Source organism: Schistocerca cancellata, chromosome 8 (assembly GCF_023864275.1).
Source record: "Schistocerca cancellata isolate TAMUIC-IGC-003103 chromosome 8, iqSchCanc2.1, whole genome shotgun sequence".
NCBI classification, from domain to species: domain Eukaryota; kingdom Metazoa; phylum Arthropoda; class Insecta; order Orthoptera; family Acrididae; genus Schistocerca; species Schistocerca cancellata.
In genome coordinates, this window is record NC_064633.1 from 331,503,842 (window position 1) to 331,606,410 (window position 102,569).

Sequence of the window (102,569 nt, forward strand, 5' to 3'; positions counted from 1 at the left end):
GTACAATATGACGTCCGATACACCTGACCTGTTACAGTTCCTCTGTCAAAGACATGCGGGGGTGTATGTGCACCAATCATAATCCCACCCCACACCATCAAACCACGACCTCCATAAGGGTCCCTTTCAAGGACATTAAGGGGTTGGTATTTGGTTCCTGGTTCATGCCAGATGAAAACCTGGTGAGAATCACTGTTCACCTGGACTCGTTCGTGAACATAACCAGGGATCACTGTTCCAATGACTATGTACTGTGTTCTTGACACCAGGCTTTACGAGCTCTCCTGTGACCAGGGGTCAGTGGAATGCAACTTGCAGGTCTCCTGGCGAATAAACCATGTCTGTTCAGTCATCTGTAGACTGTGTGTCTGGAGAAAACTGTTCCAGTGGCTGCGGTAAGGTCCCGAGCAAGGCTATCTGCAGTACTCCATAGCCATCTGCGGGCACTGATGGTGGGATATCGGTCTTCTTGTGGTGTTGTACACTGTGGAGGTCCCGTACTGTAGTGCCTGGAAATGTTCCCTGTCTGCTGGAATTGTTGCCATAATCTTGATATCACAATGTGCGGCACACGGAGGGCCCGTGCTACGACCTGTTGTGTTTGACCAGCCTCCAGTCGCCCTAGTATTCTACCCCTCATAACGTCATCAATATGTGTTCTTTGAACCATTTTCAACACATAGTCACCATTAACACGTCTGAGAATGTTTGCACACTTACTGACTGCACCGTACTCTGACATGCACCAACACACCTCTGCATATGTGGGCTGCTGCCAGCGCCACCGAGCAATGACCGCAGGTCAAATGCACCGCATGCTCATACCCTGAGGTGATAACTGCCCACCAGAGCATTGTTGCACCATGTATCAGCATTATCCTTTATTTATGAGCATGAGTGTAGATACCTCAAACAAGAAACTGTGCCCAGTAATTGAAAGACGGTACAGGTAACACCCGTCTACAAGAAGGGTCTAGAAGTGATTCACAAAACAGCCACCCAATATCTTTGACATCAACCTGTTGTGGCATCTTAGAACATACTCTGAGCTCAAACATAATGAAGCATCTTGAAAACAATGATCTCCTCCATGCCAACCAGCACAGATTCCAAAAACATCAGTCACATGAAACGCAACTTGCACTTTACTCACAAAACATATTGACAGTTTTGGATCATGGCTGTCAGGTTGATGCAGTATTTTTTGATTTCTGAAAACATTTGACTCTCTACCATGCTCACACTTATGGTCAAAAGTTCGATCATATGGGTTATCAAGTGAAATTTGTGACTGGATTTTGAACTTTTTGATAGAGAGGATGCAGCATGTTGCCTTAGATGTAGAGTCATTGTCATGTAGAAGTAACTTTGGGTGTGTCCTAGGCAACTTTGGGTGTGTCCAACAGAAGTGTGATGGGACCCTTTCTGTTCATGTTGTACATTAATGACCTTACAGACAATATTAACAGTAAACTCAATCTTCTTGATTCATTTACCTATGATGAAGTACTGTCTCAAAGGAGCTGCATAAACATTCAGTTGGATCTTGATAAGATTTCAAAGCGGTGCTAATATTGTCAACTTGCTTTAAATGCTCAGAAATGTAAAATTATGCATTTCATAAAATGAAAAAAAAAGTAGTGTCCTATGACTATAATATCAACAATTCACAGTTGAAAATGATCAACTCTTACAAACACCTGGTTGTAATATTTCGTAAGGTTGAAATGGAATGATCACAGAGGCTCAGTTGTGAGTACAGCAGTTGGTAGACTCCAGTTTATTGGCAGAATACTGTGGAAATGCGATCAGTCTACAAAGGAGATTCCTTACAAATCACCCATGCGACCCAGTTTAGAATACAGCTCAAGTGTTTGGGACCCATATCATATAAGAGTAACAGAGGATATTAAACATGTACAGAGAAGGGCAGCACGGATGGTCACAGGTTCGTTTGACCTGTGCGAGACTGTTGCAGTGATGAAGAAGAAACTGACCTAGTAGACTCTTAGAAGAAAGTTGTAAACTATCCCAAGAAAGTCTACTAACAAAGCTTCAATAACTAGCTTTAAATGATGACTCTAGGAATATACAACAACTCCCTCCATATCACATAGGAATAGTTAGGACAACTTTTAAAATAATTGCTGCATGCATAGAAGCATTCAAACAATCATTCTTCCCGTGCTCCATATATGAATGGAGTGGGAAGAAACCCTAACTGGTACAATAGGACATACTGCCATGCACTTATAATGCGGTGGTTTGCGGAATATAGATGTAGATGAACTGCCACTGTTCAGGAAGGAACTGTAGACACTTTGCCATAAATTCCAGTGTTGTTACCAGTGACAGACATTAAGGATAAGAAGGGAAGAGAAAAAATAAAGAGTTGATGAGCAGTATGTATGAGGGTGCCTTATGCACTCGGATCACATCAACAGATTTCAGTGGGCTGAGCAACATGAAGCAGCTTTATGAGTAAAATATATGATGATTTTGATAAGGGGTGACATGGCCACTTTGAAGACAACAGTGTTCCACAGTTTGACAATATGTAAAAACCACAACAGTCTATAATCACAAGTATTTGTTTTATTCAATGACCAGTTTCAGTTCAATAGTCGTCTTCAGACTGATCTGTATTCTTGATGTAAAAAAAAAGGGGACAGATAAAATATACAGCCATGATTGGCATAGTCACAGGGTACAAAAACATGATAAAATTATGGTAAACACTCATGGTCTGTAAAGTAGGGCCATCGTTAGCACACTCGTGACAATGCCTGTCATGGCTATATATTTTATTTGCCTCCTTCATTAACGTCAAAAGTGCAGATTAATCTGAAGATGATCATTAGCATTAAAACAGGTCACTGAATACAACAAATAGTTATGATCATAGACTGTTGTGGTTTTTACATATGATGATTTTATTACTATCTCATTGTGGTGGCATTATGTTGCAATATGAGAAGTTGTGTGGTTGTATTGCAATCTAGTAAGTCTTGTGTGGTAGGTGTTCAGTTTATACATGATAGAGAGTGAGCTATTATGATACAATGCTATTGTACTAATGAGTCATGTACACCCAGGTTTTTGAGAGGGTGTTGAGTATGAAGCAAATTCCTTTTCCCAGTTGGTGTTACCACTGGTGACCTCCAAAGGGTAATCGTGTATGGATATCTTCACATAAGCTATACTAGCGCCAGAGAGAGAGGACCACGATACATCCAAGTAGGATGGTTCAGACCAACACACAAGCCTGTGGAATACAGTTATTAGTAGGTAACAGAAAACAGCAGGATGTCAGGAGAAGTACTGACATCACATCCATACGTTCAGAGCATGGTCATACATTGGGTTTAGATAGTGACAGTGCAGTGCTACAAACAGGGAAGTGCCAAAGGAGTGATGGGGTTAGGATTATGAGACAGTGGAATGGTACAACCTATGATATAGTGGGTATGATTTTGGTCTCCCAGCTATCATCACTGTAATGACTATTATAAATCCGACACAATCTTCATTTTACTGGCCAGAGAAGCTGCTGGATGTGTTGCCAACCCAGAATCTTTTTGTATGACATCCTCCTCCATTCACTGGATGAGCTTATAGCCTCCCAAAGTATTGCTGCAGAATGGATGTTCCAGCATGTATGGCAATACCATGATAAATAGTGCCACACCATTGTGGCCATAAGTATTTCAGTTTCTAGTACTGCAGGGAGTGGCAGAGGTGAGGAGAGAGATGGACTCCAGGGAGAAGTTCTGGGACGGACTTAAGGATTTCAGGAAAGACTAGAGATCCTGCTGGATTCCTGGAGTGGGTTCACTGTGGCAGGGTTTGTTGGTGGATAAATCTGACAGCTGGCACAGTCCTTCTTCTAGGTTATGGCTCTGCAGACTGCAGTGAGCCATCAGCCATTCCACAACATTCCAAAGATGATACAACAGACATGCAGAGACATAATACTAATGGTTACCTATGCAAAATCATCCACATTTATCTAACTGATGCCAAATTTAAAAAGGATCCAAAAAAACCATTCTCGCCATTTTATGTAACTAAATTATCACACTTACCCTGGTGGACTGCTATTTCAAGTTCCTTAAGGATGTCAAATTTCTTTCCTTTCTTATCTACAAGTATCATATCTAAGTCCTTTTCTATGCCTTTCAGGGGATGACCAGACTCATCCATATGTTTGGCAACACTGATCTGCCATAGTTGCCCAGGTTAAAAGTGTCCTACCTGTTTACACTTGTGTGCAAACGTTTATGCAAGATTAACTTAAAACAGCCTGACGATGGAAGCTTGACTCTCAATATGCATTTCTGAGGATTATGTTCCTAATACAATTGCTTGTATGCTAAAATATTTACAATGACCAATCATTATGTAACAATGTTTTATTACTTTCAACTGGAAAACTGGCATAGCAGTTAGATATTATTTATAGAGCATGAGGTTATCATTTCAAATCCCTGTGCTTATATTTTTCACATGTATAATTAAAAGTATTTAATAAAACAAAGTTAACCTGACTTTATGCAATAATTTCAGAATAATGAATGTAAGAATATATATATTATGTATTTATAGGTAACAATAACACATATTACAATTCCTTAATATCATTCATGCAGTCTCTTATGTTATCTGATTGCACAGAGATGAGTTTTTAGAAACAGAATCCTAGTTTCTTTTCCGATGACTAATAGGCAAAAGAAATGTTCAAACACCAAAGGATCTTTTACTCGATATATGTGGCATAAAAGAGTTCAAGTTCTTCAAGCACCTCGAATTCCTTTCCTTTCTTACGTACGGGTATCACATCTATTCCTAAAAGTGTCCTACCCATATGAACTGTTTTCCAGACAAAAGGTATGAAAAATGCTGAGTAGTTGCTTCCAGTTATTTCTGTTTTCAGCACCTATTTTTTTTGCACGAAAGACATTAGGAGATGGTATCCATCAAGTCTAACAACATTTGAAAGTATGGGCTTTCAATATCAAGTTGCTAGGGTACATCCGACCTTTAAATACAATGGCTGACCAAATGCTACTATACAAGTTTGCTGACAAAATTCTCGAATCTTTCCAGTGCCTGCAACAAAACTGTGAAGCCGATGTCATAGTAATTATGAGGAGCATTTATGACTTACTGGCAACTTACAAAAATTATTTTGTAAAGGCTATCATGGGCAACTTCCTTCAAAGATCTGTTCCACCCCACAGGTCATTGATCTCCCTATGAAGCCACAAGACATCCAACATGAAGAGAATATGTGCTTTTAAATATTTATAAACATCATGCAGATATTTCATCATAATTGCAGTTAAACCTACATCATTATTTCATTCAAAAGTTTTTAGCTGAACAGTCCTGTTAAGTTCCAACAAATTGTGTTGGTTGTTAAGTCTTTTATTTGAATGTTTTGATCTTAAACAATTACAGTTTTTGAGATAATATAGAATGCCTCCCATCATGTAGAAAAACGATGTGCCCATCAAGTAACTGAACGTCAAGTCTGCATCGCCATTAAAAAAAAAAAAAAAAAAAAAAACCAGAGAAATGTTGCCCACAAAGTTTCAAACATAGGTTCAAGGTGGATGATATCCAAATGTAATGCTGAACCATAAGCGTACAAAACCACAAAATGAATTTAAATTCTGGGAACCCTGTTCTTCGTAAACATTTGATGATGAGCCTTCCTGCAATGGCGAAAGAAATGAATTTTGCCTCAAATCTCTCCTAATGCTGCGTGCAATAGCGGTTGGCTTTTTCTTTCATTTTCTAATGTTCAACAATATTACCGAAAGCATGGACTCAGGAATTAGTTCCCTGTGTCCTTTCGGAAGACAGTCTGATGTGGGTACTGTGCACTAGTATAAACCTGGAACCATATGTCTTCAATAATTATGATAGCAGTCATCAGAACAATACGAAGATGTTCCTTTTAAAGTTTTCTGTTGGTATCAAGAATATGATATGATTCTATAGCCTGCTCTTTTGAAGCCTAAAACTATGATTTATATGGGTTTATGGTTATTAGTGTGTCATGTCCGAACATTCTAAGCAGTTTGGCTTCTTCCACAGTTTTTATGTCCTAGCAAAAGTCGCCTTCAATTTCGTCCATCTGATCATCCTGAGAAAGTGACAATTCTCAAGAAAAGAAAAAATTATCTTCAGTGATGGTTGAGAGTTTTATTCCTGAAAGGACCAGCCCTTCTCTCTCTCTCTCTCTCTCTCTCTCTCCACTCTGTACTTGAGAATAAATCATTCTTTGTGTAAAACTATAATACTGCCCATTTGCTGCTAAATCTGAAATTGTTTGAACACATTATGTCTTGTATAAATGTATTACAGTTTCTTAGGTTCAGTAAGTTCCTCACTTCTAAACACAGTACACAAATTGGATGTAGCCTCGGGAAGTCACCTTTGACATTCAGGATCTGCAGGGTTTTTATCAAACCATAAAAAACACAATTATTTTTGACTGCAAAGGAAGACGCTAATGACTGTAAATTGGGGCTGACCTTGCTGGATGCTCTTTACATGTGCAGCAATGAAAGTTTTATTTATGATTGTTTCAGACATTTTTCATGAATTGTTATTGACATTTCTCATTTGAGATGGTTGCCTTTCTCATCCATTCTTTTCAAACCTATTTTACAAAATGTTTCTAGGCCTCTTTGTTTCACTTTTGTTGCTGAAATTCCACTCTGCAATATCACATTCCAATATATTTTTACAAATGTAACTCTTCCAACTCATTTTTGAAACCATCTTTAATAACAACCAATGCAGAGAATAAGAGCAATTAATGAAGTCTAATGAAAACAAGCTAATGTCAGTAGGACTTGATGGTGAGGGGACAGTAAAGGTATCAAACAAAAGAGCCCCACCAGCAGATCTACTAAGCAGCTTGAAACCCACAGGCTCAGACAGAAATAAAGTGAGATTGTGAATGTTAGCCAAGGGAGTGAAAATACAGAAAAGAAATGCACACATGGTAGACAGGAATCAGTCCTGGGAATTAGTGCTGAATGATGATAATCAAAAAATTCATCTCTTCAAGTTATGTAATTAAAAAAGAACAAAAATTAAAAATATGTAATACACAGAAGAAAACAAGGTTTCTGCATTTTAAGGAATAGTTTAAAACTGTAATCAACTTGTCGAAACACATTGTGGAGCACATTTTCAGAACCACTCCAAATCTTACCACCAGGAGCTCTTTTGTTCTCCATATGGCAAGATGGTTCAACTTACATGTCAGCTATATAATGAGGTGTTGTCAACAAAAGACTCCCTGGGGAGGGACAGGAGGTGTATTATATTTCCACTCATCCATCCTGAAATGCTGTTGCCAATTATAATTTGCAACACCTCGGCTGGTATTAGCTATGACAAGGCCAAAGGAAAGTTCCCATGTGTTAGTCAGATCTGCTGTATTGATCCATTTAATTGTCTGCAATATCGCTTTCCAATCTCTTATATTGTGCAGTTTTAGAAGCTTTAGCTTAGATATGGCTCCATGATTAATCTCATGTAAACACAGTGAAGAAGGTTATTACATTGGTGAGAACAAACAAGAAATTTCCCCTGCCTGGTAATGAGAATAAGTGAGAGGAAAAAATAACTGCAAGTTGTCCATAATCTCGTTCTTCGCTCTTATGTTGACATGCACGGTGCCCCAGCACAGATAAAAGTGAAACAATCAAATTAAATTCTCCACACCACAGAAGAGAGTACATTAAGGCAACTAAGATAGGAATAAACTGACACTGTTTGAACTCTTGTTCTTATAAAATTTATTTAAGTTACAAAAGTAGTACTGTACAATTGTGTAAAACTCACTCTCTCTCACTCTCACTCTCTCTCTCTCTCTCTCTCTCTCTCTCTCTCTCTCTGAGTGACTGGAAAACTCAGAAGCACAAAAGAATTACAAGAAATGATAGATATGTAAACAGTTTAAAAAAGTTTTGGGATCAATGAGTATTTGTAACCATATGATAAAGAAAATACTCAGATTCTAACGCATCTTACTTTAACATCCAATGAATGAGACAATAACAAAACAGAATGAGGGTTTGTATACAGTAATTTGTGGTAGTTTAAGTGGCTAGTCTATTCTCTACAATAAAACTTATAGAGTGATGTCACACATGAATTACTCTTAGTATGAATGTGGAAAATTATATAAAAATAATCTGAGTTTCCTCTTTCCCTACATATTTACAAAATATTACAAATTCACCAGAATTACAGTGCGTCAACAAGTTTAATAAATATTATTTAAAAACTCTGCAACATTTTTTTTCTTTGTTTGTAATCCGCAACATTTTCTATTTTGATGAGATTTTAAATGAAATAAAGACAAACTGTAAAGCGATTTAAAAGTTCTAAAAATAATAATATAACCACGACAGGAAAAGCTGAGCATTTCTTATCGGGTGGTCAAAGCTCTTCATCTGTTTCCATATGGATTAGATCCAATGTGCTAATAGAAATGGTTTTACTTATAAAGCTATTGTAACAGTAAAATGAAACAGACATTTACTTATCAAACTCACACACTAACAATGTTAGTATAATAAATTGATTTCTTTCTGCTGCACTGGGTATTGAATCATTTACTGATTTGGAAGGAGTGAGGTATCTCCATCGGCTTAACGACAAACTTGAACATTTCTGTGACAGATATTCTGACTTGTGAATACTGATAGTGAGCAATACATCTTTAAGACTGATTGTTGAATGCTATGTTAAATTTATGGTACATGGCATATTATCATCACAAGTGTCTGCCATTTATTGTTTGCAAGTTCTTCTCTTAACTACAATCAAACAATTCTGATTTACTGTACCAATTTAGTATAACAGAGCTGTTACATTAATAAAGTCATGTGGTTCCTATAATGAATATCTTTGTGCGAGTTAAAAAACCACTACAATTAATGCTGCATGATAAGTTCACAAAAACCATTTGGGTATTAAATCCTATCAAATATATGATACGCTGATACTACTCCTATCTGTACTTATGTGTAAGTGGACTAACAAAAATTAACTCCTTCGTACTTGCATAATTGTTGAAAATATTTTTTGCATTTAACTGTAAATCTAGTTCTTTCAATAACTATGATCTCACATTAAAGACAGATGAAATGATCACATGATTAAGAAAATAACCTTACTTTTTAACAACAGCTGATGATATTCTATTAAAGGAATTATCCAGGCCAAGGAAAAATAAGCTTTTTAATAAATTCATTTTAACTACCATTTTTTTGAAATTAATATTTTTTTAATGCAGTTTTACCATAAATATATCTTATGTTTTCGGATAGAAGTGGAAGGAATCAATAGTGGGTCAGAATAAACTGCCCCGCAAGGAAATATTTCAATACTAATCAACACAACAATTCAATTAAAGTAACTCTCTTAAAAACTTAATCCAATTCCTATATGTACACCGAATGTTTCTTCAAGTAAACTATAACACTTTTGTTTTCAAATAGAGGATTTTGTCACACTTTACGTACTCCATTTCAGGCCCACGAATACTATTCCACAGGTTGTTGAGCACTGTCATCTGCAAAACAAATTCTACAGAACTTCCATCCCCCAGGCCCAGACACAACATTCTCAATAAAGTTGGCCATTGGGTTTGAGAAGAATCTAGAAACTGCTGTTGGTCCAAAGTGGCACTTGCATTCGATAACACTGCTCCAAAATCTGCAGTACACAGAACTGAGACTGAATCAGTATGCGAGTGTTTGTGCAAGTGCTACCATAGATCAAGAACACTGATATCAGCTTCAAGGTGATCTTCACGACCATGCCAGAGCCAAGGCCAGCTGCCAATACTCCTGACTCTCTTTAGATCTGACAGCTGTCAATGTTGCAGAATGGGGGCAGTCCCACAGACCTGCTGAGCCAGAGGACTTGGTATACCTGTTGTTAGGCAGAGAAGGAAAAGAAACTACTGAATCTGTACAAAATATGTTGCACTCTTTAATAAACTGCAGCATTTTAGGTGTGACCTTTACAAAAGGACATTAACTGTGGATGCTTAGTCTTAATGCCAACCTTTTGGCCCCAGAGTTTGAATATTTGCATGTAAGATTCATCTTTCATGAATAGTTTGTCCTAAGATGGAGAACTTTTCAAGAATTTCAGCGAGCAAATTCCCCATTTATCAGGGGCAAAATTAAAAGCAGTTGGGTTGTTTGGATCTAATATTTGAAAAATGATGTTTCATTCCATCTTCAAATCATAAATGACTGTGAGTAAGAGGGAGGGAGGAGGTGTTTGTTACCAAGTTCGCAGGTAATAAAAAAGACCCACATCACATTTCTGTTGTAATTGATATGCTGAAAAAGTCCATGAAGTTAGGCTGTTTAATGGGGCTCAATTTTCATTTTTGAGCACATGCCACAATTTTCTCCCTGCAAATTTGTGTATGTCGGAGAGGAACAAGGTGAGCACTTTCATCAAATCATTAAAGTGATGACAAAAGGTATCACAATTGCTGGAACATCCATACAATAAGAGAGACTATGCATCACTTTGAGACGTACAAAAGGCAATTCGCCACAGTGAAAGCAATGGTAGATGCTTTAAGGAGGATAGAGAAAATTAATGTAAGTCAATGGCGTATACAGAAAACTTACGTTAAGTCAGTGGACACGTAAGTGCTATGCAATAACGACTTTTTTTCACGCATGTCCTTAGTATAAAACCTTCACTCATGCTGGAAAATTAAATTACTTTTCATTACAATTACAAATGTTTTGCTAATTTTCTAGTTTATAAAGAAGTCATGTTGTGGTAAAACTTATGTGATGGGAAAAAAACTGAAGTCAGATTTGAATTCAGTATACAAAAATCCTTGAGATTAAGCCATTACGTAGCAAAAATTAGCTAAAGACATTTTTCATTGGCCTGGGTTATCTTTGGATTTTCAATGCAAACAAATTAATCATACTGCAGGAAGAGATTGATGGAGTTTACTCAGTTTAAGAAACAAAAGACAGAAATGTCAATTGCAATTGTTTCAATGGTTGTTCAGACTTGGAGAGAAACTAAAAATATTTGGAATGTCAATTGTCTCTCATAAAATACTAAGATCACTTAATTTGTGACAGAACTGCTACCAAGAGATTTCATAAGATTGTAGCATTCCCCAAGCCTCTTTCGGTCACCAATTCTCTCTAGAGTCTTCGCTGCTTCTGCAAGCATGCCAGCACGCTCGCCTGGTGATGAGAGAAGCTGTGCTGGCAGGTGGCGGCAAGCCAGATATAAGGCCATTGCATGCTCTCGCTCTCCACTAACTTCTTGTTGGCTTTTATCTACAAAACCAAAGAATGAGTGAAGTCAATCACAACTGTATATCTGCACAAAGAAGAAAAATATATTTAAAATACTTAACATCACAGCAATCTTAGTAATACAATACACATTCATTACTAAAAAAAATCTGTATTTTTTTAATGGAATTTTCTCACTACTTCAAATCTGTTCCATTATTGTGTTTTTAAGAATAATCCAGATGTTTCCCAAGAGGCACAAAAAATTTAAGAATAATGCATTTTATTACTCTTCAAAGATTTCACTGCGAGATTTACAGCTCTTGTGAATTATTAACTTCATTTATGAATTTATAGGCTGTTATTTTCTTACCACAAAATGCAGTCTCTAAACTGAAACAAAATTCCTTATTCAAGAATTTCTCATTACCGTCGCCATGTGTAAAATAGTGTACAAGGGTCAAGTGAAGAGGTCTTGGCCAGGCATAAAGAAGGTATTCAAATCAACAAAACACTGCATTTTGTTCCAATTTTGGTACACACTAGGCAATAATATCAAGTCAAGTGTCAACTTGCCTGACAGAATAGCTTTTTCATTTGAAAAAATAGTTGCATGTTTCTGTTTAAATTCGTAAAATGAGGTAGTGGTGGTGTAAAATTCCTTGTTTTCGATGTCTTTTCACCAATGGAAAGATTCATAAGGAATTTGATCCTTCATTTTCAATGGTTTAGAAATGGGCAGCTGAATTCAACACCCTCCCACCTTCTCTCTCTCTCTCTCTCTCTCTCTCTCTTCCATTATACTTTAATATCCCATCAGCTACGTAAGACATGGTTTTGTGTAGGTGGTTATTGTACAGATAGGAGAAGAAAACAACAGTTGTGGCCTTACTGAAAGGATAATATTGGTCGAAGTAATATATGGACAGAGGGGATGGGGTGGGTGGGAGGCTAAATCAAGAGGGCTAATCATAATTAAACTGGCTTCTCTCCTCTTGCCAGAGATGTGCCTTTTGATAAAAATCTACCAACGAATTGTACAAACCTTCAGTTTCATATCTTGAAGTTAGCAAAAGGAATACAAAGACAGAAAAGTTCTTCAAGTACAGTTTCTCTGTTATTTCACACTCAACACATTCCAATGGCATACAAAGTGAAAAAAAAAAAAAGACTTGTGGAAAAAATACCTAAGCAAAAATTATTATCCAAGAGAGTACAACAAATTTCTCTCATTTTCTACTGGAATAACGCCAAGGAATGACTAAAATCCTGTCAAAATGAGTTGGTCATAATTATCTACCATCTACTTCAGTACCATTCATTCATAGATCAGTCCACGAGCTGACTCAAGCAAATGTCAAAAAGGTACTGGGGGTGGGAACTCTTAACGAACAGGACTTGAAATGAAGGGGAGATGGAGAAGCATGTGTTATTTTTGTGGACATGAAAGACAGCTGTCAACAATTCTAATTGTACAAGCATCTGATGATAATATTAATGAGATTTAAAATAACTAAAATCTTCTTGATTTAAAGTTCTACAGACATCTATGTGCATCTTGTGACCATTGCCTTCTAATATGAAACAAGAAAATACTAATTGTTAACGAACATTTATTACTTTGCCTTTTACATCTTACTGGGCACTACTGTATTAAGCAAAGAGAGCCAATTAATTTTCACCTATTTCCTAATATAGGAATATTCATATCTGGAGGCTTGTGAAGTTGTGGAAAATTAAAGTTTATCAGCATAGTTGAAAAATCAGCCAACCAGTTGCAAATAAAGGTTTATAAGTCCTTGACCTAGGTTTCAATATTTGTAAAAATATCTTCTTCAGAAGCAGTGGGCCAGGCCTTATTACATGACATGATGGTACATTAGATTAGATGAAGCAGAGTGGCTCTTGTCATATTCAACGTTGACAAAACTAGAATTACCACAAGCCATGGCTTTAGATAGCAGCCAGAGTACGTGCATGGTACTTTAAAATGAATGCTCTTGTCAACACAAAATTGTAATAGGCGACACAGGATAAAATATTTGCGTAAGTTGTGTGTACATCCTGCCAGAGACTAAGTTCCTGGCATGATGTACATGTAACTTATCCAAATAAGTCTCTGGCATGATGTACACATAACTTATGCAAATATTTTATCCTATGATGCCTATTACAATTTTATGTTGACAAGAGCCTCTACCTGTGGGCATTTACTAGTGAGCATTCATTCTGCGGTACGATATGTGTAATCTGGCTGCTATCTAAAGCCATTGCTTGTGATAATTCTTGTTTTGTCAATTTTGTATATGACAAGAACTGCTCAGCTTCATCAATCTAATGTACCATCATGTGATATAACAAGGCCCACTATTTCTCAAGAAGAAATTTTTACAAATATCGAAACCCAGATCAAGGAGGAACAAAACTTTATTTCCAACTGGTTGGCTGGTTTCTCAACCTCCTCAGTTAGAGATATATATGAGACTGATTTTGTACAAAATTCTTCACGAAATTATGTTTAACACTTTAGATCTATTAGCTCTATGATTCAATTAATATACAGCCCATATCAACAGAAAAGGAGACTGACAACAGATTAAATGTTTCCTCTAATTCCCAGAGGTCTTTGAGATGTGTGTCAAGTGTGTGGATAATAACTTTACTATATTTAGGTACCTTTCAAAAAATTTTGCTCTACTTGAAGTGTACTACAAAAACGTAGTACAGCTAACAATTTCCATCTCTCTTATAAGAGTGCCCAGCAACCAACGTTCTAATCAATTAAAAAAACAGTATTTTACGCCATACATAAAAGCAAGTCTTTAATTACAAACTCAACACAATATCAACACAAATATAAGAATACTTAGCTTTTTGTTTGCTCTTCACTTGAATACATACAGTAATTTTTTGTGGGTCGATAAAACTTAAAATTTCCTTTAGTAGGATTTCGTATTTCTCATCTCCACAACAATGCAAGTTAGTTTCTTGTTGGTTGGTATCCTTGATATCACAACAATCGGTTTACTTTCAGAGGAAGTGTTTGTTAATATCAGTCAGCTGTTATTTATCTTGTAAACTTGCAGTGAGTTAGTGCAGTTCCCTACTGTTCACATCCAGACTTAGAAATGACTAAAACAATACGTGACTCGTCTTTAGAAAGAGTTCTGAATGAAATTTTAGATGAAGATTCTGACTCGGGGAGTGAAAGTGAATATGAGGATGGTGTTATGGAATACGATTCAGATCAGGAAAGTGATGTGGATTTTAGAGAAGATGAAGATAGCGCAGCTTCAGGCAGTGACCATCAGGATGTTATTGTGGCCAAGTATGGAAGAAGGCATGTAACCACACAGCCTAGAATTCCTCGGAGGTCTGTTGCTAATACGAGGTGCATTCAAGTTCTAAGGCCTCCGATTTTTTTTCTAATTAACCACTCACCTGAAATCGATGAAACTGGCGTTACTTCTCGACGTAATCGCCCTGCAGACGTACACATTTTTCACAAAGCTGACACCATGATTCCATGGCAGCGGCGAAGGCTTCTTTAAGAGTCTGTTTTGACCACTGGAAAATCGCTGAGGCAATAGCAGCACGGCTGGTGAATGTGCGCCCACGGAGAGTGTCTTTCATTGTTGGAAAAAGCCAAAAGTCACTAGGAGCCAGGTCAGGTGAGTAGGGAGCATGAGGAATCACTTCAAAGTTGTTATCACGAAGAAACAGTTGCGTAACATTAGCTCGATGTGCGGGTGCATTGTCTTGGTGAAACAGCACACGCGCAGCCCTTCCCGGACGTTTTTGTTGCAGTGCAGGAAGGAATTTGTTCTTCAATACATTTTCGTAGGATGCACCTGTTACCGTAGTGCCCTTTGGAACGCAATGGGTAAGGATTACGCCCTCACTGTCCCAGAACATGGACACCATCATTTTTTCAGCACTGGCGGTTATCCGAAATTTTTTTGGTGGCGGTGAATCTGTATGCTTCCATTGAGCTGACTGGCGCTTTGTTTCTGGATTGGAAAAATGGCATCCACGTCTCATCCACTGTCACAAGTGACAAAAAGAAAGTCCCATTCATGCTGTCGTTGCGCGTCAACATTGCTTGGCAACATGCCACACGGGCAGCCATGTGGTAGTCCACCTGGATGACACTTTTCGCATTTTCAGGTCGTCATGCAGGATTGTGTGCACAGAACCCACAGAAATGCCAACTCTGGAGGCGATCTGTTCAACAGTCATTCGGCGATCCCCCAAAACATTTCTCTCCACTTTCTCGATCATGTTGTCAGACCGGCTTGTGCGAGCCCAAGGTTGTTTCGGTTTGTTGTCACACGATGTTCTGCCTTCATTAAGCTGTCGCAGCCACGAACGCACTTTCAACACATCCATAACTCCATCACCACATGTCTCCTTCAACTGTCAATGAATTTCAATTGGTTTCACACCATGCAAATTCAGAAAACGAATGATTACACGCTGTTCAAGTAAGGAAAATGTTTCCATTTTAAGTATTTAAAACAGTTCTCATTCTCGCCGCTGGCAGTAAAATTCCATCTGCCGTACGGTGCTGCCATCTCTGGGACGTATTGACAATGAATGCGGCCTCATTTTAAAACAATGTGCATGTTTCTATCTCTTTCCGGCCTGGAGAAAAAAAATCGGAGGCCTTAGAACTTGAATGCACCTCGTATAGTAAGAGAGCCGGCAGGAGTAACTCCAGCTGGTGTTTGCCATTCACCTGGAGAAGCCTTGTAGTTACTTCTTACGCCTGACATCATGGATGTTATAGTAAAACATTCAAATGAAGAGGCAGTTAGGCGAAATGTTACTTTGACTAATGAGAAAGAATTGTATGCCTTTATAGGAATCCTGATACTTATGGGGGCAAATAAGGACAATTCTGTCAGGGTACACGATCTTTGGTCAGACCTAATGGGTCGGCCAGTTTACAAGGGTATTATAGGAAGAGAATGTTTTAAGGAACTTATTGCAATTATAAGGTTTGATGATAAAAGTACCCGCTAACTAAGAAGGGAAGCAGACAAGTTCACAGCAATCTGTGATGTTTTCAACAAAGTGAATGATAGGTTTCCACTACTGTATAAACCAGGGGTCCACCTCACCACTGATGAGATGCTTGGCTTGTTTAGAGAGCGCTGCCCCTTCAAAGTATTTATGAAGGATAAACAGGGCAAGTATGGCATCCTTATACGCATGATGTCCAAAGCAGTTGACAGATACCTCTTGAATACGGAACCCTATGCAGGTAATGTTCAGAATTAGTCGAAAGAAGAACGGGGTTCAGCAGCTGTCGTCAAACGTCTGGTAGCACCTGTGAAAAATACTGGTCGAAATATTACTACAGACTGATACTACACATCGGTGGATTTGGCGGAAGGGTTATACCAAGAATATAAAGTTACTACAGTAGGAACTCTCCAGTCAAACAGGAAGCATATTCCAGACATAATGAAGAACACATCAAATCGAGAGCTATATTCATCAATGTTCTTGTTCACAGACCCATCAACAGGTAGGCCTCCAGTAACTTTGGTGTCCTACATAGCAAAAACAAAACCAAATAAAAACTTACTGATGCTGTCAACAATGCACCAAGGTAAAGGCGCTGTTGGAGGAGAGAAGAATAAAACTGAGATAAATGCATATTATAATTCCACTAAAGGTGGAATTGATACCATTGATCAAATGGCGCGTATGTACACCTGCAAGAGGGGAACAAAGAGATGGCCTCTATCTGTATTTTACTCTCTCATCGACATTTGTGCTATCAGTGCAACCACCATATTCCTCCAGCAACATCCAAGATGGAATGAAAAGAAACACAACAAATGGAAACTTTATCTTCTGCAAGCTGGGATGGAACTAGTGAAATTGCTGGTAGAAGAAAGAAGTGCCAATGCAAGAGGGTTATCGAAGCAAATTGTTCAATCAATGGAGACTATTCTACAAAAGAAAATCAAAGAAGTGAAAACAGAAGCATGTCAGCCTCCTGCGGGGAAAGGTTGGTGCCATATTTGTATAAGAAAAGCTAAAACAAAGAAGCAGAAGTACAACAATCTAAGTAAACCAAAGCAGTATTGTGGACAGTGTCCTAAACATGCATGTAACATACATTCAGAAAAAACTGTGAAGTGTGTCTCTTGCCTTGAAGTTGAGGATTCAGAGTAGTCTAATGTATATGAACACATCTGTATTTTGTATTGTAATATGTCAATTTTTTATTCACCCAATCCAATATTTGTAACAAACCGATGCCTTAGTTAAAATACATAAACCACTTTCAAAGTTGTAATTTTTCGTCAGTAAACTTATTTAATACCTGTGGGCTTGTCGAACACCCCCTCTCCCCCCCTTAGGCATCCAAGTTAGGAAAAAGGGCTTGGGCGTCCTAGGGTTAAAGCCTGTGCAATAAAAATGATTTGCTGTGCTACTTTTATGAACATTTCATAAATATTACACTGTGCGATAAATGGAAGAGACCAATTGTTAAAAGTTCTTCACTTTCTCAAGACATATCCATTTACCTGCATATAATGAACTTGTTTTTACATCATCTCCTTCTCTGGAAGAATGTCGTGTTGACCAAATTGATAATAAGATGTTAACTAGTTGATAACGGACATCCTGTGCATTTCAAAATCATTTACTTGCCAGACCAGTATTCAGGCGTATAGCCCGTCATCAGTGGCATATAATCCATTATGCACATCTGCATCAAACAACACGTCATGTAGAAATCTCTCTGTCTGTTAGAATGCTGTGGATCTCTGTGATACATGGATCATCATTTGTACATGCTAAAACTATGAAACATGATGCACACATACACAGCATACACTATTTATCACAATATACCACGAAGATAAGTTGAATACTGGTGGTGGAGGCATGTTTATAGCTGGAGGGGGAAAAAAAGGATAATGTCTAGTGAGATTAGTACAGATACTGAATGTGAAATAATTTGGATGAAGACAAGTTTTAGAGATGAATCGAACATGGTCATCAGATGCTTTTATAGACCCCTTGCCTCAGCATCAGTAGTAGCGGAACACTTGAGGAGAAACTTTGAGAATATTTCGTGTCAATTCCTTGGTTATGTTACAGTTTTAGGTGGAGATTTTAACTTGCCAGATAGCAGGCACAAAGAATCATGTGAACTTGTTCTATGTGCTTTACCTAAAAATTACCTTGAGCAGTTAATAAGAGAACTGACTCTTGAATATAACATTAGATCTGCTAGTCACAAAAGACACAAACTTTTCGACTCAGTGTAGAACAGGGAGTGATAATGCAGTTATGGTGAACCGTTATTCTTGTTATGGGTTGATTTCAAGTGCTCAATATATTGTGAGATGCCTTGTCTTTATTCGTTTCCTGTAACAACAGTTACCTTCTTTTCCTAATTTCCCAGTCACTGTCTTGTTTTCTCTTAATGTTGTGGTCCTGCTACGCAGTGCCGCGTATTTGACTGGTGACTTCTTTTCTAAATGCAGAGGGAGAGTGCTATAAGAGAGCTTCTGCATTTAAACAACTCACAACAAAATCACAAAAAACTGTTTCCATAGTTCTTCTATATTCAAAACTCAAAGTTTTTATTTCTTCTCCATGAATTTTAATACCTACTCCGAATTTTTCTTTTGTTTCCTTTACTGCTTGCTCAATATACAGATTGAATAACATCGGGGAGAGGCTAAAACCCTGTCTCACTCCCTTCCCAACCACTGCTTCCCTTTCATGCCCCTCGACTCTTACAACTGCCATCTGGTTTCTGTACAAATTGTAAATAGCCTTTCGCTCCCTGTATTTTACCCCTGCCACCTTCAGAATTTGAAATAGAGTATTCCAGTTAACATTGTCAAAAGCTTTCTCTAAGTCTACAAATGCTAGAAACGTAGGTTTGCCTTTTCTTAATCTTTCTTCCAAGATAAGTCGTAAGGTTAGTATTACCTCACGTGTTCCAACATTTCTACGGAATCCAAACTGATCTTCCCCGAGGTCCGCTTCTACCAGTTTTTCCATTCGTCTGTAAAGAATTCGCGTTAGTATTTTGCAGTTGTGACTTATTAAACTGATAGTTCGGTAATTTTCACATCTGTCAACACCTGCTTTCTTTGGGATTGGAATTATTATATTCTTCTTGAAGTCTGAGGGTGGGAGACAGGCAGGCACAGTATTTCTTGATTTCCAAAAAGCATTTGACACAGTACCACATCTACACTGATCGTCAAAAGTTTGATCATATGGGGTATCAAGTGAAATTTGTGACTGGATTGAGGACTTTTTGGTACGGAGAACACAGCATGTTATCTTGGTTGGGGAATTGTCGTCGTCAGATGTAGAAGTAACTTTGGGTGTGCCTCAGGAAGTGTGTCAAGACCCTTGCTGTTCATGTTGTATATTAATGACCTTACAGACAATATTAGTACTAACCTCAGACTTTTTGCAGATGATGCAGTATGTTGTATCTAAATGACCCTGCAGATAATATTAATAGTACCCTCAGACGTTCTGCATTTCTGCAGTTATCTATAATGAAGAACTGTGTAAGAAACTGAGTAAATATTTAGTCAGATCTTGTTAAGATTTCAAAGTGGTAAAAATAGGCAACTTGCTTTAAATGTTCAGAAATGTAAAGCTGTGCACTTAACAAAATGAAAAAATACATAGTATCCTGTGACTATAATATCAATAAGTCACATTTGGAATTGGCCAAGTGTTACAAATATCTGGATACAACACTTTGTGGGGATACGAAATGGAATGTGCCTCTGTGATCATAAGTTCAATTCTGGATAAAGCAGGTGGCAGACTTCAATTTATTGGTAGAAAACTGGGAAGTGCAATCAGTCTAAAAAGGAGACTGTTTACAAATCACCTGTACGACCCATTCTAGAATATTTCTCAAGCGTGTCAAACCCATACCAAACAGGAATAACATGGGATATCGAACATACACATATAAGGACATCATGAATAGTCACAGGTTTGTTTAACCCGGGGAATAGTTTTGCACAGATGCTGAAGAAACTGAACTGGCAGAGTCTTGAAGATAGATGTAAACTATCATGAGAAAGTTTAATACCAAATTTTCAAGAATTGGCTTTAAATGTTGACTCTATGAATATACTACAATCCCTTGCGTATCGCTCTCACAGAGACTGTGAGGATAAGATTAGAATAGTTACAGCACACACAGAGGCATTCATTCAATCAATCATTCTTCTTGTTCACCAAAAGTGAATGGAATGTGCCCTCTGCCATGTAGTTCAGAGTGGTTTGCAGGGGGTAGATGTAGATGATTATTGGAAAAAAGCACAGGCCATTCCCATTTGCGAGAAGCAATGCTGAACAGACAAGCAAAACTATAGGCTTATATCTCTGACATTGGTCAGTTTTGGAACACGTTTTATGCTCGCATTTTATGACATTCCTGGAGGCTGAAAAACTCCTCTGTAGGACTCAAGATGGGTTCCGAAAATAATGGACATGTGAAGTCCAGAAAGCAGTAAATGCTCGGCACCCAGGTAGATACAATGTTCCTTTACTTCAGGAAGCCATTTGATACAGTTACAAACTGCTGCCTAATGAATAAAATGCGAGTGTACATAGCAACAGACCAACTGTGTGAATGGACTGAAGAGTTTCTTGCAAAGAGAACACAACATTTCATCCTGAATGGAGAGAAGTCCTCAGAAGTAAAAGTAACTTCAGAAGTGCCTCAGTCAGGTTTACAGGAACGTTACTTTTGACAATATATATAAATGAGGTTTGCCGATGACATTGTAATTCTGTCAGAGACAGCAAAGGACTTGGAAGAGCAGCTGAACGGAATGGACAGTGTCTTGAAAGGAGGGTAGAAGATGAACATCAACAAAAGCACAACGAGGATAATGGAATGTAGTCAAATTAAATCAGGTGATGCTGAGGGAATTAGATTAGGAAATGAGACACTTACAAGTAGTAAAGGAGTTTTGCTATTTGGGGAGCAAAATAACTGATGATGGTCAAAGTAGACAGGATATAAAATGTAGACTGGCAATGGCAAGGAAAGTGTTTCTGAAGAAGAGAAATTTGTTAACATTGAGTATAGATTTAAGTGTCAGCAAGTCGTTTCTGAACGTATTTGTATGGAGTGTAGCCATGTATGGAAGTGAAACATGGACGATAAATAGTTCGGACAAGAAGAGAATAGAAGCTTTCGAAATGTGGTGCTACAGAAGAATGCTGAAGATTAGATGGGTAGATCACGTAACTAATGAGGAGGTATTGAATAGAATTGGGGAGAAGAGAAGTTTGTGGCACAACTTGACTAGAAGAAGGGATCATTTGGTAGGACATGTTCTGAGGCATCAAGGGATCACCTATTTGGTACTGGAGGGCAGCGTGGAGAGTAAAAATCGTAGAGGGAGACCAAGAGATGAATACGCTAAGCAGATTCAGAAAGATGTAGGCTGCAGTAGGTACTGGGAGAAGATGAAGCTTGCACAGGATAGAGTAGTATGGAGAGCTGTATCAAACCAGTCTCAGGACTGTAGACAACAACAACATATAAATGATCCAGTAAATAACTTTGGGAGTTCCATGAGGCGTTTTGCGGATGATGATGATGATATATACGGAGGAGTTGCAATGCTAGGAAACTGTAGCGAAATGCAGGAAGACCTGCAGAGGATTGACACTTGGTTCAAGGAATGGCAAAAGACTCTCAATGTAAATGAATGTAATGTACTGCAAATAAATAGGGAGACCATTTATTACATGATTACACAGTTGCAGAACAATCACAGTAAGCAGTTACTCCCATAAAATATCTAAGAGTATGTGTACAGAGAGATCCGGTGTGGAACGACCACACAAAATTAATCAAGAGTAAGGCAGATGCCAGACAGATTCACTGGAATAATCCTCACGAAATGTAGTCCATCAATAAAGGAAGTAGCACACATAATGCTCATTCAACCAATACTTGAATACTGCTCGTCAGTACTGCTTGTGTCTGTGTATGTGCGGATGGATATGTGTGTGAGTGTATACCTGTCCCTTTTTCCCCCTAAGGTAAGTCTATCCGCTCCCAGGATTGGAATGATTCCTTACCCTCTCCCTTAAAACCCACATCCTTTCGTCTTTCCCTCTCCTTCCCTCTTTCCAGATGAAGCAACCATGGGTTGCGAAAACTTGAAATTTGTGTGTGTGTTTGTTTGTTTTTTTATTGTGTCTATCTACCAGCACTTTCTCATTTGGTAAGTCACAGCATCTTTGTTTTTTAAATATAAATTTAAATTTTTTTCATAGTCTTAAATCTTCGAAAGTTCTTCAGCAATTGCTTTGAAATTTTGGCATAATGCTGCACACGAATATGTATGTGTTTTTATATACATAATTTTTGTATGTATAGTATATAAATAAATATGTAATATGCAGGATGGTCAGAAGCAGCTTGAAAAGCTTGCAAGATTGCTGCAGGTAAGTTGTTCTGATAAATAATTGTTAAGAAAAAAATTCGATAAATTATGCTATTTCCAAGTTAATTTACATGAAGTTAGCCAATCAGGCCATTGAGCAAGAAAATTCACACAGGCTGCCAGATACAATTGGTATCATTGTTCTCATAGCGTAGATGATAGCACATGAGACTGCTCAGCCATTGTTTTGAGTTCTATCCTTACTACCATTCCACGTCCATTTTTTGTATTGCTCTCTCATTCAGTTTTATGAAACCAATTGGGGGACATGTTTGGTAACAACGTCCCTAGTGGGTCGCTTGACTCTGCACATGCAAAGGTCTGATTCATTAACTTCAATGCTTACTAACTCTGAAGCGGCACAACATACTGAAATTTTTCCTTAACCATTATTTCTCAGCAGGACCTATCCTGTAACAACCTTAAAAGTTTTTCAGACTGTTTCTGACCACTATGTATAAAGGGGAAATGTTGTTACCAAAAATCTCTAAAAGTTCTTGATCAATTTCTACATCTAAATATAGATATGCATGGATACTCTGCAAATCACACTTAAGTGCCTGGCAGTGCGTTCATCACACCACCTTCACAATAACACTCTATTATTCCACTCTCAAACAGCATACGAAAAAAAGACTCCTATTTCTATCCGTGCGAGCTCTGGTTTTCCTTATTTCATTGTGATGATCATTTTTCCTTATGAAGATTGGGGTCAACAAAATATTTGAAAGCTTCTTTGTCTCTATGTAACTACTGTAGCCAACATCCATTCTGTTGTCAGATCTTGGTCTCCCTCTCTAATTTTTACCACCTTCATAAAAGTCATGATCAAGCCTAAACTAAAATTTTAGTGCTTAAATAGTGTTACTAATTTCGTGAGAAGATCCCGCCGCAATGAGAAACACCTTTGTTTAATTATGTCCACCCGAAATACTGTATCATGTCCATGACACACTCTCCCCTATTTCTCAACAATACAAAATATCCTGCTCTGCTTTGAACTTGCTCAATGTACTAAATCCTATCTGATAAGAATCCCACACTGCACAGCAGTACTCCAAAACAGGATGAACAATCGGAGTGTAGGCAGTCCCTCTAATAGATCTGTTGCATCTTCTAGGTGTTTCCATTATTTAGGGTCAATTGCCAATTTTCGCACCATACAGATATCTTATCTACATCCATTTGCAATTTGTTTTGATCTTCTCATGACTTTCCTAGATGATAAATGACAGCATCGTCTGCAAGCAACCTAAGATTGCTGCTCAGATTATCTCCTAAATCATTTATACAGATAACAAACAGCAGAGGGCCTTGGGGAATGCCAGAAATCACTTCTGTTTTACTCGATTACTTTCTGTCTGTTACTACAAACTATGACAGCAAATCACAAATCCAGTAGCATAACTGTGATGATACTTCCATAATCACGCAACATGATTACAAGCTGCTTGTGAGGTACAGCATCAAAAGCCTTCTGGAGATCTAGAAATGTGGAATCAATTTGAAATCCCTTGCCAATTGCACTCAACAATTCGCATGAGTAAACAGCTAGTTATGTTTCATAAGAACAAAGTTTTCTAAATCTGTGTTGACTGTGTGTCAATAGACAATTCTCTTCGAGGTAATTCATAATGTTCAAACACAATACGTGTTAAAAAATCTTGCTCCATGTTGACATTAATAATATAGGCCCGTAATTTAGTGGATTACTCCTGTTGCCTTTATTTAATATTGGTGTGACCTGTGCAACTGTTAAGTCTTTGAGTACAGATCTTTTATCGAGTGAGCGATTGTATTTAATTGTTAAGTATGGAGCTACTGCATTAACGTACTCTGAAAGGAACCTAATTGGTATACAGTTTGGCTGTAAGACTTGCTTTTATTAAGTGATTTAAGTTGCTTCACTACTCTGGGCATATCTACTCACATTGTCAGCATTCGAATTCTGGAATATCTACTTGATCTTCATCAGTGAAAGAATTTCAGAAGGCTGTGATTAGTAACCTGTTTCAGCAGCAATGTAACTGATATTATCTCCATTCCTATCACGCAGAGAAGGCACTGATTATGTCTTGCTGCTAGCATATTTTATACATATTACCAGAATCTCTTTGGCGTTTCTGCCAGGTTTTGAGAAAGTTTTGTCGTGGAAACTATTACAAGTATCTCACATTTAAGTCTGCAATAAATTTCGAGCTTCTGTAAAAGATAGTCAGTCTTGGGGATTTTGCATTAATTTAAATTTGGCATGTTTTTTCATTGTTTTTGCAGCACTGTTCTGCATATCAAGGGGGATCAGCTACATTTTTCGTCAATTTATAAGGTATAAAGCTCTGAATAGTTATAAATACTATTTCTTTGAATTCAGGCCACATTAGGTCTACACTTACATTGTTAATCTGGAAGGAATGGAGATTGTCTCTCAGGAAGGTATCAAGCAAATTTTTATCTGCTTTTTTGAACATGTATATTTTTCTTTTATTTTTGAAGGATTTGGAGTTACGGTAATCAGTCTCGCAATAACAGCCGTGTGTTCACTAATCCCTGTTCCATTTCCTTGCTTGTTATTAGTTCAGGATTATGCTGAGAGATCCAGTGTGAGTTCACAACCATTTACTATTTAATTGGGCTCATGAACTAACTGCTCGAAATAATTTTCAGAGAATGCATTTAGGCACTTCTAACAGCAACAAATACACCACCACCAACTGTTTTTAGCCTATCCTTTCTGAACACCATTAGGTCCTTTGCTAAAATTTCTAGTGAACTTATCTCCAGCTTTTGCCAGCTTTCAGTGCCTATAACGATTTGAGAATCAGTTCTTTCTATTAGCACTTGGAGCTTTGGTACTTTCCCAACACAGCTATGGAAATTTATAACTGTTATACTGGTGATTCCTTGATCTAAGTTCTTCCTGTGTTGGCCTGCACCCTTTCAGACTGGAGTCCTTTTTGTGTTTCCCGAGACCCTCTAACCTAAAAATCTGCCCATGTCCATGCCACACAGCCCCTGCTACCCACGTAGCCACCTCCTGCGTATAATGAACTACTGACCTATTTAGCAAAATCCAAAAATCCACCACCCTATGACGTAAGCTGAGGAATCTACAGACTATATGGTTGTAGAGCCGTCTCAGCCACTGATTCATAACATCCACTCGGTTCTGTACCACAGGTCCGCAATTGGTTCTGTCAACTATGCTGAAAATAGTGAGTCCTGCTTTCGTCTTGCAAGCAAGATTGGCAGCCTTTACCACTTCTGATAACCACTAGAAACCAGAGAGATTCTCTTCTGATACAAAGTGACACAAGTCACTGGGCCACCTGCAATTCCTGAATTATCAATGTTAGCTGATGACACCAGCATCCACATCATGCTCCCAAACTCAATGGTGCCCACAGAGAGATGTGGTACAGTGGTTATAATATTGCACTTACATTTATTCATTATGGGGTTCAAATTCCGACTACGTTTTCATGAATTAGATTTTGCATAGTGTCTGTAAATATATTAAGACAAGTGCTAGAATACTTCCTTTGAAAAACTCCCTTTTCTTGTTTATTTCAAGACTGAGCATCACTAATTACTGTGTCATCAATGAGATACTAAACTGTGATCTTCCTCATCCTTAAACTGTAACAAATGACCACAGATAACAATGTTTGCTGTAAATTGTCAACTGGTGTTTAAAATAATCGCATTCAGTATGTACACTTCTGGACATACCATGGTATTATGTTTCTATGGAGAAGATACAATGGAACCTCACTTAACGAGCACCTCCCATAACATGCAATTCACATAATGAGCAAAACAAATTGTAAAGAAAGTCTTGCTTAACGAGCAATGTTTCACATAATGAGTAATGACGATTTAGTGTGACATCACCAGCTGTTCGCATGTGGCAGGGGAAACATTCAACAATATGAACACCTTCCATTGTCGGCAGTGGCATATGAACAATGTCTTTAGTATGTACTGCAGTCTGGGTTTAGCATTCTTTCACTGCCCTCTTAGTGCAGCTTGGGATCAAACTTTTTCTAAACTTGTTTTCACACATTGTTTTTTGTGGGCAAATTTTAATGGCCTTCGTAGAAATGTCACTGAAGATAAAGCCGCTGGACGATGACCAAAAGAGAAAGAAAGTAACCTTAGAAATGAAACGTAAAATCACTGAAAAACACAAAAGTAGTGTAAGCATTGTTGATTTATCAGACACATACAATTGGTCTACATCAACTATTTGCACTATCTTCAAGAAAAAGGACAAGTTTCAGGAGATAGATACTTCAAAGGGAGGGACAGAGTATCTAAACAACAGTTTCGTATTTTGGACAATGTTGAAATGTTGCTCCTTATATGGATAAATGAAAATCAATTCCAAGGAGGAGGAGGAGGAGGAGATTAGTGTTTAACGTCCATTCGACAACAAGGTCATTGGAGACGGAGCACAAGCTCGCATTAGCTTTGGCCGGAGTGTGTTGCTGAATGTGACTCTGAGGCACTTGAGTCAGTACCTGTGAAGGCTATAGTCAACAAGATTGTGTCTTTGGCCAAGAGTATGGCACTACAAGTGAATAACAATGATATTGATGAGCTCGTGAAAGACCACAGCCCAAGAAATGACAACCTAAGAGCTTATTGAGTTGCAACGTATTTCACAGCAGGAAGTTGTGAGAGTTCTTCAGAAGAAGAAGAGGAGGAGGAGGAGGAGGAGGAGGGCATAACAGCAAAGCAGCAATCTTCGGTGTAATACGAGAAATGCTGAAAGCATGGAAATTGGTTGCATCATACACTGAAAATCATCATCCCAATAAAGCAGTGGTTATGTGCGCTGCAAAATTATTTGATGATAATGCTGCATCGCATTTTCGGCAAGGGTTGAAGCGTCTGCAGAAACAAATGACTACAGATAGCTTTTTAGTAAAAAAGAATTAGTTATATATCATGAATAATAAAGTACATAACATTGCATGTAAAGTTTTCTTTGAATAAATGGCATGAAAAAGATAAAATGCATTTTACATTAATTTATATGGAATAAATTGTTTCGTTTAACGAGTGTTTCGCACTAAGAGTAAGATTCCGGAACGAAATATGCTTACTATGCGTTGTACTGACATCTGTAAAACCAATACTGAGCTTCTCAAGATGACAAATTCATTTGTCAAAGCATAATAAAATCTATTTGCAACTGATGACCGACTTTTATCCTGAAAAAATAATACTACAGTTACTGATAATTACAGGTATGGCTAAAATTGTATCTTCCTTTGCATTATGAAAAAGTAACACTATTTAAACACTAAAATTTTAGTTTAGGCTTGATCATGACTTTTATGAAGGTGGTAAAAATTGGAGAGGGAGACCAAGATCTGACAACAGAATGAAGGTTCAAATGGATGTAGGCTACAGTAGTTACATAGAGACAAAGAAGCTTTCAAAGTTACAATACAAGACGAAAACTGTGTGTACAACAAAACATACACTCAAAAACTTACCTTTTCCACAGATAATTGATCCACGACTATGTCGCTGTCGAAGACTTCTGTCCAGAAGTTGTTGTGTGCGTCCTGGTGCAGCACCAGCCATCATTCGTGCTGTCGCTTCATACAGGAAAACTCGTGCCAATGCAGACTAAAAGAAATCATACCATAAAACAATGCAATATTCACTGTGAAATATGTTAACAACACACCAACTCAAGTAATACAAAATACATAGTAATTTGTGCTTGGTCTAACGATAAATGAAGATAAAACCAAATACATGGCCTGTGGAAAAGCATATCAGCCCAACATGCCATCAATTTTCAGTGTGAATGGACACACATTTGAAAGAGTTGATAGCTTCAAGCATCTTGGTTCCACAGTCACTTGCTTTAATGACACCTCAACTGAAATTAAGATTAGACTGATATCAGCAAATAAGGTATATTTCTCCTTGAGTAATTTATTCCAGTCAAGACTCCTCAGCCGCCCAACAAAATTCACTATTTATAAAACACTTGTTGGACCAGCTCTCACTTATGCTTCGGAAATGTGGCCCTTGATGGAAACCGATGCAAGGCTGCTCGACGGATTTGAGAGGCAAGTTTTGAGGAGAATAATTGGCCCTGTGCATATGAGAGAACAATGGAGGAAAAGGTACAACGCAGAATTTTACACTATACACACTGATGCTCCTGTAACAAAAATCATACGATCAGGAAGGATAAGAAGGGCAGGTCATGTGGCAAGAATGGAGGAGTCTGAGGTGATAAAGAATATTCTCTTTGGTAATCCAGGGGGACAAAGAGGCCAAGGTTGACCTCGAGTAAGATGGATGGATGGAGTGGAAGAAGACCTACGGAAGCTTGGATGCAGAAACTGGAGGAGGGTAGCACGTGACCGTGATGGATGGCGGAAACTCATTGGGAAGGCCAAGGTTCATCCTGGGCTGTAGCGCCACAGAAGAAGTAATTTGTGCTTGTGAAACAATTTAAATACCTTTAATTAGTTGCAAACTTGATGTCATCCCAAATGTACATTTTAATAGGCACATGGAATACACATCACAACTGCATTTTCTCACAACATATAATGTGACAAAACATGCCTTAAATATCGTACCTACTGAGAACTAGCAACTCCTGTTACTTGCAGTCTTTAGTACAAAACTGATTCACACAAATCTGAATAAAAAAATCATCAAAGGCCGTGATACACCTTGCTGTGAACCTTTGTGAGTCAACATTTCCTTTTCAAATCAATTTCTCACACTCTATTCCTATCTGAATAATAATATCAGAAAATGCCAAACATAAATTATTCAAACAAAGTCTGTAACTAGACACTACAAACAATGGGAGAACAGGAGCATTTCTGCAGTGACAAGCGTTTTGAAACTTCCGTTTTCTCCACTACCATATACCTATTACCAAACACTGTTTGCTTTATCAAGTTTCATCCTAAATTGACATTTTTAAGGCTACAGGGATACTGCAAAAGCACTGGTAGTTTATACGGTATATACATTAGTAGCCAGACTAACTGATAGGCCGTATAAGCTAATGATGGTGTAAAATGTGTGTATAGTTGTCATGCTCTGCTGGCTACTTCTGAATAACTTTATGTATGTGTATTGGGAGGGAAACAGCTATTTTGGGGAAAAAAAAGTGCCAGCCCTGTACCATTCAGCTTTTGTTTTTATCTAATACTTCAAACAAAGAATTTACGTAACTTTACCCATACAACTATCACCTGTCTGCATATTGACAGTTATTAAAGTTATGCAAAATTTATATTGCTGAGTCAAAATAGGCAAACAAATTGTAGAAAGAGTTGCTAATGAGGTTTTCTTCTACTTTGCTTTTGAGTATTTGGGAATTTCAATTCCCTGCCAGATGGCTACTGTCACCATGTTATAGACTTTAGCATCAGAATATAAAACTCTATTATAAACCCTACAGAGGACTGCATAGTGTATATAAATTAGTACTGCAGTTGTGAATTGAACAGTTTGTACTAAATTCATTCTTGTTGTTAACCACAAATGCTATTATGGGGGATAAGTATTGGCACATAACAAAAGACTCAATTGGTCCCAGAAGAGGCTTCAGCAAGATGTTCTGTTATCAACTTCACACAACATGCTTATAGCATGCTTCTGCAAAATAAGACACTTTTTTCACCTCAGCTGTATTGCTCTAGTTAGATTATACCACATGATGGTATGTAAAGCTTACTAACAATCCTGGCTGCAGGTCAGCACAATGACAAGACCGTTCTGTGAGCAAAGCAAGAAGACCTGTGCTTTTTGGTGAAACTGACCCGAGTTTCTTTTCCCTCTGGATGCCCAGAACTTCACACAGTGCCTCTCCTGTGTATGCCCACTGATCTCTACTTAAGTCACTTTGATTTGTTTGGAATTACAGAATGTTAAGTTTTCACAAGCTAATATATCAACAAAATTACTTAATTTTCGAAAACCTAATGTAGTTGTGTAGATAAAAAACCCATTCTCCAAGTGGTGGCAGGAAAACACATGTAGAAAGGTATGCAAGTTTTTGGAGCCAGTGGCTCCTCCTCATGGCAGAAGAGTTGAAGGGTAAGAAAGATGGGCGAAGGAACAGGGCTGGTGAGATGCAGTTCAGAAAATTCACCCACAACCCCAGATCAGCGGAGACGTACCAGACAGATTGAGAAGGAAAGACCCATCATTGGGAACTGCATCAAGCTAGGTTTGAAAATTTGAGGGCTTAAGAGTGGATGAAAGGGTAATATGGAAGACAGACATTACTGCTACAGCATCATGCACGAGTTAATAAGAGCAAAAAGTTAAGTGGATTGTATGTGATAGAGACTGGAGGGGGACGGCGAAAAATAGACAGGTCAGAAAATGAAAAATGTAGAAAATTAAAATGGAGTGAAGAAAAGAAAAGTTACAGTGAAGAAATTATGGCCATGTGGGTGGCAAGAACCAAGGGCATGTTGTAGCACCAGTCCCCAACTGCGGAGTTCTGAGAAATTGGTGTCTGGGGGAAGAATGCAGATTGCATGTGATGTGGAACAGGCACCAAGGCCACGACTGTCGTGTGGTAGTGCATCCTCTGCAACAGGATACTGGGTATTGCCAGTATACACCCTAAACACATTCATCCGAACTGATAAATTGGTGATAATCATGTCGATGTAAAAGGCTGAACAGTGTCAGGATGTATACATGGACAAGGGAAAAAAAAATCCTGGGTTTTTCCCGGTTGAAAATACACTTTTTCCGTGTCAAGTGACAGTATACTTTTTCTCGGCACTGTAAAACGTATAAATCCTTTGAACATTTATGGTTTTATACACCGACTTAGAATTTCCCGGCACTTTAGAAAACGAAACTCAGGAGGGGGGCGGGGAGACATGTTTTGGAAAGATCTCTGATGTGCAGCAACATGTACGCTGCATATATTCGAGTTACGAAGGTATAAATTCAAATTCCACCAAACACCGCATGTTACTTTCCGAAGCATAGAAATCGAGATTGCGATGCACTTTTCTAAGCCAGTCATAGCTCGTATCAAGTGATCTTGCCAGCTGATGACAGCATATAGGACACGTGATGTAGTCAGCCAATAGCAAGATCACTCTTTAAGTAGTGCAAACACACAAATAAGAAAAGTTAATGGTTTAAATTAATATACACAGTGTTGCTACAAGAAAAAAAAGCTTTCACATATAACATTGGTCTCTAAGATTAATAAGCTGCAAGAGAAGCTACGCTTCCACATATAATGTTGATCTATTTGTGCTTGTTACACTTTAAGATACTTCACACATATGTGCCAGTAAAATTGTTAATAACGACGTAAATTTCTGATCTTTTGGGCTCGAAATTCGTCCAGATGGTTGTCCTCAAAGAGGTGATCTTTAAATGAGAGTAAAACGCTCTGTGATTTAAGAAATTCATTGTACATTCTCGCACATAATTCATCTTGGATAAAAGGAAATTTACTTTGAAAGTAACGCTTTTCAAACCACCATTTGCAATATTTTCCTGTGACCTGTTAGAAATTGGTTCATTTCAGCAGTTGCCAGAGAGTGCCAGATAACAGGCGTCACTGCACTTGCGCAGCTACGATGACACAGGAAGCCCACTAGTTAACATTGGGAAATTAAACACTTAGTTTCAAATAAATAGACTGCCTCAGTGCAAAAGGTTAATAAAAGCCAAATCTCTTTAGCAAACCGACAAAAATAACTTCATTGTTCTGCGAGGTGATTAATGCTTGACTGTCAGAAAGGTGGAAATAAAACCTGAAACTAGTAACATATTTTAGCCTTCCATGACTATGTGAACTTATTTTAATTAATTTGACATCTCCCGGCCACAGAAATCCATTTTGTTTTTATTTAATGCGAGAGCAATAAATGAAAATCACTAAATGTTAACACAGGTCACGTGGAGACTAACCACCTCTCCACTACACCTCAGACTACTCTGTGGATCAGTCCCGGATCTCCAATTTTTCCAAACCAGGGCAATATTAGATAGTGGCGCCCAGCCACACATCTGTAGCCAAAAGCGGGAGAAGGTACTACTCATACACGACTCAACTGCGTATGCACAAGAGCCCGCCCGCAACTGCTCAAACGAATCTAATGTAAACAGCTGTCACGTCACGCTCATGGGAGGCAATTTGTTGTTAGGAAGCACTGCATAGTCTTCCTAAAGCATTTGACACACTTTGCTGTTGGCAGACGCTTGTATGAGCACTTTGTTTTGTTGCTGTATATGGTGTATTTCCTTTGCAACTTAAGTTTTATTTTCGTTTTTTTTTTTTTTTTTTTTTTTCTTTCGTTCATGTTTTGTTGCTGCATTATTATTCTGCAGAAGCAGGATACAGTTATATACTTTGTTAGAGTATTGGTTCTTACCAGTCAAAATCACAAAAATTTAACTGATAACTAAAACAATGAAAAATTCCCAGAATTCTAAAAAATTCCTGAGTTTTTCCAGGATCTCCCAGGTCGTATACACCCTGAGTGTTTACGCAACAACTGGTATATGACATGTAGTTTCAACTTTTCCAAACTCTACCCCTTTTCCTAAACCTAACCAATCCTTTTTCTTCACCAGTCTTCCTTCCCCTCCAACTCTTCTGCCAGGAGCAGGAGCCACTGGCTCCAAAGGCTTGTGTAAGTAATACCTTTTATATGCGTGTTTTCCTGCCATCGCTTGGTGAGTAGATTTTTTTATCTATCCAATTACATTAGAATATGAGCTTTCATAAAATTATGTATTAAGCTTTTGGCTGTAAGCCTGCTGTAAACCTGTTCTACTGTTACCTTGACTGTGTTTGGGCCCCTTTATCAATAAGCAAACACAGTTTTTGAAAAGCCCTCCAATGTCCCAGGTAAATCATTTATGTAGAACAAGAATGGGAGTGGGCCACTTACCAAACCTTGAGGCAAAACATTTTTAATATTTTCCCAATCTGAACTTAATATTTATTCTTTTCATTTCACTTGCTAAGGTGACATTTGAGGAGAAGTTTGGAGAAGGCCGAGTGTAAATTTCCTTGTCATATTACAATATTAGGGGTAGTTTTCACCTAATCAGCTACAAACTGGGAGACTAAAGTGATTAGGATGATATTAGTGGGAGCGAATCATGTCACATTGTTCCAGACATTGTATGCAAAAATTACCTTGAGTAGTATCTTAGTTCTGGTAACCAAGAGGCTCAAACGTTTTGATTCAGTTACCATAGAATAGTTAATCAGTGATCTAAGGCCATTACAGCATTACTGTAAAAGGCTGTAAATAGGAATGTAAAGAAAGATATTTCTGCTCAACAGGTATGACAAGAAACAAATTTCAGATAACCTGAGCAGTCAACATGAAACATTCATCTCCGGGGCTGAAAATGTTGAACACAAAAGTGTCTGAAAATGTTGAACACAAATAGACTCAATTCAAGAACAATATGCCTTACACAGGTACGTGTTGAGAAAAGACGCAAAGAATAGCAGATATCTAGTGTGGTCTGATAGTTGTGTTAGAAAGCTGCTCTGAAGACAGAGTGAGCATCACTGCAGATTTAAATGTAGGAAAAAGACACAAAGACAAACAAATAAAAGCAAAAATTATTGTAAGGTGTGCCACATGTGAGAGACTTTCAATGACTTCAAAAGTAAAATTCTATCTACCAATCTGATAGAAAATCCTAAGAAGTTTTTGGTCTTATGCTGAATCAGTCAGACACACTGACCATACTTACATCAAAACAGAAGCGAGGTGTAATACTGCATCATCTTACTGACAAACGATACTCACAACAAAAGTAATTTCTATAGTAACAAAATCACAACATAAAATGTCAAATATAAATATTCAGATATTGCGTGTTGATTTGATTTTAGTTTGCATGTGGAGAGCTGAATTGAGGGATGATGTCTGTCTTTAGCACAGGACAGGACAGCAATCACAGCGCCTCAGTGAGAGGAAATACTTGCTGGGACACAGCAATAAGCATTTCATGGATCATCACTCTGACCTGGAGGTGTGCAGACACACCGAAAAATTATATAACAACAATACTGAGAAGTTGTAAAGGAAGTTAGAGAAACTTTTGTGATGAAGAATAATCATGAGTGATACTTTATTAGTTTGTCAATGCACACTAAGCGGCACAAAATACACAACACTTGAGTTTTTTTTAAAATTTTTTTTAAATTAATCACTTATATGACACTAACTTAATACTTAATGATAAAATATTATGTATGGCTTCATCTAGGTATTTAACAATGGATAAAAAAAGAGCTAATAATAGAAGATAATTACAAACAAACTAAGCAAGAGACAGAAAGAACACAAATGGATTCACACTTCAAGCAAATTTTGGGAAAGTTCATGAAGGTAATGTATGTCCATTTTGGTTTTCAACACTTCACTCTTCACTTGACAATCCTCTCTTCATATCTTTAGAGGTGTGTAATACCTCCTCTTGCACTATCAAGGGATTCAACCTATCAGATATGCTCCCGATTAATGCTGCAACGTCCTCTTGAGGGATCATCTCCCATTTTTTCAGGAGAACCTCCCACAGGCCATCTTAGATCTCTGGAAGGAGCTGATAGACCTTCTCTCCAGTTAGTCCCATAAATGTTGAATAGGATTCAAATTAGGGCTTTGAGCATGCCAAGCCATAGCCGAGTCTCCGCTTCATCCAGTAACTCTTGCGCAATTCTCAGAACATGTAGGCATGCAGTGTGATGCATTGGTCTAAAGCCATCACCAATAAATGAAGCAAAAGGCAAAAAACATGATCCACAATAATTTCCTGCACATATCAATGCGCTGTACGACTCCTATGGTCCACGGAGACCAAATTCGTCTTTGCAGTCAGGATGATTCCTGTCCACATCCAAAAACCACCATGAAAAGGTGTCCTGAATGAGAATATGCATGGGGAATATTTTTCCAAAGCTCTCCAGAGCCTCTCTCTACCATTAGGGGATTGCAGGCCAAATCAAGACTCATCAATGAACAACATATGCTCCCATTTTTGTACTTTCCAGCCACTATATTCCCCAGCGAGACACAGATGAGCTGTGTAATGCTCTCTTTCTGGGGCTGTAGCAGGTCTTCTCGATTGAAGATTGGTAACACTGACCCCTCAAACTTGGTGGAGTCAATTTTGTGCTTCAGCAGCTGTAGTGTGACAATTGTGAAGACTTTGAATTGATAGAAGTGGTTGTCTCTTGCTGATACTGATCTTATTGAGACTGATCTCAGCTTCCATGTGTTGTTGCCAGTTTCCCCTCTACCTTCTCACGATTCTGGAAATCGTGAAAGTTTTCGTTCTCACTACTTCGGCAACATAACGCATTTTGTGACCACCTCCAGGGCTTAACAGCATGTTTATTCTTGAAAGCTGATTACGATAATCACAGAAAAACTCTACAAACACATCTGGTGGCCAGAGATCAACGCAAGGAAGAGCTAGAAGAGTGAGAAACATTATTTCCTCACATCCGGAGATGTGTCTTTCAGGTTGCACAGCTACACTCCAATTTTATACATCCAGAGCAATGCCAATACAATGCACTGTCAAAAGTTATCACATAGACTGCTACACTTTGATTAAACAGATAATTAATCATCATTTATTGTGTAGTACATTTTTTGGTCAGTGTATTTGAAGGACATGGAAATATTTGAACTTTTAACTTACAGTGTGACAGTTATTGAACACTACGAAAAAAACATTAAATTACATACAAAATATGGTCTGCACACACTTTTTTCAACATTTAAATGTCACTACAGATATGTGTGCTATCATTGGCGATGATGTGTTGCAGATGAATAGCGAAATTCTGAATGACCTGCTGAGTGTCAGAACATTGATGCTGCCGAAGACCTGTATGACTGTTTTCGACTATGGTTTTAGGGTTATTGCTATACATGTTATCTTTAATATAGCCTCACAGAAAGCAGCTGCATGAGTTCAGATTTGGAGAATATGGCAGCCAGTCGAGGCCCATGCCAGTGGCCTCTGTGTACCCCAGAGCCAGAATGCGATCCCCAAAGTGCTCCTTCAGGACATCAAACACTCTCCTGCTTCAATGGGGTCGAGCTCCATCTTGCATAAACCACATTTGGTCAAAATCAGGGTCACTTTGGATAATGGCAATGTTATCATCTTCCAAAACCATCACATACTATTTGGTATTCGCTGTGCCAAAACAAGGAACACCACAATGATTATTCCATGACTGAACACTGCACACCACACAGTCACCCGCTGAGGGTGAAGAGACTTCTTGATCACGAAATGCTGATTCTCAGTCCTCCAAATGTGCCAATTTTGCTTGTTGACGAACCCATCCAAATAAAAATGGCTCACAAAAACAACGCGTGTACGCATGCACACAGTAATTCCCATCAGGCCCCACAGCCAACCATGCAGATTAAACATCCTAATGCAAACCATTTAGAAATGACGACAATTTTATTTCATGTAGTTCAATCATTGTCGCCCTGAACAACTGGCATGGGAAGTTTTTCCTGGTTAGTGGTGTAGAAGATTAACATTGTTTGAATTTACTGTAGTAATTACACCTTTGGTCTTTGTGTCTAGAAGATAAGTATGGGAAGTACACGGTCAAACTACAGCTATACATATCTAACAGCCAGCCATGTTAAAACCAGACACTCATTTAAAATGTACTGTACAATATTCTTGAACTTTGTCAATTTATGCTCAAAACTTCATACTACAGAAATGTAATAATAAAACATGTTTCAAAAATTGTATAAAATACAAAAGGTGCAGGCTATTTCTGTTTTCTAGGAGGGTCATACTTTTTAAAATTGTCCTAAAAATGTCCAAATGACAGATACTGAAATAAGTGAACACTTCACAGAGGAAAAACCACTGGATCTGATGGGGCACGCTTGTGATTCTACACAGAGTATGCACAAGAACTTGCTCCTCCTCCACCAGCAGTGTACTGTAGGTTTGATGCAAGAACAAAGTATTGCTAGTGACTGGACAAATGGGGCAGGTTATTTCCATTTTCAAGAAGGAGCATTGGACAGATGCACTAAACTTTAGGCCCGTATCACTGATATCAGCATTTTATACAATTTTTGGAACATGTTTTATTATTACATTTCTGTAGGATCAAAATCTCATGAAAGGAATCAGCACGGATTTAGCAAATAACGGTTATGTGATACCAAGTCAACTTGTTTGTGGACGAGTTGCAGAAGGCAGCAGATACTGGAAGCCAGGTTGATGCTGTGTTTCTTTACTTCCAAAAGGCTAATGTTAAAGTTCTGTACTGTCACCTATGAGGGCACTGCGTATCGGACCAGTTGTGTGATTGGATTTAAAAGCTCCTAGCTAACAGATCAGAACAAAACAGAGCAGCCACTAGTAAGGACTAGAAAATTTAACATCATTTTTGGCAGAATTCCCATCTACTTTTGGCAAAGTTTACACCTACTTTTTGCAAACTTCATGTCTATTTTTGTTGAAGTTCATGTCCACTTTTTAAACGTTTTTTCTAAATGTTTAGCTACACAAATTTAAAAGGTTGTCACACTATGAGTGAAGAACAACAAAGCCTAGTTCTCGGGAATTAACCATAAAAAAAGAAGGAAAAAAAGGAGGAGATGACTATTTAAACTTTCAAAAACGGTTGTTCTATTGAAAAGCAGCAACATTTTCTCACTGGTAAACTGAAAGTGTCTACAATTTAAGGTGTTTATAGACATTATTTGTCTTTTACTGCCCAATTTGATGATTACAAAATCTGCAGGCTAGTAATTTTGACCTTTCACAGACATTCATAGCCGTGTGACCCCTGCTTGACAATACGCCAGATAGAACTAACAAGGTAACTATCGGAGATGTAGAACCGAACATACAGTAACTCTGTTTTAATGTTAGGAGCAGAATTTCGACACAGTCAAAAAACATTACAGATTTTGTTTTCCAGTCGCTGTAGCACAGTGTGTGGGCACTATAGGCTATATTGGCAGATGGCTACGTGTGTACGCAAGCTAGTAGTTTGACTTCCAGAGGGATGAGGAGCAGTATGGGGAAACAAGACCTGCCCTTCTTTCATAGGACAGTAGCCTACAGCAGAACTGACACATTGTCATAGGTATTGCCAATATCTTCTGGTGTTGAAAGGGTTGTAATCAAAATCCTTGATGGACCAAGATTAGTTGCTTCAATTATTTCAAAATAAGAAATTAAAATGATGAGAAACACACAACACAAAGAATGTGGGGATGGCTACCATGCAGCTACTTGTTGAGGTTAGCAGAATGTTGTTAACATAGTTCAGGCCCAACCTCTAGCGGTATTTGACGCAACCACAGTTCAAAACATCTGCCACCTAATTAGCCATGTTAAAGTGTTCACATTATACCATCTTCTGAGCTTTAGTTAACAAACAAACATACACATTTCTCTGTTAGAAAATGCTGGGTCCCACAGCTGAACACTACATTGCATTATGCAGAATGCATCTTTAAATAGACCATTCAATCACCTGCAATTGGCATGGCAAAACAGAATGCATTGATATGTCATTGCATTTGTACACTTTTTATTTTGTGAACAGTTTCTTACACACAATCTTTCCAGATTTGGCTTTGCTAGATGATGTACAGTAACAGTAACTCAAAAGGGTTACATTTTTGATATTTATGAGCAGAAAATAACAGTTATTTCAAACTATCTCTGATAAAATAGTTCATCTGGACACAATTCGTTAAAAAATAGCATCTATTAAGTAATTTCGCGTTTTGCATTTTGAGGCACATTTAGTAACTATTTTGCATTTATCGTAAAATGCAAATTTTTCCAGTCACCGACTGTCAAGAACACTTTCTTAATAGGAAGAAGTCTTCAGACATAAAAGTATCTTCCGGGAAACTGCCAAAGGACCATCACCATTCACAATACCCACTGAAGCGACAAACGTCAGGGGTAGTGATATGCATATATACAAATTGCAGTAGTATCACATATACAAGGTATAAAATGGTAGTGCATTGGCTAAGCTGTCATTTGTACTCATGTGATGCAAGTAAAAAGGTTTCTGATGTTTGAACACGGAATAGTAATTGGAGCTAGACACATGGGACATTACGTTTTGGAAATGGTTACAGAATTCAATATTCAAAGATCCAAAGTGTCAATAATGTGCCGAGAATACCAAATTTCACGCAATACCTCTTACCACGGACAACACAGTGACCAACAACCTTCAGTCAACGACAGAGCATTAGTGCCTGCACAGAGCTGTCAGTGCTAACAGACAAGCACACTGTGTGAAAGAACAACAGAAATCAATGTGGAACATACGACGAACTTATAGATTAGGACAGCGTGGAAAAATATGGCATAAACGGGCTATGGCAGTTGACAACTGATGTGAGTGCCTTTGCCAACAACTTGATATTGTCTGGAGCGCCTCTCTTGGGCTTCTGATCACATCAGTTGGACTCTAATAAACGACTGGAAAACTGGGGATTTTCCCATACAACCATTTCATGAGTGTACAGTGAATATCGGAAATCTAGTAAAACATCAAATCTACTATGTTGCTGCAGCCGGAAAAAGATACAGCAAGAATGGGGCCAACAACGACTGAAGAGAATCATTCAACGACACAGAATTGCAACCCTTTTTCATATTGCTGCTGATTTCAATGCTGGGCCATCAATAAGTGTCAGCGTGAAAACCATTCAACGAAACATCATCGATACGGGCTTTCAGAGCCGACGACCCACTTGGGTACCCTTGATGACTGCATGACACAAAGCTTTACGCTTCACCTGGGCCTGCCAACACTGACATTGGACTGTTGATGACTGGAAACATGTTGCATGGTCGGACGAGTCTCATTTCAAATTGGATCGAGTGGATGGAACTGGACGGGTATAGAGACAACCTCATGAATCCATGGATCCTGCATGTCAGCAGAGGACTGTTCAAGTTGGTCGAGGCTCTGTAATGGTGTGAGGTGAGTGCAGTTGGGAGTGATATGGGACCCCTGATATATCTAGATACAACTTTGACAGGTGACACGTACGTCAGCATCCTGTCTGATCACCTGCATCCATTCATGTCCAATGCGCATTCTGTCGACTTGACAATTTCAGCAGGACAATGCGATATGCCACATGCCCAGAATTGTTACAGAGTGGCTTCGGGAACAATCTTCTGGGTTTAAACACTTCCGCTGGCAACCAAACTCCACAAACATAAACATTATTAAGCATACCTGGGATGTCTTGCTTGCAACATGCTGTTCAGAAGAGATCTCTACCCCCTCATACTCTTACAGATTTATGGACAGTCCTGCAGGCTTCATGGTATCAATTCCCTCTAGTAATACTTCAAACATTAATTGTGTCCATGCCATGTCATGTTGCAGCACTTCTGTGTGCTCGTGGAGGCCCTTCACGATATTAGGCAGTTGTACCAGTTTCTTTGGCTCTTCAGTGTACAAACGTAATGTATTGTGTATCAATAGGCAGAAAGATGCAGCATTGTGCATCATGAAGTGATTTACTGTTAAAATTCAACGAGCAGAAGTGTCAACCAATACATTGCTTTCTCCTAAGTATTTCTCGCAAATCGATCATGAACATAAAATCATAGAGATTCAAGCTCACACACTGGATTACCAACAATCATTCTTCCCAAACACCATTCATGCCTGGAACAGGAAAGGAGGGCAGTGACAGTGGTGCACAAAATACCCTCCTCTACACACCATCAAGTGGCTTGCAAAATACAGATGTAGATGTGATATTCTGTTGTAAGTTATCTTCTTAATTATGTCTGAGGAAACATGAAAGACTGAGAAGGGTACATAATTACGATGGATTTTTTTCATAACAGATGCTCTTGACACCGTGACTTCTTCTGACCTCAAATCAGTTGCTTATTCTATTTCATAAACTGAACTGAATACTTCAGTACTGTCCATTATAGTTATGATTTATGTACTATTAGGAAGATACATAGTCATTAATTAAAAAGGATAAAGTTTCAAATCTGCTTTCATATATCTACCTTAGGTGGTATTCCTTCAGTTTCTAAAAATTGAAACTCTTAAAATATTTAGCTGTTTAAATCAAATGATGGAAGCTCCAGGTAGGAATATCAACTATAGGAAAAGAGAGTGTTACTTACCAAAAGAAGACACATTAAGTTGTAGACAGGCATAAAGCTTTTGGCTGCAACCCTCATTAGCAAGAGAGAAACCCGCATCATTCATACACACAAGCAAGCACACCTCATGCACACACGACTGCCAACTTCAGTATTCTGCCCCGAGATGCTGGAGTTGGCAGTCATGTGCGCATGAGGTGCACGTGCTTGTGTGTACGAATAGTGTGTGTTTCTCTCTTGTTGATGAAGGCTGTGACCAAAAGCCTGATGTAAGTGTCTCTTAACTGTGCATGACTGCCACTTAAGGTGTGTTCCTTACAATAAGTAGCAATCTGTCTTTTCCTACATTATTTAGCTGTTTAGATTTTTTCTTTAGTTCATTTGTTCATATACTGTATTTCCAGAAACTGTACAAAACTGAATTTAGTTATGCTAACTGAAAGGTAAAATGAAAATAAGACACAGAGAATGAAAAGACCAATCACTGGAAAATAACAAATCAGAAAATGTAAATATTAAATAACTGTAGTAAAGAAGTTACTTTCTTACAGGTACAAGTTGAGCAAGACGTCTCAAAGATGACAGATCCCTCTGAAATCCTGTAAGAACTGCATTGGAGACTGGAACTGTGATGTTTGTTGAGTTCACATCCACATCGCCCATTTCATCTTCCCACAAAGATGTTCTCGTCTCAAGAAGACAGTCACATATGAGTAACTGAGCAAGCTGGAGAGGGAAGTAAGATTAAGGTTTAATATACAAGCTGATGAGTACACACAGATATTTACAGGCAATAACAGCAAATATTTTAACATTTTCCAAGCACAATACTCATCTGACATGGGTACCATACCTACTTGTCATCACTAATTCCGTCCAAATTTATGGTACATACAGGGCTTACCCAGAAATGAAAGTGACAAGTGGGAGCTACAGATGCCATGGCATTTAGAAAAAATAGCACTTTTAGTGCCAGCCGGACAGGTATGTGCCATTTATGTTAGTGCTATTTCCAGGCAGCAGTTGGCACAGCAGAAAGAGTACTAAATGGTAATCTGAGGGTTGTGGGATCAGTTCTCTACTATGAAACTTTTTTATTCTCAATTTTTACATTACTTACACTGAAAATAAACCAAAATTATGCTTAATATATTGTATTTATTACTATTTTCAAAAAAGGCATGAAAAGGAAATGCAAAGGAAAATTTGAGATTTGAAATAAATTTCAAGGAACTACTGTACTTACAGCTTCCATGAGGACTCTGCAAACAACTTTCCAGGAAGGGATTGTAATTGATGCACATTGTATTTCATTAATTTCAGTTTGACCTTCAAGCAGCCTCAGGAGCTGCACTGAATAATTGGTTCCCACAATGGATAAAATCGGCCCACTGGCCACTGGGCAAACCACTAGCTATGGCTACAGAGCTCATTCAGTTGCTAGCTCTTGACTGAGCAACATGGATTTTTTTAGATTATTATCAGAACACAGCGAGAATATTGTTTTTATATACAAACTTTAAAACAACCATGCCATTGTAAAAAATGCGGTGTTTATAAACGTGTTCAAGAAGCTGAGAAAATTACTACTTCCCGTTCTTTCGATTAAAATGCCCCAGCACATGTAAATCACAACCTGTAAAATAATAAAAGTATCTAATTTTATGTATGAAGTAGTCCTGTACGCATTACACTCCCTCCCTGGAAGTTTCTTGCAATCCCAAATTTTCCTTTGCCTCTCCTTTTCATGGCTTTTACGAAAATATTAATAATTACAATATACTGTATGTTATTTCTATTTATTAGCAGTGTAATTAACAACAACAACAAAAATTCCATTAGGGACTCGGTCCCCATGACTGCTGGATTGCCATTCTATGCTTCTTCCATTGCGCCCCGCCCACTGGTGCCTGAAAATTACGCTGACATAAATGGCTTGTGCCTGAACTGACCCAAGCCTGAAATGCTATTTTTTCCTAACCAATTGGCCATCTGGAGCTCCCGTTTCTCTTACTTCCATTTTTGGCCAAGTCTTGCGTACACCATAAATGGGAATGAAATTGGTGAAGATGAGTAGGTGCGGTCTCCCCTTTTGGGATTAATAAATACCCTTTTTTTCTTTTCTCAACTACTAATGTATGGCATATGGTGTTGAATTTGTTATCGGAAAATACAATTTAAATGCAATGAAAGAGAGATAAAAACAGTTTTGTTGGCAGATCTAACATGATAAAATTTCACAGTATAATCCTATTACTGTACTTTGCTGATGCTTCTGAACACTGGGGTTGCATTGTAGAAGTACTGCATCTTTTATATGTCACATGCAATGCAACTACAATGCACACCAGGGATCATGAATCAAACGAAACAACCTGCTGACAACTAAATTCATAACACATCATAAAAACACACACAAATAAAGCAAGTATCAATTGCAGACACAGCTTCAACTTTGAGATTTTTTTTTTGTTCCATCAAGTAACTGAAAATAAACATTAAAATTTTTAACTGCCAGGAGAGAAATGAAAATGATCATAATATAGCAAAGACAGCACAACAAAGCTTAAAACCACGCAATTTCTTCAAAGCCAGTTCTCTTAGACAGCCAGTCAAACTGAAACAAAATGTTAAGACAATGGAAATTCTAGCGCAGAAGTAACAAACAAGAAATGAGAAAAGTCAACCGCTCACCTGAAAATGAATTATGTCTGGCGCATTCATGTGAACCCCCCCTCCCGGTGAATGTGTGTGTGTGTGTGTGTGTGTGTGTGTGTGTGTGTGTGTGTGTGTGGAGAATCTGATACATAAACTCAAACTATACAAAATGATTGCACAAATCTAAAGCACCTAGTGAGTGGACTAACGACACAGTAGGTAGTGAGCATTTAATGGAATCGGAAACACAATCATTTTACTCACATTTGAATCCATGTGATCTCAGTGTGCAGCAATTGTTGAATATAAACAATGGAAAAAAGAACAGCAATTGATCGAAATGTTTTATTAATGCAGATCTAGATTTAAACTATTACATAGACATCTTCAGTGCATATAACAACAGGTAACATTAGCCCTGAGTGTCACTCAGTAAACGAGAATAGTGGTGTAGAGTTTACCGGAGTCTAAGATCAACTCCTGTAAGAGCTACACCACCAATATTGTTTATGACGTGACACTCTGGGACTAATGTAACCTGTTGTTATATGCAACGAAGATGACTATGTAATAGTTGAAATCTAGATCTGCTGTTATTAAATAACAGATTTCACAATCAGTTGCTGTTCTTTTCTCCATTGACAAAATTATTTGTCAATGTTTGATAATGGACATATGTACAGGACATAGAGGCTGATTGGAATATAAGTGTTGATGAGAAGCTTTGCAAAGGCAATGGCATTTTTGATAATAGGCATACATGCAGGATCTAGAGGTTCTTTGGAATATAAGTGTTGATGGTAAGCTTGCAAAGGCAATGGCACTTTTGCATCAAATACTGGAAACCACTCATTTATGTGGTAGGTTTGAGGCTCTGATGTAGCCTTAGCAGTAGCTGTTAGTTTCATTTTCTTGTAGGCCACGAAAAAAAGGGAGGTTGGAGCATAGTGTCTTTCCAACATGAGCAAAGTGTCTTTCCAATATTAATATCTTTCAAGATAATTTTATCTCAGAGAAGGGTGGAGGAAGGAAACAGTTGCCTTGGGTAATTTAGGAAACATTGGAAAGCCTTAAATCAGGATGAGTATCTTATCCACTACACTACTTTGCTTGACTTCCTTGTGTTGATTTTTGCATGCATCATAATGACGATGGAGAAAACATGGCATTAGAATGCATGTAAATCACTAAATAAACTGAGAGACATTTTGTCGAGCAATCTTATTACTGAAACACTAGAAGCATTTCCTAAAGAGATGCAGTTTTCTGAAGATGAGCTTTAAAATACAAATCGTTATCTTTAACAACTGCTTTTATACAACACTACCCACAATAATTCAGCATGATATTGTGCAAGATAAAAGATCATAGTTTTACTACCATTACAACTACACACCAGAACTGTGTTGTCAGATGGTCTGCAGCTTGCATAAGTCAAACTCTCATCAAGAAGACTGCCTGCAGTGTTGCACAGGGCCAATGCATGTTGGGCTGAAGAGCGTGCCCGTCTTCCCGGACTCCTGCTACTGCAGTGTACTAATGCAGCACGTCGAGCACGGAAAGCGGCTAACATAGCTCGTGGCAAAGGGTCAGCTAGGCTTTCCAGTATCTCGGGCATTGCCTCAACGCGGGCGTAGAGCCTTTCTGCCTGAGTTTCCTCACCCAACATCCAATAAGCAACTACACCAATAACACCTGACCACCAGTGCGCAACTTCATCTTCACTACCTGCAAACATAAACAAAAAAAAAACTGCTACATTTATCATACACAATATAGAACAAATAACCTGAACTCAGCTGTAAGAGAAACAGAGACATTTAATCCCATGCTAGTATTATACAGCTACTGTGGGATACGTACTCCAAGTATACCAGAGCACACAGAGAGCTTACAAGGCAGGCATCTCTGGAGCTGGCCCTAGCTTGGAACTCCCAAATTAAATAAATTTGTATCCAGATAGGCATAGCTTAACTTCTTGAAGTGGTCATAATTTAACATTTCATAGGAAGCATGTGTAACTTATGGAATGTCCTAGATGTCACGAACCAGGGACAAAGGTGGTGTGTGTGTGTGTGTGTGTGTGTGTGTGTGTGTGTGTGTGTGTGACTCTTTTGTGCCTAAACAAATCAGGTAAGACAAGCCATAGGTGCAAACATATTAGAGATGCATCTGTGAGGTCAGACTAACATATGGCTTCTTAAAAGGGTCAGCAACACTTTCAGTTGTTACAGAGGTGGAAGTTTTTATGACCGACTGATATTGCCTTGTAACAGTAGAGCGCTAGTAAAGATTACTGAAAAGGCTACAACCAAGCATAACACACGTCAGGTGAAATACAAGGAAGATTGGTAGGATAATGAATGTCCAGCAGCAATTTCAGAAAGCAGAGAAGTACTAAGAGCATATAAAAATGCAGCATGAAGCAAAATTTCATTCAGCTTAAGGATGCCCAGCACAAATGAAAATAAAGCTTAAATAAAAGAGGCAAGGGGCTGGATAGCATAACAACTTAAATCAGCACACCCCAGTTGTGAAATTATGGCAACAAATTTGAAGATATTGCAGTCCTCAACACTGCCAAACCATTTAGTTATGAAGTATACCATCTAGGTTAACCTCGCAAACAGCAGAGAAGGTGACTGAAACCAACCAAGTCAAAGATTATCATCACAAAACTGCACAATTTTTTACAGTAACTCAAGATACATCTACTACCAACAATTAATTTCTAGTCCTCAAGAGGCAAACACAGGCTGTTAAAGATCTTAAACAACATGTGGAAGGATAAAATTAAGAATCTGGAACTGAAACCAAAACCCATATCCCAATTTTAAAGAAAAAAGAAAGAAGCAACATGGAAATATTCCTACATACAAATATCACTGTCATATTGCGTGCATAAAATTCTGGAATGCATGTTTAAAAGGTATCTTGAGCAGCACGTCGCAGATTTAAAAAGAAATTTTTGGAGAAAAGTGAACATGCTGGATGAATATCATCATGAGCTCTGAGGGCAGGCAAGTATTAAGTAAAGAAGAGAAGACTAGAATGTAGAAGGAACACAGAGAAGGGCTATACGAGGGAAAGAAACTAGATGACAATACAAGGGAAATACAAGTGGATGAATGTGAGATGGTGGATGCGATACAGCAAAAAGAATTTGCCAAAGCACTAAAAGATCTAGGGCATAACAAGGCACCTAGGGTAAATGACATTTCTTCCTAATTATGAATACCCTTCGGAGAATAATCCACATGTTAAAAATGTTCCACTTTATATGCAAGCTATAAATGGGTAAAATACTCCCAGACCACAAGAGGAATGTAATAAATCCTGTTCCCAAGAACGCAGGTACTGACAACTGTATGACTGAACCATCAGTTCACTGTTGCAAATACCAACACAAATTATCTGCTGAAGAAGAAACTGATTGGTAGAAGAACACTTAATGTTCCCAAATCTTCAAGCTAAAATTGTTTTTAATGAAAATATTACATATTACATTCAAATATTTACTGCAGTCTAAAATTCAAAAGATAATTGATTCTTGTCACTACATTTGCAACACAGTACGTATAAATCATATTTTTTTAGGAACTGAAAATCACAGAATAGATTTATTACTTACTTGTGACATGAAATGCAGATGCATGCTGATGCTTGGAAGCGGTAGCAGCAACAGCATTTTCCATAAGTAGCTGGACGTAAGTGAGAACGTCTGCTGTCTGGGTACGGCGATATGGTTCTGAAATCTCTGACATCTGAGATGTAGTTCCAATTAATGGAGTGTTTCCTGTACCTGGTGCAGCCAAAGTTTGTAATGCACACAGAAGAAGGTGATCACGGTAAGCACGTGCCACACATGCTACTGGATCAGCACGCGAGCCCAGTTGGCTAAAAGGTGATGGTGCTGCAGCAGCGGGTCCATAGATCCATCGACCAGATACAACAAAGCGATGTCCATATGATGTAAACAACCACTGAAGTCTTGCAGGAACTTGGCTACGGCATACATTACGTGCCAAACCAAGATAATACCTATATGGAAGACCAGATGTGCCTATTAGCTAGTTAAATATAGAAACTTATGCTTCAAAAAATTAGACTGTCACACATGAGATTCACTAATTTTTTGTTTTAAATGTCTTAACAATGCTGACTTACAATATCATTGTTTCCACGTATAACAAAAGCAAGTACACAAAAACATGTAATGAATGAAATCATTAGTAACAGAGAACTTGCACGAGTTAAAAATGGAAAATGGGTAGGAGGAGAAGATAACAGGGGTTTAAGTGTCTATCGACAATGACATCACTGGGACAGAGTACAATGTCCAATAGGCAAGGAATGGGAAGAAAATATGTTGTGTAATTTTCCAAGGATCCATCTGGGCATTTGCTTTAATCAACTTACAGAAAACGTAAAAACCTAAATTAAGATGGCAATACGGAAGTTTAAACTATGCTCCTTTCAAATGAGACCCCAGTATGCTTACCACCAGACCACCTTGCTTAGTGACTAACAGTAGAAAAATAGGGTTGAGGATAGGTCATGCTTTTGTTGGAGGAACCATACTGTCAAACATTCTCCATGTCATTTAAGGAAATGACAGAAAACTTAAAAACAGGGCTGACAAATCAAAATATGAACATGGCGAAATACAAATCTAGTGTCTTACATTAAACTACCAAAATAGAAGATCCAAGAGAGGATCTTTATATGCTTTAAATATTTGAAAATGCACACACTTCACTTGTGATATATACCACGCCACCTTCTCCTTACTCTGTTACAGTCATCAACAATAACCAAGAATTTTTTTGTAACTTTTAACCACTAACAAGGATGTATCTCACCTGTTCAGTATCTGCATGAAAGAGGGACATGACTCTTTTATACGAAGTGCAGCTGCAACATATACATCTGCCATTTGCTCCACAGTTAACAGATGGGCAGCTGCTTCAGACATATTGACAGCACTCAGTGCCAACATAATGCCTGTCCAATGACCATCTGCAGATCCTCCCACAAGATGTAACTGGTTCAGTCGATGATACACTTGTGACAGGTCACGAGCTGAATTAATGGCCTCCCGTCGTGTTGAGCTAGTATAAAAAATGAAAATGTCAACATAACAAATATATCATGCAAGTAAAATGTACATGCAGTTCCACAATAAATATTAAATAAAGAAAAGAAGTTTCATAACTTCATAACAGAGGGGTAGTTCCGAATATAAACTATCAGAAGCATCTCAAGTGCAAATCATTTGAAACTTGGCTACTAACTTAACATACAGTATCAGATCACAGTAATCTGATTTAATTTTTGTAAATCACTTGTCCCACAATTGCAATTCTTATAAAATTGAATTACATATGAAATCAAACAAATATCTTCTTCTGCAGATGGAGAATACATTTTGCAATGGAAATAAAATACTATATGGTGACAGACTTCTACTGTTGTTTGGTCATGTTATCATTAACAGTGATTGGGAATCAGGGTTGCCACAAGTATCCCCAAGTGAAATTTCCTGATATTTCCTGATTTCCAGACAAGTTTTAGCATTTTTCCCAGGCAAGTTTTGAGATCTCAAGGGTAAGTACAGACGTAAGATGAGAATCCATCTTTGCAGCTATGGTACAAAAAAACAATAGTGCCAAACGAGAAAAATATCTAAATAAAACTTGCAAGCGGACAGCATTTCCTAATGTGACCAACAATCTTTAGTACTAACAGCAACATCTTTTGTAATGAACTGTTTTTAGATGGAGAAAGCAAGCCAAATGGTATATATGTTTCATTAATACCACTGATAATATTTTATTTCAATAAAATGAAACAAATTTGTTGGCCAAAATACGCATTTGTTTGGAGTCACAAGACAGATTTAAAATATGTTACTGATTTCAGAAAAAACATCAGAAAAAAAGGCCTTCTGAAAGAAGTGTATAAGCCAGTGAAGAGTTGTGTAAATCAACAATATAGGTGACCACCAATAAAATGTTAGTTGTTGTATGTTCATTATTGTCAGTTATCACCCAATGTGCAACATCTATTACTTTACAGATATTATCTGATTTTTCTTTCAGAAATATTTTAGCTTACAAACTGCCAGCGACTGCCACAATTTTCTCCTTCCTATCATCCATATTTTGTAATATATAAACTACTTATAAAGTGCCAAAATGTAGATAAAACATCTATATAACGTCACACCTTACAACATACTTGCGGTGAGACAGTTGCAATTTCTGAAATCCATCGCCCATGGTCTCTGACCTGCTGAGGAGCACTGCAGTCCTAGGTCCATGGTGCATTATGCCACACAAAAACAGTGCCAGCCTGCAGCCAGGTCGGTGAGATTAGATCTGATGGGCAGGATCTGCACGTTAGTGGGAAACGATGGGCTTCAGATCAGCAGGCCCAATACATTAGAGATAGATGCAGAAATGGCCTGCGGTTTTGGCCTGTTATGGAAATCCACTAGCATGGCCAGCAATTCAAGAGTCACAGATAGCATGTTGATGAAATGGGACCACAGTGATCAATCCACGCAACAGATAACTTGTGTAAGTACTGTGAGAATAAATAATAACGAGGATATGTAGCAACTCACCATAAAGATGATTGCTAAGCTGCATTTTTTTTTTTTTTGTTTTTTTTTTTTTTTTTTTTTTTTTTTTTTTTTTTTTTTTTTTTTTTTTTTTTTTTGCAGGCAAGCAGGAAAGACAATCGCACTCTCACAACTAAATTTTTGGCCATAGCCTTTGTCAGAAAATGAGCGCACGCACACACACTTTGACGCAATCACTTATGACTCATGGACACGTGAATGCTGTCTCCGGCCACTGTGTCTACAGTCTCTGAGAATCAGATCCAAACAAACCAGTCCTCATGCCTCACTGCCTGTCATTGGCAGCTGTTAGGCTAGCGGCGACAAGTGGTGGCAGCACTGACTGCAAGTTGAGGTGAGTGGTAGGAAGGGGAGAAGCAGTAGCAATGAGGGAGTACGGAAGCGGCACATGTGCTCAGCTGCACCCAACCAGTGATAATGCATGACATCTCAGTAAACAAACCATTTCATCTACTGAGTGCTTTCCAGTTGTCACAACTACCGACAGCGTTGGGAGAACCAGTCATGACAATTCCACCTGGTGTGCAAGACTTATGACACATGTGAAATACCCTCAGATTTCAGGAGGAAAGTTATAATTCCAATTTAGTGTTAACTGTTTATTATGTTGGCAAAATAATGATTTGACATTATCAGCACATATCATATAAAATAATATGCTTAAATACAATCTGAGTATATATTGTTGGACATGGGTTGTACTGATCATCAATGCTACAAGTCCTGAGCAATCTTAACTGGCCCTGATAGGGATGCAGACTTCTTGGTGGTGGACAAATGATGGTAGTGGTAGTACAGTTATTCACATGTACCATAACAGATACTGGATGCACAACTGCGCCAACAAGGGATACCACAACTGTAGATACTGAGATCATTCTTCCTGCAAGGTACAGAGTTCCATAAGTGGATGGGACTGCCCATTATCATGAGCTCCTGTGTTAGGAGAGTGACGGAATCAGCCAGTGAATTTACAGCTGTGTCGACAAGGAAGTCCATGTAGAGAAGTATGGTTCCTGGCAGGCATGTCCAGGATGTGTAGGTGGCACTGCCGGCAGATCAATGGTGTTAATTGTGTGGGCATAGGGGCCACCTTTCATCGGCTGGTTTGAGCGATATTCACTGCAGTTGTCATATACAGATGAATTAAAATAAAGTCTTGGTTTTGCATAATGTATTGTTTTGCACAGAACATGATCAACTTGCTGTAGCTTTCCAAGTGGATAATCTTTTCTACAGTCTCATTTCATAGCATTATGGCAACTCTTCTTCAGCCTCCTCTCCTCCAGATGTTATTTACCCTTATCCTGTCCAATGCAGTTACTCAAATCATGTAAATGACACGTCCACTTCACTTCCAAGTTCTCTAACTTCCTCACTTCCTATAATGTTCCCACACTCCAAATCTCCAAATTAACATGGACATCATCTTTTTTTTTTCCTTTCTGGTGATACACTCTGGAGTAGTTACCATTTGCAGACAGGAATACGGAACTATTTTACCTAATCTAGGACTCTTCCTCCTTACTTTTGTTTCTCATTAGAAAACAATAAGGGGTTAAAATTTATCCTCGTTGTTTAGGACCACCAAACACTGTGGGTAATTTTCACAGTCCCAATATTTAAACATTCTAATTTACACAAAGAATCCTGTGAATAATACCGTGGCTATGTAGCAATATAAATGACATTGACAGAAAGACAGCAATATTACCCACGGAGTCAATTTTTTTATGTTCCTGGGCCAGGTAAATATCTTTAGTGCCCATCATTTCTCAAGACGCAAGATGAAAACTCCAATTTGATGTTACATTAAATTGCAGAGACATATTAACCTTGTAATGAAATCTGATCTGATGACTATGTTATGAGAAATGAAAATCTGCACCCTGCTTATCAACAGTGGCTGTCTACATACAGCAAACCCAATTATTACATTTTTCAGTAGACTGACCCAAGAAGTGTAAAATACAAGAAAGCATATGAAATGCAACAAGCAAAAATGAATAAATTATTCTAACTTATTTTCTTTATATTGTTCAAAATATAAAATAAAAACAATTTAAATTTTGTCAGAGAGAGAGAGAGAGACAGAGAGAGAGAGAGAGAGAGAGAGAGAGAGAGAGAGGAGGAGGAGGAGGAGGAGGAGGAGAAGAAGAAGAGGAGGAGGAGGAGGAGGAGGAGGAGGAGGAGGAGGGGGAAGGCAAAAAAAAACGACGACAATTATTTTTGTTTCTTTCTAACTGCAATTAGCTCTCCAAAACAAACAAAGCACCAATCACAAAAGCAGCAGCCATTTGATGACACACACAAATTCGCACACTCATTTCCCCTCTTCATTCTGATCATATCTAATAGTGTACACAAAACACAGAAGCAAAAGTCTTTCGTGAACCCACATTAAAGAGACTTGTTACTGATAATCATTATAAAATTATGGTACATGAACCTGTAACACAATGTTGGTTAATACACTAAAGTTGGTGGTCTTCGTAAACAGAGAACAATAGGCACAAAATCTACAACTGTTTGGTAAAAAGATCACTCTGTTCTGGGACATCCTGGGTGAGACAGAGGTCAGAAATTGTTGTCATGTTATAGAGCATCCTGAAGAGGAGTGTTTATGTCTGACCATCGTAAGACTGTGCATCTAGTACTGATTAGCATATTTCATGCAGGAGTAACAACAATTCTTGAAAGCCCATTATAGAGACAGCCTTCTTGAAAAGCAGTGTTTATTCATACATGTGAAATTAAACTGAAACAGCTGGAAGATATAAGGGGAAGTTCCCGGCTATATATATCCATAGTACCTGATTTGTTTACTGTGGTCCTTGTGTAATAGATAATTATCTGGGCAATCTGATGGACGGCTGGGGAGGGAAGATGACAAGTGACTAATAATATAACTTGATTTTGAGAAATGAAGAAACCACAGAACATTTGCTTAATCCACAATCCTACTGTGTACATGACTGATTTTGGAACAAGAATTCCATCATTTGGGTAAAAATATAAAATCAGTGTCAAAAGGGCAAAGGGACAAAAAACCTTTGGTTCCATGACAACACCCTGGGGTGAGGATGACCTCAGATGATTAAGTGATTTTATTTTTTAATACCAGATGATTGAACATTGGTATTCTGAAACCAGTCCTGTGCATGAGAAAAGATTGTGGATTAACCAATTGTTCTGCGGTTTCTTCATTTTTCAAAATGGACTTTTACAGTTGCAGCTGCCCCATAAGGACAGTTTGTAATATCACTTGAAAAACACTAAAAATTACAGACAATGGAACTCCCCTGTAATGTTTATATTGGGATGGAGGTGCATCAGAGAGACATAACTGATGACAAAACCAATTAATCACAGTTTCTGTAATGAACAAATATGGCACAGTGAAGGTAACAACCAAGGTTCTGAGAGGGTATTTCATTCAGAAGTGAAAAATATAAATGCAGAGAGAGAAGAAATGTCTTTAATGTGTAAGAAGGAAATATTACTATCAATGTTAAAATTGAGTTTACTGTTACATGGATTATGTCTATCAGCCTTTGAGCAGAAAGGGTTGACCTGTGTTCATAGCTTTACCATACTTTTGGAACACATTTTGAGTCACAATATCTCTCTAATTTCTGGATTAATGGTCTTACCTATCAGCAAAAAAGCCACCAGCATGTTTTGCTAACCAGCGGCCAACCCAGAGTCGGTGCAGCAGTTGTCTTAAAATCTGCCATGCTGTTGATGACAATAACTCGAGCTTTGAGGCAGGAAGTGGCTGACCAAATGCAACAAGGCAACGGCGAAGTTCCTGTGTAGCTGCAGGTAACTCACCCTAGAAAATTGATGGCATTACCACAAAACATAAATAGCTAAGATCACAGGTATGTAATGTATTACATGTATCTTAACACACTTCAAATATAATTTGCAATAATTATTAAAAAAAACTATTTTCATAATAAAGTAATAGAAAGGGGGGAAATCTTTTCAAATTTCTTAGTTAGTTATAATTTACATGTTATAACAAGTTATCCCGTGTGGAGTTTGCTGGTCTCCCATTGGGCGCCTCCCCAGGTGGCGGATAGGGGAATGCTCACCAGATATGGTGGGTACCGAGGAAATAAAATACCCGGGGTGGACCAAAACTAGCAACTGCTGCCTTGTAGTATGATATTGGCTTATCAAAGGCTAAAGGAAGAAAACCTTGAGTAAAAATTACCTGGTCCTCCGGGTTGGGGGTTGTGCAGTGGGCCAGCTCCTCACTCACATAAAAACATAAAAATGCTAAAAAACCTAATAATATGCCTCGGAAAAATTGGAACTTTGGATGACGAACTGGCAATGAGAAATGGAAAATTATGTTTGGATGCTGGAATGTGCAAGGTATTTTGACTAAAATAAATTTACTCCCTGCAGAACTTGAAATGTTCAACATGGATGTTGTCGTACTCTCTGAAACAAAGAAGAAAAGCCAAGGAGAAGAAGAACTGGATAATTATGTACATATCTGGAGTGGGGTATCAAAAGCAGTAAGAGCCAAAGCAGGAGTCTCCATTATGATAAAGAAATCATGGAAAGAAAGAATCACAAATTGGACATTCATCAATCAACGTATTATAACTGTTGATATGACATTATTTGCTAGGGAAGTTGTGATTATTGGCGTATATGCACCCACGAACGACACAAAAGATAAGGAGAAAGATACATTTTGGGACACCCTCAGGGAGACTATTGAAAAAATCCCAAGAAGAAAGGAACTGATTATCATGGGAGATCTGAATGGAAGGGTAGGAATTAGAGAATCTTGTAGAATAGTAGGAAAACATGGAGAGGACGAATATAATGACAATGGGGAACGATTGATTGCAATTTGTGAACAATTTGATCTAAAAATTACCAACACATTTTTCAAATGTAAGGACATTCATAAATATACTTGGCAACAGAACACCAAAGAACTTCGTTCTATAATAGATTATATTATCATTAGGCAAACAAGTAGTTTCAAGGCAGTAGACGTCAGATCTTATAGAGGAGCCCAGTGTGGATCAGACCACTATCTTGTTAAAATGAAGTCTTCTGGCCATGGAAGAATGTAAGGAGTGATACAAGTAACATAAATAAAACGAACCAGACTGAGAAAGATGAAAATTTACCTTTTAATATTGACAGCCTACAAGACGAAAGTATCAGAACACTCTTTGCGGCCAGGATGGAAAGGAAACTGGTTGAATCATTTGAAGGAAGTACAGAGGAAATATATGACTATATAAAAGCTAATGTGAAAATCATAGCAACAGAGGTGTTGGGTAAAAAAGATAGCAACCACAACCGTGCAGCAGAGTGGTGGTCAGAGGAAATAGAGGTCCTCGTTAGAGAAAAACGAAATGCGTTCCTTCAGTGGTTGAATGATAAATCAGAAGAAACAAGGTCAATATACAAGGAGAAGAATGAAGTGATGAAAAAAATAAGAATGGCAAAAAATGAAGCATGGGAAAGAACATGTGCCAAGGTGAATAGCAAATTAGGATTTGGGAGAGCAAAAGAAGCATGATCAGTATTGGAAGGGCTTCGACAGGATACAAAAAGCAAAACTAATCTCCAACTGATAACACAAAAGGAATGGGAAGAGTATTTCCAAAAATTATTAAATGAGGACAGAGAAGAATATCTAGAAGAACGAACAGGGGAAGATAAAGGACATGAAGATTGATGAGATCCATATTTTAGAAAGTGAAGTACTTCAGGCGTTGAGAACAGGAAAGAATGGTAAATCACCGGGACCAGGCAATATCAATCTGGAGTGTCTGAAATATGGTAGTGACAAAATTGTGGAACTGATAACACAGCTCTTCGACAAAATGATACATGGAGATTCAATACCCAACGAGATAAAGCTAGGTTACATTAATACAATATTTAAGAAAGGGGATAGCAAAATTTGTTCAAACTATCGAGAAATTTGTGTTACAAACACATTAATGAGAATTTTTGCGAAAGTAATTAAAAACAAACTGGAAAAAAAATTTTAGAACCCAAGAAGAACAATGTGGATTCACGGCTGGGAGATCATGTGTAGACCATATTTTCACATTACGACAGATTTTGGAGAAACATAGGGAAAAATCAAAAAATATAGGATTAATTTTCATAGATCTAGAAAAAGCGTATGATACTGTTCCAAGAAAATTACTTTAGAGAGCACTACTTATGGCAAACATAAACCCTTCCTTGATTAAAATAATACAACAGATGTATAAAGATAGCATTTGCCAAGTGAAAGTTGGCAATAAACTGTCACAGAAATTTAGAACAAGCAAAGGCCTTTTACAGGGCTGTCCCATGCCACCATCATTATTTAAAATCTATATAGATATTAGCCTTAGAACATGGTCTTGTAAATGTAATAGTATGGAATTAGAAATAAGAGGTGGAGTTTACCTACATCATTTATTATTTGCTGATGATCAAGTAGTCATAGCACAAGATGGGGAGGATGCTAACTATATGTGCAATCAACTAGCAGTAGCATACAAAACTTGGGGTTTGAAGATTAATTACCAAAAAACAGAATACTTGACTAATGATTTAGATGAGCTATACATTGAAGGAAAGAAAATCAAAAAGATAAACACTTTCTGTTATTTGGGATCCATTTTAGAAATAGAGGGAAAATCAGAGTCAGAAATCAATAAAAGAATTAGTAGCGGACGGAGGGTCATTGGGATGCTTAACTCAGTCTCATAGAGGAGGAATGTAATGAGCAGAACTAAAAAATTAATATACAAATCCATATTAGAGAGTGTGGTTCTGTATGGAAAGGAGACCTGGACAATTAACATGAAGCACATTAAAAAATTACAAGCTCTAGAGATGGACTTTTGGAGAAGATCGGCAAGAATCTCCAGGAAAGAAAAGATAAGGAACATCGAAGTAATAAGGAGAATGGAAATAAAAGAAAGAATATATGACGTAATGGATAGGAAGAAATTACAGTGGTACGGGCATGTACGACGAATGGAGGAAGCCAGAATACCAAAATTGATACTGGAGTGGGAACCGGAGGGGAGAAGAAGAAGAGGACGACCTGTGACCACCTGGCTCCAAAATGTACAGCACACAATGAGGAGAATGGGCGCAGAGGAAGAGGACACGCAAGATCGAAACACCTGGAGAAATATTTTGAGAGTATAGTTTAAGAATGTTTATTGTTTGTATTGTAATTTCCAAGTAAATTATCATGTTGGAGATAAGCCTCTGTAATGAGGAAAAGCTCAAAATAATAATAATAATAATAATAATAATAATAATAATAATAAGTTATAATTTACCTATTCTGAGGCATCAAGGGATCACCAATTTAGTACTGGAGAGCAGCGTGGAGGATAAAAATCGTAGAGGGAGACAAAGAGATGAATACACTAAGCAGTAGGTACTGGGAGATGAAGAAGCTTGCACAAGATAGAGTAGTACAGAGAGATGCACCAAACCAGTCTCTGCTCTGAAGACAACAACAACAACAACAACAACAACAATTTACATTACTGAAGAGAAAAATGAACAACATATTATTTACACAGACGATAAATTCTGTTACATGAGTAAAACGAAAAAGAACAGACACGGCATTCAACATCAAGGTACACAACATAATGAGACAGGCAGCAGGAAACGCCTAAAACAATCAAAAGAATTACAATCTGGCAGATGAATCTTTGGTAATGACAGCTCAGTACCATTCCTTTGCTGCCTAATGATAGCAGCAAGCCAAGCAACGATGAATAACTCGTCAGCAGGTAGAATGATCCACATTGCTCCTATGTAAAACAAATGCCGACAGCTGTGAAGCACAGCAGTGAGTTTCTTACAATGGACAATTATTGGTGTTTCACTTTGTTTAACTTGAAAATTAGATTGTTGTTTACTTCATTTTTGGTGTTTATTCACTTTTATTTCATTTCAAAGCACATTCAGTCCAACAAACATTGTACGCCCAACATGTGAAATGAAATGGAAGAAGAAAATCAATCTGTACAGCCAGGCCACTGAATTAATGTGCTAAGTGAGGAAGTAATTTGAGAAAGCAAAGAAAAAAGTTCAGAATTTATTACCTGTTGCTTGGGGTTTAAAGAGATCAGAAACAGCTTTAAATATAAACAAAAACACTTCAGTAACATTAGGGTGCAAAAGATACAATATGGGTTGTGATGAGAGTGTTACAACAAAGTTACATAAAAAAGCAATCTAGGAAGAGGCAAGTGACAGCTTTGGACAATTTTCAGACAGACACCATGCATTGTCATCTATGACTACTATAAGGAAAGAGTTATCAAACACGATTGAAACTGCTCCTGTAGCTGCAGAAAGACATCCTTTATAAAGGCAGCAAATTTTCATTGTATACAGTGCTGAGACACACACAAACTTTAACTACTTAGTTACTAATGGACACAAAACATTAATGGAAGTGACAAATGCTGTTGCATGGTGATGCAGATTTCTGCAGAGAATTATGGGTGTGCCATCTGATAATAATATCCGTGTACATGAAACTTGGGCAACACCAGTCACTTAAACAGAGGTTGGAGTGATAGAACACCCAAAAGGACAATAGCAATGCCTGTTGGACAACGAGAGCAATACACAGAACAGTTTTGTGTCAAACTGCCTTTCATTCAGAAAAGACACTTGATTAATGCGAAGGGATGAATAAAAAGGTAGGTGATTAAAATGATAGGATGAATAGTGTAGTCTCTCTCAAATGGTTCCAAACAACACTATGAAAAATATCATATAGGCAACAGTCACTATCATGGATAATGCCCCAGAGAAGATTTGAAGAAATCTGAATTGCTCAAGATTGTGGCACGAAATAAACGACAATTTCCACAGTATATCATCAATGAAACTGCTGAAAGACGTGCATGAAATATTTCAGATACCTACATATCATTATCTTTTCAATGTTATTGAAGATATGTGGGTATAAATAAAAAATAACAATGAAAAGTTCACCCTCTCTGAAGTTGAGATTCTCTCCTTGTGAAAGCTGTGAGTCAAGCAATAAATGAGACCTGGAAGAAAACAGTGAACAGCATTGTTAAGTGTAACCAAACGGGCAGCAAAAAACAGTGGCGTCACTGAAAATTAATTTTCTTTGTTTGTTAATGATTAGATGCACAAATGTAAAAGGTTTTCATGATGTCTCAGAGAAGACAAACCAATTATTAGTTATCGGAAACTGGCTGTTAAAAAAGTGCTGATGGCGAACTTTTTGACTGGAATGTTTGCTTTTGCAAAAACTTCCAACACATTTTTCTTCCAAAATGGTCTTTGTTTTCTTCGTTTGGCTGCATTCAAGCTTTCAAAAAGGACTGTTCTGAGGAAAGCAGCAGCATTTTCTCACGAGTTAAGTGAATGTGTCTCTGATATAAGGTGTTTCTGAAAATTATTTGTCTTTTCCTGCTGAATTTGAAGATCAAAGAATCTGCACACTCTAATTTCAACATTTTGTGGACATTCGTAGCCCTATGATCCATACTTGACAATGCTACAGATAGAACTGACAAGACACTTAGCATGGAAGTAGAACCAAACGTACAGCAACTCGATTTTAATGTTAAGGGAAGAATTTCATCGCCATAAGAAAACATTACAGATTTTGTTTCCCAATTGCTATAGTGCAGAGGGCAGGCACTATAGGCTATAGTCACAGATGGCTGCGAGTGTAAAAAGACTAGAATTTTGACCGCCGGAGGCAGAGGAGCAGTGCAGGGAAACAAACCGTGCCTCCATTTCACTGGGCAGCAGTCTACAGCAGAAATGACACACTGTCACAGGGATCGCAATCTCTTCTGATGTTGTAAAGGTCGTAATCGAAATCCACGATGGACCAGGATTAATCGCTACATTTATTTATTTAAAGTAAAACAACAACAACACACACCGAGCAACGCAAAACACAAAGCATTCGGGGACGGCTACCATGCGACTGCATGTTGAAGTTAGCAGAGTATCGTTAAGGATGTAGTTCAGGCCCGACCTCTAGCGATATTCAATGCAACTACAGTTCAAAACATCCATCAACAAATTTGCCACATCAGAACTGTCCACATTATACTATATTTTGAGGTTTAGCAAACGAACAAACAAACAAACAAACATATATGTTTCTTTCTTATAAAATGCTAGGTTCCATTGCTGAGTACTACATTGCATTAAGCGGTGTGTATCTTAAACAGACCATTCAACTGTCCACATTGGCATGACACCGGATCATTGAGCGCATTGATACATCACTGTGTTCGTACACTACATTTTCTAAGTAGGTTCTTGTGCACATTATCTTTCCAAATTGGGCTTTGCCAAATGGTGTACAATGCCAGTAAATGCTTACATTTTCAGTATTGTGTATACAGAAAATAAAGCTGTTTCAAACTATATCTGATACATGGCTATCTGGATTCCATTCACTATGAAACAGACTATTAAGTGATTCGCGGTTTCACATTTTGAGGCAGAATTCACATCTACTTAGGATTTACCACAAAATGTGAATTATTCCGGTTCTTAAGCAGATGGCATCATTGGCTGGGAGAGCTTATCTGGGGGTTGTTTGGCCATCAGGTACAAATCTTTCTATTTTACATGGCTTCGGTGACTTGTACAACAATGAGGATGAGATGAAATGAGGACAACACACATGCCCAGTCCCTGAGCGAAGAAAATTTCCGACCCAGCTGGGAATCAAACCTGGTTCCCTTCTATCTAGAAGCAGTGACGCTAATCACTAGACCACAAATTGCAGACATACAACTGGAGGGAGCAGTAACAGCTCACGCAGTGCGGAAGGAAATAATTCTGAATCAGATTCTGTGAGCAACATTACTAGTGCCATAACCAGCAGACAGTCAGGAGTTTAAAAGGAAAGCAAGCCATTAGTCAATCATCACAACACATTATAACTGTCAGTATACTGATAAGATTGTTCTGGAATAACATTATGGAAGGAAGGAAGACAAGAGGAAGAGAGATACTCTAGGATGAATATCACAGACCACTGAAAGACATTACACTGAAGGAAGATTACATTCACTCAGAATTATTGAGATTTTTAGGTGACAAAGTTATTCCATCTGGTACACAAAGTACACAAGATAGCTGACATATCCTCAGACTTCAAGAAGAATGTAATAATTACACTTCCAGAGAAGGCAGATGGCGACAGCAATGGATATTACTGAACCATCAGTTTAATAGGTGGTTGTTGTTGTCTTCAGTCCTGAGACTGATTTGATGCAGCTCTCCATGCTGCTCTATCCTGTGCAAGCTTCTTCATCTCCCAGTACTTACTGCAACCTACATCCTTCTGAAACTGCTTAGTGTATTCGTCTCTTGGTCTCCCTCTACGATTTTTACCCTCCACGCTTCCCTCCAATGCTAAATTTGTGATCCCCTGATACCTCAGAACATGTCCTACCAACCGGTCCCTTCTTCTTGTCAAGTTGTGCCACAAACTCCTCTTCTCCCCAATTCTATTCACTACCTCCTCATTAGTTACGTGATCTACCCATCTAATCTTCAGCATTCTTCTGTAGCACCACATTTCGAAAGCTTCTATTCTCTTCTTGTCTAAGTTATGTCCATGTTTCACTTCCATACATGGCTGAATTAAAGAAACACTCCATACAAATACTTTCAGAAACGACTTCCTGACACTTAAATCTATACTCAATGTAAACAAATTTCTCTTCTTCAGAAACGCGTTCCTTACCATTGCCAGTCTACATTTTATATCCTCTCTACTTCGACCATCATCAGTTATTTGCTCCCTAAATAGCAAAACTCCTTTACTACTTGTAAGTGTCTCATTTCCTAATCTAATTCCCTCAGCATCACAGCAGGTTACAGTTTTTTTAAAAATTGACACGAGTTATTTACTGAAGGGAGTGAGACAGGGTTGCAGTCTATTCTCAATGTTTTCAATACATACAATGAGTGACCATCAAAGAAAACAAGGGAAAATTTGAAAGGAAATTGAAGTTCAGGGTGAAGAAAATTGAGCTTTGATGTTTGCCAGTGATACTGCAATTCTGGCATAGATGGCAAAGAACTTGAAAGATCAGCTGATCAGTGGATAGTGTCCACAAAAGAGGTTGCAAGATGAAAATCAACAAAAGTAAATGAAGGGTTATGCATTGTATTCAAATTAAATCAAGTGATGCTGAAGGAATTAGACTAGAAAACATAACACTAAAAGAAGTATATCAGTTTTGCTATTTGGGGAGTGACAACAGATGTGACAAAGTAGAGACAATGTAAAATGAAGACTGGCAATACGAAGAAATGAGTTTCTGAAAGATAGAACTCTGTTTAAGCGTAAAGAATTCTTCTGAAGGTGTATGTATAGAGTGTAGCCTTGTATGGAATTGAAATGTAAATAATTCAGACAAGAAGCCAATACAAGGCTTTGAAATGAGGTGCTACAGAAGAATGCTAGAGGTTCTGGGTCAACTGCATAACAAATGAAGAGTTACTGAATAGAAGTGAAGAGATTATAAGTTTATGGAATAACTTGATTAAGGGAAGGGATAAGTTCTCACGACACATCCTGGGGCATCATGGAATTGGGTAATGTGATAATGGAGGGAACACAAGGAGGTAAAGATATTCAAAAACATTCTAATTACAAGTACAACTAAACTGAGAGTGTGCTATTCCCTTGTGCAAACTGTCATCACATATGGATCAGAAACATGGACAATGACAGAAGCAGACAGTAACAGCCTAAGGGTATTTGAAAGGAAAAGCTTACAAAAAATCTATAGGCCTGAGAGAGAGGCAGAAGGTTGGAGAGTGAGATACAACCATGAAATACAAGAACTTTTACAAAGGAACGATATAGTGAAGAATACGTTGGTTCGGACATACAGAGAGGATGATGGAAGACAGGATGCCCAAACGAATAATGAATGCCAAACTGTATTCCACTAGAAGGAAGGGCAGACTAAGAGCTAGATGGATGGACAATGTGCTGGCTGACCTTGCCAAGATGGGGATCTGTGGATGGAACAAAAAAGCTGAGAACAGAGAGATATGGAGGAAGTTTACTGAAGAGGCCAAGGCCCACCAAGGGTCTAACTAACTGGGAGTCCGCATGAGATTTTGACTCTGGCTTTTATGCCCTGAAATGTTACACCTTTGTACACAATGTGACCCACAAGTAAGTAAACACTGTCTGACTGTAATGACTAAAGTTTCAGACTGGTAATAACTTCTGCAAAGCACACACAAAGAAAAGTATGTTTAACCAAAGTTAATCAAGAGAAAACTGAAATTAGAATCCGCACTGTAGACCTCATACATCCACTGACTGTGTATGTAAATAAATTGTACCTTATAGTTACACATTGTGCCATGCAAATTTTTTGCCTTCTGTGCCCTACGTTACCCAACACTTGAAAAACCGTGAACTTGTCTGGTAGCAGAAATTATTTAAATGTCTCTGTCAACCCCAGTACATGTATCTAAATTCCACACCGATATGTATAGCTAAAATTGTTACATAATATAATTGTGATCACTGCTCAAGTTAGGCTACTTCATCCCAGCTTTAAATATAATTAAAAATGGATGGGGTAAGTTTTGAGAAATTAGTTCTTCAGTGGACACATGTACAGGTATGGAACACAAGGAAAGATTCATTAAAAAAAAAAAAAAAAAAAAAAAAAAAAAAAAAAAAAAAAAAAAAAATCCAGGAGAAGGATAATAAATTCGTAAGACCCCTAGTGTAATTAAATAAAATATAATTAACAATGTTCATGCACAGCATAAATTACTTCATGCTTAAATACATGTCTTCACATCCTCACCGGATACGACAGATAAAAGAAAATTAAATAAATATTACTATTACTTCCTGAAACATGGTCTTACATGTGGAAGTTACATTGACATGAAACGGCAAAAAAAGTTTGAAAATGAACTAAATTTTGCAGCTGTATGGGATATCCAGTATAAATTGCGTGCATTCACTCTTCTGTATTAGTACAGATTGCATGCACCTGTCCACATTTCTACTATGGCTGCATAACGTATAAAGAGAACCTGGTTGTCCTCTGCCACATCAAGTCAGAATACACTGATTCTATCTGTGAGCCCATCTCTTTCCTTCTATACAGGGTGGTCAGAAACAGTTTTCAAGTGGCCCGCCAAATACAATCAGTGTCAGTTGATCTCATGGCGTAGATGATAGCGCATGACTGCTGAGCCTATGGCTTAGGTTCGATCCTTACTACCCTCGCACATCTAATTTTTGTATTGCTCTCTTGTTCGCTTGCAGGAAACCAAACGAAGAACACATTCGGCAAACACTGTCTCTGGCGGCTCACTCAAATTTGCACACATAACAATACGGTTGGCTGACTTCAATACTAATTAACTCTGAAATTAAGCAACATACCAAATTTTTTCCTTAACAATTATTTCTCAGCTAAACCTACCATGCAACACCCTTACAAGTTTTTCAGACTGTTTCTGACCACCCTGTGCAGAAGCAGTAGTCAGGATGTAGGTGCGTGATTCTTAATTTGAGGTTGTATGAAACTTCCTGTGAGTGGGTTAAAGCTTTGTATGCTATGAAGTAAACAGTCAAATTTCAATTAGGCATGGCAGCGGCTTCTTATTGACGAATCACATAGCAGACAAAGCCACCAACTTCTAAAAAGTACATGATAAAGATGCACTTACAATGTCACAGGTAAGACAGTACAAATATGTAACAATATCAGTCCCTGAGCATAAAATACATGACGTAAATCATAATCATACATGAAAATAAACTTTCTACTTACAGACTCTTGTCTGTATCATTCGCACAAACACTACTCATTCAAATAATTACATAGACAGCATGCAACTAAGGTGTTAAATGTACAGCTTTCAGCACTCAACCGAACCGTCCAGCTGCTTTATCTGGGCAGGCACACTCTACTCAATACCTCCAACTATACTCATCAGGCCGAAACACTTATCGCGGCACACCAAAGGCATGTGAAATGCTTCATTCGCATTACCAAATACTAAAGCCGTCAAAGAACAAAGGTTATGTAAAGCATCTGAGCATACACCTACTCCTACAAGAGCGACCTGATGCGAATCAGCTTCCAGCCCGACCACGCGCATTTGAAATCTTGACAAAGTTCAAATACCACCACAGCACATCGTCGGTATCCTACTATCCATCACAAGTAGCACTGTCTACGTCAAGATGGTCAATGACAAGTTATGTCACGCTGTTGTGAGGTGAGCAGTTGTGCAAACACTCTCAAGTTCAAACACACCGATGGTCATGTCGGGGCACTTACCGTTGACCATGCAGGCAAGTAGGATTATGCACACTAAGAGTCTTCGAACTCCCTTTCGAAGTGGCACCGAATGTATTTACTGCAGTTTTCCGACTGTATGGGATGGTAATTAACCACGTGGCCAAAAAATGGAACACCTTTGAAACTTACCTGGTCCTCAGCAGTGTCCGACAAGTCAAAACTGAATTAAAGAAACACGTGCCATCCTACGAGTCATAGGTGGATGTCGAGCAATTGTAATGTACGATGGACAGCCTCGTACTTGTTCTGATTGCAGCCATGAGGGTCATGTACGCTTGGTGTGTATTCAACATCAAGTTTCACAAATCCCATTAGGTGAAACGGCACCACCTCCTAGGGTAACGGCCCTCCCCATCAATTACGCAGGGGTGACATGGTTGACCGTCGTGGAAGACGAAAGACCGCTTCAAAGACAGGGAGCGTTAGAAGAGTGTTGAAGAAGAAGACTAGGAGGTAAAAATTTTGTTTGGGCACAAAAGTGTGACTGTATACGGGTACAAATGGATGCAAGTTGTAGAAGTTATGCAGACGTGAAGATTCCTGCAGAGGATAGAGTAGTGAAGAGAGCTGCATTAAACCATACTTCCGACTGAGGATCACAACAAGAATAATATTAACCTGTTGCTTATTGTAGAAAAATTTAGTAATGAAAATAATTAACAATTAAAATAAACCACAAATGTTCTACAATACTGCAAAAATAGTTTGTATTGCTATTGTGAAGTACAACATATAACATTAAGGCATACTAATTACTGAACAATTCTTTGCAATTTTTGGAATTTTATAGTAAAATTAATAATTGTAAATATATTTATACATACAACTATGGCCAGAATACTGCCGCTTTTCTGTTTTGCCACTAGCAAATATGAGTTGTTGTGACCATTCATGTCACATTATGCAACAAAGCCACATGAATTGTCAATAACAATTGCTTGTCATACGGACTATAAACGTATGAAGTTCAGGAGAAAGGAGCTTTAGTCCCACAAAAAAATTTTCAGAAGGCTGTTATGAATTGTCCATGACACTATGACTTATGTTAAAATTACTGTTGCAACATTGCAGCAAAAATGTGAAGACATGAGCAGCGACCTCAGTGTGAGATGCTACCCATGTTGCCATACCGCATTGTGAAACATCCGTAAGCAATGTAAAATAATAACCTTCCTACTCATACCTTCAACAGGATTAGGGTTCAGCTTGTGATGCAGTTAAAGAAAAGAAAATGAATTAAACATTTATGCCACTCCTTTACTGGACGAATTAATATAACGTTTTTAACAGTGATGTTTCATTCCAAACCTTTAAATATCACTGACTTCACAAACCCTGCCTGGCAACATCACTGCTTGCTGACTTTGGAGAGCATTGGATAACTTTTGGTAAGTTTGATGAACTTTCTGTGGTGTATTTGTTTTTAAAGTAATCACATCATTTAGGTAGTTATTTGATCATGAATGAAACTATGAAACTCTCTTGAAAAATTATTCGACTGAGGACACAATACACATTTGCGGCACATGGATACTGACTGATCTCATTTTCATTCAATTAGGTGAGTACTACCCCTTTCAGACCCGATACGCACAATTGTGGGGGTGCGGTTTATTTGCGTTGCAGCATCATATTATTCCGCTATGCAGTTGAGTTCCAAGTCACACGACTGTGCAGGAATCACTGTTTCGTATATAACTTGATTTATATCGATATCTCGTTACAGACGCGAGATATTGTCTCTTAATCTTTGGTAGTTTTCAAGATGGCGGGTCGGAAGCATGTCTGTCGAGGTAAATGTTTATTGTGCTTTATTTATTGCGTTTTGACATTTGGAAAAATGTGTTTAGAGATTCCGAAAGGTGTACAGAAGTAAATAAAAATATGTCAGCCACAATTATTTGAATACTTTCACAGCTACAATGACTGTAACATCCGCATGCACAATTGTGCATGTTGGGACTATTTTACCGGCATATGGTCGTTTTCGGCCGATGTTTGTGGTTACGATTCGGAACAGATTACGGAATAGATAAGTCATTTTACTATTGTACTTACACATTATTTTCACAGTTCGTTAATTTGTTTCGTTTTAGGGCTTACTGACGAGGAAATTCTAGCCATATTAGATGACTCTGAAGTGGAAGTCTTCAGTAGTGATGACGAATTGTTAGATACAACTTGGACTCTTCCAACAATCAAACCTAGACTTGGAGAAAGCTCTGAATCTTCTGACGAAGAGGAAAATTGTAACAATGCTTCTGCAACAATACTACCAGTTGCTCCAGAAGTTCAGGACAATTTTCCCAGTCAACACAGAAAAAAAAAAAAAAAAAAAAACCAGTGGAAACACATCGTCGTTTGTCCACTTGGAGAAAAAGACCATTCACCTCCAGAATTTTTGTGCACTCAGAGAGTGAGGTAGGACAGGAAATTAAAACTCCAATGAGCTATTTCAGCGAGTACTACCCAGAAGATTTTTTTCAGTTAGCATCTGACTGCACTAACAGTTACTACTTTTCGAAGAAAGGGAAGTTGCTTCATACAAATCCTCAAGAGATAAAAAAGCTGGCATGCATGTACTTATGGGATGCATTAGATATCCTCTTACACGTATGTACTGGCACAAGTCATTGCGTATGCCAACTATTGCAGATTGTATGCCTAGAGACAGGTTCTTCACTCTCAGAACAGCACTGCATGTTGTGGACACTAACAACATTCCATCAGAAACTAATAGATTGTGGAAAGTACAACCTGCAATTAATGTTGTACGCAGTGCTTGTTTGAGACTTCCACGCCCCTCTGAAAATGATTATTCCATTGATGAGCAAATGGTACCATTTACTGGACGCTGCACATTGTCTCAGTATGTTCCAAACAAACCGCGCCCTTTGGGAATTAAAAACTTTGTTTTGGCAACAACAAAAGGTTTAGTACTTGATTTTGAATTTTATCAAGGTAAATCAACTCCTCTGCCAGATGTTGGCCTTGGTCTTGGGCCATCTGTAATACTTCGCCTTGCTCAAAAATTACCTCAAGGTGCAAGACTATATTTTGACAGATATTTTACAGCTTTGCCATTATTGCAACAGTTACTTGACCTAGGGCTGGAAGGAACAGGAACCATAATGAAAAACAGAGTGAAACCAGTTCACCTGACAGAAGAAAAAAGACTGAAGAGAGGAGATATGGAAGAATTCTGCAGGGACGATGATAAAATAATCACTGTCCAGTGGAAAGATTCAAAAGCTGTGACCCTTGCCTCAACTTGTACAGGATGTGAACCTGTAAGCAATGTTGAGAGGTGGAGTAAATCAGAAAAGAAGTACATCTTAGTGCCATGTCCTGCAGTCGTAGTGAAGTACAACCTGTGTATGGGAGGAGTGGACCTCTGCGATCAAATGATGGAGACCTACAGGACTTTCTTGAAGACAAAAAAGTGGACTTTAAAACTTTTGATTCATTTACTTGATTTGGCTTGCGTCAATTCCTGGTTACAATACAAAGTTGAATGTGAAGCCAATAAAGTACAAAAGAAAAACATTTTAGATCTTCTTGGATTCTGACAAGTGATTGGGGAAGCGCTAATTTCTTCTTCTTCAGGACAGGAACATGAATGTGAATCCGATGAAGAGCCACCAAATAAAATGTAAAAACCAGCAAACACACCATGTGATGAGAAGCGGCTAGACGGATATCATCACTGCCAACTGTTGATGATTTGCCTTCAGCTCGTTGCAGGCAAAAAAATTGCAAGAAGAGGACGACAACAAGATGTCTGAAGTGTAATGTTTATTTGTGTTTGTCAAATGACAGTAATTGCTTTCTGAATATCACTGCAAGAAATGACATAAATATGTAAGATAATCCCGACCCACACAATCGTGTGGGTTCAAAATTTGTATCAAAATTAAAAAATAAAATTTTCTAAGCAATTGGTCCACAATTCTGTATTTTTTTAGTTACAAAAATGCATTTATTTCAAAATTTTTATTTCAAGTTTGGGTGGGGGTCTGAAAGGGCAATGTGCACACTGCAACCACATCACTTGATGTAGCAGGTGTAAAATTACAAAAAAATAAAATAAAAAATCATTTTCTGGCACCAGAATTATGTACATATAAGAAGGCACGCAGTAGGGCATTGCAGAGTACGAAAAGGTAGTACACTATGTGACACAAAAACCAACAGTGTCATCTGTCCATAATGTGATATAAAAGACAGACCTGCTGGCCAGTACTTATCTTCAGGATGTGAAATGTGTACTACTGGAAATAGTCACATATAAAAGTGATTTTTTTCCATGTTGGTTTCTTGGCAATGACAGAGGGATAGTTTGAGAAAAGTGAAAAAGGAAAGACAGGTCATCAGACCCCAGAATGAAGGGCATCCAACTGTAGTAAGGATAAGGGTAGATAAAGACGAAGGGCGACTCAATTTTCTTTTGATACAATTAACTGCCCTTGTCTGTAATTTGCAATTCGTGGTGAGTGAAGAGCATTTATCATTGATTTTCCTCTTGTTCCAGGTATGGTGAGGCTAAGGGAGTTGGACAAAACTATCGAAATACCTCAAGAAATACATGCTTGCCAATCCTGCATAATGCACTGTTATATATGACCACCAACTGCATCTATGCAATGTCCTCAGCATCTTGCAAGTGTGAGACATGGTCAAACAGTGTTCTGCATCTGTAAATTCCCTGTATCGGAGCTAAGTGAATTCAAACATGGCCAAAGTGTTTGGTGTTCAAGATACCCCGTGTTGAAGATTTTACTGCATACAAGGAAAGCGGAAAAAAAAATCTGCTAACTCACAATGCAAATGAAAGTGTGTATTGAGTGATTGTGGCAGATGGCCACTGAAGAGGATTGTGATGAAAAATAAGACAACAGCGGCTGCAGAAGTTGCTGCAGAACCAAATGTTGCACTCACAAACCCTATCAACACCACAACAACACGAAAGGAGCTCCTTAACAACGGAATTGCTGGAATTCCAAAACCACTCTTCATTGGTTGAAGTGCCTATAAAAGGAAACTTAGGTGTTGAAGCCATAAAGCTTGGACTATGCGGCAATGGAAGACTGTCACTCGCTTGGATGAGTCTTGTTTCACATGATTTCCAACTTTTGGCTGGGTTTATCTACCAATAGTGAAGCATGGTGCGGATTCAATGATGAGTCGGGCAGCCATAGCACAGTACCCATGGGGCCCCTTGGTTATTCTGCAACATCGCATTACTGCCAAGGACTATATGACCATTTTTGCTGACCAGTTTCATCCCATGGTACAATGTTTGTTCCCGAATAATAATACTGTGTTTTAAGGCAACAGGGAAACTTTTCACGAAGCTCAGATAATCCAGGACTGGTTTTGAGTACGAGAAGGAATTGTCACATCTCCCCTGGCCACCACAGTCACGAGATCTCAATATTATTGAGCTTTTGTGATCTTTTAGAAAATGGTGTACAATTGCTATCGACCTCCATCATCATTACCTGAACTTGCCAAAATTGTGTAGGAAGAATGGCATACGATTCCCTTAAAAACTATACAGGACCTGTATTTATTCATTCTGAGATGACTGGAAGTGATTCTGAATGCCTACAGTTTTCCTACACCCTATTAATAATGGTAATATGTTGTGTTTTTGGTGTTTCTGTCCACCATCTGTATTTAGTGGTCGTAGCTTTCATTATTGCTAACATAAAACAAACACAATTATTAAGGTGTAACAGTGATTTTTTTCCAATCAAGTAAATTTTTTCAGACAGTATCAGACAGAAAATTTCATTACGTCATGTAACGCATTATTGTCAGTGCCAGAGGTGGGAACAACTGCAATGTGTGGTGCGAGATAAAGACAAAGAGCACAATGACACCAATGGAAAGTATCCTCCACTTCCCTCTCAACAGAATGCATGATGCACCTGTCTCTACCTTGCACAACATTCCAGTATATGGCACCTACTCACACTAAAATTTAAAAACAGAAGACATTGTGATGTTCCTCTTAGCTTGAACAATTAGGTGTTTGGAGGAGCCCGAGTGTTATTAAAACTTGCTACAGTGCTACTGTGCAGCAGACTATTAACTTCACGAAACATGTGAAAATTAACCTGCCGACAACACACGAATAACTCTGAGGTTATATGAAGAGTACTAAAGATTACTGTTGCGAGCCAATCTCTTCAGTTAATACTGCGATTCAAATCTGATATCTCTGCATGCCATGTTCAAAGTTTTTGGTAATTTTGAAATTATTTGTGTCTAATAGTGTAACTGTTAACTTTTTTATAATCTTTGTCAATAAATACGCAGTAATTACATACCAGAAGTTATTTAAAGTAGATTAGCTACCACATCTCCACTTATAGCCACATAGGTAGTCAGTCTGCATGTCTGAATGAATCCAACAGCAATGTAAGAACTGCTACAAGAGACCACATCATCATAGGAATAGTACAGAACATGCAGGGAGGAGCTCTCAAAATTGATCCAACAAAGTGTTAACTTTTGCATTCTCAAATAGGAAAAAAAGGCCATTTGTACAGTAAGTCAACTACATCACTTTCTGTGAGCTCATGGCTAGACTGAGAAACTTTTATTGAGATATAGTACCATGGGGGGATCTTGCAAAGTCCATAACTGAAATAAAATAAGTACATGAAATAAAGCATAACCACAACGTGACAGGCTCAGTCACAAAATGATTATGTTATACAACCTAAGATAACTGCAATATGAGGAGGAGGACAGAATGCTACTCACCATAACGATGACCAACTGAGCTGTGGACAGGCACAACAAAAAGCTTTTAGCCAAAGCCTTCTTCAGCAAAGAAAATACACACACATTCACAAAAGCAAGCATCTCTCACACACACGACTGCCACCAACGGCAGCTCCAACCACAATGCGACTTTTACATGAATAGTAACCTGGAACGGGGCGGGGGACGAGGGTGGGGCTGCAACGTACAGGTGGGGGGAGAAGGGGGAGGGGAGAGAAGAGTGCTGCCTGGTGGAGCATTCAGACAGTGCTCTTCTCTCCCCATACCCTTCCCCTGCCCCATTCCAGATTACTATTCACGTGACAGTTGCATTCCAGTCAGAGCTCCCAGTGGTAGTGGTCATGTGTATGTGAGGTGAGGTGTGTTTGCCTGCTTGTGTGTGTGTGTGTGTGTGTGTGTGTGTGTGTGTGTGTGTGTGTGTGTGTGTGTGTGTGTGTGTGTGTGTGAAGGCTTTGGTGTGTGTGTATGGGGGGGGGGGGGGGTGCGCTTTGGCCTAAAGCTATGTTTGTGTCTTTTTGGTGTTCATCTTTACAGTGATCAACAATACCTTCTTCTCCTAATATTGTTGGCATATCAACCTAGAGTTTCCACTGTTTAAATTTGCCCAACAGCTTAAGATGACATTAATGTACAAAAAAAGTGGTGGTTCACACCACACTTATCTATGAACAAAGCTTTCAAAGTCGTACTCAGGTAATTTCACTGAAGCGCCAAAGAAACTGGCACAGGCATGCATATTCAAATACAGAGATAAGTAAACAGGCAGAATACGGAGCTGTGGTCGGCAACACCTATATAAGACAAAATGCGTGTGACACAGTGGTCAGATTGGTTATTGCTGCTACAATTGCTGGTTAACAAGATTTAAGTGAGTTTGAACATTATGTTATAGTCAGTGTATGAGCAATGGGACACAGCATCTACCAGGTAGCAATGAAGTGAGGATTTTCCAGTATTACCATTTCACGAGTGTATCATGAATATCAAGAATCCAGTAAAACATCAAATCTCCCATATCGCTGCAGCCGGAAAAAGATACAGCAAGAACGGGGCCAACAAACACTGAAGAGAATCGTTCAAGATGACAGATGGGCAACCCTTCCGCAAATTGCTGCAGATTTCCACGCTTGATAACTACATGACACAAAGCTTTACGCCTCGTCTGGGCCTGCGAACACTAACATTGGACTGTTGATGACTGGAAACATGTTGCCTGGTCGGATGAGTCTCTGTATTGAATGGCTGGACGTGTATGGGTATGGAGACAACCTCATGAATCCATGGGCCCTGCATGTCAGCAGGGGACTGTTCCAGCTGGTGGAGGCTCTGTAATGGTGTGAGATGAGAGCAGTTAGAGTGATATGGGACCCCTGATATGTCTAGATATGAGTCTGACATGTACTGATATTTACATAAGCATCCTGTCTGATAATCTGCACCCATTCATGTCCATTGTGCATTCCAACACACTTGGGCAATTCGAGCAGGACAATGCGACACAGGATTCATGGTGTCAATTGCCTCTAGCACTTCTTCAGACAATAGTCGAGTCCATACCACATTGTGTTGCGGCACTCCTGCATGCTCACAGGGGCCTTGCACAATATTAGGCAGGTGTACCAGTTTCTTTGGCTCTTCAGTGTATAACCATGAAGGGAAACACAATTAAGGTCTCAAGATTTCAAGTCTTGCTTTACCTTTGTTATGTCAAAGTCTGCTTGCTTTCGGTGTCTCCAGAATACAGTTGATGCAGCTGATTTTGAAGGCATTACTGGATCGCCATATACAAATATTTTAATGAGACAGCCAACCAAAATTATAAAATTGAAAAACCACAAAAACAGTGATGTGCTTGTCAAACTCCATATGCCTCCATCAGAACCTACAGGAAAAGAAAAGGTGGATGCATAACAAATTAGTTTTTCAGAGAGAATTAAAGTTTATGTTTTACACTTAAGTGCAAGTGGTCATTCTCACTCAGTTAAAACAATATTAAGTTGATATTTTATCCTTAAAATCTCTATTAACAGAAAGATACACAAAGTATCAAAATGGCTGTAATATAGCCTCTCATTTCCTACAGATAGTGTGCGTTTTGTGTGATGATTTATACCGAGTTTCCTCTCCCTTAGGAATCTGTATTCTTTGTTATCTCTATTATATTTCTCTTTTACAGCACAGGAACTTTTGCCAGAAATTCAATGGTATTTTAACATTGATTAGCTTCAGCACTAGTCAAAAGGTTCCTGTTATGGTGGTTTACGAAGACTTTTCAGATGCACCATAAATGTTGTTAGTCATTCATTCACATATGTTCTGTAAACTGCATCATGAAGGAGAGCTAACTAGGATGCGAAACACATCAAACTGTACTGTAGATCATTCCTGTAACGTACACTAATAACAAATAATACACAGTGTTGAGCGAGTCACATTGATAAATATGGGGATTTATTCTACATTACTTTATACCAGGTGTAATAAAAAGATATGGCCAAACTTCCAGCTAACCTTCCTTGCACAAAGAGAATGTGTTATAAGGACATGCGTCTAGAAACACTTGACTTCCATGTTAGAACTAATTTTCTCCTTTTCTTCATAAGAACATTTATCATGGGAAATGCACAGAAACAGAATGTAAAAGCAATACATGAAATGTTTTCTTACATGAAATGTTCTGCAGTCAGCAGCCAACAGAGAAATGAACGCAGTAAGATTTTAGTAGTTTTAAGGTCCTCTGATACTGAGGTCACTGGAGGTGGAGCACATGATTGGATTACATAAGGATGGAGAATTAAATCAGCCATGGCATTTACCTGGAGTGATTTAGGGAAATCACAGAAAATGTAAATCTAGATGAGTGGATAGGTACTTGAACAGTCATACTCCCAATTCCTTGGCCTCTACATTCTCTTGACTTAAATCCACCAGCCTTTTAACTGTGGAGGCGTTTGAAAGCTTTCGTGTACAGAACCCCAGCACAAAATGTACAGAGACTTTGTGACTGTTGAGGAAGGTTGAGAAACAAAACACAATTCTCCAGAGACACATCAGCACACCAGGGAGTCAATGCAATGACAGGTTGATACACGTATCCTTGATAATGGAGGGCATTTTGATCATTTCATTTAGGAATGTGTTTCATTCTGTGTTTTCCATGATTAATGTGTTGAAGAGTTGGAGAAACTGAGATCCAACTTGAAAATAAAATATTTCTGGATCCATGTCTTTGTAACATATTTCTTCCTCTACAATTACAAATTTTTCCTCATAGATTGGCCACTGATTTTGGTTACATCCTGTGTAAGTAAGTGTATTACAGGAGAAAAACAGCAGCTTTGAAAAAGTAGTGCATGCTCACTGATTACTACTTTTGGTAACTGATTTCTACTTTTGCAAACTTTCCTTCTTCACAATGCAGTTGCTGTTTTCCATAATACTTTGAAACAAAACATTTGTGTAACATCATAAACCACAATCAGCTGTTCATATACTGACAAACTCAGAATCTGTTTAATATGAACATTAGTTTTAACTGGAATTCACATCCTGGAGCCTAAATATCTTGATGAATTATAGATAGGGTGGCCCAATAAGATTTACTTTTAATCTGTTTTTATTATCTGTGGATTTACAATTTCTTTTTCAATGACAACTAGAAAACTATTACACATTCATATTGGAATTAATAGCTCCATTCTGAAAGCTAGATAGAGATGCATATTTAATGGAAATTTCCACAGATTGGACTACTCTCCTAAGGCAGTACGCCCAATCATCCAGACGAATTTTTTTATTAATACGTTTCACACTCATGTTACACAAAGAGATATTATTACTTCAGAAAATGGAGTCTAACCCTGTCCATGTTCACTGATCTCTACTTCTGGTAACTACAAGCCATTTTGATTTGTTTGGTATTGTGTAATACGAGTCTTAGTAAGATTAAGCCATTGTTGTGAATCAGTTGAGAGCCCATCCCATTATCCTCCTGGATGTGTATAGTAGGGGTGTGTTTGTGCCTTTATCAGTAAACTTGTGTGATCAGCAAACATCACAGTTTTTGAAGAGAACTCCAATGTCCTGGAGGAGGGGAAAAAAAAAAAAAAAACACCAGTGGGCCAAGCACCAGACAATTTGAGAATATGGACAGTAGGGAGATGAGTCTATAATTATCTCCACTTTCATAGATGGAGTTTACTACCTCACAATTCAGTCAGATGACTCACGAGTGATTATGACGTTAATTCAAAAGGGGGAGAGGACTGCACAACTATCTTTAACATGTACTTTTTCCGCTCTCTTCAGTTTCTTCCCACGTTCTCTGGATAGTAATGCACTCTTTTGGACAGTCTCCAGAGCAGTGAAGTTCTTGGAGATGCCTATACTAAAGCAACTAGACTTCCAGCATTTGCCTGATTTGGCATGTTTGACCACAGTCCAGTAGATAGTCCTATTATTAACATTACTGTCACCAACACAATCTCTAAACTGCTTTAATTCTGCCCGTGTTGCCACTGTCTGATCTGTTTGAGGTTTCAAGAGCAAATGTTCCTTCTACATTATCATGTAGCGATATTCACAACTATTACACCAAGGGCTAGTTACAATTTCCAGACAGGCTAGATGCATCACTGCATCCAAGGTGAAAAAAGTGTAGACACCCCTGACCATTTCTCATAATGCTGTGGCTGTTTTCACACTTTTCCATTATGATGATACCATGCATGTTCAGAAAGTAAGTGTACTGGGCTTTTATACTTTTTTAGAAAAAAGCATATTTGGAAAAAAAAAGGATACAGCTGACACTCCTGTTGACTATTTTTCCAAATAATAACCATCCTGTTCAAAGTATGTGGTGAGCAATAGCACAAGCTTCTTTATGACCTCCTCGAAGAACTATCCCACCAGCTCCTTCTCCCACTTCAGAACCTCTTTCTCCACCTGTTTATTGGCTGAAAATTTAATTCCACTCATGGGTGTCTTCAGGGAGGTGAAAAAATGATAGTCTGAAGGTGTCAAGTCAGGGGCATAGGAGGACAGGTTCAAAACATCTGAGTTGGGGAGCACCTTGGTGGCTAAGGCTGTGTGAGAATGGGTGTTGTCATGCAACAAGCACACTCCTGTCACAACATTCCCCTGCTTTTGTTTTGCATGCTCCTTTTGAGTTTCTCTAGGGTCTCACAATATTGTTGTGTATTGAAGGTCTCATCCTGAGAGAGAAATTCAACCAAAATGCTGCCTTTTTACTTCCCAAACACCAAGGCCACGGTTTTTCCCCCCAAAATCGTGGTTTTAAATATTTTAGCAGATGGGGAATTGGTATGATACTACTGTCACAACTGTCTTTCACACACTTCATTTTCAGTCTCGACAGAACTCAGAAAAAGCTCACTCAAGGAACTCAAGGAACTTGAGAGCACTATTCACCTGATTTTTCTTGTGCTGCTCTGTCAGATATTTTGGGACCCATCTTGTGTGCAGTTTTTAGTGTCCCAGCATTTCAGTGATTATCTCTTATAAGAGAGTTCTGAAAACATCGCCGAAATTTCATCCACTGTCAAATGGCAGCCTCCATGAACAGTTTCCAACTTTTGCACCAACTCATCAGTCAAAATAGAAGATCTTCCACTTCTCTGTTCATCATGAACGTTTGTTCTGCCCCCACTAAACTCCCTAAACCACTTTAACACACTTGTTCTGTTCACAATAATATCGCCATAAATTGTTTTCATTCGTGAAAAAATTTCAGTAGGTGTTACTCCTTCCACAAATAGAAAGCGGTTCACAGTGTCACTCCCACTTGGCTGGATTTCTTAACGACATCTCTCACCCTACTGGAGACTACAAAGTGATTTTACATTCCCCCACGTGCCTGCGACGCTCGCTCTGGTCACAAGATCCCTTGTACCATCCTCAAAAAATCAACAGCCTGTTATGGTCACAATACACCTATTTTCTGGACATGCGTTGTATTTTACTTTAATTTATACAATTTATAAATAGCCACTCAACAAAAAATGGAATTACAAGACTTTTTAATGTTTTGCGCAATAATAATACTTCTAAATGCAAGAAATACCTGTGTTGAATATGAATATTACTGAACTTGCTAAACGTTAAATTACTAACAAGGGAAACTCCTCATCGCATCCCCTCAGACTTCGTGGTAAGATGACCCAAATAGCCCATCAAAAACTGAACTCAGATCGAGAATGAAAACAGTTAGAAGGGTTACTGAACTGTAGTTGGGGAAAAAACCACACACACACACACACACACACACACACACACACACACAGTGGACAGTCCAGGCTTAACAAGTGCAACACAGACGCCAGTGAAAGAGCTGCAACATCATGGGTAAGTGGTTACAGTGCTGGCAGAGTTCAAAACTGCCTCATGCCTTTTTTTCCCCCACAACATTATGAACTGTAAGTCCGGTCATTGGAATGTTTGTGCTTTTTCTGTGGTCTTAGCAGTTGTCATATTATAGAAACCGAGTCATGTGGTAAGAATACATTAGCGTCGCAAGTTAATGTGATAAGGGGGGGGAGCATATGGAGGGGGGGAGGGGTGCAGTGGGGAGTTTCTCTTTTAAGTATTTTCGATGGAAGATGATGTTTCTTATACGTGATATAATCACTTCTACAGCACAGACTTAGATTAGTTTATATGTTGTGTTTGCTACCCAAGAATAAGGTGTTTTTTTTTTTTTTTTTTTTTTACTGAAATATAGGTAAGGCAATTTTTCAACTCCTATTTACTATCACTATTTGACACTTACAAGAGGATCACATGGCAATCTGATTTTTGTATTGTTTTATGTGTACCTAAAGTAGTTAGACTTAACCCTTAAAAAATTTTGAGAAATTTGATTTAGAAGCTTTCAAAGCGTTTTTAGTACCTTAAAGCACGGTCATACATTCAGCAAACCGCATAGCTCTGTTGTAGATTGTTCGCCTGTCATATGGGTGGTCTGCATACAATTCTAAGCCACAATAAGTTTTTAAACAAAGGAGCACATTTTATGAGCTTTTTGAAGATAAAATATTTAGAGATGAATGAGAGACCACACAAGAAGTGGTTGTGACAGCTGGTACCAGAAGCACTGAGGACGTCCATCCGCAGCAGAAACATCGCTGCACACAAACCAATCAGGCTGCCTGTGAGAATCATGCCTCCTAGAGTGGCAGCAGCACCAGGAAGAGAGGCACATGCTTAAGTAACTGTGCAAGAGCAGAAGTTTAGAGCTGCAAATTGAAAGTCAGTCTGAGTCTTGCTAGGGAATTCCTGCAGAATGTTCATCATGTCTTCAAGTCGTCGATAGAAACAGTGGCCAAAAGACAGACATTAGTCAGTCTTCAGTGTTAACGGAACAGCGAATAGAATTATCATGTATGGACAGAGATTGTCTACCTAGAGATTTAACTGAGTACTGTTAGTTTAGAAGAGTTCCTTGGACAATACATCAAGACAGACGATTAGTTCTAAGCACATTATTTAGCTTCTGTTCATGGAACTGTAGTCAACACAGGACAGATAGGCTAAACTTGCATTACCAAAGTTGAGTAATATACTTTACAATTCACCATTCTGTGTTACTTTAATTCTGTGTGTGTGTGTGTGTGTGTGTGTGTGTGTGTGTGTTTGGGTTTGGGTTTGGGTTTGGGTTGGTGTGGGGGGTCAGTGTAGGTATGCTGCCCTAGGAACCACTCATCCATCCTACCAGGACACCCTTATCAGTTCAAATGGCTCTGAGCACTATGGGACTTAACATCTATGGTCATCAGTCCCCTAGAACTTAGAACTACTTAAACCTAACTAACCTAAAGACATCACACAACACCCAGTCATCACGAGGCAGAGAAAATCACTGACCCCGCCGGGAATCGAACCCGGGCGTGAGAAGCGAGAACGCCACCGCACGACTACGAGCTGCGGACACCCGTATCAGTCTTCCTTAGAGACAGTAAAATTTTCATCAATGTGTAGCCCCTGGTCCACAACATCTTTTATAAAAGATTGGTAATTTGCAGTGAAAACTGAATTTTTGTTTGTGATATGCAATTAGAAATAACAAGATGTGCATTTTTCGTAATTGCTAGTTGAGATATATTTGCTTAATTATTTAAATGACATAGGTTTTCAAACAGAATGGAAAAAAGAAAAAAAAAATGACTAAAGCACGACTCAAATTAGCGATCCATCCGATACCAGACATGAGGTCAATTTGCATTGAAGGAACTAAACTACAAGTCAGCTGAGCACTCTACCATAGACTTGTGTTGCCTGTTGAAAAATCTACCTTACTTCAGGGCATTAAAGAAACTTGGAAATCCTCGAAGTCTATTTTCTCAAGAATTTTTGGGAGTTGTGTCTAACTGCTTAGTGGGATAGGTATTTGCACAAATATAAAAGGTTACAAAATCTGATTGCCATATAGTTGCCTTGTAAATAATTGTATAATGTAGACACGCATACTTCTACAGCTGTAGACACTCTACAATGCAATTTCTAACGAGCTTTTACTTCCACAGCAGCTTTTTAATCACTAAAATAGTCACATTTGGCAATGTTTGCAAATCCATGAAATTTATTTCTAGAGTCTTTATTCAGGCTAGACAACAACAGTGAATTTAGATGCAAAATCTACAGGTAGTTAACAACATTCTGAGTTATATTCAGAATACATAAGCTGACAAAACCAGTATCTGCTGTGAAAGCACCACTTTACACACATTATTTTGCAAACTGAAACACACAAATTAAAACAAATTTTATACAGTGAGAACGAAATATTTACCTTCATCACTTAGAATTGTTCTTCCTACTGTACTTGGTTGGAGATAATCAGTATCTGTGTTCATGTATTTGTTGAGAACTATACCAAATGGGTTAAACGCCATAACAACAAACATGAACATGCAAAGTGTCATTCTGGAGTGGTCAAGCATTCCACTGCTGACCCTGTGCATACAGTCACTATCTTCTTTCTTCATCTGTGAGGAAAGAACAACTATGATAATTGCTGAATTCAAGAAAAGTAAACAAGGATAAAAGTGCATCATGTTTATGAAATCTGGTTGGAGACCTCACTGCAACTCTCTACTGATGCAAAGGCTACTCAAATTCCAGTTAAAAATATGACAACTGTAGTAGTAGTAGTAGTAAGTAGTAGTAGTAGTAGTAGTAGTAGTAGTAGTAGTAGTAATAGCAGCAGCAGCAACAGCAACTTAAGCAGGAAGTGTGTATTGCAACCACTTGCTAAGTAATGAAAAAAAATTATAAAATCAGTGACAGCTTATAGACTCAATGAGAAAAGGACACACACGACGACATACAAGATAATAAAGGGCAGATATTTAAGCTTTACAGTTTATGACAACAAATAATTATTCTATTTGCTTGGGTTCCCTCTCAATCCAATTAAATTGTTAGTTTTGAGGATACTGAGTCAAGAATTTGAACTGCATTTCTATTTATATGTAACATACATATATACAGTTGCAATGAGCTCCTACAATTCACATACACTGATTGAAAACTGATACATAATCCAGTTTTTGCCCAATGATACATAATCCAGTTTCTACCCAAATTAAGAGTAGATATGGCATCTATTACTGATACAATTCAAATCTTATAATGTGTGCGATAAATCATATCTGCTATTTCATCATTATGACACAAAGTATTCCAGTATTCAGTTTAGTTTTTTAAATTAAGTCTACTTTATGAAAAGAATTGTCTAGTAGGATTTAACACTGAAGTGAATAAATAATATCTGTTGGCTGGTGTGATATGAGAAATAGCACTCAGTTTACATTCTTTGTGACCTAATTTCTCAACCAATAGATAAGAGAATGAACACACAACAAATACATAACTTATTACATAAAATAATCAAAAGCAACTTTTACATTTCCACAAGACACTGCAGTCGAGATTGCGAAGGAAGATCCCATCTACAGAGCTGTGGTAACAATGAGGCGTTGCCACGAAGACATTTATTAAATCGCGTTATGTTCTTTTGTTGTGGTAGGCCTATGAAGCTGTGCTGCCCAGCCCATTGCAACTGTCAAGGATCAACTTACACTGACTCGACTATAGCAGTGACACAGAAAAAAGTTTAATATAATGTCTTACGGGAAGAGAGAAGAGAAGAGAGAGAGTAAATAATACCTGAAATGAAAATGTATCTGTTACTTCATTGGTACCAGCAAGTGACTCAAACATATCAAAACCTTCTGTCTGTTAGAAAGCAATATCTATTATACATATGTCTGAAGACATAAGAATTGAACAAAGCAATAACATACCTCCATTTCAAATGAATTCTCAGGTGATGGTGGTACAGAACTGTCCGAATGAGGTGGTGAAAGCGATGGAGAAGAAATGTCTGACTGTGGTGGTGTAATCTCCCCATCAATGAACATTTCAGACTTCACACTTTCTGGCTTCAGCAGCTCTTGTAAGGACTGCTTCTGAGCACTCATTTTTAGAGACATATTTTCTTGCTTTAACTTTGCATTTGCATTCTGGAGGTATCTGATATAATCAATGGCCTTACGTAAAATTGCTGATTTATTTAACTGCAACAAAATAAATAAAATACCACAATCTGTGACCAATGACATAAAAATGTATTCTGCATTATTGTTATTAGCTATTCCACACGACATGGATTCTGTCGTGAGGAGTAAGATTGCTAATCCAAGGGAAAAATATTTTTGTTCAGGAATGTTAAGTACCAACCTTTGCATCAACTCCGACTACAATATTTTTCAATTCAATAATTTTATCATTTATGCTTGTTCGATAGCGTCTTTCAATAGCATTATGAGCACTTCTCTTTACTTCCTTCACCTTCGGTTCTCGAGTAGTTGGAGTCACAGCTGCTATTCCATTGAGAGCAAGTTTGTCAGTGTCCAGCACAACTGGAATTCCTGTAATTGTTATTATTAGTGGTGAAATACATTTGACAGGTCAAGTAAAAGCACAAATCAATGAATGAATCCAGACTATTCAGTTATGATATGAGAGTGTAATTAAGAAGTGGTGCATCAAACCAAGCGCTCACCTGTAGCAAGAATTGTACCATTGGCAGTATTTACTAGTGTGTGTATTGAAGTTCCAGCAGGAGAGGGACTGGTTGTTGAGCCCGTTACATGTGATGTAGTGTACATCACTGCTGTTGATGTCATCTGTGGTTCTGATTTTAAGAGTTGTGTTTGGAGAAGTACCTATAAATTGAGATCCAAGAATGAAAAGTGAATATAACCCATAAACCTCTATACAAATAAATTTGTTCTCAGAAAAAAAGTAACAGTATATGACTTAATTATTTGCGAACTGCTGGAACCAAAATAATTTTGGAATGGTATGAGAAGTTAGGGCAGATGGGGGAGGCGGGGGCAGTGGGGGGGGGGGGGGGCAGGGGGGGGGGGGGTTGTTACGAGTGATGCTTATGAGCTGTTGCTCACTAAGTGCAGAGGGTGATACCCTAAAGCCAGCAGAAAAGTTTAGGAACAAAATTTAAAAGTCTCTGATGTTATTTATACAAATTCCCCATCCACATTTTTTCCTTTTGTTCACAACAAAGTAAAGCAATTAACACCGTAGCAGAGTCTCGATTGTCCAACATTTTGAACCACTGTAGACAGCAAACAGCAACTATGATTTAAATTGGTGATTTATATGAGTATAATGCGCAACAAATCACATATTTTAAATACAATTTATTTCCTCTACCAGATACTAGTTTTCACGCCACTGCAGACTCACCATCAGATGAAGGTGTTACAGGAAGATAACACAACCCCTGTGCAGCTGGAAGCTGTAGTCGTGCTGGTGGATATAACAGAAATTCAGTTACAGTTAACAAAAAGCTCATAAAATGAAATGGTTATTACACCTTGCATGTGTAATGAGCTGCTTATTCCACAAACTACTTCTTGCCAGTAACTAAATTTCCATTTAATCTGCCTGTAACATGACCACAGCATCTAGCTGCACATGTTTGAGTATAACCAGCACTGTTACACCTCCATTTGACAATAAGCTTGCAGCAGCTTGTAATCTAGTTAATGACAATTGTATCACAATTGAAGAAAGTGACTTGTTACATATCATAAACAAATAAATCACCAGAATAAATACCACCCAATATTACTGTACACTTATAATGAGAAGTGTAGGAAGAACATTAATAATATCGAATGATCATACTGACTGCAGGCCGCTTTAGGCGTATTTTGTTAGAAAAGCACATCAAAGTTTCTGAGATATGCACTCTCACTTCTCATCTCTAACACACAAACAGTTCAAGTGTGATCCTACCAACTTAGTACAAAATTTTAAGACTAGTGTAAGAAACATAATCACAGCTTGAAGAACATCATTTTGTAATTAAAGAAAATTATAAAAATTATTAGTAGAGTTGCACTTTGGAAAGTATAGTCTGTAAATTTTCTAAACACTATTTTATGAAGTAAATCTAATCATCTTAGACAAGTCACAATGCCTTAGGTAAACACAGAGACAGTCTCATAAAAATTATATTTCTGTTATACATTTCAGCCTCTGATTGCGTACATGGTATCTTTATCGGTTTCAACTTATTACCAAATCATCAGATGATTCTCTGGTGATAACTTGGCAATAACTCAAACCCAACAAAATGATATCATATATGTGGAAATATATAACTAAAAATGCATTTGTGATTGATTAGTATGCGCAGTGGTTGCTGACATTGTCAAAATTTCATCAGTGTAACTGGTGGTCAATGATTTGAAAGCATCATCATTTATGCCAAAGTCATCATCTGGTAACTCAGTTTCATTTGTCTAACTCTTAACTCACAAGGTGAATTTTCTGTAACGTATACTACGAGGTGTGGTCTCCAAGACCCCCATCTTTAAACCCAGTTTTAAGCTGTACATCATTTGAAAATTTAATTCATGTTATATAACATTAATGGTTACAACTATATAAGCGTTGTTTTAATACCGGTATGTTGTTGTTGTGGTCTTCAGTTCTGAGACTGGTTTGATGCAGCTCTCCATGCTAATCTATCCTGTGCAAGCTCCTTCATCTCCCAGTACCTACTGCAACCTACATCCTTCTGAATCTGCTTAGTGTATTGATCTCTAGGTCTCCCTCTACGATTTTTACCCTCCACGCTGCCCTCCAATGCTAAATTGGTGATCCCTTGATGCCTCAGAACATGTCCTACCAACCAGTCCCTTCTTCTTGTCAAGTTGTGCCACAAACTCCTCTTCTCCCCAATTCTATTCAATACCTCCTCATTAGTTATGTGATCTACCCACCTAATCTTCAACATTCTTCTGGAGCACCACATTTCGAAAGCTTCTATTCTCTTCTTGTCCACATTATTTATTATCCATGTTTCACTTCCATACATGGCTACACTCCATACAAATACTTTCAGAAACGACTTCCTGACACTTGAATCTATACTCGATGTTAACAAATTTCTCTTCTTCAGAAACGCTTTTCTTGCCATTGCCAGTCTACATTTTATATCCTCTCTACTTCGACCATCATCAGTTATTTTGCTCCCCAAATAGCAAAACTCCTTTACTACATTAAGTGTCTCATTTCCTAATCTAATTCCCTCAGCATCACCTGATTTAATTTGACTACATTCCATTATCCTCGTTTTGCTTTTGTTGATGTTCATCTTATATCCTCCTTTCAAGACACTGTCCATTCCATTCAACTGCTCTTCCAAGTCCTTTGCTGTCTCTGACAGAATTACAATGTCATCGGCGAACCTCAAAGTTTTTATTTCTTCTCCCTGGATTTTAATACCTACTCCAAATTTTTCTTTTGTTTCCTTTACCGCTTGCTCAATATACAGATTGAATAACATCGGGTAGAGGCTACAACCCTGTCTCACTCCCTTCCCAACCACTGCTTCCCTTTCATGCCCTCGACTCTTATAACTGCCATCTGGTTTCAGTATAAACTGTAAATAGCCTTTCGCTCCCTGTATTTTACCCCTGCCACCTTCAGAATTTGAAAGAGAGTATTCCAGTCAACATTGTCAAAAGCTTTCTCTACGTCAACAAATGCTAGAAACGTAGGTTTGCCTTTCCTTAATCTTTCTTCTAAGATAAGTCGTAAGGTCAGTATTGCCTCACGTGTTCCAACATTTCTACGGAATCCAAACTGATCTTCCACGAGGTCGGCTTCTACGTTTTTCCATTCGTCTGTAAATAATTCGTGTTAGTATTTTGCAGCTGTGGCTTATTAAACTGATAGTTCGGTAATTTTCACATCTGTCAACACATGCTTTCTTTGGGATTGGAATTATTATATTCTTCTTGAAGTCTGAGGGTATTTCGCCTGTCTCACACATCTTGCTCACCAGATGGTAGAGTTTTGTCAGTACTGGCTCTCCCAAGGCTGTCAGTAGTTCTAATGGAATGTTGTTTACTCCAGTCACTACTCAAATCCTTAGGCCCATCCCAGAACCTCTACCCACAGTCCATCACTCTACTTACCCCTACCATTCCCCGCGCTCCCACCTTCTACATGCTTCCTAAAGACCATAAACCCCACCACCAAGACGACCCATTGTGGCCAGTTACTGTGCCGCCACTGAGAGAATCTCTGCTCATGTAGCCCAACACCTTCAACCTATTACCCAGAACCTATCCTCCTATATAAAAGATACCAAGCATTTCCTCCACCGACTCTCCACAGTTCCTGTCCCTCTATCACACGGTGCCCTGTTCGTCACTATTGATGCCACCTCCCTGTACACTAACATTCCTAATGCCCATGGCCTTACTGCTATTGAACACTACTTTTCTAGACGCCCTATAGATTCTAAACCAACATCCTCCTTCCTAGTCGCCATGACTAACTATATGATCACCCACAATTACTTCTCCTTTGAAGGCATTACCTACAAATAAATCTGGGGTATGGCTATGGACACCTGCATGGCACCATCCTATGCCAACCTATTCATGGGCCATCTAGAGGAAGCTTTCCTAAAAACACAGAATCCTAATCCCCTCACCTGGTTCAGATTCAGTGATGACATGTTTGCTATCTCTATTGAAGGTGATGACACCCTATCCACATTCTTCCAGAACATCAACAACTTCTCCCCCATTTGCTTCACCTGGTCCTACTCAACCCAACAAGCCACCTTCCTAGATGTTGACCTCCACCTCAGAGATGGCTACATCAGTACCTCCGTCCATATCAAACCTACTAACCACCAGCAATACCTCCACTTCGACACTTGGCACCCATTCCATACCAAGAAGTCCCTTCCGTACAGCCTAGCCACCTGTGGTCATCGCATCTGCAGTGACGAGCAGTCCCTCTCAAAATATACCGAAGGTCTCAATGAAGCCTTCACTGACAGTAATTATCCACCCAATGTTGTACAAATCCAAATCTCCCATGTCTTATCTTTCCAGTATGCCACCACCACCCAAAGTCCCACAGTCTGGCCACAGAGGAGCATTCCCCATGTAACTCAGTACCATCCGGGACAGGAGCAACTTAATTACATTCTCTGCCAGGGTTTTGATTACCTCACGTCATGACCTGAAATGAGAAATGTCCTCCCCACCACTCCTTCAGTGGTATTCCACCGTCCACCGAACATACACCATATATTCACCCTTTCTTACACAATCACTGCTCCCAACCACTTACCTCATGGCTCATGGCCCTGTAATAGACCTAAATGCAAGATCTGTCCCATACATCCTTCTACCACCTACTCCAGTCTGGTCACTCACATCACCTATCCCATCAAAGGCATGGCTACATGTGAAACCAGTCATGTGATTTACAAGCTAAGCTGCAACCACTGTGCTGCATTTTATGTAGGCATGACAACCAACAAGCTGTCTGTCTGTTGAATGGCCACCCACAAACTGTGGTCACAAAACAAGTGGACCACCCTGTGCTGAACACACTATCAAACACGATATCCCTCATCTCAATGACTGCTTTACACCCTGTGCCGTATGGATCGTTCCCACCAACACCAGATTTTCTGAATTGTGCAGGTGGGAACTTTCCCTGCAATACATCCCATGTTCCTGTAACCCTCCTGGCCTCAACTGTTGTTGGTCACTGTCCTCATCCATCCAGCCCCTTCCCTGTTCCCATTCCAGCACTACATAGCCGTCATTTCACCACCACACCCAGTCTTTTACCCTCCCCACCTTCTCTCCTGTCCTCTGTCTAAACTGTCCACCACCCCCACCATACTATCCTTCCCCATCCCTGCCACAGCCTCCTCCTTACCCCCACCCAGTCACCACTCCTATCGTGCACTGGTGCTGCTGCTTGCACTGTAGTTTCAGTTCTCTGAGCCTGCAGACGTGTGCAAGTTGCATTTGCATGAGTGCGTGTGTGTCTATTGCTGACAAAGGCCTTAATGGCCAAAAGCTATAATTGTCCTCCTTTTTGTTGTGCTTGTCGTAACTCAGCATCTCCGCTATATGGTGAGCAGCAACTTTTCTTCTCTAATATTGTCACATTCCATCCTGGATTTTACGTATTTACATTTATGTACCCAATGAAACTCCTTATTTTCTCACTATGATTTCAAATTTTTAAGTTTGTAGAAGTCTTCATGCTGTTAGTAACAAGAACTATCACCCAAAACTCCCTATTCAACAGAAGGCCTGTTAATTTGACAGTACATGTTTTGGTAATGTTTAGTGTCAGTGAAATCATAAACAGGTCACTTCTCGGGGCTTGAATCTCCACCCTGTCAATGTCTTTAAGTCTTTCAGAGCTGACTGCATCCCCCCCCCCCCCCCCACACGCAATCAGACAGAAAATCCATGCTACACAAATATTCACAAGTTCCAGTTAAGTCTGTATAACTTTAATAATATTCAATGCACATGCACATAGCACTCAAAACTGTCAGTATCACAAGCCTGTGTTTCAACTCCCACTGACTTAATATGGAATTCAAATATTTCTTTAATGATATACACACTAAAATGGGTAATATAGCTGAAAAAGCTGTAAGAAATATGACCAGCACAAACAGATAAGTAGCATGAACAATGACCATAAAATGGAAGCTTGAAGACATTGTTGGACATAATGTATAGTTTACGTTTTATACAACCTACAAGCTGGGTGGCCAAAGCGGAGAGAGAGCTCGGAGTTGAAATGCAAAGAAATGAGAACACATCAGGTCACAGACACTTTGTAATTTAGTTTGTTCAACACATGACCACCTATGACTGACAATCTTTAGGTAGAGACGGCTTATGGCACACAAGCCTAATACGAATGTTGGTCTTCAAATTAAATTACTGATTGCACACTGTTACTTGGCACCTGAGCAGAGTATGCTGGGAACAGAAACTCGCGATTGGCTGCTGAGACAACCCCTCGTCCGCCGCCAAAACAGTCAGCTTATAGCTAATAACAGAAATGAATGTGTATTGTATTAATCCACTGATGTAACACAAAGGTAATGACAAGTCACTAGAAGTACCAAGTACAACCTCTTTGCTTATTTTTTGTATTAACAATCACTAGCATCAACTTTGGCTGGTGACCTAAGAAATATGGCAAATAGTGTAAACAATACGGTGACTATGACGTGATTTTATTGATGATTTTTCGAATGGGCCAAGCTACAGATTTGTTACCTTCCAACCTAACCTATACCTTGGACTAAGCTACAAATCAGTATCAACAAAACCAGTTTTCCTATTGTTCCACATTCGTTAGTTTAGCCAATAAACAACAAAACTGTATACATGCACCAAAAGGTGATCTTAAAGCAGCCATTAACATTATGTCATTGGCCAAAGCCAATGACTTGCAGGCCTACTGAACATTCATCTTGATCCCACTACGGTTACATGGCAAGAGGTTGGTCAACCTCCACCAATCAAAGAAGGGCCAACATAAAGCACGTGAACAGCAAATGCTACTGAATGGCGACTGATTTGTTATGTCCTACTCACCTGCTGCACTTTATCAGACGAAACTTGTCCCATTCCTTGAAGAGTGAGAAGTTGATTTAACTGGCCTGGAACCTTCTGCAGCACAGGAACAGTAGTTTTTTGTGTAGTGGGAGCTGGTGCCACTTGCTTCACTATAGGCTGTTGCTTACGTGGCTGAACATATTGAATGCGAGGTCCAGCAGGAGTTGCTTGCTGAGTAGCTGGATGCAACAACTTTGGTGTCTGCTGAAGAGACGTCTGAGAGACGCATGTTGGTATTGCGGTTTGGCTCCTAGTTGTCTGCGAAATCTAAATAGCAAATAAAGTACTGGTCAACAGCATACTTACATCACAGTGTTCAGTTTTCTCCTTACAAATAACACAAGAACTGCCCATTCATCATTACACTCACACAACAAAGGAATGACTTTGTTATACCTTGTAACTATCTATATTACATGAATAACGAACAAATCAACAATTGACAAAATACAAGCAATATGTTGCATTTAAGAAACAAAAACAAATCTGTCATTAGTTTACTTGTTGCTGAAACGCCAGTCCAGAGTTCTGAAGTTGTGGAGCTCTTTTCTGATGATCCACTGCCTGTTGCTGAACGACAGTATTTGGAAATGGCACAGAGCTCGATACGTTCATAAAGTCAAATGATTCATCTTCTTCGGTCAGTTGCGACAATAGGGCGTCATCGGCAAATATGTTACTGTTCTTGGAGAACAACTCATTCTCGCAGTTTGATATCAGATCTGCAAAATATAATAAACTCCTAATATCAAGAAAAAATATGTCATAGATAAGTGTTGCTAAATTTCATATGAGTTCTGCGACAATCTATATAATGCTTAAAGAATACTACTAGTAATACCTGAAACTGCATACTTTACTAGGTAATGCTGCTACGAATAGTCACTGTCGCTTCTCTTCTCGTAATTGCACACTTTATATTTTTACGATTAATCATGCTTAAATGTTAATAGGCCACTGTATGTTTGATTAAAAAAACAATTCTCTTTCTGCCAACACGACAAGCAATATAGTAATCTATCAGTCCCAATATTTGTAACATGTGCAACCGACAACCGTGATTACTGCAGCACAAGCGCGTACAAAAAAGAAAATTAATATATAAATAAACACAACAAAATATCAACACATTCTTGCAGAACACTGGCACGTGCTGCCTGCTATGATTGGTATGTCACTGCAAAGGGGGGAAAAAAAGAAACGAGAAACCGAACTCCACCTTCAGCAGACGAACTTAAATAAGTACCAAGCAAGTTTCACTGAAAATGACATGAGTGTACACTGTTGATTACCATCTAGGTTGTTAATGTCGCTGATATTAAACGTGTCACTCATCATCGCGAAGCTGTTTTCGTTATCATACTCTGGCAACTCCTGTTGCTGTGAAACATTCCATCCTCCCGGGTCCGCCATGTTTACGAATTAATCAAAACACCTTTCGTCAGCCAATGGCGTGGACGCTAGGAATCAGACGATTTTACGTCACAGGCGATGTGCGTAGTAGTTGGAATTGAGGGTATTGTTGTGGCACAGCAGTCGAACATTTTGTGTGTAGCACAGAACAGCGATTTCCACATTCAAATATTTGCGCCAACTTGTCTGTACAGAAAGTGTTTGTAGACACAAGTGCTTGGGTGTTAATGAATCACTGACTGAAAAAATTGTCTATGTTACTGTCTGTACTCGGCTGCGCGAAGTCTGGCGTGCTTGAATTGACGCAGTCCGCATTAGGTTAAATCCGTACTACTCCCGGAATGTTACTTCCAAACGCACCAATTTATCAGCGCCAAAAGCTGCGCACATCAAATGGCGTAGACAATAATTGCATGTGAACCACAGACGTATGTGCCTGTGGTGCGAACAAGCGGTTTGCGCAGCTGATCAAATTAGATTAGTTTAGATTAGATTCAATTTTCGTTCCATAGACCCAAAAAAATGAGATGATTCTCGAAGGTGTGGAACATGTCAGAAAGTATAACATAAAAGCATAATAAATTTAAATATAATACTGACTACCCTGATGTTTTGTCAGGAGATTGTCGAAATAGGTGAACACAATGTGGTAAACTGGAACGCTAATCTGTGGGTGTAAATCACATCTGTGCAGACAGGTCGGAGCGTGTGGTCAGAAGATCACAGCAAAGGTGGTGCACGAAACGTGTTTGAGTCAACTGTTTGTTCAGTATCATGTTTCACGCACATGTGTGGGTACAGTGAATTTTAAAGTAACAGATATACGTCACTGCTATAGAGACTTAATTGGAGTATTTATTGAAATGTACGGGAGTCATACACGTCCGTGCAAAATTAAGAGCAGGGAATACAGCGACAGAGTTACAAAGACAGCTGCCTGTAATTCTTTAATAGAGGATTTACGATCGGCTGACAGTACGGCGAACAGGAAAACGGCGATAGAACCAATTAATTTGTCGTGGCGAATTTACCGTAAAGAGACAAGAAAATTAACGAAATCTATTCGATATGACGCTGGAGGATTGCTAGTACACTTTAACCCAAGTACTGACCATTTCCATAACCTTATGTGACTGTAGTAAAAGCAAGTAGGTTTCATTTCTTTCTAAAGAACAGTGTGGTCAGAACATTGTGTTTTTCGCGTATGCTCTTAAATTACTCTTTTCTATTTATTTTGTTTTTGTTTTATTATTATTGTGATTATTATTATTATTTGCGTAACAACGCATATACGAAAAGAGCCGCGAAATACCTTTCAGTAATGCTGTGCCAAGAATTTCTTTATAATCATTAATTTTCAACAAAACAGAATATATTGGGTTCTTATTGTTCTGTATCTGGCTTTCTATTGAAGGAACATTTTTGGTTACTGTAACTCACTATAAAAAATCAACATATCTTCCCTACTTTATAGTTATTGAAAAATGAAAATTACTTTGTTATGAAATACTGATGTTACAGTTCGCAAAGATTGTTCAACATTTTAATTTTGCAGTGGATTTTTGTTAATAGTAAGACAACAATAAGTATCACGGCTAACCCGAGAACATGAGACTATTATCGGAGAAAAATGATGTTTTTTACTATAAGGTTGCCAGACCAGAACTACGCACAGCAAGATTTCTTTCATGTGATGAAAATAAATTATCTCTTTTCACTATTAGTACTATATTATCAGCAGCCCGCGTCAGCCTGTAAAACACATCATAAAATCTGCTGCTCTGCTCTGCAACTTCGAAAGCTGAAAGAAATAATTTTTCACTTCACTGTTACCTGACCGCTTCTTTGCGGTATGATAGGTTTCATGTACTGCAATTTAAATGAACCGCGGCAGCGGCTGGCTCGTTCGTAGCGCCGCTCTGCACCACGAATAATATTTAAACAACTGAAAATGTCTTAAAGGGATGGGATAAAATACCAGGCAAGCTTGACATGAATCATAATGCAAGGTTTCACTAAATAACTCTATTCAAACATTTAAACAATTTGAGTAGTACACACCTTTTTAACAATCTTGCCTAATGGCGTCCCTCTTACAAACTTGACAAAAGAATGCTACGCTAGCATACAATATCACGTCACAGGCTATCCTTCTCACGTAAATCCAAGAAGAAGACAAAGAAATTACTGTTCGTTCTGTATTATTTATACTAGGGATATTTTTCATCTCTGTATGATATTTATCGTCTGTGCGGTTTCAGTACTCGCCGACACAGATATTATCTAAAATAAATAATAATAAAAAAAATAAGACCAGAACTACGCACAGCATTACTGAAAGGTATTTCGCGGCTCTTTTCGTATATGCGTTGTTACGCAAATAATAATAATAATCACAATAATAATAAAACAAAAACAAAATAAATAGAAAAGAGTAATTTAAGAGCATACGCGAAATTGTCGCCCAAAAAACGCGGGGCCCGAATTTGCAGTGGCCACGAAAATAAAAATATTTTATGTACTTTCTTTCAGTGTTTATTGTTATATATATATATGTATTTAGTGATAAATGTATGTATGTGTATCATGATTAATGCCATGTATTAATGAATGTACAAAAATTTTTCATGAAAAACCGCACCACTGCAAGCAAGTTAGAGGAAACGATCCTGATAGTACTGAGAAACTGTAACGACTACATAATCCGGGGGCAGCCGATCCCCGAGATCAGATAAATTAAAGGTAAGACTACAGTGCAGTTGTCCTGTTTGTAGAAGCTTAACTCCAGTGAAGTGATCTCATATCGCTCTAGTGGTGTGTAGTTTGATGTTAGTGTTTATGACAGGACAAAGTTGATTGTAGATAGTAATTTTTAGTGTGCAGTGTATTGTAGATAAACTAACATATTTTGTATGCAAGTGAAAAAACTGTCAGATCTTGTGTTCGAGTAGGTAATTTATGAATATGGTTAAATTGCGTAGTCAACGTCCGAGCAATATGGATACTGAGGAACAGCCATTAGTGAGTGCAGGAAATGTAGAAACGGGTGCATTAAGCAGTACAAGTACTCTCTTTGAGGATATACCATGCGAAAATGTGGGGGCAGGGGCACAGGAAGTGATGCCACCGCCCACCAGTGCTCAAGGAGAGGTAGATAAAGAAATTGCACCACCTCCAGAAGAGCAGGAACCAGAGAGTGGTAATTTGCCTGGTGGATATTCACTTCAGGCGATATTAGAGCGCGTGCTGGATTACCAGACAAAATTTGCGCAACAGCAAGCCGAGCGAGATCGCCAGCAAGCTGAGCGAGATCGCCAGCAAGCTGAGCGAGATCGCCAGTTAGCAGAAAATTTACTTGCCCAGCAAGCTGAGCGAGATCGCCGGCTAGAGGAAAAGTTTCTCGCACAGCAAGCTGAGCGAGATCGCCAGTTAGCAGAAAATTTACTTGCCCAGCAAGCTGAGAGGGACCAGCAACTTGTGCAATCGTTAGAAAATATGAAAAAAGAGATTGCCTGTATGAAACAGAATTATGAGTCGATACCTAAGGCTGTGCAGGAGTTGACGGTACAGGTCAACAACCTGCAAGTCGCAAACACTAACAGGGTAGACGAAATAGGTGTCTTAGCCAACCGAGTAGAAAAGCTAGAAATAGATTCCACACAGCTTGTAGAGCAGAAGTGGAACGAACAAGCGACTAAAATTGAAACCGAATTCAACTCATGGCTAGAAGCGAAGGAGAGTGAGATTGACAAAAATATTAATTCTAAGGTACAAGTAGCCATAGCAGATAGAGATTCCAAATCGTCCAGTACCGCAGTAAATAGTCAGGTACAGAACGACGTGCAAACCATCAAACAAATACTCAGTGAGGATATTCCACAGTGGCAAGTGAATATTAACAAACGGATATCCGACTTGGAAAAGGGTTTAGCACAAAGTAGCAAACATCTTGAACATGAAACTATGTCGCCAACAGCCAATGTGTTTGGCAACGCACAAACTTATATGCGACGCAACAATGGTGAATCTTTAGGCGATAATGCGAAGAGCTGTAGCTTCGCTTCGGAGCACACAGCCTATGTCCCAGGAGCCAACCAGTATAGTCCAAAAATATTAGTTGAAGAAAGTTTGATAAAAAATAGGCAATTTCAAACGTTTACTACTGAACGGAAGTCAGTACACCCAGTAGTATTCATAAAAAGCTTTAAAAATATCTTGCCTAGTGTGTGGAACGAAGCACAGAAAATTCAATACGTAATGTCATACATTCAGGGTGATGCAGCGTTGTGGGCTACGGAAGTAGCAGACAGCTGCATGACATATGAACAGTTCGAAAGGGCGTTTTTGTCGAAATACTGGTCGCCTTGTATACAAGAGCGGCTAAGAAAAGAAGTATACAATCCCGAACCGTACTCACCCCGTCTTGGGAATCTGAGACGGTATTTCGAGAAGTACATAAACAAAACGCGTTACTGGGACGAGCCTATCTCACCAAGAGACATAATAAGACTCCTAAAATCACATTTACCCATTCATAACAAAGAGAAATTAATACACGTACCAGAAAGCGACATGGAACATTTCCTGTCTGTTCTAGATTCAATAGACTTAATGCAGGACGACGCAAAAGCAGCGTGTGATCACTCGCGGAATAATGGATCAGGGTGTAAACATGACAGAAATAATAGCGCACAAAACCACAACCATGGAAATGGTGGGGGTGGTAACAAGCGGCTAGAGCATTCGCAAAATTGTAATAATGGGAGAAGTCAGAACGGGTATGGGCAGCCGTCCCACAATAAAAAGCGTCGATTTGACGACCGGTACGATTCCGGATTGCCAGGGACCAACCGCTGGAAAAATCCGCGAGGTCAGTGGCACAGCAATTTCAATGACGGTAATCGTAATTGGAATCAGAATCAGCGACTAAGCCCAGAGCGGCAGGGTAATGACCGGTACGATAACAACAGACCACCACTGCAGAACGCGCCTATTGCGCAGTCGTGGCGGCCCACAAACCAAAGCGTAAACATAGTAGAGGTCGCGGATAATAGCCGTCCAAGTACCTCGCAAGCAAGCCATCCGACAAACTAGAATCGGCCTCGATATGCTCTCCATCGCTGGCCGAGGGGTGGAGTGAGAGCAACACGAATAACAATAGTATCCCTGGAATACATATGCTGCGATACAACGACGGTATCAGTATGGATAAAGATCTACTGACCGAACCGCATGAATGTAAGAATGATAGCAACGAAAATGTGCAAGCCATAATAGAAGCGAAAATCAATGATGTTGCAGTGAATATAATCATTGACACAGGTGCCTCAGTGAGTGTAATGAGTACAGAGTTGTTTAAAGCGCTAGGGAAAGGACGTAGTATACCGACTTTCCCGGTTAATAATTGCAAGGTGTCTGGAGCTATAAGTGCACAGAGCCAGTTAGTTAAGTACCAGGTGCAGGTGGAGATTTGTAAGGAGGGCGAAGCCATAGTGAGCTCGTTCCTCATTGTTAAAGGGTTAAAGGTGGCCTGCATTCTGGGAGTAGATTTTCTCCGTGAGAGGGACGCAGTGATCGACCTCTCCTCGGGAAAACTAAGCATAGTTAATAAAGGTAGGAGGATTGAGTTGTCTATGATGAAATCGAAGGAGGTACTTGTGCCATGTTGTAATCGAATTAATATCAAAGGTAGGAACCCCTGGGTACTACACTTTAATGATTATTCACCTGTGACGGATCTCTATTATCCGAATATAGGAGATAGAAATTTTGAACCAAATGTTGATGAATTTCGAACCAAAGTACAGGAATCTGAAAGTTTAAGCAACATACAAAAGCAACAGTTGACGCAGCTGTTATCGGAATATACCATGGTATTTACCGACCGACCAGGAATAGTCAAAGGGTACCACTATCACATAGAGGTGATGCCTCACAAAACATACTGTTGCGCATCTTACTCCATCCCTTGGTCGAGGAGGGAAGTAGTGGCTAAAGAGATTTGAAAGATGTTAGAGTGGAATAGTAAAGTTATTTATTCAGTGACATGTCTGATGTAAATAGTAGTGGTAAGAAGATTTCAATTGTGTTTTAGAGTATAAGTATGTTAGTTTTAAGAAAGAATTTATGTATAGTTACAATTTTGAGGAAGTAGAATCAGTAAACTGAGCAATAATATGCAAATGGAAGACTTTGTTTACAGACAGTTAGTGTCAGTAAAATACTACATGCTCTTCAAGCAATGAATAATCTTTTGTTGATAAAAAAATGATTAATTTCTTGAATCATTTTGTAGTAAGTTAGTACAATTAATGATGAAATCTCATATAAATATGTAGCAGATGTAATAGTGTTAGAATTAAGGAACCCTGAGAGAGAGTCTATACTAGCCAAAAATTGACTTTGTAGTACGAAATAATTATGTGATGTAATGTTTAATGCCAATAGTGATCTGAGAACGACACTGGAGCAGAATCCAATAAAAAACAAAACCGTTCCGTGTAACCTATGCTTTGTATGTATTAATGCTTCAATTGAAGCCTGTGTACTTGGTACACGTTCTTGAATATTAATTACGCGGTACGCGAATCAAGTTACGCGGAAACTACACTGTAGTCCTGTAGGATGGACTGTTAGAAATAATACTAGTACTAAATGAAGTATTTATTGAACAATATGCCCAAGTCAAGCTGTCATGCACATGCTAAAATCTGTTTGCTAGATGGGTGATAACCTGGCAAGCTACACTAAAAGAGGAAAAGAAAGCTATGTACAAAAAAAATCACACACCTTTAAATAATTACAAAAAAGCAATATATGCCTAGTAATAGTATTAAAAGTGTGTAATGAGAAGGTAACACAATGGACTCAATGTAGATGAGAGTGATTATGCTAAGAACAGTTGTCATGCATTAAAAATAAACTGTGTGCATAAACAATCTAGGAAAGGACGGAATATTGTGTGTAGTAGGGACAGAAAATGACTGTTGTATCTGCACCAATATATACGTCGGTATAAGTTAAGTGTTGAGTGACTAACTGTCATAGCGCAGTGCTCAACGAACAGTACACTGTGAGTAAAAACGGTAGTTAGTGATCCGTTCGGAGTCGATTCAAACAAACATCGCTCGACGGAGACATTTAGTATGTGTGTACCGAAATATTTTCGCGTGTTGAAAGACGCTCTGGCAGTGTATCAACCGTGAGAACAAGTGAAAGTGTGTAGTACAATGTGCGTGTGACGAACCCTGAATACCAGTGTCACAATGCCACAAGAAACCTGTTATCACGCCAAAACGTCCTGTGCATACCAGCAAAGCGACGGCGTAATGAACAATAAACGCTTTTAACCAAAGTGCATTTTCTTCCACAGCTAATAAGTTGTATCCTTAAAGACAGTACACCGTTGTGGAATATTTGTTTCATGCGTTACGACGGGGAGCCATGCGGAGAAGCAGAGACAGGTGCCGTGCCGCCAGCCAGCCGGTCGCAGGAAACCACTGCAACACGCCGACATTGGTGAATGGTTCGGCGCGGTTCGCGACTGCTCGGGCGCCACCGCAGCACGCCGTCGATGTTGCTGCTAGCAGGTCGTCGACCTCAGCGGTCGTTGGCACGCCGCGCTCCAGACGACGCTACGCAACAATTGCTTCGCGCCGCCCGCTCCGTACGACATTGTTGACGTTCAACCGAACATTACCAACTATGTTGTTCATGTACTAATATGAAAATGATTTATTGAACACGAAATTACGTGACAAACATTTTTTTTTTTGCTGAGTATAACTCAAAACATTCACTTGTTCGATGATATATGTCATATGTTTTCGTCATATTAGTGACACAAACTGACACGAATGCCATACAACGGTAGAACATTTGTCGTGAGTAAGTGTCGAGACAATCCATTACATTGCTATCGAACTGTTTAATGATTGACCTTAATTGTGACACAGAAAACAAATGTGAAAAAGTGTAGAAAAACATTTTTAATAGAGAGGCTAAAAGGTTTAACATTTTGACATAAATAATCATTGTTATCTGTGAATATTGGACGAAGTCCACCCTTCTTTGATGAACAAAACCGTGCGTTAAGACAAACCAGGCGAGATGACCATGGCTCCGGCGCAGTTTTCCCAGGTTTTCTGATCGCACGTAGCCCAAATGGGGGAGCCAGAAAACTGTAATGACCCTGGGACTAGGTTTACGGTCACCTCGCAAAGTGTGAAAAAACTATAAAAAGTGTAATTAAAACTATAATGTAAAAGAGGAAAGAAGTGAACCATGAATATTTCAAACAAGGTGATAGACAATGACAAAACGGACGTTAGTGGCAGCATATTGCCAAACATTCTTAACGTTAGTCAATTGCTGCCAGGGGGCATTGTAACGTCCCTTAGCAAAAGACATATTTTGTAGTAAAGAGAAAATATTATGCATCGTATTCAGTTATTGTATGGAATTATGTATTTTTTTTATTATTATTATTTATTTTAGATAATATCTGTGTCGGCGAGTACTGAAACCGCACAGACGATAAATATCATACAGAGATTAAAAATATCCCTAGTATAAATAATACAGAACGAACAGTAATTTCTTTGTCTTCTTCTTGGATTTACGTGAGAAGGATAGCCTGTGACGTGATATTGTATGCTAGCGTAGCATTCTTTTGTCAAGTTTGTAAGAGGGACGCCATTAGGCAAGATTGTTAAAAAGGTGTGTACTACTCAAATTGTTTAAATGTTTGAATAGAGTTATTTAGTGAAACCTTGCATTATGATTCATGTCAAGCTTGCCTGGTATTTTATCCCATCCCTTTAAGACATTTTCAGTTGTTTAAATATTATTCGTGGTGCAGAGCGGCGCTACAAACGAGCCAGCCGCTGCCGCGGTTCATTTAAATTGCAGTACATGAAACCTATCATACCGCAAAGAAGCGGTCAGGTAACAGTGAAGTGAAAAATTATTTCTTTCAGCTTTCGAAGTTGCAGAGCAGAGCAGCAGATTTTATGATGTGTTTTACAGGCTGACGCGGGCTGCTGATAATATAGTACTAATAGTGAAAAGAGATAATTTATTTTCATCACATGAAAGAAATCTTGCTGTGCGTAGTTCTGGTCTGGCAACCTTATAGTAAAAAACATCATTTTTCTCCGATAATAGTCTCATGTTCTTGTGCTAGTCGTGGTAATTATTGGTGTTTTACGCTTAACAAAAATCCACTGCAAAATTATGATGTTGAACAGTCATTGCGTAATATAACTGCTTTAATAGAAAGCCAGATACAGAACAATAAGAACCCAATATACTCTGTTTTGTTGAAAATTAATGATTATAAAGAAATTCTTGGCACAGCATTACTAAAAGGTATTTCGCGGCTCTTTTCGTAGTAACATATCTCATTTAATATATGAGTTGTTACGCGAATAATAATAATCACAATAATAATAAAACAAAAACAAAATAAATAGAAAAGAGTAATTTACGAGTTACGCGAAATGTTAAACTGGTAGTGGAACACCTTGAAACAATGCCATAAGTGTCAGATAATTTCACTTTTATTACTTCCTAACATAATATGTGGTTCTTAACTGCAGTGATTTGGAGGTGAACTGTGGAATTCACTACCACAGTACTAGAACTAAAACTTT

At 38.5% G+C, this 102,569-nt stretch overlaps 1 protein-coding gene across 1 annotated transcript; it reads right to left on the minus strand.

The window, feature by feature from the left end:
• Positions 1 to 7,803: 7,803 nt before the first annotated feature.
• LOC126094514 (sterol regulatory element-binding protein 1) lies at positions 7,804 to 92,930 on the minus strand. The gene is made up of 15 exons (XM_049908925.1): positions 92,796 to 92,930; positions 92,005 to 92,225; positions 91,483 to 91,770; positions 84,564 to 84,726; positions 84,239 to 84,429; positions 83,803 to 84,075; positions 82,287 to 82,482; positions 75,178 to 75,362; positions 54,947 to 55,128; positions 49,510 to 49,758; positions 48,279 to 48,688; positions 46,044 to 46,375; positions 42,539 to 42,715; positions 28,309 to 28,444; positions 7,804 to 11,363 (listed from the first exon to the last, which is right to left on the minus strand). Exons 1-15 carry the CDS (start codon positions 92,914 to 92,916, stop codon positions 11,146 to 11,148), a joined length of 3,342 nt encoding a protein of 1,113 aa, XP_049764882.1. The 5' UTR covers positions 92,917 to 92,930; the 3' UTR covers positions 7,804 to 11,145.
• Positions 92,931 to 102,569: the final 9,639 nt, after the last annotated feature.

What these genes read in the sequence shown, in the direction of transcription:
- LOC126094514 (XM_049908925.1), bottom strand. Translation starts at nt 92,916, where the DNA reads ATGGCGGACCCGGGAGGATGGAATGTTTCACAGCAACAGGAGTTGCCA. An exon ending in TAGTCGGAGTTGATGCAAAG is followed by an intron (nt 84,076 to 84,238) that starts GTTGGTACTTAA and finishes ATTTTGTTGCAG; the next exon opens with TTAAATAAATCAGCAATTTT. An exon ending in GTCTTGCTCAACTTGTACCT is followed by an intron (nt 28,445 to 42,538) that starts GTAAGAAAGTAA and finishes GATTTCTTTTAG; the next exon opens with TCTGCATTGGCACGAGTTTT.